This window comes from Manacus candei, unplaced genomic scaffold (assembly GCF_025592945.1).
Source record: "Manacus candei isolate 608988 ecotype Guabito, Panama unplaced genomic scaffold, ASM2559294v1 h1tg000022l, whole genome shotgun sequence".
NCBI lineage: Eukaryota > Metazoa > Chordata > Aves > Passeriformes > Pipridae > Manacus > Manacus candei.
Window position 1 is genome coordinate 5,504,487 of NW_026138070.1, and position 134,236 is coordinate 5,638,722.

Genomic DNA, 134,236 nt, shown 5'->3' on the forward strand with positions numbered 1-134,236 from the left:
GGGCTTTATTTGTCTGAAGTGCACGGCGTGGCTACAGCACACCTGGCCCCCAGTTTATCCCAGTGGGAGGTTTTGGTGTCACCACAGATGTTGGGATGAGAGTGGGGGACTCACCCTGGGGACACTGTGCCCTCCTGACCCCAAAGCACCCCTGAGTCAGGGGCTTTTAGGGATAACAGACGTGGCTGAGCCTCACCAGCCTCGGATGCTCAGTGCTTTGTGGCTTGTTCCACTATTTTGGCAGCTTTTATGAACTCAGCCCCAAAATCTGGACCTTTAGTGGTGTTTGGGTACTGAGGGATGTCTTAAATTGCTGCTGGTCCCCCCATACCACACCTCAAATCCTGGGCTCAGTTTTGGACTCCTTACAAGAAGAAGGACATTGAGGGGCTGGAGTTTGTCCAGAGGAGGGAATGGAGCTGGGGAAGGGGCTGGAGCAGCAGGAGCAGCTGAGGGAGCTGGGGGGGCTCAGCCTGGAGAAAAGGAGGCTCAGGGGGGACCTTCTACAACTCCCTGACAGGAGGGGGGACCTGAGGGGGATGTTGGGCTCTACTCCAGGGGAATAAGAGACAGGACAAGGGGAAACAGCCTCAGGTTGCACCAGGGCAGGTTTAGATTGGATATGAGGAAAAACTTCTTCACCGAAAGGGTGGTCAGGCATTGGAAGGGGCTGCCCAGGGCAGTGATGGAAACACGATCCCTGGAAGTGTCTGAAACCCCTGTGGATGTGGCACTGGGGGGGGCACGGTTTCGTGGTGAGCTCTGTGCCGGGTTCACGGTTGCACTGGATGATCTCGGGAGCGCTTTTCCCACCGTAAGGACCCCGCGACTCCATCCCGTGAACTCCCCCGCGCTGCCAAGCCCCGGGTGCTACGGAGACTCGGAGAACGCGCATCCCGGAGGGCAAAGGCGCGGGGGAACAGCCCCAGGGATCGGGCAGCGGGGCCGGACGCTGCGGGCATGGGCAGCCAGATCCGGGCGGGGCGGAGGGCGGGGATTCCCCCGCGTCATAGGGAGGGGTTTCCCCGGCGCTCCGGGCCCAGCGCCCGCCGGGGCGCGGCGGTGCGGGCAGTCGGTGCGGGAGCGGGGCCGGGAGCGGAGCTCCGCGGAGCCATGACCTCCCGCAGGTAAGGAGCGAGTCGTATGGACCCGCCAGTCCCATCCCATCCTATTCCATCCCCTCCCGACCTGTCCCGTCCCATCCCATCCCGTCCCGTCCCGGCCACCGGAGCGCCCGCGGGTCCCGGGCACCGCTTCCACCGGCTCCGGCTCCAGCTCGGACCTGCCCCCGGCCCCCGCGTGTGCCCCTCGGCTCGCCCTGTGCCCCTCGGCTCGCCCTGTGCCCCTCGGCTCGCCCTGTGCCCCTCGGCTCGCCCTGTGTCCGTGTCCCGTGTCCCTTGCCATGCCGCCGGCTGCGCGGTGCCGGAGCTCGGAGCTCCGGTGGTCGGGAGAAAGTCGCACCTCCCGCGCCACCCCCGCCCCTCTCCGGGTCGCCCCAAGCCCTCTTTGGCCCCGTGGTTTCTCCCCGGAGCACCCCAAGACCTTTGGGAGCATCCTGTCCCATTCGGCTCCGTGCCCAGTACTGGGGATGCTGGAGAGGGGATCCCAAAATAGGAGAAGCGTTAAAACTTGCTTGAAATGTCTTTGCGGGTTGCGAGGTGGAAAAAGGATATACTTTGGAGCATGTGGTGTGTTGGTGGTGCCTCCCCCGGCTTCCCCCAAAGACGCTGTTGCTTCAGTGTTTTCCGGGGTGGTGGCAGAGCCTGTGTGACTTGGGGACATCGTCCCTGCTTGGTTCTCCTTCTCCGCTGTGGCTTCAGAAGGGATAAATGGACATCCAGGGGACGGGCTGGGTCACACACACACACCCGCGCTGCAGGGCAGGGGGGGATTCTTACGGCTGGTTCTTCATTCCTGCCTGTCCTTTCCCCAAGACAGCCTTAAGGTGACCTGGAAAAGCCTTTGTTGCTGTTATGAGTCGAGTGTGTTCCGAACAGCCCTGGGGAGGGAGGGGGCCGGGAGCCGGGATCGGTTCCAGGACAGGGAGTGCTCGGTGGTGCTGCAGGACCCAGCACGGCCGGGTCATGGCAGGGGCTGCCACAGCCACCTCCCGAACGAGTCACAGCTCCGCGTTCTCCTCCCGCACATTCCCGTAACGCCGCGATTCGGGGGCTCCGCGGGTTTATGGGTTTTTGGGGGGCTGTTTTTGCCGCCCAGCCCTGGCTGCTCCCTCCCCTGCGAGCGCCGAGCTGCGTTTTGTGAGCGGCTGGTTCAAAGCGTGAAGAAGTTTAGGAAGAGGCAGCGTCTCTCGTGGCGGTGCCACGCGGAGTTACAAAACACGCCGATGGGCGATGGGGTGAAAAGCTGGGAGCTGGGGCGCCCTGGATTTCATTCCCAGCGCTGAGAGAGCTCCTCATGCCCACAGGCAAATCAATATTTGCCTGTGCTGCCCTTACCTTGCTGGTTCCACCCTGCTGGGCAGTCACCTGGGGCACCACGATGGTTGGGATGCTGCTGCCAGCTGAGCACTGCAGGAGTCCTGAGGAACCTGACAGGGGGCAGAGCCACGCGGGCTGGATTTTGGGGGGTCTGTGTGTTTTGGGGGGGTGATTGCTCCCAACATCTGTCACTCCATCCTTTCCACCCGTGCTGGATTTGCTGCTCCTGGTTCTGAACCACTGCTCAGGTCCTTTTTCCCCAGCCTTTCTCCTCTTGCCCAGCAGGTTTTTAGGGTACCTGCCAGGTGTTTGTGGCACCTTTCTGCCCTGCCTGATCCCTGGCTGATGCTGTTCTCCCCCTGGCTCATGGCATGGCCTGGTGCTGCCCCAGCTGGATCTCCTGGGATCATGAGCTGTGCCTGGCATCTGAGTGATGCTGCCCCTCCTTTGCCTCGGTGCTCAGCCTTTGCTGTGCCATAAAGATCTGGGAGGATAAATCTCACACCCCTAGTGCCAATTCCACAAGTCCCAAATTCCCTGTTTATTTTTTTTTCCCCTAGAAAAGGGTTTCCCAGGGCCTGGAGCACTTGGTGGCTGCCCTGTGCACTGCCCTTGTCTGCAGGGCAGGCTTTTTGCTCCACAGCCACATTTCCTGGGATGCTGTGGCTGGGAGGAAGGGAAAGTCTTAGGGAAGTGAGGAAATGCCAGCTTCCTGAGGCTTGGCTGTCTCCAAAGGTTGCTCCAGTCCTGCAGGACTGAGTGCTGGGAGTGCTGTCAGAGGTGATCAGTGGGGTGTGGAGGCACTTTGTGCTGGGGTTCTGCTGCTTTGGGGTTCTGTGGAGGAGACAGTTCTTCTGTGCATGTCCAAGTTCACAGCACCAGGAGAGAGAAACTGCCCCTGGCTGGGGATGCTGGGAGAGCAAGGACCAAATGTTTCCAGTTTTGGGGACACTGAATGAGCAGATAATGGTGCTCACAAATACTCTGGTGAAATGCTTCCATTTCTGTATCAGATTTCATAGAATTGTGGAATTGTTTGGGCTAGAATGGATCTTAAAAGACCATCTTGATCCAACCCCTCTGACATGGGCAGGGACACCTTCCACTAGCCCAGGTTGCTCCAGGCCCTGTCCAACCTGGCCTTGGACACTTCCAGGGATGGGGCAGCCACAGCTTCTCTGGGCAAGCTGTGCCAGGGCCTCCCCACCCCCCTGAGACTTGGCACGGAGATGCTGGGTGGTCCCACACCCAGAGCTGAGTACACCTGACAACATTTTCCCCTGCGTCCAGTTTAACCTTTTTTAACATTTTAATTTTGAGGGCTGAGTTCCTGTGCCCGGGACTAATTCTGTGGCACGCTGTGGGTGGTTCCCTTTGAAGGCCTGGATTGTTTGTTATCCCAAATGTCCACTGGGGTGGGAAGCAGGGGCTGCTCCAGCGTGGCTGGTGAGTTGGGACTGGCCAAAGCCCTCCATGTGCTGTCCCCAGGGTGACTTACCAAGCTTGTGCAGGCCATGTTTCTGGGCATTTTGAGGCATCAAATGCATCCAGCTGTGCCCTGAAGCCTCGCTGTCCAACCCTGCAGTGACAGGGAATACAATGCCAGCCTGTGGTCCCAGCTTTCCCACTGCCCTTAGCAGTGGGAAAACACATACTTCCTGTGCTGAATCCAAATGTAAATATGAAGTTTGAGTATTTGCAATAGCTGCTTACTTTGGCAGCCTGGCTGGTGGTGGGGAGGTGGGAACTTCTGGTGCAGGAAGCAAAACCAGGTCAGTGTTTTGGCATCTCGGATGTTCAGCAACAACATCATGGGCAGAGCTCAGGGAAGGGGTGGCTGGAACCAGGAGTGTGGGTCTGGCTGGTGGCTGGAACCAGGAGTGTGGGTCTGGCTGGTGGCTCAAGCCCTTGGTTGTCCAGAAATCCCCTCTGGGCAGTTCCTGGGAGCTCTTCATTCCCATCTCCTCAGGTGGTACCTCAGCCCTTGACTGTCAGCTGGCTTGTGCTCAGCTCCAGCTCAAAAAAGAACATTCAAAAGGCACCTTTTTCCCTCCCTCCTTTGCTGTGGCTGCACCTGGACCTTGGCTGAGGCTTTCCTGGTTTTCTCTCTCTGGCCAGGCTGTACAAAGACAGCTTTGGACACAGGCTTTGTTCACAGAGGGTGGAAGAATCAAAGCTCAAGGGGACTTGTCTGTGTGTGCTGAGGCTGCCTGGGCAGAAGTGCCTGGGGAGGAGCAGACGTGCTTTTGCACCAGGCTCAGCTGTGGGAAATGAGGACTGGAACATCAGCAGCAACTTAAATTACATTTCAATTCCAAGCCCACAGCCTGCTGCTTATTTCCAGATAGGGGCAGGTCATGAGATGCATGAACACACTGTTCTCCCCCCTCTTCCAGGGAGGGATAAAGGATGGTTGGTTAATGCCTGAGTTCAGACAGAGAAAACTGGCCTTGCCTAGGAGGGGTTTTGGATCAGGCTCTCGGTGATTTTCCAGCATCCTATGGTTTTCCCCAAGGCACAGTGAGCTGCTCTCGTTGTGGTCCCACGACAACTGAAGCTCTCTCAGCCCTGGAACACATTTGTGGGATGCAGCTGTACCTCCTTTGCGGGCTGCCAAGGAGAATTCCTGAATTCCTCGCTGGCTGCAGCTCAGGGAAGGCACAGAGCTCTGGAGGGGAAGCCAGGCTTCCCCTCCCACTGCCAGAGCTTCCCCCGGGGCTGGGTGGTACCTGAGCTGCAGCCAGGTCCAAATGGGGCTGGTTTCTAGGAGATGATTCTTCTCAGGAGCCTCAGAGGCACCTGAGTGGATGAATTGGGGCTTTGTGCTCCAGCAGAGCCAGCTGGGCTCTCCCGGCTTTTTGGAGCTGTTTGGACACGGCAAGTGAGCCAGCAAGGCACTGGGAAGGCTGCTCCCAGTGCTCCCAGCACCTGAGCTGCCTGCCCAGCAAGGCCCTCCTCCCCTTGGATGGCCAAGGCACGTGAGGGGCTCAGCAGGAACGTGCCTGTGGCTCCGTGGCTGGAGCTGCTGCTCCTTGGGAAGGGGAACAAACCTGGCTCGTGTGCCAGCCCCAGAGATGCTCCTGGGGGTGCAAAAAGGTGGGCATTGGCATCTCCCTCTGCTCAGTGAGGCAGACCTTGCTCTCCTGGAGGTTTTCCCCAGGGCTGGCTTTTCATGCTGGATCTCTCACTGACAGCATTGAAGCAGCTGGAGGGAAGGGTCGTGTTCTGAAAGGGGGGATTCAGCTTTTTCCTCCACTTGGAAAGGACTGGCCAAGCCAAAGGGTTCCTTTATTCTTGGTGCCAACCACCTCTGTCACTCCACGAGCAAACCAGCAGCCTGGCCTCCCTCTCCAGGAGGGTTCTGTGAGTGGGGAGCCCGGAGCTGGGAGCTTTTCCGTGCCCAGCCAGGTTTATCACCTCTCACCATCCATCACCTGCCTCCAGAGTGTCCCTGTCACCTCCCACCCTGGCACTGCAGATGCCCTTGGATTTCCCAATCGCTGAAAACTGATTTCACAATTTGGGTTTCCATCCCTGTCCCGAGGCATGAGCAAAGCCAATACCTACTTCCAAGCTCAAAGCAGCCCCACACCCTCTGGGATGTGTGTGGAAGCAGCATTCCTAAGGCTGCAGCACTTTAAGTATCGATTCATCCTTTCTTTGCAGTAGAAATGTTTATTCTGTTGGTTTTGATTTTTTTTTTTCACTGCCTTGACCAAAAGCAGGGCTGCACTTGCTGCCTGGTGATGGGAGGGCTGGAAAGTGGTTCCTGCAGTCCCAGTGTGTGTGTTCCAGGAAATGTGCGTGGGATGGAGCCTAATGAGATTACGGGGCTGCCTCTGTTTTGCAGCTTCCTGCACGGATCCAAAGGGAAGGAGGAAATTCTTCGCATTAAACCAGGCTGGAAATCAGGAACCGTGTGCTTCCTGTGGGTGCATTTTGCTCTGCAGAGAGCTCCTGCTGCTGTTTGTATCCCAGGGAGCTTCCCAAAAGGGCTCTCTCTGCCTGCTGGGCCCTGGGGAGGTGCACACCTTGGAGGAGGTGCATCTCCTGATCTCCTGGAGCAGATGCTGTGGCTGTCACAGGGCTTGGAGGAGATATTCATGGAATCCCAGAATGGTTTGGGTAGGAAGGGACCTCAAAGTCCTTCTTGTCTCACCCTCCCTGCCATGGGCAGGGACACCTCCTGCTAGCCCAGGTTGCTCCAAGCCCTGTCCAACCTGGCCTTGGGCACTTCCAGGGATGGGCTCCCCACCCTGGCAGGGAAGGATTTCTTCCCAATAGCCAATCTAACCCCCTCCTCTGTCAGTTTTGTGGGAACAGATCTTATCCTGGCTCATGGATGCTGGGAAACAAACTCTGCTCAGAGCTCAGTCTCCCCCAGGGATTTCCCCACTGACACTGAGCATTCCTTCCTGGAGGTAACTGGGCTTTTCCTTCCCAAAAGACAAGCACAGATACACTCTGGGTACAGGTTAAGACCTGCAATCACAGAGGATTTTATACAATCATGGAATGGTTTGGGTTGGAAAGGACCTTTAAAGCCTATCCAGTGCCACCCCCTGCCATGGGCAGGGACACCTCCCACTATCCCAGGTTGCTCCAAGCCCATCCAGCCTGGCCTTGGACACTCCCAGGGATGGGATATTCTGTGTCAGAGCTTTCCATGTGGATAAGAGAAGCTGCTGCATCTTCTTGGGAATTCCCTCAGAGTAATTAGCAGGGGGGTGCTCTGAGTGTCTCCCCAGTGCAGCCCCAGCCCTGCTCTGTCCGTCTGTCCCCTCCCTCTGCCCCCAAGGACCCCTGTGTGGGACACAGGGAGCTCTGATCTGCCCCTGTCACCTGGGGCACTGAGCAGATGCCCCCAAAAGTGCCCTCAGGGAGGGGGTCAGTGGGTCCAGCCGTGGCTGGAATCTCAGCAGAGTTCCCTCCAGCCCCTCTGATGAGGGCTCAGAGCTGGGGAAGCCTCTCCCAGCAGGAGTGACAACCTTTTATCTCCCTTTTTGCAGCTTCTTGGTGTGGAAAGCAGAGCTGGGGGAGGAGAGGGAAGTGGAGTTTTGTGTGGCTGGGCTGGGGGTGGCTGCAGCTGTGCTGATTGTGTTATCAGGTGAAGAGCCTGGCTCTCAGCAAGGACCTGCTCAAGGTTTCCTGAGCCCAGAGCCCGTGGGGGAGGTTCCCAGCCTTCCAGTCCTTGTTGTGGTTGGTGTTTGTCCCTCTTCCCGAGGGAATTGTGGGTGTGGATGTGGGACTGTTGGCTGAGCTGGGAGAAAAGGCACCACCCCAAAGGCAGGGCAGCCTCAACCTGCCCCTCAGCCCACAGAGGTGGGGCTGCTGGGGGGGGGTTCATAGAACCACTGAGGTTGGAAAAGACCTTCAAGAGCATCAAAAGTCGTGGATAACCCATCCCTGGAAGTGTTCAAGGCCAGCCTGGGCAGGGCTTGGAGCAACCTGGCCCAGTGGAAGGTGTCCCATTCCACCATGAGATGAGCTTTAAGGTCCCTTCCATCTCAAACCATGCCATGATTCCAACCTTTCCAGCACCTTTGTGTGGGGCAGGCTGTGCCCTCAGCTGCCTCCTGCACTCCAGGTAATCCCTTTGTACTACCTGGGGCAGGAGATCCCTGTGCTGTTGGTGCCTTTCATTCAACCCCCTCCTTTTCCTTTTTCCTGCCCACCTTTGGGTAGCAAGGCCTGGAAATTCCTCCCATTCCCACTGTGCAGTGGGAATCCCAACTGTGTGTCTTGAGTCAGTTCTCTACAACGTTTAGTAAAACAAAGACTTAGAAAGCAGATGATTCTCTTGTATTTTGAAGTTTAACTTGTGAGGATAAACGGTCTATACCTTAGTGGCTTTATTAGCAGTGGCTTTAACATGTTAGAACAATCTTATCAAAAATATGAAGAGCATAAGCGATTTGGAACTGCAGAAATATTGTAATAAAGTGTGCTGGCCTGTTCAAGTTAACTTCAGGAGCAATATAGCATGCTACCTGTTTTAGGTAGGAAAATACACATTCCCACTGTCAGTGTGTTTATCTGGATGGTGCCACGACTCTCTCTTGCTGTCTGTTAATCTCCTCTGGGCGCTACAAAAGAGATTTTTATTTTTTTTTCATTAAATCCCTTTCAGGTTTGCAGTGGCCCTCACCAGAACAGCTCGTGAGCAGCACATGTCAAACAAGAAATCTGCCCCTGGCCTGGGGCTGGGGGAGAAGCAGCTGTGGGGAGGCAGCAGGACACACTGTCCCCCGAGGGACAAGTGCCAAGAGGGTGTAAAAAGGCCTTGGTTGAGTTGGCAAAACAAGGGTAAAAAAAAACCCCTGCCTTAAAAATAAGAGCAGGGCACGGGCAGGAGGTGGAAGGTGCAGCTTCCTCTCTGCTCTGAGGAACTTTTAGGTGTTTATAAAAATGGAGTGTTTTCCGTGAGAGAAACCTGCTCAGAGTGGCAGCAGAGTGAGCAACAGCAACGTCATCCCTGCTGGATGCTCCCTCTGGGATAACCACGGGGATTGGGAAGCTCCTTCAGCTACAGACACCTGGAACAAGCCTTGGGAGCTGGGAGAACAGGCAGAGGGGAGCCCATCCCTCGGGATGTGTCCTTTGGCCTCGGGGATTTCAAGAGGGTGGGGAGGTGACAGAGATTTAATTTCAAAACAGCACCAAAAAAACAAAAAGTCCCCTTCATGCCCCGGAGCAGCATCCCATTGTGAGGGAGTTGCCAGGGCTATGTTTGCCCTTGGGTTGTGGTTGTTTTTTTTGGGGGGGGGGGGTAGTTTGTTTGTTTGTTTGCTCCCCCTCTTCCTCCCACCCTCCTGAAATAACTCCCATCGAAGAAAACCCAGCGAGCTCTGCCGCTGATTAAATCCTAAATATAACCCCGGGATTTTTTTTTTTGCCTCCCTCCAGTTCTTCGTGATGTGTCGAGGTAAAAAAAAAAAACCAGCCTTGGCCGCTCTTCAAAGGGGACATGAGGCTGTATTTTTGTCCTGTCACCCTGCCCGGGGTCTGAAATAGAGCCCCTGGTTTTTAATTAGCTCCCCGGGTTATATAATCCCGAGAGCCGAGGGTTTCTGGCCTCGGCAAGGACGCACATGATGCCAGGGGCTGGGGCAAAGGTGGTGTGGCAGGGCAGGGAGGACGACACTGCAGGAATCTCCTCTCCTGCTGGCCCCAGTGCCAAGTGGGATGGGGCTGGGGAAGCCGAGATGCTCCTGCCTTCCTTAGTTATTTCTGTTGTGGCGCTGCTGGGAGGGGAACCTGCTGAATGAGGAAGGTCCTGGTTGAGGGTGAAAGCCCCTGGACTCCTCCTGCTGCCCTGGGGGCTGCTTTTGGTTTTCCTCTGTGCTCAGGGGTTTTTCCTGCCCTTGGCATCAAACTAAAAATAAGTTGGTTGCCCTCCTGGCTGAGTGGGAGCATGTTTGTTTTCCTGTAGCTCAGGTCTGGATGCCCAAGTGTTATCCTACAGATCCAACAGGAAAAGTAGGAGCCAAATGCTGCAGTCAGGTGCTGGCTGCTGGCCCTACCTGCTTTTCTTGCTCCCAGAACGTTTCTCTGGCAGTGCCCTGGCACTGCTGCTGCTGCAGAACGTGCCCATCCTCGTGGTTTGCCCCCTGGAAGGTCTCAGGGTTTGTCCTGGGGGTTGTCTTGGCAGTGTAACAGGAGCAGCTGCGTGTGTGTTCAAGCATCTCCTTGCCCTTTGGTCATAACCTGATGTGTGGATGCAGCTCCCACTTCCTAGAATGTCTCTGGTCAGGGCTTATTCCAACCTGGGCAAGGCAGGGATGTGCTGTAGTGGCAATGCCCTGTGTTGAACCAACCCACATCTTGGACCATTCCAGCCCTGTTCCAGGGAGAGCTGGGCACAGGGGGGGGGAAGGATTTGTGCTGCTGTAGCTGTGGGGACTCTCAGTGTTGTCCTCTCAGCTCAGAGGAACTGGTGTGCACTTCCAGAAGTGCAGTTCAGTGGGGAAGGTGTGCTTTGGCAGGGCTTGGAACTGGCTGGTTTTGGTGTCCCTCTTGCCCTCAGGAAGAAGAAGAAAGATGCAAAGCACCTCTGGGATTTGAACAGACTCCTCCAAACCTTAAAGCTCCAGTTTGGTGTTCTGGTTGGTGTCCAGATGCCTCAAAAGCTGCTGGATTCTGGGAGACAGGGGCTGTGGCCCCATGTTTGCTGCCAGTGCTGAACCCAAGGCTGTGATGGCAGAAGGGTTCTGCCTCCAAACATGGTGGGATGCAAATGGGAATTCAGAGCTCCAGGAGAGGGAATTCAGAGCCCCACGCAGCCCAACCTCCTTTCTCCTTTCCTCCCTTTTTGCTGTATCACTGCAGCTGTTATCTCTGGCATCTCCACCGTCTGCCTGTTGGGCAGAGGAGGAGTGTCTGAGTGCTGAGTAGGAAGCTGGTGTGTGTTTTCAAGCTCAGGTTTGGAGGGAAGTGCTGGCGGTGAACAAAGGAAAGTCCTGTTCTGGTTGTGAAACCACTTGTTGCCCTCGATTGTTGGATGCCAGCTCAGCTCTTCCTTGTTTTTCAGGGCTGCTTTCAGCCTTGGAATGGTGACAGAGAGAGAGGATGTGGTTTTATTCCTTGGGTGTTTTGTCTTTGGAAGAGCTGACCTGTTAACTGTAGGCTAATCCCAGGAGAAATCCACCTTCTGCTTGTGTTGTAGGGATAAGAAGAGCTCCAGAGCCAATTCCAAGCACTGCCTTTCCCAGAGACAAGTTTCTTTGAGGCTTCTTTGCTGTTTCCAGAGCTCTTCTGTACCACTTTCCCTGTGTTTGGTGGCACTTCTGGAGCACTTTTCCTCACAGGCTCCAGCTGTGCACAGCTGGAATGTCAGGCTGGAGATGGCTCTGGATAATTCTAACTCTGACACCTCTGCCTGTCTTCAGGATGGAGCAAAATTCGGTTATTTCAGAGGGCTGGAATCTCGCCAAATCCACTGAAAACTCTGGCAGGAACATTAATGCTTTGGGGTGACATTTGGTGACTGCTCTACAGGGTGTTTGGGGTGGTGCAATTATCATGGAGACCAGCACGAGAAAACAAGGATCTGAGCATCCTCCAAGTTCTGTGCTGTTCACCCCCTGCTCCCCAGCCCTGCCCAGCATTTCCCAGCCTCTGCAGCGAGGTGGGACCTCCGGAGTGCCGGGCTTTGCCCCGAGGTGGAGATTTGCTGATCCCTAAATCTCCCCTGTGCCTCAGCTGCTCTGTTGGCACATTAAAGGCTCGCCACAAAGCAACCCTAATTGTGCTAAGTGTCCGCGGGATAATGGACTAAACGCTCAGGATTGCAGAGGCAGCCGCATTCCCGGCCATTTAATACCTTGATTGATGGGCGTTTAGTTGTTTGCCAGCCCAGGGACAGCCTTTCCCAGCTCTGCTTTCTCCTGCTCTAGGAAGCTGGTGATGCAAGGGGCTTGCAGGATGAGGCAGGAGGGAGCTGTCTGGCCAGTCGTGTGGCCGCAGGGCTGCAACGATCCCGAATTTGCCGGGATTGGGTGTCGTGCTCTTCCTCCCCAGCTCGCTGAGCCAAGACAGGGAGGCCAGTGGTGGTTTTGGGCTTGGTTTTGGAAGAGTGGAGTTGTCCTCTGTTGCCAAAGCCTGCAGGACTGAGAACCCAAGTTCTGGCTGCCCAGGGGTGGTCTGTGGAGAGGTCTGTGTGCCTGAAAGCTTGGCTGAATATCCCAGTTATCCCATGGCATGCAATAAAAGATGTTTTCTCTCCCTTGCTGTCTCTGGCCATGGAGGTGCTTGGGCTGTCTGACTGAGATGTGTCCCTGCCTAGTCAAGGCAAAGACTTACTTAGGACCACTATAAACACCAAGCTATGCTTTAAACTCCACCAATAATCCCTTACCTACTGGTCTCAAAACCTGTAATAGGAGGAGAAACCTCTTTAGAACTCCCTCCATCCATGGACAGTTTTCTGGCCCGTGTATTACAGATGGTTTTGTTCTCATAAAGCAGCTCAAAATTAAATTGCAGGCCCACCTGCCAGGCAGCTGGAGCATTAAAAATACCTGTCAGCAGCCAGCTCCTGGTTCAGGGTTCTGCTCTGCATCAGCCCCTGGATTGACTTTCTCTCCCCCTCGAGGAAGGAATTGGACTCTCAGTGGTTGCCTTGGGGTCCGTGTGCTCCTGGGAACTGCCCAGAGCGAGCTCGGGAAGGGGATGCAGAAAGGGAGGTCAAAAAAAGCAGGGCAGGGTGTCTGCGTGTCCCCTCCCAAAATGCTCCCAGAGCAGAGAGAAGGTGCCAAGTGAAGCCCCCTCTCCGGAGGGCAGAGCCGAGCGAAGGGGGAAGCTTTGTCAGCTGAAGTTAGAACCCCTCTCCCCCCCAAAAAAAAAACCGAGCAGGGATGCAAAGATGCTTTGGGAAACCTGAGCATCTCGAAGGTTTCTCCTGAAGGAGGGTGGCAGCCCCGTCCCTGGAGCCTGGACCCCGGAGCTGGTGCTCTCCCAGGAGACGACACCCCTTCAGCACAGAAGGTCTGGAGTAGAAAACTCCAGGGCTGCTTTGCAGGGAGGGGGGAAGGAAAACGTCGTCGGAAGTGCTGCCCAGAGCTCCATGGAATAGAACTCTGCCCGTTAGTGGCTCTTTCTCCTTCTCCCCCAGCCCTGGCTGCCCGGGAGCTGTCAGGCAGATGCCGTCACGCCCCGGTGGTGGCTGCCCTCACCATCCCCTGCTCGACACTCCACTCGCAGCTGCTGCCTCGGTGCCGATAAGAGAACGAGATGACTTCCTTTTCTTCTCCCCACCCCCCCCCCCTGCCCCCTTCCACAACAAGCCGCGTTGTTTTTGGGTAAATAACTTCGCTGTCACTTCACTGGAAACTTCGCGGGCTCTGCCGCCCTGCCCGGCGCTGCCGGAGGATGCTGGAGGCTGGAGCGTTCCTGGGAGGCAGCGAAGTGCCCTCTGCATCCTAGAGCAGCTCTCCCCCCACCTCCCGAACCCTCCGAATCTTCCTGCCCTGTGGTTTCTGTGGACTAACGAGTCTCTGTGCCGGGTCAGGAGCCTTGACCAGTTATGGTGAGGTAGGAGATCTGCTCTCTCTCTGTGTGTGCGTGTGTGTGTCTGGCTTCTATTTTTAACAAAGCTGATTGTTCTGAGGGGCAGCAAAGCGAAGGGGAGAAGGTGTGGAGGTCGCTGGGAGTGCCCAGAAAGGTGCCACTTGTGCTGCAGGAGCTGATTAACAGAGAGCCCCCGGGGAGGCGGGGGGGGCTTTAAGGTGGGAAAAGTGATTAACAGGGCTATTTAGCAAATTGTCTGCAGACAGGCCGGGCTCTCCGGTGGAAACTTTTCTCAGCTGGCCCTGCAGCAAGCACATGGTGCCGGTGGCTCTGTCCCTGCGCTGCCGTCGGCGCTGGGGAACGGGGCGTTCGCAGTTTCGTTTGTGGGAGCGCAGCTCGTGTGGCTCGCCGTGCTGACTGCGAGAGGTGATCCCTGCCCGGGCAGGATGTTATTTTGTGCTCTTATTAGATTTTTATCTCGCGTTACCTCGCTGCGTTAAGAGTTTTCTGCCTTATCTCTCCGGCTGAGCACGCTTTTCGTGGGCTTGGTAACTCGCTTGCTGGTGGTGGAACATCCTGATTTCGGGGTGCTGGATGTTCTCTGGGTGGGTTTTTTTTGCTACAAAGTGCGTGAAATGGCAGCTTTTAGTCAGAAGGGCGGTGTGTCATGTAATGAAGGTTATATGGGGCATGAAGTGTGGAGCAGTGAAGGTTCTGTGGGGTGTGAGCTGTGCAAGGCTCTGCTGCAGCAGGGAATAGAGTGTGAAATGATCCCCCTGCCAGGCTGGGAGGCACAGCAGGCAGCGTGGAGAAGGCTGGAAACGCAGGGAATGGATGCAGGGCTGTGCCTGAAGCAGCATTTGAGGCTTTGGGAGCGTTGTGCGAGTGGCTCTTTGCCATGGAGTGCCAAGTGGAGCCTGCCTTGGGTCTGCCTTCCTCCCCCCCTCGGGCACGGGCCGCTCCCAGCGCTCCTCAGGGATCCAGGGGATGGAAGCAGCTCCAGCCTGTTGGTACTTTACATTCCCTGCTACCTCAGGAGCATCCCAAGGCTTCTGCGCCCCCTCCTCTCAGTGCTGCTCTCTCAAGTGTTGCAGGAGGGGCTGGTGGTTCTGTTTCTGCTCTCTGGGTGTTTTCTGCTTCACTGGATCAGAGCAGAGCAGCTAAACAAATACTTTTCCTGCTCCAGGAGGAAGCCTGTCAGTCAGACAGCAGCTGGGGCTGGCTGCTGACAGGTATTTTTAATGCTCCAGCTGTCTGGCAGGTGGGCCTGCAATTTAATTTTGAGCTGCTTTATGAGAACAAAACCATCTGTAATACACGGGCCAGAAAACTGTCCATGGATGGAGGGAGTTCTAAAGAGGTTTCTCCTCCTGTTAGAGGTTTTGAGACCAGTAGGCAAGGCATTATTGGCTGAGGTTAAAGTGTAGCTTGGTGTTTATGGTGGTCCTTACAGCGAAATAACCTTTGAGTATAAAGGTTGCTTTAAATATTAAGTTTGTTTCGGAGAATTAAATCAGAAAATTTGAAAACCGCAGCCAAAAATAACGACCTCGCACACCTTTGGGGCTGCTGCTGCCAAAACAGCTCCAGGGGCCTGAGCTAAACACCTTTTTTTAATTAAGAGAACATGGGTGTAAATCCTCTGGGCAACTTGGAGGAGCCCCAGCTGCCAGTTCCCTGCTGGTGCAGGTGAGCCTGGCTGGGTGTTGAAACACTCCTTGGCCTGATAAAAACTGGGGCTGCCTCTCCCATTCTGGGAAAACTGAGAACTGTCAGGCAAAATTGGTGTCTTCTTCCCAGCAGTTTCAGCTGCTGCCCCTCTGGGAAGGCCTCTGCTCCTTGGGAATATGCTCCATGGGAATATGCACCGTTTCCCAGGGAAGCAGCTGGTGCCTGTTCCAGGCCCTTGTTGTCTTTCCTTGGAGTCCCAGCTGTTCTCTTCTGCAGATTTTAGAGGTGCTCTTCCCTCCCCAGCTCCTTCCCACCTGGATTTTGCCAGCTGGGAACAGCAGTGAGAGGCTGAGAGCCAAATCCTTCTGGGATATGGATGATTCGAGGGGAGAGGTGGCAGGTTTGGGATCTGTCCTTGTTCAAACACCAGTGGACAGAACACTCCCCCTGAAGTCCCTGCCCCAAGCCTTTACTACACTAATCACAGAGTTTAAGTTTACCCAACACCCCTCTGCCCAAATTCTTTGGTTGTCCCATCATGGCCTGCAGTAAAGATGTTTCTGGACCCTTCTTTCTGCTGTGATTCCATCCTTGAGGTGCCCTGATGTGAGTCTGTTGATGAATAAATGGGTGGGGGTGGACCCTGGGGGGATGGAGAACCCTGTGATGCTCCACAGAAGGAGCTCTTGCATCCAGGCAGGAGTGTGGGATATCTTCCTTTGGAAGTGGAGATGTGAGCTGGCACTGGTGGTGGGAGGCTGAGCTCTCTGACAGCTCCTTCCTCCCTGCCTTCAGTTTGGAGCTTCCACTCCTCCTCCTGTGGCTGGACAGGACCAGCTGGAGCCCGATGGGTGACAGTCCCTGTGTGTCTGGAGTTGGGGAATGTGGGTGCAGGGATACCCAAATCCAAGGGCTGACAGGCCCACTCTGGTTTGCATGGATGCACAGCATGGGGTGGTCAGTCAGACTTTTCTCTGCTGTCTGGGAAATGTCCCCTGGGCCACCACTGTGTCTCAATCCCTCTGCACCCCCTGGATGGACTCTCAGTTGGCCAAAGAGAAGCCCAGAGCTACTGGGTGAGTCAAGGTGAGCACACTGGGAATTGGAATGCTGTGGAAAATCTCCTGGAGCAATGCCTGTGCTTGATTTTTTCACAAGCTGTGGCTGCAAGACCAGAGCTGTGAGACCCGAGTGTTTGCAAACTGATGGACCAGGAGTGAGGGGGGACCTTCAGAATGGCCCAGGCACAACCCCTCTCATCTCTTGCACGTGTTCACCAGCCCCTGGTGTGCCTCAGCCTCCCGGGGGTGCAGTGGTGGGTGCAGGAGCTGCTCACTGGGCCGGGCTGGGAGGGCACAGCAGCTCAGGGGCAGGTGCCAGTCGCTGTCACATCCGTCCCGTGTGACAGCACAGCCCGGGTCACACACCTGTGCTCTGGTGCCTGTTTGCTCTGCTCCTGTGGAGCACTCTGCCCTTTCTGTCTGCAGATGGTGTGGGTTTTGCTGTGTCCTGGGTCTTAATTTTGTCCGTGGCTTCCTTTGCTCGTCACCGCCGAGCCTTTATCTGGGCAGCGCAAGCCGTGGTGGTGGAAGGGGGTTTGTGATGGTGGAGGGGGGTTTGTGATGGTGGAAGGGGGTTTTTCCCATATCAGGAGTGTGGTTTGGGCTGTGAGGAAGTGCCAGTGATAGGCAGAGCCCTGGAATGTGTGCAGGCTGGGGAGACCAAGCTTCTTGCAGCCACTTCAGCCTGGCCATGGCCTGGACTAACCTCGGCTGAGGGAAGGGTCACTGAGAGAAGGAGCTGGGAAATCAGCACCTCCCTTTAGACCTGCTGAGCTTCCCCTGCCTTTCCTGAAGCCAGGCAGAGCTGTGTCCCTAAAACTAGGGCTGGAAGATGCCCTTAAAACAGGTGTGTGAGTGACTGAGTGTGAGACCTGGGGCAGTGTGTCCCTGGCCAGGGCTGCCCTGGGCTGGCTGGGATGAGGAGCCTCCGTGGAGCTCAGGTGAGGTGCTTTGTGTCCCAGCCTGCCCCCTGGACAGTGCTTGTCTGGGTGAAAAGGAGAAGTGTGAGCAGTGTTTTAGCTCTCTTTTTTTCACCCAGAGCAAGGCTGTCACAAAGGGTGTCTGGAGAGCAGGGTGCCCTTTTCCCTGGGAAGTTCACCCAGGCTTCCTCCACGCAGGCAGGCAGTGACAACCACGTGGGCTGTGCTGCAGTTCTTGGGTTTTTCTCCTGGAAATCGCTGTTTTTGAGCTGATGACCTGATTCATAACCCAGGGTTTCCCTGGAGGGATAACAGGTGACTTGGGTGTGATTGCATTTTGACCCTTCCCAGCTCAGATCAGGGCCTTTTTAAGAGATGTGAACTTACAGCAGAGAGGCTGAGGGAACCCTGGCAGACTTTGCCAAGCAAATCTGGGACCACAGAGACGCCAACTCCTCCAGATGATGTGTTTTCCTGTGCATCCATCCCAGGCAGAGGAGCTGATGCATCTCCCTTAACTGGCTGCTATTTATGTGACAGGAGGTTTTCGTGCTACTTGTCCTCGGAGTGATTTCTGTCTGCTCTGATCTCAGCCAGATTGAACAAGCTATTTAGTTCCCTGGGCAAAATAATCACTTTGGGGCACCTGAACAACTTGAAACCTTTCTGCTGAGAGGCTGTGCCAGATCATGGGTGTGCTGCTGCTTTTGGGAGGTGGGGTGGATGGTCCAGGAGGGGAAGGAATGAGACAGCACGTGGAGAGAGGGAGATGTGCCAGGGGCAGGCATGGACTGGAATAATTTAGATAAAGGAACTGAATCATAGGGAGTTGATGAGTGCAGACTGCTGCGTGTGTCAGGGAGACAGGACAGATGTGAATTTATATTAATTAGCAATTAGTGCCAGCTGAGGCTCCAGAGCCAAGTAAATGGGAACTGTCTGCACCAGCTCCCTGCCAGGAGGGTGGTGCCTGCTCCTGCTTCTGGAAGGAAAGAGCTCCTGGAGTGCTTTCCCTGCTGTCTCTGGGCTTTGGATGTGCACTCTGCTCTTCCTGCTTCAGCAAAAGCCACCCCCTCCCCCAGGATGGGTCTGTCCAGCACCTTCCTCCAGGTCTTCAGGGACGGGGTTGAGACTGGAATTAAATGACAAGAGTCATAAAACTGATCTTAGTGATGTAGGTCAGTTAATCCCTGCCTAAACCCAGGGGTTTTTTGATGGAGACTGCTGTGCCCAGGGTGCTCCTGTGCAGGTGGCACTTCTGGAGAGGCTCTTCTCAAGAGCTGGGTGTGAAACCCTCACCGACGGGAGGGTTTGGGTTTCAAACCAGAGCGTGGGTGGTGAGTTAAACCCCTCTTTGTGACACAGAGGAGCTCTGGGTGCTCTGCAGCTCCCACCAGCTCTGCTTCACCCCTCGTGAAGGTCGTTGGCTGAGGTGTGGGCTGAACTTTCCATCGCTGCAGCCTCAGGTGATTCACACCCCCTGTGGGTGGGTGAAGCATCACTGGGGTGTCCTGCAGCAGGACAGTGGCCTGGGGTGGTCCAGAGGCTGCTGAGGGAAAAGGGGAGATTGCCCTTGCCTGGATTTTGATGTGCCAAGTGACTGGAAAAGCTGCCCAGAAGGCAGTGGGTGCAGGAAGGGAACATCCAGAGACATGGAGAGAGGGCTTCCCTCTGGGGTTAGGGCTTGGTACCCACCCTGCTGAGGGGCTGAGCGGTTCCTACAGCCCAACACAACGAGCTGATGGATGTTTATATTCCCTCTGAATGGATATGAAGTGTCTGGATCCCTTCTGCAGCTCTGAAGGTTTTTTTTTTTTCCCTATTTGCTGAACAGGACACTTACCCTTGCAAAGAGCTGCTCTGCCCCAAGTTACACCTGCTCTCACCAGTCCACAACCTCCTTTCTCTGCTGGAAGAATCCTCAGCTGATTATTTGCCTGGCTGCCTCCAAGGGCAGGGTCCATCCTCCTGGATCCATTCCTGGATCCTCCTGGATCCATCCTGCCTTTCCCCACTGCAGAGGGAGGTGGGCTGACTCTGCTGGGGATTTGGGGGTCTGCCTGCCCTGCATCGACAGCATCTGCTGTGAGCATTGTCCCCCAGCTCCTGGCTGCTGTTGGGGGGCTGGAGCAGAGCAGAAGGGAGCTCTGGTGGTGGTTGATCCCATCCTCTCCCAGTTCCCAAGCTGCTGGATGGGAGCCTGTGCTGAACCACACACGGAGCCTCTTGAGCCATATTTGCTTTGATCCTCTCCAAGCCAAACACAGAGAAGTTTTACCATTCCAGATGCTCCAAATTCTCTCCCTGCCTCTGGGCTGAACTGTCCTACAAACCCAGGGCACGTGCACCTGGGGCTGGCTGCTCTGGGCACCCCCAGAGCCAGGGTCTGTCCCCAAGCCCAGTGCCCGTGGCTTTCCCGTGTCCTGGGGTGACTCTGCTTTCCCATGGGCAGGATTTGGGGAGACATCCTGGCTCTGCTGGTCTGTGAGGCTCAGCAGCCACTGTGTCCATGGCATCACAGAATATCCAGAGCTGGAAGGGACCCCCAAGGATCATGGAGTTCAACCCCACTTTGACACCTTCCTCTTCTGCTTTTGAGCTCTGGGAGAGAAGGGGAAAGGAAAGGTGGTGGTCTGGAATAACTCACTTCCATCTCCTTTGGGGCCTCACTGAGGAACTTTGTGGTTTACCTGTAGGTTAAAGGGTCATCCTAGCTGGGAGCTGGATCCCCCTGTGGCACCTCAGACAGTCATTTCCAAGGGTTCCTCTGCACCAGGATGGGATCACCCTGCTTCCCCAGTGCCATGTTCTGCTCCACTGCTGTGGTATCCTTTTGGATATGGTGCTTTTTTATCCTTTATCCACTTCATGGGATGTTTGCTGGAGCTGTTCAGAGTCCAGGATTCCCAGACAGGCTTTTAAAACTGCCTCGTTTTATGAGTTTCTTAAGGGTGTAACAGTGTTGCTCAACTCTTTATTCTGTTTTATCCCAAGACAGGAGCACAGGGATGCATTCCAGCAGAAGAAAGCATTCCTGCTCATGTGAGGGAGGAAATGACTAATAGTGCATGGAAATGATGACTCTTTAGTAATTAAAGAGAAATTATTTGATAAATTTTTCATGTGGAGAAAGAGTCCCTTTTTCAGGGCTTCTGCTGGAATGTTGCTCCTGTTTGGAGGAGAAGGAGGTACCTGTGTCTGAAATACCTGGATCCCCACTTTTATTTCCAGGGATTCTCCAGGGGTGACTCAGTCCTGCAAAAAGCCATTGCCTGAGTGACCCACTGCACAGTGATGTTTATTATTTGCTGACATCAGAACATGGCCTGATATTAACAATGGACTTTTTTTTCCTGTGGTGGGGATCTAGTTTGGGTCCTCTTTAAGTTGCTTTCCTTCTTGGAGTGTTTGAAAGCTGAGAAAAAGAGGCTGAAAAGGGACTTGTGGATGGATTTTGTGGCTGTGGCCAACAGTGGAAAGGGAAGAGGGTTGTGGTCCTCCCAGGTAGGAGGGAGGTTGGACATCAGGCCCTTTTGTCCCTGTTGGCTGTTCCTCGTGGCATCCCAGTGCCTTGGCTACTGGAATATTCACAGCCCCAGCACCTCTGCCCTCTTCTGGCACCGACAGAGGTGTCTGTTCTCAGCATCCCACAGGTCTGGCTCCAGCTGAGCATCCCAGGATAACCTGAGTTTCCATGGGGGGGTTTTTGGGCAGCCTTTGAAGGGGTTTGGACACTGCCACACAGACTGGGACGTTCCCAGAGCTGGTGTGTCCATATCTGCAAGAGCTCTCATCCCACTCTCATTACCAAAGATATTTCCTTAGTTTTTCCCCACCATGCTGCTTTTCCTGCCATTAGCATTCAGTGGGAATGCCGTGTGTGGCCTCTGGCAGCCTTGGGGTGTCCCTGAGCTCCATTAAGCCCCATTAGAACATTCCTTCCCCTCCCAGGAGCAGCTCTGGGGCCCAGTTAAGTGCTGGCCCTGCAGACAGCGGGTTTATGAAAGGGTGGCACTCGTGGGATGTCAGGAATACAGGCTTGGAAACACTGGGATTCCTCTTTGCCATCTGTTTCCACGGCCCTTCCCTACCTAAAACACCTCTCCTCCTGCAGAAATCCAAGGATCTGCAGTCAAAACTGTTTGGCTTGTGGTGGCAGGGAGGAAATCCCAAATTGTGGAGGAGATGGTGACATTTCTTGACCTTTCCTGTGTGTACCTTGGAGACAAACACACACTCTGTTTGTGGGGTGGGTTTGGCTGCATTTCCTAACACAGGCATTTCGCTGCCCCCACTGAGATAAACTTGCAAACCCTTTGGGGAGGTGGGGGGGGACAGTGTGTTGGCTAAATCCGACCCAGGGGCAACTGTATCCCAGAAACCAGCCTCCTAAATGCTTCCAGATATTCTCCTCCTGAAAACCCCACGTTTCACTCGCTTGGAACGCTAAACCTTGCAGTTTTTAGTTGTTTAGTTCAGACCTGTCCAACCTCCAGGGACTCCTGTAACATTGTCCTTTGCTCTGAAGGGGGGTTTGGCTGTGCAACCAGTTCTCTTGCAGCTGGTGCTGCCTCAAAAACACTCTAAATAAACCCCCCTTGTTACCATCCAGCGTTTAATTGTGGCTCATCTCCTCTTTGCTCATGTGGAATATTCCATCAGTGGCTGCTGGAGCGTGACCTAAAGCTGAGCAATACTTTCAGAATCGAGTGCCTCTCCTTTTGGGGTGCTCTGTGTGGGACTTGTGAGATTACTCAAAAGAGCCTGGCATTTAGAAAAGTGGATTTTCAGCAGCTTCTGGGGGGGAAAAAAAAAAAAAAGGAGCCGTAAAACCGGTGCCACGTGGGGAATCATTGGTGTAATGTGCATATTTAGCACTCATTAAAGCCTGGGGAAACACCAGTTCTTGTGATCAAGGGAACTTGATGGAGACTGATAGCGCAGAAATTAGATCAGGAGGTGGTTTGATGACACTTAAAATACAAAGATTACATTAAAGTAGCACAGAAAATGATGAAACATTTCCCCCCTCGGGGTGAACTTGTCTGTATTTCCCTTTTCTGCCGTGGCAGGAGGGTGAGGAGATGGACAGGACCAGACTGTGCCTGCAGGTGGAAAAAGGGGTGAATCACCCTCTCACGTGTCCCTTCTGCCCTTTACAGGTGGTTTCATCCCAACATCAGTGGGATTGAGGCCGAGAAGCTCCTCCTGACCAGGGGTGTCCATGGCAGCTTCCTGGCTCGCCCCAGCAAGAGCAACCCCGGGGACTTCACTCTCTCTGTCAGGTAAGAGGAGCAAGGGGCTGGATGGAGCTCTCCAGGCCACCTCTCCCTGAAGTCAAAGGTTCACTGAACTCTCCCTGTTGCTGCAGAGGCTGTGCCAGGAGCCACACTCTGATTTGTTCATCCCTGGGGGCTGCACATGCCCCTGTCCTGCCAGGGCTGGGCTCCTGGCACGTGTTTCCATGCTGTTGCCAGAGGAGGGAAGAGTATGTTGGGTCCCAGCGGGGATGAACCCTCTCACTCTGATTCCAAAGGACCCAAGTGCAGCTGCCTTTGGGAGAGACTCGTTTTCTGTGTCTGTGAGGGGTCCCAGGGTCACCCTCAGAGGAGGCTGAGCTGCTGCCCAGCCTCACCACAGCTGAATTCCCTTTAAGATCACCTCCAACATGCTCCTGTTTTCTTTGGGACCAAGGCAGTGGCAGGAGGAAAGTTCTGTCAGTGGTCTTTGTGAGTGGAAGCCCTGAGGGGCATCCTAAGGGATGCAGTGGAGCAGAACCACCAGGAGGAATAACCCTTGTTTTGTTTAGGAGGCTCCAGAGAGTTTATAAATCCCTTGACCCAATGCTGTGTTTGGAGAAACTTTGTGCAAAGGACAGAGTAACATCCCCCAGTGAGTCCCTGAGAGAAAAGCAGTGGGTTCAAGGCTTGAGCTTTCCATGAGCACCATCCAGCTGGTGCCTTGCAGGGAGTTGGCTCAGCAGAGGTTCCCCCAGGCACTTGCACACAGACCTGTTTTGGAACACGGGCCTCTCTCTCTCTCTTTTGTGGCAGCTTCTCTTTAGTTCCAACAACCCTTGTTTTGTTTAGGAAGCTCCAGAGAGTTTATAAATCCCTTGACCCAGTGCTGTGTTTGGAGAAACTTTGTGCAAAGGACAGGCTGGGCAGAGCTTTTCCACCTGGCAGGACAGTGAATCTCACCTTGATGGCTCATCTCCCAGGAGTGATGTCACATCTCCCAGGAGTGATGTCACATCTCCCAGGAGTGATGGCACACCTCCCAGGAGTGGTGTCACACCTCCCAGGAGTGATGTCACACCTCCCAGGAGTGATGTCACACCTCCCAGGAGTGATGTCACACCTCCCAGGAGTGATGGCACACCTCCCAGGAGTGATGGCACACCTCCCAGGAGTGATGTCACATCTCCCAGGAGTGGTGTCACATCTCCCAGGAGTGGTGTCACATCTCCCAGGAGTGATGGCACACCTCCCAGGAGTGATGGCACACCCCCTAGGAGTGATGTCACATCTCCCAGGAGTGATGGCACATCTCCCAGGAGCGGGGTTGGGCCCTGCTTGATCAGAGCAGCCAAGTGGCTCTGCTGAGGCTTTTCCCCTCTCCTTGCTGCCTTATCCCCTTGGATCAAACCCCTCTTGGGGCAGTTATCTTCCCCCTTTCCCTGTGACAAAGATGGAACAATGTGTTATTATTCTCATCTAGAATTATATCCCGACAGAGCTCTTTTCTTTTCTTTTTTAATCTCTGAACTGGACAGGTATATATAGAGGTATATATAGGCTGCCTCTGTCTGACACACAGGCACGTGACCAAAAAAGACTTTTGAGGATGCAATTGGTGCAGTTATTTCTGACATTTAAAGTAGTTCTTTTACCTCTAGTGACAAAAAAAAAAAGGGTCTGCTTGGGTTTTTTGTGAGTCCTGTTGTTACTGACTGTGTTCTGCTTTAACAAAAGCAGCCTGGTGGTCACTGCAGTGTGGGCTCAGATTCCCAAGTGGGAATATTTTGGATCAAGAAACCCTCGTGGAAATCTGGCTGAGGAGTTGTGCTGGTGGTGTAAAGAAGCTTAGCTTGGAATGGAGGCAACTCTCACTGAAGCTGCCAAAGAGTGGGGCTGTGCTGTTAATCAGTGCTGCCTCCCTGTCCAGCTCGGTGGGGCTTAGCCAGATGTGGCCATGCCCTCCAGCACAGGGATTTTTGGGCACCTCTTTTATGCTTTATTTCCCCAGCCAGAGAGTCCAGGGCACAGCTCATGGGATGCTGCTGCTGCCCAGCCCAGTTTTGCTGCCCAGCTTGGAGCTGCAGACCTCGAAATGGGAAGGAAACGGGCACTGATCATTGTCCTTTGTGTTTATAGTGACCTTGAGGGCTTGGGGGATGAATGACCTTGATTATCTCTCTGCTTTTCATCCCTGAAGGGCTCACAGGCCTCGGGGCTGGGGCTGTGAACTGAGCCTTTGTGGGCTGGGCTGGGGCTGGAGCTGGGGAAGGAAGGGAGGGTTTGAGCCTCAGGGAAAAAACAGTGTGTGCTGTATTTTTCTGGGCTGCACAAGGGCTCTTCAGGTCCAGCTGCTGCCATGAATGGCAGGAGCACTTGGTGTGCCAGCTCCTCTTGGAGAAGAGGCATTGTCATCGTGCTGGCCGGGCTGGGAATCTCCCAGCCAGTTCTCTTTCCCATCCAGTGAGTTCTGCTCATGCAAACATTGCCAAACTTTGAAGTCTGTGCCCGCAGAACAGCTGGGTTTGGGGTGGCAGCCAGGGCAGACGTGTCAGGGAGAGTTATCCATGTCTCTGTGAACACCCAGCAGTGCCACCCTGCAGCTTCCCCTGCTGCAGATGGTTGGGTTCTGTCTCCAGGACCTTGTTCTCGAGGTGCAGTGTGACTGTCCAGGCTCCAGATGCAGCTTTTCCCACCTCAGGCCCGATTGTCAGCCTTTTCCTGGGTTTATTCTGCTGTTAATGTGGGATGATGGGAATACATGGATGCTGTCTCTGCCTGTTCACACTCGGTAGTTGTCACTGGGTTGGCACGAACTGGAAATCACCTCAACGCCAGACAAAGCATCCAAGAGCAAACTGGAGCTGCTGGTTCTCGTTGATAAAGTATTTTTTAGCAAGTCAGAGCTGCTTTAAGGAGAGCCTAAAACACTGTCTCCCTGAAGCCTCTGTGTGAGGCTTTCTGGGTGGCAGCTGGTGAGGCACAGAGCCAGCTCTTGGCTGAGGAACCTCATCCGAGGAGCATCCATCCCTTTCCTGGGGGTAGCAGGGTGGCACCTGAGTGCAGGGAGAGCTGGTGGTGCAGCTCCCAGGGGTGGGTTGGTGCTCAGCTGAGCCCTGCAGGCTGGAGTTGGGTTTCCATTCCCTCACCCTGATGGTGTTTTTTGTCCTCCTCCCTCAGGAGGAACGACGAGGTGACCCACATCAAGATCCAGAACACGGGGGATTACTATGACCTGTATGGGGGTGAGAAGTTTGCCACCCTGGCAGAGCTGGTGCAGTACTACACAGAGCAGCAGGGGCTGCTCAGGGAGAAGAACAGCAACGTCATCGAGCTCAAGTACCCCCTGAACTGCCAGGACCCCACCTCGGAGAGGTAAACCAGGCTCTCCCACTGCCCTGCCCCGGGCTGGGGGTGGTTTCTTCCCAGGTGGCTCAGCCTGGAGACCTGGGTTTGGGAAGGAACCTGAAACAAGGGTGTGCTTGGTGTGATGAAACTTTGGTGACCCAAAAGCTGCCCGTGTCTGGGACGCAGCCATTCACACAGACATTCACAGACGTGGCACTTTTTTAGCACCACGATCTGACTGACGAGGTGGTGAGGGGCCAAAGGTTCCATCTGATGGTCTGAGAGGTCTTTTCCAACCTCAGTGACTCTGTGACCCTACAGCCAGAAGCTGGCAGGTGACATGAACAAGCTCTTTGCTCGGTGTCAGCTCGTGCTAAAAAGCTTTCTTCAGCTTTTAGGCAACATAGAATCCTGGAATAGTTTGGGTTGGAAGGGACATTTAAATGGCATTTAGGGGCAGGGACATCTCAGAGCCCCATCCAGTATGAGCAGGGTGAATCCATCCACAAAGAGCCCTACAGGTCTATCTCAGCAGTCCCACGTTTTTGTTTCTGAAGGAAACAAAACCACCTACAAGTGACTTGTCCTCCTGGGCAAGAAATCCCCCAAAGAAAGTGTTTCCCCCACCCCATCTCAGCCTGTAACCCCTGTTCATCCCAGCAAGGATTGCCTTGCAGGGATGGATGACTCTCCTTGGGCTCCTTCGGGCTGTTTCCACCTGATTTAATGACCTTTTTTTTCCTCCCCTTCATCTGGGGGGATATATTGATACCACTTTATCTGACAGAAGATTAGTTCCCTGAAAGAGCTGTTTTTCCTTGTCTTAATTTGAAGTGTTTGCAACCCCTTTTTTTTTTTTTTAAAGACATGCAAACCCCCCTTCAACTAATCCCAAAAGTCACAGCAGAAACAACTCTTACTTCTTATTGTACTGATAATAGGAGGGGGTGTTGCAGGGAGGATGTTGGGGCAAGGAAAACTATGTCTTGTAAGGAGAATTCGTTTGTGTTTCAAACCAAGGTGTTGTTTCAGCTTGTGACTCTTAATCACCAAAACTTTTTTTCCTTCAGTCTGTAGGTTACTTATTCTTAAAGACAGTTGGGAAGTTAAAACCATGATCAGCAGCTCTTTGGGAGGAAAAGGATAGCAAAGAAAATCGAAATTAAACAAGGCTTAAATAAAGTTAAAGAAGCCAGAAGTTAATACCTAAACTGAGATTAAAAAGACTAATCTAGCATAAGTCATTAATGACTGTATTTATGGTGGTTCAGTGATGAAGCCCCAGCCACGAATGTTCCAGTGACCCCTTTTTTCCTTTTCCTCCCCCTCAGTTCCCCCAGTGCCACATGGTGGGCAGGGGGAGGCTGGCACGGGCTCCTTTCAGTTCCCAAAATGCTGCAGAGCTCTGCCCTCCACAGGTCATATGAGAGCCCAGCCCTGGGAAGTCCCTCCAGCTCATGTGCTCCCTCGCTGCCGGGGAGGTTTCTCTGCTCCCCGTGGTGTGAAAAGCAGCCCCCACGGGAGCAGAAAGCCTGGAAAAGTGGAAACCCCCTTCCCTCAGCCGGGCTTCCCCCTCTTCTCCTGCCAAGGACAGGCTGGCTTGGCAGGGAAGGGCCAGAAACACTCCTCCAGACCTCACAGGTGGTGGCATCGAGGAGAAAGGAGGGAGAAGAGTCCAAATCCTCCAAGCAGATGAGATGAGGGTGGTGTTGGGATACAGCAGGATGTGGTTTTCCAAGCCCTGGGGCTGGATCCCAGCAGTGCTGGCAGAGGGTTCTTCAGCTCAGCTGGGTCATCCTGCCCTTGTGCAGCCCGTGGGCCTGATCTCAACCCTGAGGGAAGGAGTAAAGGGGATTCCCAGCCAGGCTGGGCCTGGCTGCCCTTGCAAGATGCTGGGCTGGGACTTCAGGGCCCAACATCACTCCCTGCCCTCCCATAAACCTCATCCTCGGGGCCAGCCTCGCCGAGACGTGACGTGATGCCATTGCTGGGAGGTTCTTTGGAGCCTCTCTGGGTTCCTGGCAGCTTGGCTGCCTTCAAGGGGACCTGTGGCATCTGCCCAGAGCTGCTGATGGAGTGTGGGGATGGAAGGAGCTGCTGTGGGTCCCTGTGGAAGGCTGGAGCAGAGGGCTGGGGACATTCCCACCCTGGGGAGCTGCTGGGGGTGGGTGGGATGTGGAAGGCTGGAGCAGGAGGCTGGGGACATTCCCACCCCAGGGAGTTGCTGGGGGTGGGTGGGATGTGCTGCTGCCCAGGGAAGGGCAGGTGAGGTGCTGGCCAGAGCATGGAGCTACCAGGGTAGTGCTGGAGAAGGCAGCAACAAGGAATTCCCAGATTATTGTGTGTTTAACCTCAGGGCACCGTGGCAAGGCTGCATCCCCTGGGACTGCAGTGGGAGTGTGTCAGCAGAGCAGGAGAAAGGATTCTGGGAGATCAGGTGGAGAAACAGGGGCAAGATGTGCCCAGACAGGGAGGTGGGGCGAGCTGTGCTCATGCAGTGAGGTTTGGGAAGAGCTGAGCACAAACCTCTGCACGTTGTAATTGCCACTGGCCAGAGATGTGGCTGCAGGTGGGGCTGGATTGGGAAAAAACCCACTGGGGACCCAGTTTGGCCACTCCAGGTGAGCGTGCAGGACAATTCTGTGCTCCCTCAGCCAGCCCTGAGCCAGGTGAGTGAGCTGGGTGGGTGTGGCAGCAGTGATTGCAGCCAGGGAGACCCTCAGAAAACCCTTCCCAAACTGTGGCAAAACGTCTTGCTCCTGGCCAGTGTTGTCCACAGAATCCCAGAATGGTTTGGGTTGGGAGGGACCTTAAATCCCAGCCCATTCCACCCCCTTCCCACACCTTCCACTAGCCCAGGTTGCTCCAAGCCCTTGTCCAACCTGGCCTTGAGCCCTGTGCTTGTGTCTGGCACCGTCTGACTCCAAGAGTTCCTCTTCTTCCATATTAAAAAAATTAAGGGAAATCAATTAAAAAAAAAATTTAAAGGATTATTAAATTATTAAAATTATTAAAAGCTGAATTATTAAGAACTAAGGAAAAAGCCACCTTCAAGAAAGCACAGTGAGAGTCGTGTCTCAGAGCCTGTCCCTGGGTGGCAGGCCCTGTCACACCCCACGTGGCACTGCCCTGTCACATCTGTCTGGAGGACACAGCCACGTCCTGGCACCTCCAGCCTGGGGAAAGGTGCTGATGTGGCACTGCAGGCTGCTGGAAGGGAGTCACCGGGGACCATTCCCAAAATAAATCCAGGTCTGTGCCATGCCAGCCGGATTGGGAGCCTGGGAACAGGTTTTCCATGAGCACCACCCCCTCAGCCCTTGTCTGTGAGGAACCTCTCTGAGGTGACTTTGCCCCCCCTTTGCTGCTGCCCAGGTGGTACCACGGGCACCTCACGGGCAAGGAGGCGGAGAAGCTGCTGACGGAGAAGGGGAAGCCGGGAAGTTTCCTGGTGAGGGAGAGCCAGAGCAAACCGGGAGACTTCGTCCTGTCGGTGCTGACCAACGAGGACAAGATGGAGAGCGGGGACCGAAAACCACACGTCACCCACGTGATGATCCACTACCAGGTGGGAGAGGGGCTGTCCCTGCTCCCACTGGGTGGGTGGTCCCTCTGGGAGCCAGGACAACGCTCTGAGGGACAGGCTGGGATTGTTGGAAGGCCAGGGGTTGGGCTTGGATGATCCTTGGGGGCCCCTTCCAGCTTCGGGATATTCTCTGATTCTACGAGCCTCCAAAGGAAATAGTGGAAAACTCGGTCTGGGGTCGGTCTCCCCCACCATGTATCACTGATGTGCACCCAAATCTCACTGGATTTGGGGTCCTCTCCTTGCAGCTGGATGGGAAGTACGACGTGGGGGGAGGAGAGAGGTTCGACACGCTCACGGACCTGGTGGAGCACTACAAGAAGAACCCCATGGTGGAGAAGTCTGGGGCTGTGGTTCACCTGAAGCAGGTAAAACCAACGTGTTGCTTGGCTGTGGGCTTGCCCAAACCCCTGGGGGAGAGCAGAAATCTGCCCCCTGCTCTTTGGGAACCCCTGCTCCCCTCTGGAACATCCTGCTCGTCCAGGCTCACACTTGCCAGAGGTCCCTGGTGCCAGGAATAGTCCCAGCTCTTGCCAGTACCCCGGGGATTTGGGAACTGGGGGGGTTTTGTCCTGTTCCTGGGGGTGATTTGTGTCCTGTCTGCGCCTTCCAGCCCTTCAACGCCACGCGCATCAACGCAGCCAACATCGAGAACAGGGTGAAGGAGCTCAACAAGATGGCAGATCACAGTGAGAAGGCCAAGCAGGGATTCTGGGAAGAGTTTGAGGTATGGGATGCTCTCCTGCTCTGTCCTGCTTATACCTGTGGGTGAAGAATATCCCGTTTTTCTGGGAGCATCGTGGTTTTCCAGCACTGACGACCTATTTCTCTTTTCCTTGTTTTCTGTGTTCAACTGAGTTAATTCCTGCTCCTCTTTTAAGCTGCTTTTTCCCATGTCCGAGGCAGTTTCTGTTTCCTTATCCCTGTTGTTCCCTGCAGGGATTTGTGCCTTCTCCCCTCATTAACTCTCTCTATCTATCAAGCTGCTTCTTGGCTGCTTTTCCCTTCCTGCCAGCACTCCCTCTGCTCTTCCCAGCATTAGGAAGTCCAAAGAGCCTTTCCCTTGCCTCTGACTCCCCTTGTGTGCCCAGCACTGCCTGTTCTTTTGGTGTGTCCCCACAGATGCTGCAGCAGCAGGAGTGCAAGCTCCTGTACCCCAGGAAGGAGGGGCAACGACCAGAGAACAAGGCCAAGAATCGCTACAAGAACATCCTTCCCTGTAAGGAGACCCTGGACAGGGGTTTGGGGTTTTCCACCATGGTTCCTGCAGCCTTTTGTGGGGCTGGGGAAGCCTGCAGAGCTTTCTGATCACAGCTGGGTTGGAAGGAGGTGGTCACTGTCCAGGTCGTGGTGGTCTCCATCCCCTTTTTAACCTGGTTCTGCTATTTTGTGTGAAAAACGGGCAAATTGCTCTCCTCTGAACCCAAAGGAGTCATATGGAGCTGTGCCAGGGCAGGGTTCTGGAAAAGGTTCTTCCCCCAGAGGGTGGTTGGGCACTGAACAGGCTCCCCAGGGTTTGATCACAGTCCCGAGGCTGCCAGAGCTCCAGGAGGGTTTGGACAACGCTCTGAGGGACAGGGTGGGACTGTTGGACTATCCTGGGCAAGGCCAGGGGTTGGACTGGATGATCTTTGTGGGTCCCTTCCAGCTTTGGGGTATTCTCTGATTCTATGAGCCTCCAAAGGAAATAGTAGAAAACTTGGTCTGGGGTCGGTCTCCCCCACCACGTATCACTGATGTGCACCCAAACTCCCTCCCTGCTCCTGCCTGGGTGACTCCTGCTCATCCTGGACTCTCCTCCTGCAGTTGACACCACCCGGGTGGCCCTCAGGGACGTGGATGAGAGTGTGCCTGGCTCAGACTACATCAATGCCAACTACATCAAGGTACTTGGGGGACACCCCACGAGGGGCTGCCCTTCAGCCCAGCTCTGCTTCTGTGTGAGTTTAGAGGGAATAACCTCTCAGGATCCATATCTTTCGCTGGATCCAGGCCAAACACTGGATTTTTTTCTACTCTGTGCCAAGGGATCTCATCATTCTACCCTGCCCTCTTTGCCCCTCTCTGGGAGTTTATCTCCATCCCTTCCTTTCCTTAGCTGTTCAGAGGGTCCCAGGGGCCTGACCTTGCCTTTCAGCTATTGAACATTATCTCTGAAGTTGTATCTCTCAGCCAAGAGCTGCTGGAAGCTGCATTTCCAGCAATGCTGCTGTGGCTCTTACACACCATCCTTCGGGGAACCATCGGAGTGGCTTCATTCCAGCCACATCCACCTGAAACTTCAGCAGTTCCTGCTGGGAAGGCTCTGCTGCACGGCAGAAGGAAGGTCCCTGGGGGCTGGCAGAGCATTTTCTGACAGCTCTGGTGAAGCTGATGATGAGAGTGGCTGAAGAACCTGAGGCAAATCAGCTGGTTTGGGAATCCTGCGTGGCTGGATGTGCTGACTTGGCTGCTGAAGCAATTCCCGGTTCCTCACTCCAGCATCCTTGGCTTTTCTCTCCCCCACCCCTTCTCTTTGTTCCTCAGAGCATCCCTGAAGATGGAAGGAGCTCGGAGCACTGCAAGGTCTATATAGCCACCCAGGGCTGCCTGCAGACCACTGTGAACGACTTCTGGGCCATGGTGTACCAGGAGAACACCCACGTCATTGTCATGACCACCAAGGAGGTGGAACGGGGCCGGGTGAGCACTTGGAGGGTCTCTTGGCACTGTCCCCAAGCCTGAAAGATTCCTGCTGCCAGTCCTAGTGGTGTTCAGTTAAGCTGTCTCTGTCCAGCTCTCATTTAATTTAGTTTTTCCTCTGTCTTGTCATGTAGATTTAGCTCCTCTTCATGGAGGAGAAATAACACCTTGCTCTGCACATCCCCAGTCCCACAGATTTGAACAGGGTGACCCTTCCAGGACTTGCTTCAAGGCTCTGGGGAACTGCAGGTGACAGAGATAGAGAGGGAGAGAGAGACAGAAATCACCATGTGTGTCACAGCAAGCTGAGGGTGGAGTGAGGGGTGTTCCAGGCTATGTGAGGGGGAAAAGAAATTATCCACCCATTTGTGTGCCACCTGAATGTGTTTCATCAGGGGAATAGGGGCCAGGGAATACAGTGACATTCCAGGTAGAGCCATGCAGAACTGCCTTCTGCAGACAGGAGCTAATTAGGATTGGCACAGGCAGCTTGGCTGAGGAATGAGGGGGAAGCTGCAAGGAGGAGATAAAGATAGCTCTGCTCACAGCCTGGCAAAGTCACACAGCACAGGGGGGTGGGCTGGAGGACAGGGAGGGACAGGCAGGCTGTGGAGCCCCTTGGGATGGAGGTTTGGCTCAGGAATTAGGCAATGACCAGACCGACAGCTGAGGGGCTGTGTGTCAAGACCATAATTTTGGCAAGGCAGTGCCTTAGCTGAGGCTGGGGCTGCTGGAGGGGGGAGATGGTAGAATCATGGAATGGTTTGGGTTGGAAAGGACCTTACAGATCATCCAGTTCCACCCCCAGGGACACCTTCTGCTATCCCAGTTTGCTCCAACACTTCAGGGATGGAGCAGCCACAGCTTTCTCTGGGCAACCTGTGCCAGGGCCTCCCCACCCTCACAGGGAAGAATTTCTTCCCAACATCCCACCCAATCCTGCCCTCCTTCAGCCTCAGGCTGTTCCCCCTTGTCCTGTCACTCCATGCCCTTGTGAAAAGTCCCTCCAGCTCTCTCGTAAGCCCCCTTTACACACTGGGAGGCTGCTATAAGGTCTCCCCAGAGGATTCCCCCAGGGATCCCATGGGAATGGCCCTTTCCAGTCCCAGGTTAACTCTCTGTGCACAAAGGCTCTCCTTTACACCTCCCCACTGGAGCTGCACCCCCGGCGGATGCAGCATCACCCCCTGGCCCCTTGGGAGGGGGGCTCAGACCCACCTCCCACCCCCCCAGATTTTGGCTAAGGAGCCTCTCTGCCGTCCCTGCAGAACAAATGCTTCCGTTACTGGCCCGACAAGGGCAGCACCAAGGAGTTTGGGGGCATCTGCGTGCGCCACGTGAGCGAGCGCGAGGCCCAGGGCTATCTGCTGCGGGAGCTGGAGATCCTGCGGCCGGACAGGGTGAGTCCTGCAGCTCCCTGCGAGTGGGAACGGGGCTGGAACCTTCCAGGAGGGAGTGCTGGATTTGCCCTTCGCTGGGTTTTCTTGCTCAATGCTCCCACTGCTTTGGGTGGGATGGTTTGGGATGGGTTTCGGGGCTTGTGGTGGTTTAAAGGTAAAAACCGGCGGGGAAAATGAACCCGACTCAAAAGAGAGATGATAAGTCAGAATAACAGTTTGATAAAATAATACAATAAGTACGATTATACAGACAAACAGTTGGTTTGAACCCACAAAACCCAAATGTATAACCCAGCACCCTGGGGCATGAACAGAGTGGTGTTCTTTGGGCCCCCCCTGAGTCCAAAGTAAAAGGAGAGGGAAAAACCAGTTGGTGAGAGTGCTGGTGCAGTCTGGGCAAGAGTGGTGGTCTCAGTCTGGTCGAGAGTGGTGGTCTCAGTCTGGTTGAGAGTGGTGGTCTCAGTCTGGTTGAGAGTGGTGGTCCCAGTCTGGTTGAGAGTGGTGGTCTCAGTCTGGTCGAGAGTGGTGGTCTCTGGTTGAGAGTGGTGGTCTCAGTCCTTCTCTGGATCCCTTGAGTGGTTAAAAAAAGTCCCAAGACCCCAAGATTATCTATCCTCCTGTTCAGGTAGGAATGCCCAGTGCCTCCCTCAGGGTGTGGAGTTCCACACTGGGTGTGAGCACAGGAGCACCCTCCTATCTCCCAGGCCTCTTAACACCCAGTTTACAGCCTGAGGGGTCAGGGCTGCTCTGGGCAGGGGGTGTAAATGGTTCATTGATACCAGTTTCTGGGCAATGGCATGGAAGGCTCTAGAACACCCAGGTTTGGGTTACACCACCCAGTGATGAACTGGGCCCAGCTGCTCTCACTGGGACGGGGCTGCTCTGCTGGGGCAGGTGGAGGGTGCCCAGGTCCCCACGGGGGGTTGTGGTGGTGTCACCCCTGCAGGACGAGCGGCCCAGGCTGGTGAGGCACTACCAGTACTTCAGCTGGCCCGACCACGGCGTGCCCAACGAGCCAGGAGGGGTTCTCAGCTTTCTGGACCAAGTGAATCGGGCACAGCGCAGCATTCCGGGCACCGGGCCCATCGTGGTGCACTGCAGGTATGGGGTGAGGGGGGCAGTGGGGCTGCACCAGGGGCAGCACAGGAGCTGAGGGAGGGCAACTGGGAAATATCAGGTATAAAAGTACATATAATATGTGTGAAATATATATATATTTATATATATATAAAAATATACATAAATATATAAAAATATATATATTTTTATATATAAAAATATATATTATGTAAATATATATAATGTTTAAAATATAATAAAATACAATGTGTAAAATATATTAAAATAGGTATGTGTAAAGTATATTAAAATATATCTAATGTGTAAAATATTAAAATAGCTATGTGTAAAATGTATTAAAATATATCTAATGTGTAAAATATATTAAAATAGCTATGTGTAAAATGTATTAAAATATATCTAATGTGTAAAATATATTAAAATAGCTATGTGTAAAATGTATTAAAATATATCTAATGTGTAAAATATATTAAAATAGCTATGTGTAAAATGTATTAAAATATATCTAATGTGTAAAATATATTAAAATAGCTATGTGTAAAATGTATTAAAATATATCTAATGTGTAAAATATATTAAAATAGCTATGTGTAAAATGTATTAAAATATATTATCTATAAACATATAAATATATTAAAAATAAAAATATTTAAAATATATATTAAATGTGTAGTATAAATATATATTAAATGTAGTATTTATAAAATACTACGTAGAATATAGAATATATATTATATATAAAATATATAATTTATTATACTATCTATAAAAATATCTATATAAATATGCTATATAAAATCTATATTAAATATACTATATAAAATCTATATTAAATATATAATATATATGAAAATATATAAGTATATTTATATATGAAATATATAATATATGTAATGTATAATATTCTGTATAAATATACTATATAAATATATATTGACTGTATCACATAGATAAATATATTTATGGAAAAATATATAAAATATATAAAATATAAAAATATATTTAGATATAAAATGTATAATATATGCAATGTATAATATTCTATATAAATATAATATACAAATATATATTGACTGTATAACATATATAAATATATTTATAGAAAAATATATAAAATATATAAATATATTTCTATGTAAAATATATAATGTATGTAGTATATAATATTCTATATCTAGAATGTGGAGCTGGCCTGGCCTGACTCTGGGACTGTTCCCTCCTGCAATGCCTTTTTGTTTTGTGTCCCCAGTGCTGGCATAGGACGCACGGGCACCATCATAGTGATCGATATTCTGGTGGATACCATCCACAGGCAAGGTGGGTGGGCCTGGCACCCCCTCTGGGAAGGGAGGGGTTGGCAGCAACACAGCCCAGGGGAGGCTCTGGTTGGCATCAGTGCCAGCATTTCCAAATAAAGCCCCCAAATTGTTCCCTGTCCGAGGGCTGTCACCCTCCCCTGAACTCTGGTGTGGTTCTGGCACTGCCTGGGGGGTTTGCAGGGCTGTTCCGGGAGCCCTGACACAGCTGGGCCTTCTTTGAATCTGTTCGAGAAACCTTTCAAGGGTGGGAAGTTTGGGTTTGTAGGGAGTTGCTGCAGAATAGATCTAGTTCCCCTCCTCTCCCTTTGCTCCAAGCAAGTCAGCCCTTCCTCAGCCTTTCCTCAGCCTTTCCTCATCCCTTCCTCAGCCCTTCCTCAGCCCTTCCTCAGCCCTTCCTCAGCCCTTCCTCAGCCCTTCCTCAGCCCTTCCTCATCCCGTCCTCATCCCTTCCTCATCCCTTCCTCATCCCTTCCTCATCCCTTCCTCAGCCCTTCCTCAGCCCTTCCTCAGCCTTTTCTCATCCCTTCCTCAGCCCTTCCTCAGCCCTTCCTCAGCCCTTCCTCAGCCCTTCCTCAGCCCTTCCTCAGCCCTTCCTCAGCCCTTCCTCAGCCTTTTCTCAGCCCTTCCTCAGCCTTTCCTCAGCCCTTCCTCAGCCCTTTCCCACCCATTCCTCATCCTTTCCTCATCCTTTCCTCATCCTTTCCTCATCCTTTCCTCATCCTTTCCTCATCCTTTCCTCATCCTTTCCTCATCCTTTCCTCATCCTTTCCTCATCCTTTCCTCATCCTTTCCTCAGCCCTTCCTCAGCCCTTTCCCACCCATTCCTCAGCCCTTTCCCACCCATTCCTCAGCCCTTCCTCAGCCTTTCCCCAGCCTTTCCTCAGGCCTTTCTCATCCTTTCCTCATCCTTTCCTCATCCTTTTCTCATCCCTTCCCCAGCCCTTTCTCATCCTTTTCTCATCCCTTCTTCATCCCTTCCTCATCCTTTCCTCATCCTTTTCTCATCCCTTCTTCATCCCTTCTTCATCCCTTCCTCAGCCCTTCCCCAGCCCTTCCTCAGCCCTTCCCAGCCCATTTTTCTCCTCTGGCAGGGCTAACCCTTCCCTCAGTCCCAGACACACACCAAACCCCTCCACAACACCCTCAACACTCCGGTTCTCCGCGGCGCCGTCGCGCAGCCGGAGACCCCGAGCTTTCAAACTGCCTTAGGGAAACCATTCCTGGCATTCATTTTCCTTCCCTAACCATCATTGTGCTGGCTCTGGAGCAGGCCTGGACTGCGACATCGACATCCCCAAGACGATCCAGATGGTGCGGCGGCAGCGCTCGGGGATGGTGCAGACGGAGGCTCAGTACAAGTTCGTGTACATGGCGGTGCAGCAGTTCATCGAGGCCGAGCAGAAGAGGCTGGAGGAAGAACAGGTGAGGGAATGTCCTCCCCCTTTGGGCTTGGCTGGAGGAGAAACACCGTCCCCCCTTCTCCCTGGAACTCAAATCCGAAGTCGTTGAGGTCGGGAAAGACCTCCGAGGTCGAGTCCAAGCTGGGATCGATCCCTGCCTTGTAAAGGGGATCCTTGGAAAGCTTTTTTCTCCACCTGCCTGAAGTGGGGTTTTACTGAAGAAGAAGAGGTGAGGGAATGTCCCCTTTGGGCTTGGCTGGAGGAGAACACCATCCCCCCTTTTCCCTGGAACTCAAATCCGAAGTCGTTGAGGTCGGGAAAGACCTCCGAGGTCGAGTCAATCCCCACCTTGGAAAAGCTTTTTTTCTCCACCTGCCTGAAGTGGGGTTTTATTGTCTTTGCTTTTCTCTTCCAGAGGAATAAAAGGAAAGAACGAGACTACTTGAACATTGGCTACCCTCCCATGGAAAAGGGCAGAGCCAAAGGGCAGCCCCCCTCCCCACGGACCCCCTCTGGGTAAGCTGAAGGTCTCTCCCGGTGTTTGTCCTTTTCCAGAGTGTCTTTCCCACACCTGAATCCTGAGCAGTTGCTGGATATCGTGTGGGAATGGCCCAAATAAACAGGTGGTCCCACCCCACTGTCAGCAGCAGGGGTAGCACCACCTTGCTGGTGCATCTTGGAAAGGGGAGGAGGAACTAGATCTTTATATATATAAAGATATATATATATATATAAATACTCCTTTAGAGAGTAGTGTCCTGTTCTCCTTGGCTCTGGAGAATGGCTCTGGGCAATCAGCTGGAGAGGGAAACTGTGCCACTGCCACTTTAATCTGAAAGAAGATGAGACAAGAGCAGAGAGAGGTGGATTTGAGTCTGTGTGGAGAGGGAACGTGGGTTAAGGAGCGTGAATTCCTTACATAAGCAGAGATAAATTACCCCAAATTATGATTTTGCCCTTGCCCCAAGTAATGGGACACCTGTGAGTGCTGGAGAGGGATTATGGTTGAAGGTGGGGGGGGGACACGTGTCATTTAGAGGCTCCACTCCCAAGCATTTGAACCAAGGAGGGGTGGCCCAGCCAGAGGGGGAGAAAACAGGGAATGAGAACAGTGGGGAGGGCAAAAGGGAGCTTGGCTGGGCCATTCCCACTGGCCAGCAGCCTCTGGGCAAAGATCCAGAGTGATGAGGCTGTTAATGACAGGGCTCTGCTTCCTGACAGGGTGGATGAGGAGTCAGCTTCCGTCCTCTACGAGAACCTCAACATCAAAAGCCCAAAGGTTTCAGGGATGAGTAATTCAGGGCGATAGAGGAGCTGTGTGGAGGCTCCACAGGTAGGAATGTCCCCCTGGGGTCACCCCAGAGTGTCACCGCGCTGGTTTGTGCCACGGCCGAGCAGCTCCTCTGCAGCTCAGTGTCGTGGTTTGAAACTCCCCCAAAAATCCAATTTTCAGGCCTCCCACAATTTGTTTCCTGGGCACGTCTCAGAGGCTCTGCCTGCAAATGTGGGGTGGAATTTGGGGGAGAATGCGTTTGTGATGTTCCCAGGGAGGGGGGAAATCCCAATATTCTCAGTATTCAATATTATCAATTAATAGCAGCTTTTCAGGCTGTTCTATCAGGGAACTGTGGGACTATCTCAGCTCTGTAACCTTATTTTCTCCCAGCTGTAAACCTGCCACCCTTCCTTCTTCCCTTCTCCTTTTGGAATGCAGGATTTCCAGTGTTTACGTCCACCCTCCCCAAGTTCTGCGACTGAGGACAGTTTTGTTTGCCTGTCTTGCCTTCCCCCAAGCACCTTGGATTTGGAGAGGAGGGGAGAAGCTGCCCGAGAACCTGCACCTAAGAACATGCCTTATCCTAACTTATTCATGAGAAGGATCTCCTCCCACCCTCCCCCTGCATCAGTAGGTTGATATTTATGTGAAAGTGCCTCTGGACATTCATTAGGGCATCAAGGCTCAGCTTCAGGGTTGTTTTGGTTTTTGCCTTTTTTTTTTTTTTTTTTACTATTTTAATTTAAACCTCTTATTTTTTACACGCAAAAGGAACGGAAACAACTCTTTGCTCGAAGCTTTCCCGGGGTCTTTGCCCACTCAGGGCTTCAGTAAAACCTTAGCACTCTCAGGTTTTCCTTGGGTCAACCCATTTCTAAGCTACAAAGTGGTTTGAAGCCCAAATCCTGGAGTAACTTTGCCTGGTGAGGGTGAGAAGTGGAGAGCACTGCCTGGCCCCAGCTGATGCCTCTCCTCACACCTCCTTTTGGCTGTAGCACTTCCCAGATTTCCTATGCAACGCTGCCAGAGCACATGGAATGATCCCTGCTCCGTGTGCAGCCTCCAGACTGCTCTTCCCAGTTCTCCAGCAGAGTCGAGGGGCACAGAGGGGCATCCTGAATGCTGGGCTCAGGGAGGTCCCCCCTGGGTGCTGAGGAGCAGGGACACAGCTCTGGGCACTGGGCTGAGAGCAGCCTGGGGGGATGATCCGAGCTGGAATTCTGGAGCTGGGCCCCCTCTAAGCTCGATGCAGCTCTGCCACGACCTTTTTGCCACCCCCTTCCACGCCTCTGTGACAAGGCAAGTGTTGTTTCTGCTGAGTAGGGCTGTCCTAGGTGTGTTTGTGACCTGAGCAGTGCCAGGAAACGAGTGTTTTGCAGAGTGGAGTGTCCCAGCTCTCTTAAGTCTTAGTGCTTCCCGCAGTTCCAGCCCCAAGCCCTGCCAAAGAAACCCTTCCTGCAGGATCCCTCAGCCTGGAAGTGTGTTCTGGGGGGAGCCTTGGGTCTGAGGGCCAGTGCCTGAACCCCCAGAGCAGTTTTAGGTCTGAAGACAAAGTGCCTGAACCCCCAGAGCAGTTTTGGGGCTGGGGATAAAATGCCTGAACCCCCAGAGCAGTTTTGGGGCTGGGGATAAAATGCCTGAACCCCCAGAGCAGTTTTGGGTCCCAGAACCAGTGCTGGACCCCCAAAGCAGTTTTGGGTCTGAGGGTAAAATGCCTGAACCCCCAGAGCAGTTTTGGGTCTGGGGATAAAATGCCTGAACCCCCGGAGCAGTTTTGGGTCCCAGAGCCAGTGCTGAACCCCCAGAGCAGGCACAGGGCTGATGTCCCAGTCTCCTTCTGCATCCCTGGAATGGGAAGGACTCTGCATGGTTGGGGTGTTAGTGCTGAACCAAAGGGTTGAACAAATGCACAGTGACACACCTTGGCTGTAATTCCTGGCTGGTCTTTCTGCTCCTTTGTCCCAGGGGCAGGAGAACTGTTTATTTTTATTGCACTTCTAATAAATGTTGAATATTCTCCAGGCTTTTTTTTCCTTTCTTTTAAGTAGTTTGATTTTTTTGGGGAAAGAGACTGATGGTGTGAACAGTGGGACACCCTGAATGTCCCCATGGCCAAATGCTGCTGTTCAGGGCCCTGTTTTCCCTTCCTTTGACCATAAGGAGGGAGAGGTTCAGTTGTGTGTTACCTAAACAATTCAGCCTTTATTTCCAAGTCCGTGGTGGGCTGGGGATGTGCAAAGGGACAACCCCCATGAGGGTGCTGGGACAGACCACTGGGAACAGTTGGAACTGTTTTCCACTGTAACAGTAGATTTTATAAGGCTGCAAATGTTATTTCCCTCTACCCTGTCCTTGGGTCTCCTCAGTGGGAGCTGAGTGCTAATGAAGATGTAATGACAAAGCACTTCATCCCTCCCAGTGCCTGTTTGCTGGGCTTAGTCCCAAATGGAAGAGAGAGGAAAAATAGAAGTGCCTTCTCTGCCTGAAGCCTCGGTGAGTTACTTTTTTTCCAGGAACTCACTCAGTTTGGTGCTGTGAAGATATGAAGAGCAGGTAGGATGAGGCAAATGAGAATCCCTGTCAAGCCCAGTGGCTTTGGCAGATTTTCCAGGGCCTGGAGCATTCCTGTGGCTGGCACAGGTAACACCAGCCTGCAGCTGAACCCCAGGGGAGGTGCAGGCACAGCACATGCAGCAGCTTTCCCCAGGAATTCCACACAGCAACAACCCTGAGCTATTTCTGCCCGTTGCTTCGGCCTTTTCTATTCCAAGTGAGATGTTTTTTTTCTGGAAAGGGAAGCTGGAAGCATCTGTCACCAGCTGGGAAGGAGGGAGAGATGAGCAGGCTCTGCAGCTTCTCATTTTCCAGGTCGAATCAGGTGAACACAGAGGGAAGTCTCACCTGGGACAACCCCACCCCAACGGTGGGAGGAGTGAATTTGCAGGATAAACGTGCAGGATGGCACAGCACTGGGATGGAGCAGAGCACAGCCGTGCCACCATGACCCGGGGATGCAGCTGGACTGCTGAGGGAGCACCTCCAACTGCAAGTAAAAAAGGGATAACGGGGGGTAATTGCTACAGACTGACACCTTGCATTGTAGAAAACATAATTTAATACATACACATAATGGCACTCGCATACAATACTGTCTTAGATCCATGTCTGAATAGAAAATATTCATTGTGAGCTGCCTTCAGCATGAAGACTCTTAAATCACTGTCAGATCACTGCTTTAAATAAAAGTAGAGTGTCAGCCACTGGCCTGTGTCTTAATACTGACACATTTGAAGATTAGGAGGGTAAAGCTGTCGAAAGGTGGAACTTTTTGGCCACGGTGAGAGGTTCTGAGTGAAGTTTGCTGATGCAGAAACTGGAGGGTCGGGGTGGTGCTGTGTCTGTGCCTCACAGAGCCCAGCCCTGGGTGCAGAATGGCCTTCCAGGTGGGGATGAGTGATTTTTAAGCATCTTCTTGGGAAAAACGAGTAGAATGGCTGCTTGAAGAGCTCATCAGGGTGGTAACACGGGGAAGAAGAAGGCAGCAGGGATGGATCCGTGTTCTGTCAGCAGGAGGCAGCAGTTACACCTCTCACGCTGCATAACACAGCTGGAAACCTCTGCAGCGTGGGGAGTAAGTGTGTTTTTCACCTGTTTATACAGCCATGTCTTTACCCTCCCAATCCCAGCTCCTCGTAGGAATAATCACGTAGATCCTTCAATTTGCCAAAAAAAAAAGAAAAAACAGCCCTTTATTCCCTCGGGGAGCTCGAGGAACTGCACCCGCTGCCACCGGGTCTCTAGCCAAGGCAGCGACACACAGGAGGGAAACAGTCCTGGAACCCTCCCCGCGGCTTTCCCAGCTCTGGTTTCCATGGAGAGTTTGGCAGCAGGATGCAGAGGCGGCTCCTTGGAGCAGCACTCCGGGTTGGAGCAGCATTCCAGCGGAGAGCCCCCGGAGGCGGGCACAGGAGGGGGACGCAGGGGCTGCCCAGCAATCCAAGGAATGCTGGCAGGGCAGCAGGTCCTGCCGCTCCTCCCCGGTGCGGGCGCAGAGCTCAGCAGAGCCAGGGGCCGCTACTGGAAAAAAGGGGGTTCTGTCGCCGCCGCCGCCGCCGTGGTGGGCTTGGGGGGCAGGTACTCGGGCCTGCTCATGGTGGCCACAGTCCTGGTGAAGCAGCGCATGTTGCCCGTCTTCAGGGCGCACTGCACGGGCCAGAGGATGATGCAGAAGAGGATGATGACGAGGGCGGAGAGGAGGAGGATGCGCTTCCAGTCGTCGCACACCTCGCAGCGGGACAACCTCCCCGCCAGCCCCCTCGGCGGGGCCTCGGGGCTCTCGGGCTTGCTCATGGCCACGTCGATGGAGATGCAGGACTCCGGGTTCTCGGCGTCGTCCGAGGCCCTCCGGCAGCACAGCTTGGTGCCCTCCATCCACAGCACCTTCTCCCGCTGCAGCTCCGGGGGCAGCGTGGCCAGCAGCTCCTTGCTGGTCTCCAGGGCGGGAGCGCCTTCCTGGGGGATGTTGGTGAGCTGCCTGCAGAAGGGGCAGGGCAGCAGGTCCTCGGGCTGGTTGGGGGGCAGCCCCGTGCTCAGGCGGGCCACGCATTCCAGGCAGAAAACGTGGGAGCACTGGAGCAGTTTGGGGGTCTTGAAGGTGTTGTCGTAGGTGTTGAAGCAGATGGAGCACTCCACGGGGGACGTCGGCTTGGGAGAGGTGGGGTTGGGCGAGCCCGGGGAGCTGGTGGGGGATCTGGCCTTCCTCTTGCCATCTCCTGGCGAGGTCACCACGATGGGGCTGATGGGGATGGGGACTTCACCAGGAGAGGCAGGGGTCGGGCTGGTGGGAGAGTCCGGAGTGCTGGAATGCCACAGCTGGGAGAAGCACGACATGACGGAGCCCCGGGAGAGAAACAGAGCCCTGGGAGCCTCTGGAAGAGAGGAAAACCACAAGCCTTCATTTTAAACAAGGTGGAGACACCCCCGTCACCAGCTTTAACCCCTTCAAAGGAACAAAGAGCGAGCTGGTGGCTTCCACTGCGTCCAGAGGCGAGAAGCACACAGGGAGCCTGTGGGAAGCTGCATCCCGAAGGTGAAGTCAAAAATCCTGCACACAGAAGCAAGGAACCCGCAGAGATCCACCAGGAGCCAAAGCCTTTTGCAGCAGGACACCACGGATCCCAGAGGGGAGCAGTCCTTCCCCCTGAGTTCCTCCCTCTGGGCGCCAAGAGACACGACATGGACCTACCCCGGGTGGTGCTCCCCGACACCTGAGCAGGGAGGAGAGCAGAAGACTCCATGAGGGGCCTCGCCCTGGCAATCTATTAGTCTGGGAGGCCCTCAGGGGTTATGGTGGCAGGCAAGAGCAAGGCCTAAGAGACAGATAACACTGTTCAGGCGTGGAGGGAAACGGGGGGGAGCTTCTTTGGGGCGCTTCGTGCCTTGATCTGTGGTCCTGCTGCAGGTGGGTGAGGCACCACCCGAGGTTATCTCCATCCACAGCGGGATCTGAACTCCCCCCCTGTCACGGGAGAAGCCGAGGGAGGGGAGGAAATGGTTTTATGGCACCGTCTGTTCCATCCTCAGCCTCCAGCAGCACCTCTGGCCCTGTCACCGTGACACAGCAAGGCGGGCAAGGCTGGAGGAAATGGCCTTGGGGGCAGAGCAGGGGCAATTCTCTGCTGCTTCCTTGTTGCTCTGCTTTCCCTAAGGACACCCAGCTCAGCCCTAGAGGAGGAGGCTCAGCACCAAAGCCTTGCTGCCCTGTGCTCCCTGGAGGAGCCTGGAGTGGCTGAGGCACCAATTCCAGCAAACTGGTTTCCAAATTACTCCAATTTTTTTCTCCCGCCTCGGCAGCACCTTCAGCTCAGGTTTTTTTTACCCCAAACTCTCAGCTTCACCTACAGCCCCTCTCAGCTTTGCAGCTGCTGAGTGGTTTTACCCGAAAGCAAGTGTTTGGCTGGAGGAAATTCCTGGTGACAGGAACATTTTTTTGGGATGTGTCACCCAACTAGCCGGGCTTGATTCTCCCTTGATGGGAGATTTGCTGATGACAAGCCAGAAATGTCCAGGTTGGTGCTGTAATTACAGCTCTGCAGCCCAGTGTGTGGACCAGAGCCACAAAAAGGGTAATTTAAGGGATCAGAAGGACCAAGTGTTCCTCACGTTGCACTAAAATAAATCTCCATTATTTCAGGATGGAGAGTTCTCCCCTCTCCCCTCCCAACTGGCATTGCCAGAGCTGAAACCAGCCTTCAGAACCTCCCTTCTTTTCCTTCTCTTAATCTAAACGTTAACTTTGGTGAAGCTTCTCCTCAAATCAAGTTTTGTGCACTTTGCAGCGAGTTGGAATGGTTTCTAATGTCATTTTTTTATTTCCTGGCTCCAGATCCCCGTGCATGTTTAACACAACCTGGCAGATGCTGATGAATCACAGATCCAAGCCTAAGTTGGCACAGAGACGAGGAAAAACCCCTGGGTTTCTTTATTTGGTTTTTTTTTTTTGGTTGGTTTTGGTTTTTTTTTTTTAACTAAATTTCTGTTTTGCAGAACTCCCTCCTCTACAATCCAGCTCTCTGCAGTTCCTGAGTGTTTCTCAGAGATTCTGAGCAGTAAAACCAGTGGCAGGAGGTAACCTCAGAAAGAGAGAGCCTGGGCTTGCACAAGCTGCGATTTCACAACCCGTGTTATGAAATTAAAGCTGTTCTCTTGAGGTTTGTTTTTTTTTTTTACTGCTCTGTAACGTGTCAGAGCAACATCCTGATATAGTAAACTTGAAGTTTACTCACAGCAGCTGCTTTTAAACGAGGGGACAAGTCCTTGCCTGCGTTTTAACTTCCCTAAGCAGGGTTGTGACGTTGTGGATGTGCCTTAGTTTTAATAAATTTAGAGGCTGGTTATTTTATACTGGCACCTCGGTGTTATGTTGGCACCTGGCTCAGGTAATTACACAGATAATTGAATTAAACTGGAGAGACACAAAGAGGAGGGAACAGAGCTGAGGCAGGAGACAGGTTGGATTCATGCTCAGCCTCCCCCCTCTGCTTGTGTCTTTTTAACAGAATTTCTTGGGGTTTGGGGGTTTTTGTTTGGTTTTCTGATGGTTTTTTTTTTCATTCAGACCCCCACAGTCTCTCCCAGACCTTTCTGCTATTTATCTCCTATTACCAAATATTTTTACCTGGGCTTTCCAGAAACTTCAGTTTCAGAAACACCAGTAAATAATGAGAAGAAACACATCAACTCAGCAAATAAACAAACCAAAGTAAATAAATACAAGTAAGTAAATAAATAAAACTAACTAAATAAATACGACGAAGTAAATAAATAAAACTAAGTCATTCAGGACTTCTTCCAAGTTCTAGAAAACTTCTTTCTACCCCATAAAACCAAGGAGATCACAAGGGTTCTGCTCCATCAGGCCAGTGGCCAGCACTGTTCTGATGGTCCCTTGATGGGATCTTTAACTCAGAGCAATGAACCCCCAGCAAGGCAAGAGCTGTGGAGCAGATTAAAGTCAATAAATACCTGTTCAGGGTGCTGTTAGAAGGAGGAAAGCATGTTCTGGGCTCTTGATTTCTACCCCTGAAGAGTCTTCTCTCCAGAGGGGCTTTTTTTTGTGTTTATAAAAGTGTCCTCTTGTTGTCCCAGCTCCGGGTGGTTTTTCCTGGCACAGGACAAGTGACCTCCAGGAGCTCCCAGTGCACGAGTGGCCTCAGAGCTGCAACCCAAGGATCTTTTATACCTTCCTGTCTGGAGGTGACTTTACCTGCTCCACCTGCCCTTCCCCAGCCCCACTGAATCATTCCCTGGCTCCGAGCGCTCCCGCTCCGGCCGGTTCCTGTGACAAACAGGGCAGGCTGGAATGCTCCTGATAAGGGACACCTGCCTGGGAGAAATGCTTTGTTATTCCTCTTCCCTGACCCTCTGCTCGCTGGTAAATTCTGGTTTTTAGGGGGGTTTTAATCGCTTCCCATAACCTGTTGTTTTCTGGGTTGTTTCCCGGTTGCGTTTTCGCCTCCCGAAAGAAAATTTCACCCCCAAACTTCACCTCTCTTATCATGCCCCCATAAAACCTAAATAATTTGGAAGTGCCTTATGGCAGAAACCAGATTCTGACAGTCCCATTTCTTATGGCTGGCTGAGGGGAAAACTAAACGGTTGTGATAGAAAATCCAGGATAATTCGAAAGCTGTTTGTAAATTAATTGAACCACTCCACACACCCATCTGCCTGCTTTGAGCCCCTCTGAATGGATTGGCACAGGGAGGGAATTTCATTCTTTGCAGCTTAATATTTCTTAATATTTCTTGTGGAGAAATATTATTCCACCTGCAAAGCTTGTGTGTGGTTCAAAGGACATCAGCCCACGAGCCAGAAAAAGAACCAGCAAATTTACATTTGTGGGCAGATAAGGACACAAAAGAGGGGTGGGGGGGAGAGACAAACATTCAGCATTTATTCCAGCCCTCATTTGATGCAAACACTATTTTTCTTTGTTCGGTTTCTCCACAAAACCAACACTCATAAATAACTGGATTTTTTTTTTTCAGGCCAGTATCAGGAAGTGCCTTCTTTAGAAATGGGTGAAAGACATCCTGGAACTCTCTTGGGACAGAGAACTGTCTAAATCTCACTGATTTTAGGGGCAGTCAGATAGAACTGGCTTTGGATTCAACATTCCTCTATTCCAGGTCACACCGTCCAAGGAGCTAAATAAGAGAAGTGTGTTAAAATCACCAAAGCTTTAGGATTAATTATGTTTTAGGATTAAAATTAAGGTTCCTGGGTCCTTCCACAGCATTGTTCTCCAGTGGATTCTTGCTGAGCTCCATGGGTGGTTCTAGAAGACAAACAGCCAGTGGAGATGCAGGTTTGGACTAAACTTTCCCGGAGCTGCATCCCAGGAGAGCGTGGGAATGACAATCCCTGCAGGAGGCTGAGCTGGCAGCACCTCATGGAGCACTTCCCAGGTATTTATCCCTCACTCAGGGATGAGTGGGGCTGGCAGCAAGCACTGCCTGCAGCTGACACAGCAGGATGTTGGATGAAGGGATGGGAATGAGAGCTTTAGGAGTGTCCCTTAGTCATGGCAGGAGCACACTGGGCTGGAGTTAACACCATTGCAGCACCATGGCAGGCTGTGTTATCTCAGGAAGGATCAAAAAATCTGTGGTTTGGGTCCAGCTGGGTGCCTTTAACCCTTTCCCCACTGGCAGAGTGGGATTGCTGAACAGCCATGTGAGCAGAGAGCTGCCCTGGCAGAGTTTCAGCCCTTCCAAGGCTGGTTTCCCACCAGGAATGGGTTTTATCCAACCCAGGAGCTGAGAGCCTGGGGCAAACTGGGCTCAGAGTTAACACCATTTCAGCACCATGGCAGGCTGTGTTATCTCAGGAACACACTGAGGATCCAAAAATCTGTGGTTTGGGTCCAGCTGTTTCCCCTGGAAGTCAGTGGGACAGCAAGGATTTAATTTTTAAAGCAAGGCACAGGTGCCTTTTAACCCTTTCCCCACTGGCAGCCTGGGATTGCTGAACTGCCACGTGAGTCAGGGCCAGAGTTTCAGCACTTCCAAGGCTGGTTTCCCACCAGGAATCCAACCCAGGAGCTGAGAGCCTGGGGCAAACTGGGCTCCTCCACACTCCTCCCTCTCCAAGGGCTGGAAGATGGGGATGACGAGCAGGGCTTGGCTCCCAAAAGTGAGTGGGAGGTTTGCTGTTATTTTTATCCTCTGCTCGGAGGGAGCAGAGCGAGCACAGTCAGGAGCTGCAGCTGGGCTGGGGTGGATCCCAGGGCACAAGACCTTGGTTTTTTGTCCTAAAAGGAGCAGTGGAGCAAAGCAGGAACAGCTCCTTGGTTATAACACTGTTATTTCCTTGAACTGACTCCACGTGCAGGGCTCAGGTGCTTCTCCAAGGGATTCCCCGGTGCAGGGATGTGCAAAGAGCAGCCTGAAAACACTTGTTCCAAATTGATTTTCCACGCAGGAATGAGGATTCTGTGGCTGGAATGCTGAGATGAGAGGGAGGAGATTCAGATCCCTGCTAGGAGCGCTGGGATCTTGAGCAAAACACTGAATTTTCAGGGATTTCTGGGGCCTGTTTCCTAAATAAACAGATTGGTTTATGTCGTTCAAGAAAAGGAATCGTAAGCCTTGATTTTGGGTCTTGGATTATGGATTTTGATGGAACCTGGGAGGGATGGGTGTTGCACAGGGCTGGTCACAGCAGCTCCAGGCATAGAGATCCTGTAGGATCCCACCTGCAGTGAATAACTGGGATTGAAACATCGACACTCTCAAACCATCAGACCCTTCCCACCATCACCTCTCCTGGTTTTCCCAGCACCAGTGACCACTGCCACCTCATCCAGGAGTGTGGGTGAAGGGATGAGATCTTCTATAGGGTTTGGATTCTTGCCAGGGGGATTTATTTAGGAGGGTTTGTCACGAAAAAGGTTATTTCTAACAGCAGCTGGTTGAGGGCAGGACCACTGAAAACTTGCAAGCCGGTGTGAAGAGAGGCAGAGAAATAAAAACAGATGGCTGATTATATGGTTTTAAGCTGTTTCCTTGGCTTGTCTTTACCTCCACCACTGCCCAAGTGTATAACTCTTTTCATCCTTTGTGTAGTTAGTTTATCTTATCTCAGTTGATAAGTTAAACCACCCAGTAAAATGGGTGGAAAGAAAAGTCAAAATGCACCAAGCACTGAGCAGCAAAGTTCCTCTCTCCCCTTTCTCCCCTCCTCCAAGGCTGGCTGGTTTATTATGTCCCAGCAGCACCTCTTGCTCATGTTTTGGGGGTTGTTTACAGCTCTGATTTGTGGGGGCTCCATCCTAAGGCTGTGCACGAAGCCTGGAGGGGCTTTAGGAGGCTTTTTGTGCTGGGAGAAACCTCAGGGAGCAGTTCCTGGAGCAAAAGAGCCAAACCAAGCCCTGTGGAGCCTGTGCAGGACAAAATTCCAATATATAGTGCTAGTCCTGCCTGCACAAGACACGGGGGTTCAAGTTGCTGCAAACAGGGCAAAAATATCCAGATGTGCTGGTTTGAACTGGGTGAGACTCAGCCTGGCTAAACCCAAGCCCCTGGTGCAACAGGGAGGGAAGTGCCTGAGGGGTTAAACGCAGAGATGATATTTAGATTATATTAGATTTTATTTTCTTAATTCCATTTTCTGTTAGCTCACCCATTCACGTGCTCCAAGCCAGTGAAAGCACACACACACACACACACACACATCAAATCTGTGGGTTTTGAGCCAGGTCCAGCTCAGCAGCTGAGCTCCCCACCTCCCACTTATCAGCTGCTAATCAGATGCAGAAGAAGTGGGGACCTGGTACTGCCTGAGTTCTGCTGATAAACAATTCCTTGGCCCGGAGCTAGCGCTGCTTTTTGATCCTGCAGCTGTTCCTCGGAGTCAGGAGGGCTGATGCTCCGAGCAATTACTGCTCCGGGCTGGTAAACAGCTCCATTAAGTGATGTTTCCCATCACGGCGCTCTTTTCTTTGCCTGAATTCACGTGCGGGCAGCTCCTACCCGGGTGTTGGCTCTGAAGTCTTATCATTGCTGCAGTCGTTTGTGCCCGGGCTAGACTGGGCTATTTAAATTCCAAAGGATGTGTTTGGGTACTGCCAGGAAAGAGCCGTGCTGAGTCATCAGATAAGCTGGCTGGGGAGCTCGCTGGGGGATAGTTTTAAGGTAATTATATTTTACCCTTCTCTAACTGTTTCTATCAGACAATCTGAGGGTACCTGATAGACACGGTGATTTGAGCCTTCCAGTAACTTGTGTTTGTCCAACCATGTTTCCAGCTGGGCACGTTTTACAGCCCAGGCAGTAAAAGAGAAATGCTGCCGTGATTTCTGGGCAAGTGGTGCCCCTTGGCAGGGCAGAGTCACTGCCCAGAGCAGAGGGATGAGGCTTTGAACAGGTGGTGGGGTGGGAAACACCACCAGAGTTGTGATAAATCATGGAAGGGACCTTGGGTTTGGGTTGGAAGGGACCTTCAAAGGTCAGGGAGTGTGGCAGGGACATCTTCCCCTATCCCAGGTTGCTCCAACCTGGCCTTGGGCACTTCCAGGGATGGGGCAGCCACAGCTTCTCTGGGCAACCTGTGCCAGGGCCTGCCCACCCTCCCAGGGAAGGATTTCTTCCTGCCATCTCATCTAAACCTCCTCTCTTTCAGTTTGAAGCCATTCCCCTTTGTCCTGTCACTCCAGTTCCCTCTCTGGCTTCCTTGTAGTCCCCTCAGCTCCTGCAATGTCCACTAAAGCAGATTTAGAGCAAAACTGCTCCTGTTTGAGCCACAGGTGACTCCTGTCCCTTAAGTGATGCCCACCTTCACTGTTCAGGAGCCAAGTGCCTCCATAGTTTAATCCCCCTGGCACTGGACCCCCCTGGAACACTGGACCCCCCTGGCACTGGATCCCCCTGGCACTGGATCCCCCTGGCACCCAGTCTTGGTCTCAATTTCCTGCAGTCACCAGGAAAGCAGCACGATTAGATAACCATTACAAGGGGCAATTTGCCTGGCACTCTGTGGCTCAGGTGACTGTCACACCTCGGGGCTCAGTGATTCAGCCACTCATGGCCAGCTGCTCACATAGCAGGAATAACATCCATTCCCTGGAGATAAGGTCAGCTCCTTTTTTTTTTTATGTTTGTTTGGGGTTTTTTTTTGTCTTCTAAGCCCATCATTTCTGAAGGAGTAAGTGACTTGGACTGAGGGCTGAATTGTGGTTTATAAATCACTGGTGATCCCTGAGACCATGACTAGGAAGGCTTGTTGGCTTTCCAAGTGTGCTGATTCCATAGTGGAAAGCTGGAGATCAACAGTCATAAACAGTGGCTCGAAGGAAGAAGAAATCCCACCAGAATTCAGGTCTGTGGGAGTATCCCAAGGACCTCATTGGGGGGATGTTAAATCATCCCAGGAGCTGCAGCTCCAGCTCCTTTAGGGGCTGTGAGAGCCTCAAGTGCAGCTGATCTGAGATCCAGTGCCCAGGAAGGAAAGGAATTACCCCCCTGAACATCAAGGGGATGCTCTTCCCACGGAGCAGGAAGGGAATTGTTGTTGCCAGCCCTGGAATGAGCGATCCAGAGGCAGCTGCAGCCATGGCATGTTGCTGAGGAGGGAGAGTGTCACGGAATCACAGGATCCTTAAGGTTGGAAAAGAACTCCAAGAGCATCAAATCCAATCACTCCCCCAGCGCTGAGCCCACCACCGAACCACGTCCCCAAGTGCCACATCTACAGGTCTTTTGAAGACCTCCAGGGATGGTGATTCCACCACTTCCAATGCCTCACCACCCTTTCCATGAAGATGTTTTCCCCACTATCCAATCTAAAGCTCCTCTGGTGCAACTTGAGGCCCTTCCCTCGTGTCCTGTGGCTTTGGAGCAGAGCCCGACCCCGACCTGGGTACAACCTCCTCCCAGGGAGTTGTAGAGACCAATAAAATCCCTTTTTTCTTATACCTAAAGCCTCCTTTTGCCCAGGCTGAGCAGCCGCGATGGAGGAGGAGGGCAGAGCTCCCGGGCTCTCACGGACACCTTAATTGGCGCTTAATTGCCCTGGTGATTGTCCCAGCTCGTGTTCCTGCAGAGTTACTCACTTCCCGGTGACATCACGAGCTTGGGGAACGGCCTGTGACATCAGAGCTGAGGAGGGAATGCCTGCAGGGACCTCCTGCTGCTTCTCTCCGGGAACTTTTCCTTCCCTAACAATCCACCTGCCCTCTGCTGGCAAAATTCCCCCTTTCCCTGGAGCGGGATGCACTCCCGCTGGATCCGCACCTTTGCAGCCCAGTGGATTCCTCACCCCCGGAGTGGGTTGTGCTGCCCAGAGACACATCCAGGCAGGAAGGGGGGTGGATGGGATGGTAATTCATCCCTCCAGGGGCGTTTTTTTGGGATGCCAGACCCGAATTCCGGGCGTGTGGATCCCCACGGAAAGGACCTGCTGGTGGTGGTGAGGAGGGAGGGGGGGGTTCCCTGTGGGGTCTGTGGTGTCACACTCTCTACCAGCACTGACCTTTCCAGGTTATAAACAGCACATTCTGAGTGGATGGATCCCTTTGGCTTTGGATGGATCCCTTTTGCTTTCTTCACCCCATGGGAATCCACTGATTTGAGATGGATCTGATGGTGGACAAAACTTTCCCAGCGTCCTCCAGGGACGAGGGTGACCTTAAACTCTTTAATTCTGTCTTGTTGATGGCATTGAGCTGAAGGAGGAGAGGTTTAGATCAGATTTTAGGAAGAAATCCTTCCCTGGGAGGGTGGGGAGGCCCTGGCACAGGTTGCCCAGAGAAGCTGTGGGTGCCCCATCCCTGGAAGTGTCCAAGGCCAGGTTGGATGGGCTTGGAGCAACCTGGGCTAGTGGAAGGTGTCCCTGCCCATGGCAGGGGGTGGAACAAGATGATCTTCAAGGTCCCTTCCAACCCAAACCATTCCATGATTCTATTCCCTAATTCTCCCCTCCCAAGGATGAACCATCAATCTTCCCTTTTTCCCCCCCCAGGTGTAACCCCACAGTCCTTGTGTTTGACCTGAGAAATAAATAAGGACACTTTTCCATTAAACAAGCAGGACAGGGGACTTGGCAACCCCTGGAATTTCCAGCTGCAGGAATGACACCATCACACCTTGGCCTGCACTGAGCTCGGGAGAGGGCTGTGGGATTTGTCCCTCTGCAGATGAAGGGAAGGCAGAATCCTTTCTGTGTGGGTGATAAAACACCGAGGAACAGGGCAATATTTGCATTCCCAGTGCATTTCCCATCTGTTCCTGCAGCACTAACGCTGCTTTACATATCAAATGCAAATGTTTGTGGGTTTGGTTTGGTTTTTTTAACACTCGATTCCTTCAAGCCTAATCCTCTGCTAAACAACAACTCCCTGCTGGGAGTGCAGTGGGAAATGAGGATGTTCCCTCTGGGAACAGCCCCTTGGCTCTGCCCAGCCCAGCCTTGTGCCCTGAGTGAAAAACTACCCAAGGAGGAGAAGGAGTTCTTTGAAAATTGAACTCTAATTGCTGCATATTCTGCACAGAAATCCCCTCTCTGGTTAAACAGGATGAAAGATTAAGGTAGCAAAGCCTCAGAGAGCCGGTGCAGAATTCCTTTTTCAAGGATGGCACAGGGATGTTCTGTGTCTCCAGACACCCCCTGTGCCTCGGAGATCCCTCCCACTGCTGCTCCACCTCCATGGGATACATCAGGGAAGGGGTTTGAACTCTCTGCTTTAGCCCAGGACCTTTCTGGGAGAGGGAAATATGTCCCTGAACAAACTCAGCTGCTGTTGCAGCCTTCCCATCCCTCAGGAATTACCCAGGCAACACCCCCCTGGAACGGGGGGGAAGGTCAACACCTGGCTTTAGTTAGTCCTCAAGTAAATATAGTCCTCACTGATCAGAGCATGAAGTGAGAGATGAGCTCCTCTGGGGAGACTCTGATGTATTTTTAATGTACCTGATGCAGTGGTTTAGCAGTGGATGTGACATTAACAGCTACATTTGGGCACCAATTTGCTTCTCCCAGGTGCAAACTTAAATATTTGGACAACCAGCACAGAATAAATAATTAAGCTCCTCTAATCCTTCTGGCCCCTCTTGCTAATGAGCAATATTATGATATAAAATGTTTTTGGTTTTTTTTTTGAGGAACAAGCTTCTTCTTTCTTTTCCACACCTTGTGCCTCCTGACCTGTGAACAAGCCCAAGTCAGGCTTGACACGGTTTTCACTGGGGAAATAAATCTTGGCTGCTCTGCAGGTGTCAGGAGGGGACAGGTCTCTGTGTTCTGAAAGGGCTTTTGATCCAAACTGACACCAGGGAGACAGAGAGACGAGGAAAAAAAGTAGGAATATCTCAGTGAACTGTGACAGTGGGGACAAAAATGAAGCAGAAAACAAAGCCTGTGTCTCCTGCTCTGCAGATTTGAGAGGTGCACAAGGAATTCATCCAGTCTGATCCGCACACAGGGATGCTCCAAGCGTTTCCTTAGGGAATTCCTGTTGCTACGGAGCACTTTAAACGCAGAGCTTCGGATTCCACCCCCAGGAAACAGAAATCCTGCTCGTTTCAGCCTGGCTTTGGTTTTTAAACGAGGTTTGTAACGAGGTTTTTGTTTACGAGGAGCGGCTGAAACTCCTTCTGCCCTCCGGGTGTCACCTTGAGCGGGGCAGCCTCGGGCAAGTGCCACATCCCGGGATTGGAGGGATGGGATTTAAGGGCCGTGAGTGGGTGTTTGGGAAATTGCTGGTCCTTCTGCTCACGTCCTGTGTGTGCGGGGAGGCACGGGACAGGTTCCCAGTCCTGGATAAACACCCCCTGCCTCCCCTCTCCAGGTTCCCAGTCCTGGATAAACACCCCCTGCCTCCCTTCTCCAGATTCCCAGTCCTGCATAAACACCCCCTGCCTCTCCTCTCCAGGTTCCCAGTCCTGGATAAACACCCCCTGCCTCTCCTGTCCAGATTCCCAGCCCGGGATAACCCCCCTGCCTCCCCTCTCCAGATTCCCAGACCGGGATAGACACCCCCTGCCTCCCCTCTCCAGGGTTCCAGTGCTGGATAAACCCCCCCTGCCTCCCTTCTCCAGGTTCCCAGACAGGGATAAACATCCCCTGCCTCCTTTCTCCAGGTTCCCAGCCCTGGATAAACACCCCCTGCCTCTCCTCTCCAGGTTCCCAGACAGGGATAAACACCCCCTGCCTCCCCTCTCCAGATTCTCAGTCCTGGATAAACACCCCCTGCCTCCCCTCTGCAGGTTCCCAGACAGGGATAACCCCCCTGCCTCCCCTCTCCTGCCCCCAGGGATGGGCAAGGAATACCCTGGTGGGAAAGGAGGAGCGGGAAGGTTTAGGGATCTCACTTCCCAGCCTCCACGATGGATTGAAGCACCATTAGCATGGAAATCCCTGCTGGAAGAAGCTCCACGAGGTGCCAGTGCCCTCCCCCCTTCAGGATCCCCTATGGATCCCCTATGGATCCCCTCTGGAATTACAGCAGAGCTTGGAAGAGCCATCATTAGAACATTCCTGCCCCATCACCCATCCCATCCTCTGGAAAATGCTGAAAATTTGGATGAAAATGTGGCTTCTGAAGGGTTGAACACACCTTGCCATGAGCTGGCAGATGAATTCCTTCATTTTTTTATATTGCATCACATGGATTTGCCATGTTCCTGTTCATGCTTTTCCCCGGGTCCGGTTGTTTACTTTTCCTTGTGGAATCTTTATCAACATTCAGAGACTCAGAGAAGATCTCATTTATTTTATTTTCCTTATTTATTTGTATTTGCTGTGAACAAAGGAGTGTTTAAATACTGGTGGAGTATTTAATATGGAAACGATGTGTTGCTTATGGACCCAGAAAACATGGAATGACAGGTTGAAGAGATGTTAAATAAAAGAGAAGGGGGAGAAAGGGAGAAATAATTTGCATCTTTTAATATAAGGCAAGGAGAGGGCTAAAAAAATTCCAGATGAGAAGTGATTAACAAGCTCCTGCAGGTGTTCCCACTGAGTGGGTGTTAATCTGGGAGGACTGGAGCATAAATAGGAATTCCCAGTGCTGGGAAGGATTTTTTTCATCCTTATTTCGTGTCTTTTTCTTTATGAACTGAAGACAGGATGGTGCTAATCAAGCTCTGGGAGATTCACTTGAAGAAAGTGAGTTGTAATTCTAATTTTGATGTCTGTTGACGTGTTCTGTGACAGGCTGGGAGCTGCAGGATTGGAAGCTGGAGGTGACTTTGGTTTTCTGGAAGTTATGTCACTGGTGGAAAAGAGCACAAAGTTGTCACGACTGATCCTTCAAAGAGAATTTCCTTTCTGCTCTGTGCATTGGGAAGCTAAACTCGGCATCCAGGTTATTTTCTGTAAGCCTCTCTTGCCTCAAAGCTGAACTAATTTCAATCAAACCCTAAGTTTTTAAAGCCAGCAGTGGGTTTCTCCCGGCGTTCCAGACAACAGCTGAAAAGCTGAATTCGTGGCAGGCTGGGAATGCAAAAGTGAGGGTTTGTAGGAGTAGTAATGGCTTTTTCTGGAGAAATCCTGTTCAGCTTCGAGCTGGGAGAATAACCGAGAGAAAATTGCTCTGAGCTTTAACGGAGAGAGGCAGAGATAGGGATCTGAGCCGGGCTCTTCTCAAACGCGGGGGTAATGACTGACTTGCAGAAAAGCAATAAAAAAAAAAAAACCCTCCAGGCTCCTTGTTCCCTCCGCAGCTCCCCGTGCTGCGCGTGCCTTTGGAATTAGGCTGCGAGAATTTCCTGGATGTGAGAAAGAGCTTCACAAAAGCACGAGCCCCCCCCGGGGGACGGTTTGATGAATGGCTCAAAGCTCGGGCGGTCCTGGAAGTTTGAGAGAGAGAGAGAGCCACCAAATTGCCCAAATTCGGGGCTGGCCAGGAGCCTCCGGGCAGGAAATCCTGTTGCGTAAATCTTGTTTCCTTGTGGCTTCCTGTGCTGGAATTTTTTCTTCAGGAACAATCCAGCCCTTAGTGCTGGGAAGGGCTGAGGGAGGTGAGGTGGGCAAGGATTGTCCCCCCCGTGCTGGGGCACCTTCAGGGCTCTGTCCAGCTCTGGGGCTCAGTTCAGGAAGGACATGGAAGGGATGGAGCGTGTCCAAAGGAGCTGGGGAAGGGTCTGGAGTATCCTATGAGGAGCTGGGGGGCTCAGCCTGGAGAAAATGAACCTCAGGAGGGACCTTCTGGCTCTCCACAACTCCCTGACAGGAGGGGGAGCCAGGGGTGGGTCGGGCTCTGCTCCCAGGGAACAAGGGACAGGAGGAGAAGGAACCAAGCTGTGCCAGGAGAAGGTCAGATTGGACATCAGGAGGAATTTCCTCATGGAAAGGGTGGTCAGGCACTGGAATGCTGCTCCAGTGGCCTTTCCAGAGGGGTTCCCCAGGAGGGTGCCAGGAGAGAGAGGGGACGTGTTGGGACTCGCTGGGTTGAGACACCTTTCAAAGGAGAGGTGGTTTGTTCAAGGGTGGAAAAGTCAACCAGGAAATTCAGAGTTGAGGACAAGAGTTGAGTTTTTCCTGGTCTGAACTGGCCCAAAAAATGCCTGGAGAAAAGGAGGCTCAGGGGGGACCTTCTGGCTCTCCACAACTCCCTGACAGGAGGGGGGAGCCAAGGGGGATCGGGCTCTGCTCCCAGGGAACAAGGGATGGGATGAGAGGGAACGGCCTCAAGCTGTGCCAGGGTAGGGTCAGGTTGGACATCAGGAGGAATTTCCTCATGGAAAGGGTGGTCAGGCACTGGAAGGGGCTGCCCAGGGAGGTTTGGAGTGCCCAGCCCTGGAGGTGTCCAAGGAAAGGCTGGATGTGGCACTCAGTGCTCTGGGCTGGGGGACAAGGTGGGGATGGGGCACAGGGGGGACTCTGACACCTTCTCCAACTTTAATCATTCTGTGATTCTGGATTTTTGCTGTGTCTTGGTTTAGTCTTTGCTTGCCTGTCCTCTTGGGTGCTTTCCAGAGAGGGTGCTCAGCCATTGGAATGGGCTGCCCAGGGAAGTGGGGGATTCTCCATCCCTGGAGGTTTTTAAGCTGAGACTGGATGTGGCATCAGTGCCATGGGCTGGGAACCACGGCGGGGTTGGATCAAGGGTTGGACTGGATGATCTCAGAGGTCCCTTCCAACCCAGCTGATTCTATGATCTCACCCTCATTCCCATTATTTTTCCAGCCCCTGATCCCTGCCAGCACTTCTTATTTCTGGGACACCTGTGCAATAATGCCCTGAGCTCCTCCAAACTCCTTTGGCTGCCATCGATTTTTTTTGTGCTTATCAAGCCAAATGAAAAAAACTCCCCACCGAAGCAGAAATGCAATTTACTTTTTAATAAACCTTAAGAGGAAGTCAATATATCACCGGGAATTCTCCTTTTTTCAACGGGGTAGTAATTAAAGCTATATATTACTGGAAGCATTAAAGATTTAATACACTTTTAGGTGTGTTTATAAAGCTTATGTTTAATCTTTGGACTCGCAGCAAGAGCCTCAAGAGTGATTTCCCCACCCTTTTTTCTCCCTCCCTCCCCTTCTAAGGTATAGAGAATGTTTGCAAAGCCATGGAAATGGAGCAACATTTAAACCTCATTAGCTGTAATTCGTATAATTAGCATGTTTGATAAATTTGCCTTCAACTAAACACGTAGAAATAAAGGTTTCATTAAGAATGATGAATATTTATGGGGTTTTTTTTCACCTCCTACCTTTGCTTGCTTTACAAATGTTTGCATAGGAAGACACTGGTTTGCTTTACAATAAAGGAGAGGAAAAAGGAATCTAGAATATTAGGTGTATAATGTGCAGAGTACAACTTCTAGTCTAGAAAAATTTAGTTCACAGACATCACAGAAAGCCAGGAATTTTTTCCATGTCCACACAGGAATGGTTTAAGTGGAAAGGGAGATGTTTGAGAGGGAGGGTAAAGGTGAGGAGCAACTCCCAGCATGTCTAGATGAAGCCTCCAAGGTTTCTAATTTGAATGCCACAACCCCTTTGTCAGCCTGCCACTGGCAAAACATCTGATTTAAATGAGGGGTTGACTCAGAAATGCCAAATTTAAATGGAAGTGTGCTCCAAGGTGGGAGGGGGATAACCCTGGAAGGGGGGAGGCTGCTGGTCCTCATAGACATGGAAAACAGCAGCAGGTTAGAGGGGAAAAAGAAACCACATCAAAAGCCAAGTTAAGGGCAGAGCTGGCAGAATAAACTCGTGCCTGTGGTGCAGGTTTGTGGTTTGGATGTGGCTGGGAATTACCTGCAGAGGATTCACCTCTCAGGGTGTCCCTGAGGAAAACAAAGATATTCTGCTCCCGTGCAGGAATTCTTCTTAAAAGACTTCACACCTCCATTAGAGGTGATAAAAAAATAACCACCAAAACCAAGGGAAAGGTTGAAAGCACTGTAGGGAACAAGTTTTCAAGTTACTTTTACACTCCAACAGGAGTAGGAACTCCTGAGTAACTCCTCAGGCCAAGGCTGGGGGTGTTTTACAAGTCTTTTGCTTCCCACAGGTGCCAAGGAAACCACGAGCCCAGCGTGTGGCAGCACTTTTGACAGTAAATACAGCATTTTCTTCCATGTTCTGAACCCAAAGAAGCTTCCCCATCAATATTTTGTGCTTCTGGCCTTCAAGTTTTTTAGGGTTGTGTTTATTTTTTTTGGTGTTTTTCAAACTGGAGCGACTTCTGTTTCAGTGCAATGTTCTTATGGGGTTTCTTGAACTGCTTGTTGTCCTCCTGTGTTTTTAGCTGCAGTCCTTTCCAGCTGAATTTCCCGGGATAAAATTGGAATTCTGCCTGGTTTGTCTCAAACACAAGCTCACAAATGCAAAAGCACTGCTGAGTTTGTGCTGTGAGGTGACCAGGAGGAAGGGAACAGAGGGTGGTTCTAACTCAGGGGGGAAAAAAAAAAAGACTTTAATTCTTCTATGAGAAATTATAGGACATCAGAATAATTTATTGGTGGGTTTTAATGCCTTTTATTCATTATCAGACTCTGTGTAGCCTGTGAATTGCTCATCTCATCCCCTGCTGTAACTCAGGCAGCTCTTAAGCCCATCTGTTGTTTTCTTGTGAACTCTGGAAATATCTCCTTTATGGATCAAGTCTGTGACTCCTTTTCATTCATTTTCTGCTTTTAAACGTTCAGGATTAACCATAAAAAGCAGCTGTGAGTTCGTTTTCCCTTCCTAGAGCGTTGTCTTCAGGGTAAAAAGGAGTTAAAAGCAAACTTGGAAGTAAAATATAAGTGGTAAGTCAAGTGATGGGTGTGTTCATCCTGGCAGTATTAAAAATTTTAGCTTAATAATAATAATAATAATAATAATAATAATAATAATAGCTGGGATCAAACCTTTGGAAGCATCAATATGGAATCAACTGACAATGGGATCCTATGGAATCAGTGAAAAGGAACCTGGATAATTGAGGGGATGTCATTTAGGGTCATTCCAGGTGAAGAGATGGAATTCCAGAGTGGAAAATTAAAAATCCTGGAATGATTTGTGTTGGGAAGGACCTTAAAGATCAATAAATTCCTCTGCAGAGCTTCATATCACACAGATATTCTGGAATTACCCTGCAGAGAAAAAGGATAATATGAGCAAAAATAGGTGTTTTTTTTTTATCTTCCCCACAGCCTGGCATGGAGCTGATAATTAGATCTGTAATTAGTAACACACAATAATAGTTGTTTTGTTTATTTGGAAGTAATTTGTAATTCCCTGTCTACAAAAGGAATGTTAATGAATCCTTTGATGATCTCAGTGGGTCCCTTCCAAATTCAGGATATTCTGTGATTCCCTGATTAATTTTGACACCTTTTGTGCCAACATCCCTTGGAAGAGCTGCCTGGACATGGGAGAGAAAACCTCAATAAACGGACCAGGAAGGAAAAATTCCATCAGGAAGACTGAATTATTATTTTGAAATAACGTAGAGTTGACACATTTTGAAACTGTTTCACTGATTTTATTAATTGTTGTAGTGGATTGAACTTTTTCTCACCATGAAACTTTTTTATCTCTTGTTTTTTCCCCCCCTCCCTCAGCCTGGAAAAAGCTGTTTGAACCACATCTTCCACTGATTTTTCTCTTTTATTCGGGTAAAATCCATGTTTTTAGCAACAACTTCCTTTTGAAGGGCTGCACTTGGGGTTTAGAGCTGCAGTGGCAAAAACTGGGGGAACAGCCAGAAAGATATTTATTATATTTATTATATTTATTCATTTATTTTGCCAGCACTTCCCATTGCTCCCCAGCAGTTTTATCTCACAGCACTGCTGCCTTCTGAATTATAAATATAATAAGTCAGAATAAGAAAATAATAATAATACAATATTTTAATAATAAAATAATTTAATAAGATATAATACAATAATATATAATATATAAAAATTATATATAAAAATTATATATATAATATATAATATATAACATATAATATATAATATGTTAATATATAATATATTAATATATAATATATAATGATATAATAATATATAATAATTTAATAATAATAGAATAACAATAATATAATAGTTCGGAATAATACAATTCTGAATTTTATATACATAAATTCTATAGAAACATAATTCAGAATAATCAAATTATAAATAGAATTTTTATATTGTGAATAGAAAAATTTACAAATATAAAAAATAAAAATAAAACGACTTTAAAAAAACCCAACACCTAAAATATAAAACAACTAAAAAAAATCCTATTTTTGTCTCTCCACGTGCAGGACTTGTTGCCTCCTAAATTAAGATGTTTGTTGACTCTAAATTCAAATCTCACCATTTTTCCCCTTTCTTTCCTCATCCATAAACTTGGAAGTAGCAAATCTTGTCCTGCCCGTGTTGGGGAGGAAGATGTTGAGTTTTACAGTGTAACTGGTTATGGGAAATGTCATAAATTTGTGTGTCAAGCCCTAAACTATCCACAGGATTTAAACCACAAACTCTTCAAGGGGCTGAATCCATCAGGCAAGAAAAATTCCAGTCATGCTGTCACCGTCCTGTTTTGTGGAATGTGGATGGGGTTGGGAAGAGATCCCAAAAATCTTAAGGAGCTGCACAACAAATTTCAAGCGACACATTTATGGAATAAAGCAAAGCACAGCTGAGAAAAGGAGGAGATAAATGTATTTTCCTGGCTCTGAAGTCATCGTAGGATTTTACAGCTCGTGAGCAGAATAAAAGGGAGGAGGTTTAATCCGAGAAGAGATAAGGATGAATTTTGCATTGAGATGAAACAGCGCTTTTTAACTCCAAATACTTTGTCACAGCGTAATTTGTGTGTATGTGTCTTTGCACCCAGCAACTCTCTGAATTCAAAAGGCTTTTCAGAACTGCGTTAAGTGCTCTGTTAATGTGCAAATGCTGCAACTCCCAGCTCCGGGTAACAGCAAATGAACCCAATTATGATAATTCTCCTGCAGCTTCAGCACTTTTTGCTCTGTGTATTTATCATTTTGTGTTCAGTGGGTGCCACAAAGAGCAGAAAGCAAAGTCTGTCCACCCACTTTCATCTCTCTCGAGCAAAGGAGTGAATTGAATTAAAGCATTGAATTATAGCACGAATCCCAAAATCGGGGGAGAAACTCTGTATCCAAACTCCAGGGAAAAGTTATTTCCTGCTGATTTCCTCAGCCTTGAGAATAAACAGCGCTCAGTCTTTCTCTGGGGTTCTTCTCTGAAACATTTCACCTGCTTTGAGAAAGAAGAACCCCAGTAAAACACCTTTTATTTTGCAGTAGAAGATTTGTGAAGAGTTGCATTTCATGCTCATCTGCACAGTTATATAAATGCTCAGCAAAACTGCACAGGAATTATCCTGGTGAGTATTTTTATTCTTATTATTGCAGTTTCTTCCTTCCTGGATAAAATATTTCTATATGTGGTCCAGAAACTTTGAAAGAATTTAAATATGCCAAAATCTTTTTTAAAAGCCCCGTTTTATAGAACAGAGATCTTTCCCCAGCTGATGTCGGGCATTGTCTGTGATATCTTTATTTTAAGCTCGTCACAAGATGTACTGATGCCTCAGACTTGGAACAAATTTTAATTCTCCTCTTCAAGAGGAGGAAGCTTGAGTGAAAGGGAAGATTTTGGGTCAGAAGTGGAACTTTGTTGTTGCCTTTTGTTTCAAGTCTTAGTTTTGCTGAGAGATTTGCAGGAATTTTCCTGCCCTTTCTGCTGGAAAATTCCAGCAGCAGTTGGTAACTGGGAGAGGGGGCTGAGTAAGTGACAGGCAGGGTGATGCTCCTGTCTTTCTCAAGGCTTCCCTTATAAAATCATGGAATGGTTTGGATTGGAAAGGACTTTAAAGACCACTTCATTTCATCCCTCTGTGACAGGCAAGGACACCTTGCACCGGACCAGGTTGCTCCGAGCTCCATCCGACTTGGCCTTGAACACTTTCAGGGATAGGGCATCCACATCTGGGCAGCCTGATCCCTCCTTTCCCGGGATTCCCTGGATTTTCAGGATTTGCGGGCTCACAGGCCCCGCCACCTCCTGCCTTCCGCCGCGTCAGCGTTGCCAAGCAACGCCTAAAATGGCGGCGCCCTCGCAAGGCACGCCGGGAGTTGTAGTCCAGCGCCTCGCCGCCCCCGCGTCCCGCCCGCGGCGCGGGACTCGCTCTCCCATCATGCTCCGCGGCGCCGCGCGAAGGGCCGAGCGAGCGCATTTACCTGCGGGGAGCGGGGTACAGGTGGGGCGAGCCGCGGGGGCTTCTGGGAGTCGTAGTTCAGGACGGAGGGCCCTGAAGGGAAGTGGGGCGACGGGCGGCGGCCGTAGGACTACAACTCCCAGGGGGCAGCGGGAGCGGCGGGCAGGGCGCCGGCGGAGGGCGGGGGGTACGAACGGGAACCTCGGCGGTGCTGCCGCGGTGGGGGCTCAGGTGAGACTGCAGGTGAGGAGGGGGAGGAAGAGGAGGAGGCGGGAGCGGGCACGGGAGGTGACCCCCGGGGCGGGCGGAGAGCCCCGGGCGGTGCCCCATTGTTCGCAGGGTGCCGGGGTGGGATGGGGTTTGCCGAAGGGGGCGAATTCCTGGGGGGAAAAGCCCCCACCCCGATGCTCTGGCTGGGGAGGGCGGAGGTGGTTTGGGATGAGGGTGAAGATGGGGAGAGTCGCCCCTCGCTGGCTCCTGGTGCGTTTGGGAACGAATCCCCTCCTTCTCATCACCCGCTAAAACTCTGGATACTTTATTTCCTAATAAACCAAGTCAGTTTTAACAGGATTTTTTTCTCAACCTGAGATTTTTGGGGTTGTGGGCACTTGGTGTGACTGGTTTTGTTTCTTTGGGGGTTTTTCGTTTTGTTGTTTTTTTTTTTTTTTTTTCCTAAACTTCCACCCAATACACGCCTCAATAACACTGATTTTTGTTGCACCCTTTTGGAGTAAAAAAGCCCCCAAACCCTTAAACAGGCCATACAAACATTGGGGTTGTTCAACTGGGAGAAGAGGAGGCTCTGGGATGACCTAATTGTGGCCTTCCAGTGCCTGCAAAAAACATGGAGAAGGGACTATTGACAGGGGCTGGAGCACCAGCCCAAGGGGGAACGGCTTCACACTGGCAGAGTAGGGTTAGGTGGGATATTAGGAAGGAATTATTTACTCAGAGGGTGGCCCTGGCACAGGTTGCCCAGAGAAGCTGTGGCTGCCCCATCCCTGGGAGTGTCCAAGGCCAGGTAGGAACACCCTGGGATAGTGGAAGCTGTCCCTGCCCGTGGCAGGGGGTGGGACTGAATGACTTTGAAGTTCCCTTCCCACCAAAACCATTCCACCATTCTATGATATGTCCCTTTTTCCAGTCTTTCCCTGTAGCATATTCGTTCCTGCTCTGGGTTTTTTCAGGCTGCAGCAACTGTTGTAACAGCAGTAAACGGTGGTGTTAATGAGTGTTTGCCCAAGGCAGGTGTGCCCTGAAATAAAAACAGCTTTTGCAGCAAAGCCTGGCTTAAGGTAGATCCCCTTGGAGCAGGAGGTGTGTGGGTTTAATTGCTGGTTGCATAATCCTGGGGATGGGGGTTCTTTTCACTGGGGCACGTTCAGGAAGCTGGAAAAACGAGTCCTCCTTGTGCTTTAACTTGATAAAAGATTGTTCTGTTCCCTGACTGATGTTCTGCCACTGCAGGTTTGTTGGGAAACAGTTGCAGTGTCAGGGAGGAATTAGCAGCTAAACCACAAACCTTGGGGGTTTGGGGTTCCCCGAGGAAGATGCAGAGGGACTTCTGTGTACCTGTGAGCTGGTAAGTGAGAGTTTAAACTTTTACAGCCCTCTGAGACTGCATTGTGACCTTTCTTGCTCTCAGGATTAATTCAGGGCTCATCAGAATTAAGAAGGCTTTGAGTGTGGAACAGTTTCAAACTCTGCTGAGCTGAGGGAATTATGAAACCACCCGAAATTCAGGTGAAGTTTCTTTTCGTTGCCACCTTTTCCCAGGTACCTGAAGGAATCCCCTTGCTCAAAATAATAACTAAAAAATCTCCAGCAACACCTGAAGCAAGAAAGATCCTGCTAATACAGCAGAAATCATGGATACACAGAAACTGCAAAAGAGATAAATTAAAGGAGTGGGAGGAAAAAGTCTTCCAGTGCTTGGTGTAGATGAATTGTTTGTGTTCCTTTTTAAAAGCAGCCAGAGGAAGAATTCCCTCAGTTCTGTGTTTCACTGGGGGGTGTGTGTGTTGTGGAGCTGACAGTGATTTGAGGTTTGGTTCAGCTGGGAAACCTGGGGTGTGAAATCCTCGTTTCCATCGAGGCGTCTGCGTTGGCTCCCGACACACAAACACTTCCCATTATCCCTTCTCCCACAATCCAGAGGGAAAGCCCTGCCAAAGAGAAATGTGTTTTATGCTAAAGAGCTCTGCTGTGGGGGTTTGATTCCCGAGAGAATTCACGGATGGTGGAATGGTGGCACGGTTTGGGTCGGGAGGGACCTGAAAGCTCAGCCCATCCCACACTTTTCCAGCCACTTCCAGCCTGGCCTTGGACACTTCCAGGGATGGGGCAGCCACAGTTTCTCTGTGCCAGGTCCTCCCCACCCTCACAATAAGGAATTTTTTCCCAGTTTTTACTCCCAACCTGCTCTCATCCTTCATTTCAAAGCTGAGCCTTCAGCTCCTCTCAGCCACTGTCCCCGTATATTGAATATCTTGGAAGGCTTTAGGGCTTTTTTTGCCTTCTAAATTTAAAATCAGGCTCTAAAATATCGACACTTATGTTGGATTGGGGCTGGAAAGCAGGAAAAGAGTCGTGTTCTTCCCATGGTTCTGAACAGTGAGGCCAATGAACTGCACAAATCCCTGCTGGAAGTTGCTGGCTTGGAATTCTGCCCTCGATTTATTCCCTGACTTGGAGGTCACGAGCTCTTTCCAAGAGCTGTGGTTTTAGGAACTCTCTTATATAATGGTTTTTATGTTGTTGCATTTAAAGAATAGAGATGCTGAAGTCTGATATTTTTCCCTGGGAATTATCCTCAAAAAAAAAAAAAGTAGATATTTAATGTGACATTCATGGCTTGAATTTCTGCCTCATTCAGAGAGAGTTATATATACTATTATTATTAATATTATTTTATATACAATATATATTTATATATTTAATATATAATATGTCAATATATAATATATTAATATATAATATATTAAATATATAATATATTTAATACATTAAACATATCTAATATATAATATTATAAATATATAATATATATTGTATAGCTATATAGTATAAATATTATCTATTTATATACAGTATTATATATTTAATATATTAAATATATATTATAGAAATAATATATAGAAATACATTCATTTTATTATATATTATATATAATAATATAAATAATATATATAAAAAATATATATTATTAATCTAGTTAGGTATTATGAAATATTATTATTCTAGTTTTATATTATAGTAATAAAAATATATATTATTATTAGGCTGCTCATTTTTCCTGGCTGATTGAGAATCCACCAGGATGTGGAACCAGGATGTGAAGAACTAATTCTGGGGCTTGAATATAAATATTATATAAATATATAAAATATAAATATTATATAAATATATCAAATATAAATATTGTATAAATATATCAAATATAAATATATGTAAATATATAAAATATAAATATGTAAATATATAAATATAAATATATCAAATGTAAATATATAAATATATAAATATAAATATATAAATATAAATAAATATAAAAATATAAAATATAAATATTTCAAATATAAATATATAAATATATATAAATATAAATATATCAAATATAAATGTATATAAATGTATATAAATATAAATATATAAAATATAAATGGAGTCAATATAACATTTTTAATCTCAGGTTTAGGAGCTTTCAAACAGTTTATTCAGCTCAGCTTTCCTTTCCCAGCCAAACAAACCCTGTGTGGATCCATATTAAGCTCAGATACTGTGTCTCTCTCTCCTGGAAATAAAAAATATTGGCTGATGATTTGAGGGCAGATTGATCCCGTGACCCATTTGTGCTGGAACAGCTGCAGGGCAGATGTTCTGGGTTGGGTTTGGGAACCAAAGTCTGCCCATCAATGCCCCAACATTTATATTTATATATTTATATATATATTTATATTTTATACATTTATATTTATAGATTTTTTTTATTTTATATATTTATCTTTTATATATTCCTATAAATTTATATAATATTTCTATTCAAGCCCCAGAATTAGTTCTTCACATCCTGGTGGATTCTCGATCAGCCAGGAAAAATGAGCAGCCTAATAATAATATATATTTTTATTACTATAATAGAAAACTAGAATAATAATATATAATAATATCTAACTAGAGGAATAATATATATAATATATATTTTAATATACATTATTTATATTATATATTATTATATATAATATATAATAAAATGAATGTATTTCTATATATTATTTCTATAATATATATTTAATATATTAAATGTATATTATATATAAATATGTAATAGATAATATTATATATTTATAATATATAACTATAAATATATATTATATATTTATAATATTATATATTATATATGAATATAATGTGCTTGGTGTCCTGGGTTATTCCAGGTATGGAAATACAGCCAATACTGAGCTCGTGCTGGGGGGCTGCATCCCCAAAAAGCAGGATTTGGCACTTCAAAGTGGCTCTTTTCACAAATCTTTTATCATTTACCATTCCCCTTGGTCATGGAAATTCTCTTTCTAGGTAAGAAGGGCTTTATTGTTTAAATAAACTTAGTGTTTGCAGCTGTTATAATAATCAGGGGTTGGCAAAAATCTCTGCAAAGCACCCAAATCAATGAAAACCTTGATCAGCAAATACCTTTCCCAACTTCCAGCTGGTTTTTCCCAGGAGGAATTCTTGGCCAGGAGCTCATTTCTGAAGGGAAATTGTAGAAACCTGATGAGAAGACAAACCCTTACTATTAAATAATAACGACCAGAACATAATTAATATTATTTTTGCTTCAGTTGGAAGGCTCAGGACAGTGCAAGGTTTTCCTGCTCTGCCCAAATTTAGGAATTAGTTGGAGCAGCAAGGCTGGAATGTGGTTTTCAGGATTTTCAGCCCTTGATCTTGGAGCTTTCACTGATACCAGGGGATAATAATAAATTTTCCCAACAAGCTGAACTAATCTTATTTTGAAGTTTGAAGCTCTTTGTAAGTGATTTAAGGGAAAAAAAAAAACAACAAAAAACCATCTGGAAATTAATCATAGGAACTGCTGAGTGATTTTTGTTCTTCAGAAAAAAAAAAACCCAACTTGCCAAGGGTCATGATACAGGAATTTCAAACACAACCAGTGGGTTTGTATTGAACAAAAATAGTAACAAATTTCAGTTGGTGAAACGAGTCACTAGAGGAGTTTTCCCTGACAGTTGGAGGCTTTTTTTTTATTCTCACTTTGCTCTGGTTTGAGGTTCTTCTCTGTCCCCAGGTTTGATTTCTAAGGAGGAAGATGATTTTTCCTAAATCCAGGCTGCTGGCTTTTATCTCAAATAAGAAAGACTCTTTTTCCTAAATCCAGGCTGCTGGTTTTTATCTTAAATAAGAAAGACTTTTTCCTAAATCCAGGTTTCTGAGCCCAGCATTGTATGGAGCAGAGGACAGGCAGATTTATGTATTGACACAGGGTGGGGCTCACCCTGCAGATCAAACGTGATGTGGCACCTTTGATTTTCAACCCAACAGTCCTTTATTGATTTATTTGTACTTTACATTTCTTTGTTTACACGTTTATTTATTGTAACCAAACATTTAATGCCAGAAACACGGACCTGGGTGGAGCCACGTGGCAGTTTGAGGAGGAAAAAACCCAAAGCTTGGTGCAGACTGACCAAAATATTCTGTTTAAACTCCAGAAGGTCGTTTCTCAGGCAGCTCAGAAATGCAATTTATTAACTTCATTAACGCTTCAGAGCTCATTAATGTTGCCAGGGGAGAGAAATGAAGTGCAGTGCTGCCTCTCCTGGGTGCCCTGTGCTGCTCCCAGTCCATCCCAGTCCACGTGGAGCCCCTGACTGGGGGTTATCACTGGTGGTGCCAGGCAGGAACTGTTCCTTGCAATCCCATCGATTTTTTTTTTGTTTTTTTGTTTTTTTTTTCAGATCCTGGGTGTGGAATCGTCTCTGCATGGCCCAGTTTGGAACAGGCTGATAAGGCTCCTTGTTTCTTAGCAACCCCAGCTCTGCCACAGCCAGAAACCTGCCCTTCTGCAGCTGGAGGGGAAATTCTGAATGTCTCAAAAGCAAATCCCAAACCCAGGTAAGTCCTTCTTCCTCCCCTCCCAACCTTGTGTTTGATTTAAATTTGCCTCCAATAAAAGGGATGTGCATGGGCAAAAGTTCCTTAACAAGGGCAAAGCATAACTTTTGTGTCTTTAATAAATCATTTTTCCCTGGTTTTATTTAGACCTGTGTCTTTCCTGGGCATGGAGGTGCCATATGTCCTTCTCCTAACACGGCTGGTGGCAGAAGTTGCCAGCAAATCCACCCAAAACTCGGTAGGTGCTTGGTGGGTTTTGTCTTCCCAGGTGCTCTAAAACCAGAAGGATTATTTTCCTCTCCTGCTGCAGTTTCTAGGAAGCTGTTTAATTCAGCAGAAATTACCTGTACTGCTCTAAAATGAGCATTAAGTGACACTTTTCCAGTGGCTCGGTTTGCTCTGGTTGCCTTTTAAAGCAGGGAATTCTCCCTGACTCATGTGCATGTAGGGATGCAACTGCTAAAACCTCCCAAAAAACACCCTGGTGATCAAAAAAAAAAAAGAAACCACTTTTTAAACTGCTTGACACTGCAAATAAATAATAAACCAAACCACGGGTACCCAAAAGTTAACTTTGCAAACGACTGAGGAGCTCTGAAGCTTCAAGTCACAAAAGCATAAAATTCTGCTGGAAGGAGGGTTCAACCAACAAACCTTTTGAAGAAAACTGGTCTTAGGCATTTTATCTATAAATCTGTTTTTTTCCAGTGTGGAATCACCCTGCTAATTTAATTTTTAACTGTTTGATCTGAGAACTTTGATCTCTGTCACCTTCCCACTTGATGGTGTTGGCTGAGAAGCACAATAATATTTGCTGTTGTATATTAGTTATATTTAAGTCACTTTTGTGGCTGAATTTAGGGCAGCTCTCGTTACTTTTGACTTTTTTAAGACTGATTTGGAAGTTTAGTGGCTTTTTGTGCAGGTTCAGAGTGTGGCTAAACCCAAGGCTCTGGGAGATGTTATTAATATCTATCAAAAGAACCACAGTGTTCCTACCAACCATTTCTCTCTGAGCTTTGTGTCCCAGCTTGCTGTAATTTGTAAATAACTTGGAAGCTGGCTTTTATATAAACAAATAAAAATAAGCTCCATGCCTGCAGGGTACGTGCAGTTTTTCTTTTATATTAAATATTGAAGGAAGAAGCTCCTGCAGTTGTGCTGGGTTGCTCTGAGGTGTTGTCACCACTTGGAATATTCAGTGAAAACTGGGCTTTGCCAGTCATTTTGCCAACAGTTTTTCCCTGTTTGTGGAGCTGTGGGAAGCAGAACTCCCCCTCTGAACTCTCCTTCACTGATGATTTTATCAATTATATTTCTAAAGCAGTTTTTGGGGGCTTTTCCCAACGTCACAAGCACAGTGTGCTTTATTTCAGTGTTATTAAGGAGCAGCTTCCAGTGGGTTCTCTCCTTGAAAAACTGCTTCCTGCAGAAAGAAAAACTTAAATTTTAACTGAGTTGCTGCTTGTTCCTCTCTGTCCCCTGGAGATAATGAATTCATTATTGTTGATGAAGCCTTTTAATAAAGGTGGGAAACACCCTGTGATTTCTTTTCTCAGGTGTCAGAACCAGAATGTTGTGTGGATGTGTTGGATTCCAACAGCTCCTGTCCAGCAACCAACCAGTGCAGTCCAGGTATAAGTTGTTGTTGCTTAATAAAATCATGGAATCATGATTTTATTATTTTATTATTTTTATTATTTTATTATTCCCCTGGTTTGAGTGGGAAAAGACCTTAAAACTCATCCAGTCCCACGAGCAGGGACACCTTCCACCATCCCAAGTTGTTCCAACTTGGCCTTGGGCACTTCCAGGGATAAAAAATTCCCAGGTTTTTAATTTTTTTTTTTTTAAATTAACACCAAAGTACCTGATTAATTGGGGAGTAAAAACAAAATAATGAATGCATGCACACATCAAAGTCTTTCTTCCTCTAACACACACGAGCTAATGCTGCTCATGACTCACAAATATTGTCCTTTCATGGCTAAAAGGGAATAAAATATTATTGATGAGGTTATTCTTTATTTCTTTTTATTTATTTAATGTGCACTTGGATTATGTAAGAGCTGCTGGAAATGCTTGAAAGCCCTAAAAGCCCATATAATCAGCATAAAAAGCCAAAAATGCTGTAATGTGTATTTAAGGCAGCCTTAAGAACCATTTCAATGGTTTTGTTGACACAAAAAGCCTCATTCTTCCTCCTGCCCTGTGCCTGAAGTTGTTTTCTCCTAAATGGAGTTAAAATCTTCTTTTGTCAGTGAAAGGTGGTCCTTTTTTAATGCCATTTTATTTCAAATCTGGGAATAAAAGCAGGAAAAATGGCTCCAGAGCCCACAGGGACAAGAGAATTAGTGACTTTAAAATTGGGATCCACCCTGTGATGGTTCTTTGGGTGTTTTAAGCCAAACTTTATTAACTCCTCTAACAGTTGCTTCATTTAATACATTAATTTCTGCTTCTAAATGATCTTAGAAACAGGTGTCATTAGCTATGGTATAAACAATTGCCTCCAAATTGTGGCATTCTCTTAAATCTTCCTGTAATCTGAGAATCTCCCAATACCTTTGGTGTCACATCAAAGTTTTTGCTCCAGAAAGTCTTTGCCTTTCCCTTGTGTTCAGATGAAATATCAGCTGTAATTTATGATTTTTGGGGCATCAAACCTCGAAGGAAAATGGTTTGGAATCAGCACCTTACCAATGGTTTTGCCTTATGGGGATAATTGATACCAATTTTTGGCTCAAGGCTCTTCCAGAACTGGATTTTTAACCAGCAACAGGAATTAAAAAAAACTTTATTAGGGCAGGATTTGGATTTTAACTTCCAGCATTTTCCCCACCCTTTCTGGTTCTTGGCATGTTGTCCCTGCCTATTGTATTTCCAATATTATATATATTAAAAATATCATTAAATTTTGTTTCTGTGACCTCTAAAAAGTAAAATGACTCTTTTTTTTTTAGTATTCTTAAGTGTTACTTATAATTTTTTAGGCATTTCCCATCTTGCTGCAAACTCCACCATGGGAAGCAGGGAATGGAGTGGGGTTGGAATTACCTTTTGGAAGCTGTTTGCTTGTAACTCTCCCTCCTTTTCCCCCCCTTTTTTTCTGGAATAAAGGCTTTGAAATGAAAACAATCCAACAGAAATGAAATTAAATGAATAATGCAAATAATTGTGACAGATTAGGAAGCAGGAGATGCCTGTAACCAGCAGAGAAGAGGGAATTTCTGCCTCTTTTGGGGAAGAAATACCCAAAAAGTGGGAAAAAAATTTGCCTCCAGTGTTGCTTTTGTGGTTTTCATGCCTCTGTACCTGTTGTTCCCCTGCAGGTTGTTACAGGAGATGGAATGAGGATGGAAGCAGCAGCTGCATTAAATGCAAAAATGAAACCCTGCCTGTTTTCTCTGTTTACAACCTGACCGAGTGCAGAACTAGTGAGTCATTTATCAGCCCTTCATTCTGGTTTTTTTTAGCCCTGACATCTCTTCTTTGGCCCAGCAAAGACTCTCCAAGAGTCAAATCCTGCAGATTTTTATTCCCCTCCCTTTATCCAACTTTCCCAAAGTGACTTTGAGCTTTTGAACACGCCACAAAACCTGTAGGAACTTGGAAATTCAGCGTAAAGAAGCTGCAGAGTGATGTGGAATCGTTCTATGAGGGGGGCAAAAAAACCTTCCAAATCTTGCTGTGCAAAAGCAAATGTGGCATGAAATAAAAATGATGAAATGAAACAGTCCTGAACAGTGAAATGATTAAACTCTCTAAGCAGGATCAGTGGCAGACACCCAGTGAATGTTGAATTTGGGGGCAACTTTCATCTACACTACAAGAAAAAGGCATTTGCTGGGGGTGTTTGCCAGCATTTCTCTCCAGAGCACAAAACAACTCAGACTGTGCTTGAGTTCTTTGAAAAAAAAAATCTATATTAAGGAGCCTGGATTTCATTTTGTGTCTGAGCTTTGTTGGAGAGGTGAGAACCATCCAATTCCTTGTCAATAAGTTTAATGAAAGGAGCTCAGAAACTTGGTTTGAGTTCTTGGGAAATGCAGCAGTGAATTCTTTTCTTTTTTATTATTTGACAGATTTTGATGATGTTTGTTTACTTTTTTTCCAAAAAGAATTCAGAAGTGATATATACAAAGTGAAATTCAATCAGGATTCCTGTACAACCTCAAATTGTATTTCCAATATTATACATATATAACCTCAAATAATTCCTGAGCAGTTAATAGTCTTTTACTAAGGTTTTCAGCACATCTGTAGTTTTTGTGTTTGCCTTTAAAAACATTCTTTTTTAATTGCAGCTGGGAGCAGAGGGATGAATTTCCAAATGAACATAAGCACTGTAACTCCTTTCCTACAGAGCGTAGGTGAGTAAATGATTTTGTGATTATTCCCCATGTACCAGTAAGTTGTAAAAACAGGTTTTATTTCATTATTAGCTTTTATTCCTTGAACAAGGTTTATTCTAAGTGGAGTAGAATTTTTTTAACCTTTCCTGCCTTATTCTCAACAAGAATCTTTTCTAAAGATTCTGATAAATCTGAGTTGAATTTTAAGGTAATTCTTTTGCTGAATGATTCTTTCACCTTGGGGTCTACAAGGGATTTTCTGGTGCAGCTTGAGCTGGTTTATGAAACCAAAAAACTGAGTTTTGAACGTTTATGCTGCAAGATTTTGGGTTTTTAGGGGTGAGGCAACATGTGACACCTCCTACATCTCGCTGAGCCTTTCTCTTGGTTGGTTTTATCACAGTTTAAGCTCCTAAAAACACTTGGACACTGGTAAGAAGGACACAAATTGAGAATATTTCAGCAGCAAGAGACTGGATAAAGTGATTTAAGTGTTAGAATTGGTTCAGTATTTCCCAGAAGGCAAAGCTCAACAGCCCTGGTGAACAGGGGAGCTGCTGATCCCTTCCTAATTCATCTTTTCGTGTCTATATTCTCAATTTGAGGCATTTATTGCCCTTCAGAACGTGGACTTCTCAAGCAGTGAATGAGTATCAGGAAGTTAGTCTTTTATCTGTTGTTTAACCCTTTTATTAGAAGGGATTTCTGATGAATAACGGTGTTTTCTCTATAATGTGGGTTTTTTTGCACAGGGGGCCCAGAAGTGGCAGCTTCCCTCATCTTAGGGACATTTTTCATCAGTTTGTTCCTGATTCTCTCTGTTGCTTCTTTCTTCTACCTCAAACGTGCCAATAAACTTCCCAACATTTTCTACAGAAGGAACAAAGGTAAGATTGTCCATTGTCTATTAAATCCCTAAATGAACTTTGCTTGATTGAATGTGCTATCATTTGATATCAAATTTCACTCCAGTGGCTCTCTGAGTCTGAACTGATCAAGAACCCAGAATATCCTTGAAGGATTGAGATCTCTTGAGTTGCTTTTTCAAGGAAATTTAGTCAGCACCAGGTTCTCCTTCAGTTTTTAGGGGCTCAGGAGCTGGTTTATGACATTTCTAAGCTGGCAGGACACCAGACCTCTGATGCTGCAGTGCCTGTGGTCTGACTTCCCTCTTTTGGGCTGATAATTCCCCCTGATCCAGCAGGATAAAGCCTTAATGTCCTTCTTTGAGGGGGGGAAAACCTTAACAAACATTCCCCTGGCTGATTCTCAGCTTCCCTTCTGTCTGGAGGATGATTATCACCCCTCTGGCTAAAGGGGTTCACATTTTTATTTGTCCTTTTATTTTTTCCTGGCTCCAAGTGACATTTTTTCCCTGTCAAAGAAGCTGCTGAGGTTTCTTCCTCTGAAAGCAAAATAAGTCCCTCTTGAAGACTTTACAACCCTTTATCTCAAATCTTGAAGAGAGTCCTACACCCAATGTGTTCCCCTAATGGATTTTCTGACTGTCCTGCTCTGCTTTGTGACAAAACTCTGTTTTTTTTTTTAGCCATAAAACTATTCCATGCATGAGTGTATTTTTGGAAAAACAACAGTTCCAGCCTTTTAGATTAATGAGGGTTAATCTCTCTCTTTCTCTCTCTTTTAGCATCTGTTCTCCAGCCTAGTGAAACAGTAAGTAAATTCTCTTCTTCCAACAGGAACAAGCAAATAAAGCATCAACCACACAATAATTTAAATTTTAACAGCTCGTTAACGAGCTCCTTAATCTGATGGGCGAGACTGAAATAAATAGAAAAGATGTTTTGGGGGTTATTTGTCCAAACTGAGGTGAAAATGAATACAAACCATCTGGATTTCTGGCTTCTACTGAGTGATTTTTTTTTCCCCAAGAAAAACCCTACCCAGTAAATACTATTGAAACCCTGAAATGTTGCTGTGGGGTTTTTTTGGGGTTTTTTTTTGAATGAAAGACTGTGAAAAGGTGCTTTGTTTGACATGATGATTCTGTTCTCTGCAGGCATCCATGATACCTCCCCCAGCTTCTTCAGGTGAGGAACTGCTGCCTGGGATGCTAAAAAGCAGGGAAACTTCTCTCCTCCGAGTGGGAATGCTGAGAATACCCACAATATATCAAAATAACCATTGATAAAGCTGCTTTACAACTGGTGGAATCTGTGCTGGGGACAGAAATCCAATGAGATCTGTCCAGTGAGGCCTTTTTGGATGGGATTGATTGCTTTAATTAACTCAGGCACCAGGAGTGATGGAGCACTTGATGTGAAAATAGATCTGTGACAGCTCCTAAAATAGATCTTCCACTCCTCTGTCCTCACAGAGAGGAGTCTTACAAGGAAATGCAGTATTTTTTCATAAGTAAATTATTCAGTCTGGGGTTTATTTTCAGGATTAGATTCCTCCTGACAATGCCAGGTTGGCTCATTTTCAGCCTTGCTGGTTTGAAAATTTCTCAGCTTCTTGAAAAACAGCTTTACACAGACTGCTTGGAACACTCTATTTTGGGGTTTTTTTTGGTATTTTGGGCTCTTTTGGGCAAGGTGTGATGTTTAATACCTGCAGAAATTAATTTCTCAGGGAAGATATCCTCTAATCAAGATGGTATGATTAAAATTGAATTTTTTTTTAATGTAGTTCTTTAACTTTTAGATGTTTTGAGATGTGTTCCAGGCTCGGGCTGGTTGTTAAACTGACAGTGCTGCTTCTGGAAAGTCTTGGCTTCTTTGCCTTTAATTTATCCATCTGAGGAAGTCCAGTTGTCAGGGAGTTTTAGGGCTGAAAATGGAGAGCTCCATGTACTGTAAACACTTAAAATAATAGGAATAATAAAATAATAGGAGTGCCAGTTTATCCTGAGCATCTGGTTTTCTGGGCCACTGGGAGCTCATTTAAAAAGTTGATTTGTGGGCTTTTGCTGTGACAACTCTGTGTAGGGGTTTTTTTGTGGTCTGGTTTTGTTGGGGGTTTTTTGAAGTCCAGAATTACTTTGATCACTGAGGAATTAGGAATTCACAGGATCACTGAGGCTGGAAAAGAGCTCCAAGATCAGAGCCCACCCTGTGCCCGATGCCCACCTTGTCCCCCAGCCCGGAGCACTGAGTGCCACATCCAGTCCTTCCTGGGGCACCTCCAGGGATTGGGACTCCAAACCTCCCTGGGCAGCCCCTTCCAGTGCCTGACCACCCTTTCCATGAGGAAATTAGGGATAAAGGCACGTTCCTGAGCAGGTGCTGACGATGTTTCTGTGCCTTTCAGTTCGGAAGCCGCGATACGTCCGCCGGGAACGGTCCCTGGTCACCTCCACGTCTGCTGCCATCATCTCCTCCTCTGAAACCAGGGTCAGCAATGTCTAACCTTCCCTCCTGACAGAGGACCTTAACCATTTGTGGTGTCAAAGAACCTTTTTCTGAACCCACTGAAGTGCCAGGAAAACGTTGCAAGCAGCTGACCCCGAGCAGAAACCAAATTCCCGTGTCCGAGGGTTTGTGCCAAACGTCCTCCCGGGGATGAGCTGCTGGAGGTGACACCCAGTTCCAGGAACTCCTTTGCAATGCACTATTCCAGCTCTGTGGGCTCCTTTCTCTCCTGCAGGTGCTGTGTTTGAAACCTTTAAAGACTCTGCCTTTCTTTGGAACACTCTCTCTGTTCTGGCAAGTTCTTCTCCCTGTGTTGTGACGTGTCCCTGTGTCCCCAGGGCTGGCTGGCTCAGTGCTGCAGGCCAACCCAAAATCCTGGGATTACTCAAGGCTGTGGATTTGAGGAAGGGAGCCACTTGTAGATGGGAACACTTAAGTGCCACTCCTTTAACAATATAACAATAATTAACATGCAGAATCCTTTGGAAGCAAAAAAAATGGTGCCTGTGGAGCATCTTCTGCCACAGCTGAGCCTGAGTTTAACTGTGACTGTGGAGCCACCCTCCTGATCCTGCTGCTCCTGGTGCCTTGGAAGGCCATGGTCAATATGGGCCCAATCCCAAGGGTGGGAATTTTGGGGGGGGGAAGTTTTCTCAGCTGATTTCAGCTCAGTGCTGTTTGCTGGGGGTTTGTAAACGAGAGGCTGCAAAGTCTGTCCCTGCTGGGACAACCTGGGAGCCCAAAATTCCTGCAGGACAGTTGTCAGTGAGGGTTGGGATGAGCTGGAGAGGTTAGGGGAACTTCTGCCAATGCAATAAAGGGGTTTCTTTGGTCGAGCCCTTCACTAACACACCTGAAATGTTCAGGCCAGCACCTTAGGACAGAGCTCAGTGGGGATTTCCTTGTTCCAACACCAGCCTAAACACCCCCTTTCCCACTCTGGATTTGTTCCTGCCCTCTCCATGTGCCTGAGGAGTCGCTCCTGCAGGGAATTAAAGGAGCTGTAAAATCACTTTTTTTCCCTGCCTGGCTTCTCCTTCCCAAGTTCTTTTCCTGGCAGGGGTGACTGTTACCATGTGAACACATCCTGGGCATACTGGGACGGGCAGGAGAGTGGGTGACTGGGAAATGAGGGGGATAAAAAGAGGTTGCTGAAGTGGTGGAAGTGTCACTGTCACCTTCTGTGAGTTCTATCTATGCAGCCTGTGCCTCCCCACCTACCTGTGTTGCTGTTGCCTCTTTTGGTGGAGCTGCCACTCCATTCTGGCTCTGTGCTCCTAAAATAAATCCTTTGGAAGCTCTTCCTCAGCATCCCCTGGCAGGAATGGGAACTGGAACAGTTGGTTCTCTTTTTTTGGGAAAAGGAGAACAAAATTGCCTTGATCTGACGTGTCACCCATATGGAGAGCCCAGAACTTGTGATCCACGTTCCCTCTTCTCTGGGGTTTAAAACCTTCTTCCAAGAGGAGAACTGAGGTGGGAGCAGATAAATTTATCTTATGGAATAGACCCATTTTCTGGAAGTTTCAGTGCTTTTGTATCTTCCCCTCACAGGTAAGGAGATCCTTGTAAAATCTACAGGGATTAAAAAAAAAAAAAAAAAATCATTAAGAGGTTCCTGTGCCAAAAACAAACAAAAAAAGCCTGAAACTTCACATTGTCTTTTGATGATGATGATGATAAATAAAATTATTGGCCTACTGGACAGGTAATGGCATTTTGAGAGCCGTCAGCTTTCCATGGGAAAGGTGCTTTATACATTTTTATTTGGGATGCTCCCAAGTTCCAGAGGTTCAGGAGGTGGCACTTTTGTCTCTGTCATTTCAATGTCTTTTTGTCTTCGTGCTGCTGAGATTTTCCCACAGGCAGAAATCATGTCTTAGAGGTCACAGAGCTTTTCCCTGAACTTAGTTGCTGAATTTTTTCCTAATTGCTTGGGAAAAGGAGTAACTATGCAAATAATGCCAAGAAATGCACCTTTGGAAGCAGGGAATTTGTGCTTGTGAACCTGTCCGTGGCAGTGCTTTCTTGTGTTGCTTGGTTGCTGATATATTCTTTTTACCCAGAAATTATTGAAGGATCAGGTCACTGGAGTGTCTGAACCCTCTTTCTCCTCGAGTGCACGTTGTAACTTGGTTTCATGTCGAGTGTCTAAAGCTCTCATTCTGTTTTTCTCAGTGACAACACCTCTCTTACCCCAGGACTTTTAACTCCAGCAGAGATTTGTACAGTTTTCTGTGTTTCAGGAACTGTTCAGCTGTTGTTGTTGCTGCCTAACCCAGTGAATTCCTGCTCCAAACAGTTTGTTTGCACTGTCAAATTAAATATATAACGTGGTGGTTTGGTTCCCCATCTCCCTGGAAAATAATAATGCACACCCAGATGTGTTTTAAAACATTGGCTTTAATGATCCCTGATATTTAATGTATTTGTATATTTTTAACTGTGTGCCAAAATAAACATATTTGAGCTTTTTTTTTTTTTAAATATTATTTTAATGGCTGTGGAGCTCATTCATGTGTTTCCTTTTTAAGCACAGAATGAAGGGAGCAACATTAGCACCCAAAGCAGATTGTGGTTGCAGCTCATCTGGCTTGTTACTTCCACCAGAACTGAAGCTAAAATAAACAAGGAAACAGTTTGGTGACTGTTCCTGCCCAGTTTTACAGAGGGATGGTCAGGCTGTGTTTGGAGAAATTGTCTTTTCACACCTTAAAACCCTCAAAAAGCCACCTGTGATGGCCTTACCTGTAGGAACTCAACTTTACCTTTGGTAAATGACAGTTTTCACGTGAGTATGGGTTTTCCTCAGTCTCCTTCAGAGAGCAGAAGGAGCAAGAAAACTCTAAAAGAAGCCCTTAACAGGGACAAAGATGCCAGGAATTGGGATAATCAGGACTAACAGGGACAAAGGTGCCAGGAATTGGGATAATCAGGACAATTTCTTAGCAATTGAAACTAAGATTATGGCCTGGGGTCTGGGAAGGTTTATGAGTTCATCTGATTTATGAATTGTTTTTAAAAGTGATTTTTTTATTTTTGTTTTCCCCCCTTTCCCTTCCCTCCCTCCTTGGGAATTTGGGACTCCTGTTGGACTTCCTGAGTTGCCAAAATAATCCAGGCAGCGAGGGCAGAACGCAGGGAAATGAGGAGTGATGCTCTGAAACACCAGTGGTTAAACTCAGCAGTGCTCTTTTCCCTCCCAGACTGCCCAGAATGGGCTGATTTCTGAGGAAAATCCTGCCTGGAATGGGCTGATTTCTGAGGAAAATCCTGCCTGGAATGGGCTGATTTCTGAGGAAAATCCTGCCTGGAATGGGCTGATTTCTGAGGAAAATCCTGCCTGGAATGGGCTGATTTCTGAGGAAAATCCTGCCTGGAATGGGCTGATTTCTGAGGAAAATCCTGCCTGGAATGGGCTGATTTCTGAGGAAAATTCTGGCTGGAATGGGGTGATTTTTGAGGAAAATCCTGCCTGGAATGGGCTGATTTGGAGGAAAATCCTGCCTGGAATGGGCTGATTTCTGAGGAAAATCCTACTCCCAAAATTTCCCTTCTTCCCTTGGACTTTCTTTTGGGGTTCAACCTCTCTGGTTGGGTGTTGTCTTTGTGTCCTTCTGGCTTTACAAAACACGGTTATTCCTGCCCTAAAACAGCCCTGGGGCTTTCCCAGTCCTAACAAAGCACATCCTGCTGACTGGAAACCTTTTAAAACTTATTTATTTTGGCAATCCTCGGCCTGAAAGGGCTGGGATTTTTTTTTTTTTTTGCAGTCAGGCTTTATGTTTCACAGAAGTAGGAAGACGGGTTTTTGAGCACAATAAAAATGGGGGTGATGTTTTCTTAAGAACCTCCCTGGGAAGTTCAGTCAAGCCCAGGGCTGATCAGGGTGTCCTGGTGGAAAATGAGGGTTTCCTGGTGGAAAATAAAGGGTTTCCTGGTGGAAAATAAGGGTTTCCTGGTGGAAATCTAAAGTCTGGCTTAGTGAAAATAATGCTCTAACTCCTTGACCAGGCTCAACAGTCTTGACTTGGAAGATGAAAAGTGAAAAAGTGGTTAAAAAGAGGAAAAATGCTTAAAGGAGGGGTAATTCCTGCTGCAAAATTACGACTGCAGGAGAGTTTACTTTTGTTTTTTTCTCATTTTGGGGAGGCAGAAATAGCTGAACTCCCCAGTTCCAGGGGCTGTATCAGTGTATCCTTCAGATATCAACGTTTGAGGTGAAGGGGAGGTGGCCAGTTAAATATAATTAATGTGAAATGTAAAAGAAAGGGGGGGAAAAAATCCCTAGCACCTGCTCTGGATGTCCTGACGAAGCTGGAAGGCTGGTTTATGATCTTTTCTTGGATGAAACCCTTTCCTTGCCTTTCCCCTTCCCTGGAGCTGTGCTGAAGGCTCTGCCATTCTTCCCAGCCTGTCAATCAAGCAGCTTTTTAGCTGCTGCAAATGAGCATCCTTTTGTTAATTACTTTTGCCCCAATTTCCGAGGAGGATGGCAAAGATTCCACCTCAGTTAATTGCCTGATAGAGTCGGGTGTGCTCTGAATCACACACTGCTAAAAACCCTTTTTTTTTTTCCCCTTTTATTTAAGAATAATTAAAAAAAAATAATTCCACTGCAGTACAATTTAACAGAAGCCCTGTTAAAAAAAAATTTAAAAAAAAATGAACTACCTGGAGAACCCAAGGAATTCCAAATTGAATTGCTCCAGCCTGAGTGCTCCTATTGTAGCTCTGCTCTCATCATGTGGGAGACATTATAATTGTTATCTCTGGAGAGGCATCAGCTTTAAGTTGCTCTCCACAATAATCTTCCTTTTTTTTTTGTGTGTGTGTTGTATCAGTTCAGTTTTATCATTTTAACAGGGAGAGAGCTTGGGCTGAGCAGGTTCAACCTTCAACAATTCACTGGAGAACAAAAGGGCAGCTTTGTTTCACTGAGGGCTTGGGAGGGGGATTTTCCTGGGGAGTTGGAGTTCCTGGAGAAGTGCTGAAGTCTGGGACAGAGATTCCTGATGGGAGGAAGGATTCTGGGGCTGATCTCCCACGGGCAGGAGAGCTGGAGAGGGAGAGGTGTGATTCCTGGATCAGACTCCCAGGACCTGTGGGGTTTAGGTTCAATCCTAACTGCTCTGTGTGTGTGTGGGATGTGGGATCTGCACTTTCTGATTATGGGATGTCAGGAAGTGCAATGGAAATAGGGAATTCAGGCACCACTGGAAGCTCAGGGAGTGAGGAGTCAATGGGATGAGCTGCAGGCTGAGTGTCCCCTGCCTGGGAGCTCCTGCACCTGGGACATTTCATGGAATCATGGAATGGTTCAGGTGGGAAGGGACCTTAAAGATCATCCCATTCCACCCCCTGCCACGGGCAGGAACACCTCCCACTAGCCCAGGTTTGCTCCAACCTGGCCTTGGGCACTTCCAGGGATGGGGCAGCCACAGCTTCTCTGGGCAACCTGTGCCAGGGCCTGCCCACCCTCCCAGGTAAGGATTCCTTCCCAATATCCATCTAAACCTCCTCTCTGTCACTTTGAAGCCATTCCCCCTTGTCCTGCCACTCCAGGCCCTTGGAAACAGTCTCTCTCCATCTTTCCTGTCGCTCCTTCAGGCCCTGGAAAGCCACAATCAGGTCCCCCCAAAAAAGCTTCTCTTCTCCAGGCTGAACAATCCCAGCTCTCCCAGCCTTTCCTCCATCCCCCTGATCATCCTGATGCCTCCCCTGGACTGGCTCCAACAGCTCCATGTCCTTCTGGAACACCAGAGCAGGAGGCAGAGTCTGAGTCCTGTTTGACCTGTCTGGGAATGCTGGAGTCCTGCTGGAGAAAGAGCCTGAGCAACAGGGATTTATCCTGGATTTATCCCTAAAGGAGAGAGGTGAGTGGGAGAGGAAAACAACAGGAGCAGTAGTTCCCCCCAGGGAGCCAGGTCACCCAGGGAACACCTCAGAGGTGGAGCTGGAGTTCCTGGAGAAGTGCTGAAGTCTGGGACAGAGATTCCTGGTGGGAGGAAGGACTCTGGGGCTGATCTCCCACGGGCAGGAGAGCTGGAGAGGGTGAGATGTGACTCCTGGATCAGCCTCCCAGCACCTGTGGGGTTTAGGTTCAAACCTGGTTTAACATTTAACTCTTCTGAGACCCAAAGCAGGTTTTACTCTCCATCTTCTGAAGGGCAGAGAGCCCCTTGTTTGGGAGATGCTGCAGCCCAAATCCCCACTGGAATTCCCACATCAGCTCTGATGAGGCCACTTGGTGTGACTTAGAAGGGATGTGACGTGCCAGTTTTATTATTGTACCCCTCCAACTCCCTGGGGGCCTTCAAAACCAGAGTGACTGTTGAAGCTTCTCTAAAATATTTATAATATTGCTCTTTGTAGCTCAGTCTTTGTAGCACTTGAGGCATTGCTGCCTTCCCCTGGCTTGTTCCAAGTCAGAACAAAGCTGTTGTGCTGCTCTTGGTGTTTAAAATGTCCATTATTATAAATTAAGTGCAGCCATATCAGCACCACTTTGAATTTTCTCCCTTATATCACAGCAAACAAGTGCTAATTAGTTTTTAAGGCTGCTGAACAGCATCTCCAGCCTCACCAGGAGGGACCCAACTTCAAGGATGAGGGGGATTAGGAGCAGCCTCAAGCTTAGGACAGGATTATTTTTATTGCCCACCTGCAACCTGGGAGTCTTGGGTGCACATCCCTGGGATAAATGAGCTCAGAGGATGGTGCCAATAATGCCAAGGTTGTGGGTTCAACCCCTGGGAGAAGGGCTGTTCCCTTTAAAGTTGGACTCGGTGCTCCTTGTGGGTCCCTTCCTGCTCAGAATATCCTGGGATTCTGAAATGTGGAGGAGGAAAAGATCATTCCAGTGCTGGAGCCCCCAAAGCACTGTGAGAGCAGGGTCTTCCTCTCCTGAAAATGGGAGATTTTAGGGGGGCCTTTTCCCGTGGGAGCCTGGCTTCAAACTGACAGAGGGGAGGTTTCAATTAGAAATTAGGTTTAGATTAAAAATTAAGTTTAGAGTAGAAATTAGGTTTAGATTAAAAACTAAGTTTAGATTAGAAATTAAGTTTAGATTAAAAATTAAGTTTAGATTAGAAATTAAGTTTAGATTAAAAATTAGGTTTAGATTAGAAACTAGGTTTAGATTAGAAATTAGGTTTAGATTAGATATTAGGGAGGAATTCATTGCTCTGAGGGTGCTTTCCTGCACAAAGCAGTTCCTGCTGTCCCAGACACTGCCTGATTATTCTGATTATTCCTGCTTTATTCTGATTATTCCTGCTTTTACCAGCATGCCAGTAAATATTGTCTGCAGATATGATTTTACAGCTCTTTATTGCTGGGTGACACAAAGTCCAGGGCCGTGACCTTTGGAAAGCTCTCACTCTTCCCTAAAGGAATTCCAGGAGCAAATCCCTGGCTTTTTCTTGCTGATTATTGCAGGGAACAAGTCCCACCTGCCTGATATTTTTTGGCCCAGCTTTCCAGCCAGTTTTCGTTGTCTCATGGTTGTTGTCACTTGATCTGGGTGTCCCCAAAAGTTTGCTTCTATTTAAACTCTTGCTGCTGGAGGCTCCCATTTCCTTCAAAACCAGCTTGGAGCAATTGTTTTAAGGTTTGTTTTAAGGAAAATCATTATTCCTGTCAGCCACAGGATCCCCTTTAAGCCTTTCATCCTCTCCCTGTGATCTCCGTGCTCTGCTAAAAAAAAAATGTGCTTTTTAAAGACAAGGAGGTGAAGGTTTTGCTCCTCCAGAACAGAACTTACAGGAGTAAATTGAAAAAAAAAAAACCCCAGAACAAAAAAATGGAACTGGATGCTTCCTGCAGGGGAGGTTTCTGTTTTTTTGGGGAGGTCAGACCCTGCTGTGGGGTGATAAAATCAAAGCAGATATTGCAAATGCCCTCACTCAGGGCTCGTTTCTAAGCAGCTCCTCTTGTTAAAGGAGCCCAATCAGCCCCCAAAAAACAAGTTTTACAGCAAAGTGGCCGGAGATCTTGTTCTTGTTGACATTCTGAACAATTTTTTGAACTGCCCTGGTTCCTGAATGAATTTTTCTTTCACAATGATGGCTCGGGGAGATAAGTCCTTATTTATTTTTTTTTGGTTTATAACCCTTAAGCAAGCAAACAAGCAGCTGGTTACGACCAGCACGGGAACAGGCCCTGTCCTGGTGCAGGAAAATCCCGTTCCAGCCGGATCTGCAGCTCTTGGGCTCTGGGAATGATTTTCCTGAGGGGCAAAGGGGGGGGGTTGTGTCCATTTGGGAGGAAGGAGGGCTCTAAAAGGACAGGAGCTGCGTGGAAAAGCTGAGATAACGTGCAAGAAACGGGAGTCTAGAGGTGGTTATTTACACCTCTGAGTGTTTTTATTTGCATGTAGAGGTTTTGTGCCCCTTTGTTTTTCAAGTGCAAGCTGCAGGCTGATGCTGAGAGCAGATTTTGGGATTTATTGCAGCAGGACCCTGCCTTGCTGATGGCCAAGCAGGGGGGCAGGAGGTGAGGATTTCCTGCAGTGTGGTTGTTTTTTTTTTTCCCTTAGGCTCCTGGTGCCCTCCAGCAGGCCACGGAAAAGAGCTAATTCCCGGTTTTTTGCAGAGCAGGAGGTGTTTTATCCGTGCAGGCTCATCCTCATCCTCATCCTGACTGGATTTCCAGCGCCTGCTCCGCGGAGGATGAATCGCGGGCTGAAGGGCTTTGCTGGGGAGGGGTCACTCCTGCCTGGCGTTCTTTGGGAATCAGGAGGAATCCAGAGGGTTTTCCAGCCTCTCCCGAGGCGGCGTTTCCCCCCCCCGGGAGCTGGTGCCTCTGGGATGCGCGCAGGGAAGGGGCTGTTCCCTCTGGGATGCTCCCTCTGCTCCACCCTTCTCCCAGACGGAACAGAGCCGCTTTCTGCTTCCCAGCGCCGCATCCCAGGGCTCTGCTTTTCCCGGGAAGTGCGGGGAGGGCTGTGCTTGTGGTTTGGTGTGCGGGAAGAAAGGCCGGGCTGTTCCCCCGGACAAAGCTGCCTTTGTGCTCCCGCTCCAGCGCTGCTCCAAAGCCGCGGGCGCTGCTGCTCCCAGCAGGAATTTTGCCTCCAGGGAAAGGAGGAGGCAGCCCCTGATGGGGGTTTGGTGCCCTCTGCTCCTGCTGGAGTTGGTGCCCGGTGTCCCTAAAGAGCTGGAACACCGTGGAGGGAGGAGGGGGGGGTGTGTGACAGGAGGGATTCTCCAGGAATGCTGTCCCTGCTCCCAGCTGGACAAAGCCAGGCAGGGGGTTGGAAGGCAATTCATCCATGCTGGAAGAGATTTTTCTCCATTTCCCGGAGCTTTCTGCCTGGGTGATCGCCCAAACCATCCCGATTTAAAATAGCTCCTTGGGAAACTTGTGGGGATGCAGGAACTGCCTGGAAATGGGTGTTCGGGAGTGCCAGGATAAGGGAGAGCAGCTTCCCACTGCCAAATAGGATATTGGGAAGGAATTCCTCCCTGGGAGGGTGGACAGGCCCTGGCACAGGTTACCCAGAGAAGCTGTGGCTGCCCCTGGATCCCGGGAAGTGTCCAAGGCCAGCTTGGAGCAACCTGGGATAGTGGGAGGTGTCCCTGCCCATGGCAGGGGGTGGGACTGGATGAGCTTTAAGGTCCCTTCCAAACCATTCCATGATTCTACATTTTATCCAAGTGTTTTTCTCTCAAAGAACAGCCAAGTAGCTTCACTAGTTTTCATCCATTAGTGCAAACTTTATATATATATATATATATATATATATATATATATATATATATATATACCTCTCTCTATATATTTATCCTCATCTGCAGGAACAAATCCGATGCTCCTGGAGGCTCTGGGAAAGGAACCAAAGGTATCCAGCACTTCCCTGGCATCCTTAGTTGGGCTTCTTTGCCTCAGTAACACTTGTTGGGCATGCAGAACTCTCGTAGAAGCTTTTCCAGCTTTCCATGTTCCACGTTCCCACGAGGTTGGTTTTCCTCCTTCCAACCCTCAGTAACGCTGCAAACATTCCATGTTGTTTTAAGAGGGGGTTTGGTGGGGTTTTGATGGAGTTTGGGGCCCCAGGTAAGGAAGCACAGATCCCATATCAGGTCCCAAACCCCCCTTCCTTAAAACCCTGCTCCCTGTGGGAACCGTGCCCTGCTCGGAGCGCGATTTCCAGGGCTCTCGGTGGCGGGTGGGTGACACCTTGTGGTACCCGGAATTGTCTCAGGAATTAGATTTTTCCACGCTGGACCAGCCCGGGCTCTTCTGTGCTGCCCTGGCTTTGCCACCCAAATTTCACTGCCCGGTTGTCACAGCGGGACTTTTACCCCTGTTAAAAAACCAGAGGAAATCCCGTTTTTTTGGACGTGCCAAGTGAACTCCAGAGTTGGTTCTTTGCCCCTCCCAAAGGCAGGACACAAAGTCCAAGCAGCCCTCTCCAGATTGCATTTTAAATCAGGAATCATCCATTCAGCAGAAAGAGCTGACCTTTTAATTGGCTGGCTCGTGAATAATTTGGAAGAAGCAGACCCCAGATATGAAATAACAGATAACAGTGGTCGCTTTACTTTTCATCCCAGATTATCCCCTCGTTCTCCAGCACGATTTCAGGCTGCAAATTTATTTCTGATGAAGAGACAGTGGTAAATAGAATCTCATTATCTGTCACTAGGAGAGGAGAAGGGCTTTGTGTTGAACCAGGGAAGGAAAAAGCCCTAATGTTGCATTTCATTTTCTTCTGCAGCCTTGTCAAAAAAAAAAAAAAAAAATCCTCTGCCTCATGAGAAATCCTCAATTGGAAAATATAACAAAGGGGACACGTGGGGGAGATAATATTGGAAAATCTAATTCAAAGCATGTGCTGCCCTCAGATAACGCAGCAAGAGCCAATCTGGGGCTGCAGGTAAATATTCCTGCAGGAGGGGCTGAGCTGAGCAGTGATTAAGATGAACAGAGCGTGTAATTCTGTGAATTATCCACATTCCCACTCCAGCTTCCACAGGGAGAGAGCCCTTTATCTAATTCCAGAAAGGAGACAAGTGTCTCAACAGCTCCCAAAGGAACCTTCCTTATCTCCAGATCGGGTTTTATTAAAGTCGGTTTTTATTATTGATCCCAATAACTGAGGGGGTTTGGAGGCTTCTGAATTTTGGGAGAGCCCTGAAAGTCTGGCTGGGGGTGGGAGAATCTCCTCTGGATCTTTTCCCTGGTGGTGAATCCATGCTGATGGTTTTCCACCTCACAGGTGGGAATTTTGGGGGATAGCAAACAGTTAATAAATGTGGGCTCTCACAATTCATAATCCAAATTATTAAGGACACCCCTCCACTGCCTGGGCATTTGTGGAGAGCAGAAAAAAGGTATTTATTGCTCTGCCTCAAAGCCAAGACCAAGAAATTCTGGTCTTGGCCTGAATTTGACAGTTCATTTGTCTTTGTTAGAGGGTGAAAGGAGCTGCATCTTGGAAGCCAAAGCACGACACAGATAAGAAAGTCTTTGACCTCCAGACTCATCCACAGTTACCAGGATTGAGGCTTGGGAATGGTTTAGCAGAGCCTGGTTATTTAACACTTGGTGGATTCAATAATATGGAAAACACACACACATATATATAAATATATTGTATTTAGGATGGGATGTCAGCACTTAGTGGGCAGGGAAGCCTTAATTAATTCATTATTTATAAAGAATATTATTCTTTATTTATAAAGAGTATTACTCCTTTGAATTCTCTTTCCACTTCCAGGAAGCAGCAAAACTGATTCTGGAAGAAATGGAGTTCCCTGAACTAGCTGGGGGACTTTCTCTCCTGAAGTATTTCTCATTTTAGTGCCATACACTGGATAAAACTGCTCAGGAAAAGGAAACCACAGCCCTGCTCCCTTCAAAGCTGCAAACTCCCCTTCCCTGCTGTCCCCTGAACCCCACGGCCAGCATTCCCTAAGGAATTCCCACCCTGAACAGTCGGATAAAAGTGGAAAAGCTGATGTGGAAGGAGGGGACCTCTAAAAGTCCCAGCGATGGGTTTTGAGCCCTCTCCCGGGTGAGCTCCGGGAGCTGGAATTCCGCGGGATGTGGCGTTGGGAGAGCGGCTCAACGAGGCAGCAAACAACGCAATTAACCGCCTGCAATTAGGGCCAGCGCCTTAATTACCGTGTTCACGTTCTGCTCGGCTCGGGCAAAGCCTTCCCGGCGCAGAAAGCCGGCCTTTATTTTGCTTTTTCCCTCCCGTTTCCCTCCCAGCTGCCGATTTAAAGATCCGGGGGCGGATTTTGGCACATCATCATCATCATCATCATCATCATCATCATCATCATCATCATCATCATCATCATCTCGCTCAAACGACATCACCTAAAGCAGGAAAGTTTGGACAGTTGTTTTTTGGCTGCCTTTTTTCTCTCCCCTAATGGATATACGGATGTTTGCCGATGGCTCCACGTTCACAACTCTTCCTTCTGGGCATAAAATGTTCTTTAAAGCCCCTTAAAAGCCGATTTGTCTGGAGTTGTTTTATTTTCTAAGCACCGGGAGGGGGGAAAGAGCTGAGTGGATCCATCATTCCAAATTGGTGGTGATTCTCCCCTTTATTCTATTTTGGTGCCAATCCTGTGTTTCTCCCACCAAGACCTTCCCAGGAGCTGGATTTGATCCTCATGGATCCCTCCCAGCTCAGGATATCCCAGAACAGACTTTTCCTTCCACCAGCTTTTCCCTCTGCCTTAAACCCTTGGATTTTAAACACTTGGGAGACTCTGACAAGTCTCCCTCCTCCTCCTCCTCCTTTTTTTCCCCCCCCTTATTTTCCTTTCCTAGTTTCTCCTCCCTCTCCAGCATCCCGGTTCTGGAAATCCCGGGATTCCTGGTGCTGCGGCCACTTGAGGGGGGTAGAAGGCAAGGCACAAAAAAAGGCGATCTGAGAGTTTTGATGCATGTTTGGAGACGCTGAGATATTTATATATATTGATATTTATATTATATATATATATATAAATTATATATTTATATTTATACACACTGAGATATTTGTACGTGAATGACCCCGGAGCTCCCTGTCTTGTAAATTAAATTATTACCACGAGGAAATAATAAATAGTAATTTAGATTATTTATGTAATAATTAATAACTAAAATAAATTATTGCCACTGGGAAATAATAAATAATATTTTATGTTATTTATATAATAATTAATGAAGAAATTAAATTATTAACACTGGGAAATAATAAATAATAATTTATATTATTTATATAATAATTAATGAATAAATTACATTATTGCCACTAGGAAATAATAAATAATAATTTATGTTATTTATAGAATAATTAATGAATAAATTAAATTATTGCCACTAGGAAATAATAAATAATAATTTATATTATTTATAGAATAATTAATGAATAAATTAAATGTTTGAAGGCCTTTTTCTGCTGGAATATCTCCGGGCCACAGAACCAGGGGACTCTTTGGAGGGACAATCCCCATCCGCAGGTAAATCCTCCCCTCCCAACTCCCCCCTGCCCCTCCGAGCCGCTCAGTTTTTGTGCCTCTCCCTCTTCGTTAATGAGCTTTAATGTGAAAAGCAGAGTTCGTTAACGCCCGGCCTTTAATGAGCCCTTGCCCAATGCCTCCTATCTTATCTGGCAGCTCGATAAAGCACCAAACGTTCCCGTGGCTGCCGTAAATCACATTTTATTGATGCATCCCCCCCATTTTATTGATGCATCCCCAGCTGAAGTTCGGCGCTGTCTGTTTGCTCTGCGTTGTGCAAACACGGCCCCGAGGTTTTCCTGGGGAAAGATCCTTTCTTTCTTTCTTTTATTTTTTTTTTTTTTTTGAGGTGCTAAAAGTGCTTTTGGGAGGACTTAAAAAAGGGGGACGTCACCAATTGTCTTCTACTCAACCAGTCGTTGAACTGTGCGAGGTTATTTTTCATTCTGAGCATTAATTTAAACTGAAATTAAGATTTTTATCTTCTTTTTTCCCCCCTTTTCCTTCCTCTCTGCATTACAACTGGCTTGGCTTTGCTTTACCCAGCAGGTTTGTTTGCCTGTGATTCCAACCCTGAGCTGATGGTCGAGTCTGGTCCTTCCATCCTGTTTTATTGGGTTGGAAGAGACTTTAAGAATCATCTCCATCACCTTCTAAACCCCACAATCATCTCCATCACCTTCTAAACCCCACAATCATCTCCATCACCTTCTAAACCCCACAATCATCTCCATCACCTTCTAAACCTCACAATCATCTCCACCACCTTCTAAAACTCAAAAATTTGAATTTTAGAGGTTTCTTTGAAGAGCCAGTTGAAGGCAATGATCTCATTCCACCTTCCAGGTTGTTCCAACCTGGCCTTGAACACTTGGCAGGGGTGGGACAAGACCCAGGGGGGGTCATTGAGGAGCCAAAGGCAATAAAATTCCCTGGGGAAAAACTGGGAATGTGAACTCTGCCCAACGTGAGGATGGACAAACTCAACCCCTTCTGGGCCTGGGGGGGGTTAAACCAGGTAGAAAATACCTTTTGTAGCCCCAGGCTCTGGGTCTTGCCTCTGAGGAAATGAATCATTATTTTTAGCAATTCTGGTCAACTTGATTGTTATTTTTATCCAGTTTGATCACTTGATTGTTGTTTTATCCATTGGGATAATTTCGTTTTTCCTGGATATTTGGGAATTTCAAACCGTGCTTCCAAGGTGATGAAATTGCTAAAAATCATAATGAAGGGGATCAAATTGCTAAAAATAACAATGAGGGTGATCCAATTGCTAAAAATAACAATGAGGGTGATCACAGTGGCTAAAATAACAATAAAGTTGATAAAAATTGCTAAAAGTAACAATAAAGTTGATCAGAATTGCTAGAAATAAAAATTAAGGTGATCAAATTGCTAAAAATAACAATGAAGTGATCAGAATGGGTAAAAATAATGATAAAGTTGATCAGAATTGCTAAAAATAATGATGGAGGTGATCAGAATGGATAAAATAACATTCAAGTGATCAGAATGGATAAAAATAACAATAAAGTTGATCAAAATTGCTAAAAATAACAATAAAGGTGATCAGAAATGAAGAAATGAAGGGAAGGAATGAAGGGAAGGAATGAAGGGAAGAAATGAAGGGAAGAAATGAAGGGAAGAAATGAAGGGAAGAAATGAAGAAATGAAGGGAAGAAATGAAGAAATGGAGGGAAGAAATGAAGGAAAGAAATGAAGAAATGGAGGGAAGAAATGAAGGAAAGAAATGAAGAAATGAAGGAGAGAAATCAAAAAATGAAGGAAATAAATGAAGAAATGAAGGAAATAAAGCAATAAATCAACAGCCAGTGTGTGTGTGTGTGTGTGTGTGAGAGAGAGAGTCCCTGGTTTTTCCTCCCCAGGAGCTGAAGTTAAAAATTATTCAATGTGAAAAATTCCTGGCCTGTGAAACAAGAGGCTCTGGATTGTACCAGGCAAAGATTTTCACCAGCATTCCCTGGCTTAGCCAAGGCTGAGATAACAGCCCTGAGCAGCACTTGGAGGAATAAATCTCCACTTCCCAGATTCCATCGGAGGCTTCTTCTTCCCACCTCGTTTTCCTGTCGCTTCCTGAGGCTTCAAAATTGATTATTTGGCTGTTCTGGATGACAAGAAAGACGGGAGAGAACAAGTAAGTGGTTGGACTTTCTCCTCTCCTCAGACAGGATTTTCCAGAGGGGCAGTTGGAGGGTTTTGATGCACTTTTGTAAGTGGTTCAGGAGCAAAAAGGGGGAAATATATTGAATTTTGAGACCCTCCAGCTGAATTACGGCAGCTCTGTGACTTCTTGAGGTGCTGATTAGTGACTGAGCTGTTCCTGCTGCCCCGTGCCCTAAAAAAGGGACCTGCAAGTTGCTTTCTGGTGCTTCCTGAAAATCCTCAGCCATGGAGATGATTCCTTGAGAGGCAGGAGGGGAATTACCCTTGGAGGAAAAAAAACCAAACCCAAAACAAACCACTTACTTTCTAATTTATTTATTTATTTTTCTAATTTATTTATTTATTTTTCTAATTTATTTATTTATTTTTCTAATTTATTCATTTATTTTTCTAATTTATTTATTTATTTTTCTAATTTATTCATTTACTTTTCTACTTTATTTATTTTTCTACTTTATTTATTTTTCTACTTTATTTATTTTTCTACTTTATTTATTTTTCTACTTTATTTATTTTTCGAATTTATTTATTTTTCGAATTTATTTATTTTCTAATTTAGTTATTTATTTTTAATTTATTTATTTTTCGAATTTATTTATCTATTTTTCAAATTTATTTATTTTTTAAATTTATTTAGTTATTGTCTAATTTATTTATTTTCTAATTTATTTATTTTTCTAATTTATTTTCCAATTTATTTATTTTTCTAATTTATTTATTTTCCTAATTTATTTATGTATTTCATAATTTATTTATTTTCTAATTTATTTATTTTCTAATTTATTTATTTTTCTAATTTATTTATTTTTCTAATTTATTTATTTTTCTAATTTATTTATTTTTCCTAATTTATTTATTTATTTTTCTAATTTATTTAACTTTTCCAATGTATTTATTTTTCTAATTTACTTATTTTTCCGATTGATTGATTGATTGATTTTGAACCCCAGTGACTGATTGGGTGATGAAAACACCCCACAGGCTTCTTGCAAGGTCTGGTGGTGTTGAAGAGCCCCCCCCAAAAATTGATTTGCCCCCTCTCAGCCTGCCCTGAATCAGAAAGGCTCGTTCTGCACATCACTGAGGAGCATAAATTGAAGAAAACAAGACACTTGGAGCACTTTATTGATTCCCTGCAGGCCGTGGTGGAGGTTTGGATTCTCTCATCAGCACACAGAGAAGGCAGGCTTGGCTCAGGGCTCTGGGGAGAGCAGGGAAATTTTCATTTTTAGAGCTGAAAAGAGGGGAAAAAAAAAAAAAGAAAGCAAGCATTTTCCATTTCTTCCTTGCCCCCAGTTAGTCCATCCATGGGGAGAAGTTCTACAGGCCTTGGGGGAAGAATTTGGGGTATTGTGGGCTTTGATCAGCTTGGGAAAAGAGTTGCCCCAGAGATCATTTTAGAACTTTTTGTTCTCTTTCTCCAGTGTTTTTTTTTTTATCCCAACTTCAATTTTCTGTGGATTTTAACCCCAAATCCATTAATCTAAAGCAAAAGAGGCTTTGGCTCTTGAGCAAATGGCCCTGAAAGCTGCTGGAGGTGCTGAACATCTGCTGGATTGAGCAACAGGATAAAGGATGTGCTGCAAAACTCCCAGGGAGAAAACAGGGAAGTGCTGGTGGGAATTCTGAATGAAACCAGTTCTTTCAGGGAGCTGAGGGACCCCAGATTATCTCAGCTCTGAAGTGGGGTGCTCATGCTAAAAACAGAGCTCAGGGTGTGATGTCTCTGCCAGGGAGGTGTGGGCAGGGATAGAAACAGGTCCAGGGGGGATTTTTCTTCAGGCTTTCAGGAATCCTTGGCTAAAAATTTCCTGGAATGAGAACAGAAGGCACCAAATCTTCTCCCAGTCCCTCCCAGTTCAATGATTTTTCATGGGATTTAAAGTTTCCCCCCAATTGCCCATGGAAAGCAGGGAAGTGAAGGCAGCTTTCACACCATTCCTGATCTTTTCCCACACACTTGGAATCTTCCCCTCTTTGGACTTTCAGGCAATTCTCACTTTTCTGTCTAAAGGCAGCACAGTGTTTAACCTTCTTGCCCTGATTAGGGTGGAATGCTAATTAATATTTATTCCCTCCTTAATGTCAAGTGCTGCTGCCTGTGCAAAAGAGCAACAGGAACACGGTTCCAACCTGATGATAATGAGGTTCTTCAGATGGAACCTTTGATTTCAACCCCCCCCCCCCCCTTACAATTCCCTGGATTTCTGTTAATATTCCAACTCATTAGGTGCACCTTTGATTTTTTCCACGCTTTGAATGTTTGTGCTAATGATCTTTTTAGTGGGTTAAGCTCTCAGATGAGTTAATCAGGGTGGATTTATTCACTCCTTGGCCTCCTGCTGCAGCTTTCGAGGTGCTGTGGGTGCAAAGGATGCTGGAGCCAGTCCTTGGTGTCTCTCCCCTCAGTTGGGAATGTAGGTTTGGAACTGCAGTGTAAAAAACGAGGAAATGAATCCCCAAAAATCACAGGGAAAAGGTCAAACCTTTGGCAATATTGATTTGGGAAAGGCAGTGAGGCTTTTGGGTGGGGAAGCTCCAAGGAAAGGAACCCAGGACAGGCAGGGAATAATTCCTTCCGTGGCCATTCACGGATCCTTTTCCTGCTGGAAAAGGATTTCCCTGAGTGGAAACAGTTCCTGCAGCTGGAGTGGTGGGATCAGCAGCCCTGGAAGTGCTGAGGAACACGTGGATGTGGCCCCTGGGGATGTGATTTTTGTGGTGAACACCGAGCTGGGTCAGTGGTTGGACCCGATGATCTGAGAGGGCCTTTCCAACCTTGATAATTGATGATGTGATTGATAAGATTATTGATAAGATAATTCTGGGAGGGGAGATGTCGGTGAGAAAGCTTCCCAGGATCACCCAAAGCTGAGTTTAGATCCCATCCTGGCCCTTGGTTCCTTGTCATTCATCCAGTAAAACCCCCTCCACACCACGAGGACAACAAATCCAGCCAGAGGAGTCACGACCAGTGGATTGAATTGATAATTCCAGGGTGATAATTTAATTGATAAGTCCAGGGTGATGCCTCAATCAGGGTGAATCAGCAAAGTGAGGGGTTAATGTGCTGGAGGTCAATTTTTTCCCCCAGCTCAACCCAAACTGCCAGTGGATCCGGTTCCAAAGCTCCCTCAAGTTCCTGCACAAGCCCTGATTAAACAGGAAAAACCTGTGAATTGTTGGCTTTGAATTGCTGGCTGAGGACAGGCTGCACTCAGGGTTTCATTTAAATTTCTAAAGCTTCAGTGGAAAAGAGGGGGGGAAAAAAAATTTGAGGTCTTTCAATAAGAGGGGGGGAGATGTGATGTGTTTACACCCTGCATTCCTCACGTTCCTTCCAGAGTCTGCTGCTATAAAAACCCTCAGTCCCACCTCCAGCACCAGCTTTGTGGAGCTGCAGAAAACCCAAATCTTGCTGTAGAGGCAGATGTGACATAATGGGTCTCATTCAGACACCAGCCCATCTAAATTAGGATTATTCAGCGCTGGGAGCACATCCTGGTTTTTCCTTCAGAGGATGAGACAGGCAGGGAGGGGCCCACCTTAATTCAAAAATGCTCCTTTCCCTGCTAAGAAAAGTGTGCTGGGATGGGAATGCCCTTTTTGGAATATGCAGCACATCGAGGGGGGGGTTGTTGTTGGTTGGATTGTTTTGTTTTTTTTTTAATTTCTGTTTGAACGTGATGACTCAAACCTGGGGCAAATCCAAGGCAAATAAAAGGTGCAGGAGCCTTCCTGCTTAACTCCCGAGCTGCTGGGAAAACAGGGATCAAGGAGGAGACCACAACTGCTTCCCATGCTGGGGGCTCCAACCTCTTCCCAGCTTTTTTTGGGTCCACTCACTCTCTGGACACTGAAGGACTAATGGGAGTTGGAGCTTTTTAATTTAATCTTCTGCTGCTTTGGTTGTTAAATCATCCCCTGAGTGCAGTTTGTTTAACAGCACCTGCTTCCTCAGGTTTGCTTCCCTGGGGGTGCTTTTTTTGGGGATGGAGGCAGATATTTGGGTGGTTTTGTTCAGGTCAGTCCACTGGAATCAGTCAGCAGTGGAATCAATCCCAGCAGAACTTGGATCAGGAGACAGGGAGTGATTGATTATTCCTGCCAGAGTGATTATTCCTGACGTGTTCACCCACTGAGGGACTTTTAAAGGTTGGAACAGAAGATCTGGAGATGGTTTTGGTGTGTGGGGAAGGGGCAGCTCAACCTACAGCTTGTCTAGAGGCAGCCTGAGCACAGATCCAAATGTTTGGATCAGCCCCCAAGCCTTTGGGAAAGGGGAAAATAGATTTATTTTTAATAGATTTTTTTTTTTTAAAGATTGGGATCCACATGGCCAATGAAATTTTAAAATATATGATCTCCATTTCCAAGGAATTTTGCTCCATTTGAGGGACAACTGAAAGATCAAAAACCCCAATCAACCCAAACCTCTGAAATCCCTGTCACCTTAACTTCTTGCCTTAAAAGTCCAGGGTGTGTTTTGTCTATTTTAAAACTCCCAGGGGCAAAGAAAGGACATAAATCACATGTTTTCCTTGCCTTCCTGTGGATATTTTAACTTTGCTTTGGGAAGTCATTGAAGAAACCAGTGGCTCTCCTAATTTCCATTGGAAATCAAGGTGCCCTTTGCATAATTAAACACTAATATCCTGTCAGGTGTCTCTGACACACCCCCAGCGTGTCTGAGCTCAGGGATCAGCATTTCCCACCCCAAACCTGATTTCAATAGTGGAGCTTTGAATCACAGCTTCCTCCTGTGCCTCTGATTTCGTTTGCAAACGAAGGGCACGAGCTCTGCAATGTTTGTTTTAATAATCAAATGCCAGTCTGAATATAATGGAGCAAATCCTCAAGGTGCTTAAAAAAAGACCCAAAAAACCAAACCCATGTATTTATATAAATATATAAATATATATATATATATATCTCAATCATCTTGGATCAGTCATGGCTCATGCTCATTTCTTCCTGTTACCTGTCTTTGCCTTTCCCTGTTCCTTCACTGCTCCCTTACAAATGGAAAAGGGATCTCACAGTCTTGCATAAATCCTCCCTGGAATTCCAGTCAGCTCCCAGTGTTGATTCCAGTCCCACCAGGGCAAGGAAAGGACCACTGAGCTGTGACCTGTTCCAACAGCTCTTCTCCTTCAGAGAGGAGCAGAGCATGTTCTGAGCTATTAATTAAGCTGAATAATCATTCTCTGCCTTTGTGTTGTTTCCCTCTCGAGTGTCAGAACTGGAAAGAAAACCTGGTTGTTTTAAAAGCTTCCCAGATCTCCATGAGTGTGGAATTCCCAGATTTCCATCCCTGGGAATGCCCAGGGCCAGGCTGGACAGGGCTTGGAGCAACCTGGGCTAGCGGGAAACGTCCCTGTGGTGGAGCGAGATGATCTTGGAGGTCCCTTCCAACCCAACCCATCCTGGGAGGTGGCAGTGGATTCCCAGCAGCGAATTCCTGCCTGGCTGGGAGGCAGACTGGGTTGTCCACGCTCCACATCCCCACTCCAAGCTTTGGGTTTCCCCTTTGCCTGCCCATTTGTGCTGCAGCACTCACGGAGCGAGGCGGGAGACGCCGGAGCTGTTCAAGGGTCACCAGGCAGGGGAGGAAGGAAGGAAGGTGCCAGCTGAGGTGGTAAAACAGGCTCCCCAAGGCTGCCAGGGCTCAAGGAGTGTTTGGACAACGCTCTCAGGGACAGGGTGGGGTGGTTGGAGTGTCCTGGAGATGGGCTGAAGATGCCTCTGGGTCCCTTGCAGCTCAGGACAGTCGGTGACTCTGGGGGGGTGGCAGAGCCCCGAGGAGGGGCTGGTGGGTGTCACCCAGCCCTGGCACAGCCCAGGACCAGTTTCCCCAGTGCAGCCGTGCCTGGCACACCCTGCTCAGCCCAGGGAGCGCTGGGGAGAACACCCAGCCTGGCATCAGGGGCACGGAGAGGGTGCAGAGATAAGCTGAGAGTTAATGAGTTACTGAGGCACCCAGAGGTGACATAACCAGCTCAGGCTGAACAAATCCTCACTACAGAAACTCCTTTACTAGTCAGGCTGAGCAGAGATGCCTCTCAGAGCTCCCCAAACACCCTGCAAGGTGGTTTTTTGGATTTTTTTTTTCTTTTTTTTTGAGGCTGTGACCCAGGTTTTTTGCAGATATTGTCACCTGATACTTCCTGCAAAGGGCCCATCCCACCTTCCAGTCTGAGATCTGGGCCTTTCCTACCCTGGGGAGGGGGTTTGGGTGAAAGGATTGGCTGGAAACAATAAAGGTCTGTATTCAAAAAAGGTCTGGAATCAAAAAAAAAAAAAGGTCTGGATGACAATAAATTACGGGAGGTTTTCCTCAGTTGTGATGCCTCCGGGACAAGTGGATTTTGGGGATTTACAAAACTGTTTTAACATTCCCCACAAAACAATCCCAGTGTTTTAAAGGGAGAGAAAAATCCTCTGTTTGTGAGCTGACAGTGGGATTTTCTGCTTTGCCAAACCCATTTCTAAACACTGCATCTCTGTGTAAGGACTGATGCTGTTATAAAGGATTCAGGAATATATATGGACTAAAGTTTTCATGGAAGATATGGAATATATAAGGACTGATGCTGTTATAGAGGATTCAGGAATATCTATGGACTAAAGTTTTAATGGAAGATATGGAATATACAAGGATTAATGCTATTATAGGGGATTCAGGAATATATATGGACTAAAGTTTTAATGGAAGATATGGAATATATAAGGATTGATGCTGTTATAGGGGATTCAGGAATATCTATGGACTAAAGTTTTAATGGAAGATATATAAGGATTGATGCTGTTATAGAAGATTCAGGACTAAATTGAGCTGTCAGCCCTCTCCAGGCACAGGGGACTGTGACACAGAATTTCCCAGCACAGAATTTGGTGCCTCATGGGCAGGGCAAAGGATCCTGAACCTGCTCCTGTGTGGAAATGGGGCAGGAAAAAGGACTCTCCATCAGCAGCAAAACGAGACTCCCCTATGCCAGGGAATTTTTTACATCCATGATGTAAAAAAGGGGGGAAAAAGAGAATTATTTCTGCCCTGAGCACTTGGATGGGCTCATCTAAAGGCTTGTTCTGCACAGAGAGCTGGGGAATGCACAGCCCAAACCTCCAGCCCTCACAACCCTGCAACTTTTTTCACAACATTCTCCTGGTTTCATCATTTGCATCCCTGGGCTTCCATTTGTCATTTGTTTTTGCTGCTCCTGTTTCCCCCCCGAGGTACCTCATCTCAAAGGAATGAGCTGTTTGCAGCCAACGCCTGGAGGCCCCCGTGGTTAATTTGCTTTATGGTCCTTTTTTTTTTTTCCTCCCCTGAGCTCATCCCTCCTGTTTGCCACGAGCAGAAAAAAAAGCAAAAATTCCTTTTTCTTGTTTTATTTTGGTTTTTTTTTTTTTTCATCTCTGTTTTGAAGCAGCCACTGGAAAACAGCCCCATCCATCAAGTTCACGGTCGGTTCTTAATTTTCAGGAGCCCCCAGTGATTTAGTGAGTCCCATTTGCAGCAGTGATCAAAGCCCAGCTGGCAGATTTGAAGGCTTTTCAGGGTTTTACATCCCTTGCTTCCAGTTCCTAAACACATGCCAGGGTATTTTCCTGCCTCAGGGCTGACATTTCCAAGGTATGGAGCTCCTGAAGTTGTGGATGCTGTGAGAAAAAACAACAAAAAAAAGAATTTGGAGTTCCAAAGTTCATTTTTTTTTTTGATGGTAGGGGCTGAATTCAGCCAGTGAGACTTTTTTTTGTCATTTTGAAAAGCTGAAGTTCTGGGGTTAAAACACATAAATGACAGCACAGACAACAATGTCACATCTTTTCTGTGCCTTCTTCCTCTTCCACCTCCCTGCCAGAACTTCCCTTGTGTGGGAAGGATTCACGTCTTGGGAAGGGAGAAGGAGAAATATTTTCCCCAAAAATCTCGTGTCAGGTTTAATTGGAATGGACCCCAACAACCCATGGCCTCAAATACATCAAAAAATGTATAAATTAAAAAAAAAAGGAGCATAAAATGGTTACATTTGCCCAGAAGCTCCTTAGAAAAGAACATTATGTGACTTTTTGGTGGTAATTTCTGGGCTGCAGTGCTTGTACTTATTTCCAGGTTGGTTTGGGCTCCTCTCAGGGAATGCTGTGTCCTTTTGCCTCCTCTTCCAAGAAGATTGGGGTTGACTCAGCTGACAATCCCAGCCTTTGTTTTGAACAAACCTCACCCACTTTGCTGCTTCTCCAGCACGGGTTTAATTGGAATGGACCCCAACAACCCAAATACATCCTCAAATACATCCAAAAATAAATTAATTTAAAACAAAAGGAGCATAAAATGGTTCCGTTTGCCCAGGAGCTCCTTAGAAAAGAACATTATGTGACTTTTTGGTGGTAATTTCTGGGCTGCAGTGCTTGTAGTTATTCCCAGGTTGGTTTGGGCTCAGCCTACCTTTGTTTTGAACAGACATCACCCACTTTTGCTGCTCCTCCAGCAAAGGAACAGCATCACCTGTGGACAGACACACCAAAAACCTGCTGATCTGGGGGTTTGGTAACACTCCTATCGAGTTTGGGTATTTGATCCATTAATAAATAAATAAATATATATATATATAGTGAATTCAGCCCTAGTTGTGCTCTAAATGATTAACAGAACAAAACTCTCTCCTGCAGCTCCAAACTGCAGGGCAGCTCCTCTGCCACTTCCAAGGGTGATTTTATTCTCATCAATGACCTACAGGTTAGAAAGAGGGAGTTTTGGCCTCTTCCAGCTGATATAAATCCTGGTTTTTAGCCCTTTCAGCAGCACAGGGCACAGAGTTCTGCGAGCAGAGGGCAGAACCTCTTCACCTGTTGATGGTATTTATTTCTAAATCTGGTAGCAGGAGTGTTTGTAATGCTTTGTAAGCACAGGAAATGCTTACAAACAGCGCTGAAAATCACCCAACAATTGGAGTGAAACTGCCAGAAACCGATTTTGTCCGTCTGGGTGGCAAATATTTGCTTTTCCTCGTTCTTTATTCGCAGTTATTTTCATTCTGATGATCCACCGGCTCTTTATATGCAACGAGGCATCTCTTGGATTTCAATCTCAATGAGCAGCTCGATAATTCCTGCCACCAGCAGAGAGGTTTTTTTTTTTCTCCAAGAGGATCGATGTGGGAGGAGCAGCAGCAGGTTTGGGGCTGGCCTGGGGGAGCTGAGCCGGGGCCGTGCCAGGTCATCGAGGTAGGGTTGTGTTCCACAGTGACTCATCCAAGGAGCTTCCTGGCTCGGCCAACACCCTTTCCTACCAATGCCCTGGTGGGAAGGATGACTCAGGGCGTGCTCAGAGGCAGCTGCTGGGCTGGGAATGCTGCTCCAGTGGCCTTTCCAGAGGGGCTCCTCTGGAGGGTGCCAGGAGGGAGAGGGGACGTGTCGGGACTCGCTGGGTTTGAGGCGCCTTTCGAAGGAGAGGTTGTTTGTTCAAGGGTGGAAAAGTCAAACAGGAAATTCAGAGTTGAGTTTTTCCTGCTCTGAACCGCCCCAAAAAATGCCTGGAGAAAGGGAGGCTCAGGAAGGACTTTGGTGCTCTCCACAACTCCCTGACAAGAGGGGAGACCCGGGGGGGGTCAGGCTCTGCTCCCAGCAAAGGAGGAGAGGGAATGGCCTCCAGCTGTGCCAGGGGAGGGGCAGGTTGGACATCAGGAGGAATTTCCTCATGGAAAGGGTTGTTAAACATTGCTAGGGGCTGCCCAGGGAGGTTTGGAGTGCCCAGCCCTGGAGGTGTCCAAGGAAAGGCTGGACGGGGCACTCAGTGCTCTGGGCTGGGGGACAAGGTGGGGATGGGGCACAGGGGGGATCCATGGGCTGGGAAGGCTTTTCCAACCTCAGGGATTCTGTGAATATCTGCTGGATCACCCCAAAACATCAGCAGGTTCAGTGAATTCCTCTCTCCTCACTGGCCATGAGCAGCTGCACAGCCCTCACCCGTCCAGAGCAAGGAAAAGGAGGTATTTTCCTTCCCTGATATTTTTTCTGTTCAGTCTTTTCCAAGATTTCTCTGGGTTTGACCCCCCCAAATCCCCACCAGAACCCTGCAGAGTTTGCTGTAAGCATAATTCCATGGGATTTGCTTGTACCATCTGCTTCATTAACTTGGGAAATTAATGAAAAATCAGATGAAAAACAGGCTCTGTCTCTTAGCTTGGCCCACATATAATAAACTGTTTGGTGCTACTTTACATCCCTGTTTTCCCAACTAGGGAATTTCTAGAGTTGCAGAACTGTTGCAGTGTTAACAGTGATTAGTTTTGGAACTAATTGTTATCCTTGTTTATCTGCCTGCTCCAATCTAATTAAGGCAGAGGGGAAAATGCCCTCAGAAGACACCCTGGTAGTCTGGGAAATATGATAATTCTTATAAGCAATGACCAAAACCATTAACTTTAAATCTGGAGAGCAGATCCTTCATTATGTGGAGATGGAAAAAGTTGCCCTGACTGGGGAGAGCAGTGGAATATTTGGTTTAATTGATCCTTTCGTGGGCTGAACTCTGAGCAGAGTTAAAAGCTGTGCCACCCAACTTCACCCCGAGATTGGTGTTTGCTCGTGTTCCTTCCCTGGCAGGGGTTTGGGTGTGATGTGTGAAAGGGTTGTCTGGAAACAATAAAGGTCTGGAATCAAAAAAAAAGGTCTGGAATCAAAAAAAAAAAGTCTGGAATCAAAAAAATAAAGGTCTGGAATCAATTCCCTTTGCAAGCAAGGGCAGGAGTGAGCAGAAAGGTTTGGGAGCAGTTTGGGGTGAGTGGTTCACAAGGAAGAGAATGTTGGGGAGATCAAATCCCTTCCCCTTTTTTTCTTCCTTCAGGAAAGAGAATCAGAGAATCCCAGAATGGTTTGGGTTGGAAGGGACCTTAAAATCAGCTGGTTTGGGGGTAATCCAGATATTCTTGTTTAGAGGGTTTTGCATCTCTGTGTTCCAAACTGGCTGATGTTATTGGATGATGTCAGAGGATATTAAATGATTTAGAGGCCCCACTCAGTGCCTGCTGCAGCACCTGCCAAGGAAATCAGGTGCTACAGGGATGATCCAACTTCTCCAAGTGATTCTCCTGAGAAAAACCTCCCTCTGAGCAGGCAAATCCCAGCTGGAATAGCAGCAGCACGTGGGATGTTGTTTAGACCTCAAAACAAGGTGATGGGGAAGTGGAGATTATTATTATTATTATATTTATTATAATATAACATTTTATTTTTAATATGTAATATATTATATTTATTAATATATATTCTAATTATTACATTTATTATATATTTATTATTATTATTATTATTATAAGTGAAAAAAAATGGTGTTTTGGACTGACTGGTTCAGTTCTACCATTGAGCTGGGGGGGTGATGTCCAACATAAAGGGGTTTATTTCCCCAAATCCCAGAATATTTGGGGTTGGAAGGGACCTTAAAATCATCTCGTTTGGGGTATTCCAGATATTCTTGTTTAGAGGGTTTTGCATCTCTCTGTTCCAAACTGCTCCCTGTGAAACATCCAAAATCACGAGGTGCTGCAGAGGTTTCACCACCTTAATTTCTTCTTCATATAAATTTCTCTTAATATAAAACCTTTCCAGGCCACTAAAAAACAAGTTAAGACAACTTGTCTGGCTTCTTCTCAGGGTTTGAATGTTTGATGGGGCACTGGAGCTTCCCCCACACCCCAAAGAGCAGAGCTGACCTGGGCTGAGTCTCATGTGCATCATGTCCCATTATATTATATTTTATTATATTATATTATAATGTTATATTATATTATAATATTATATTGTATTATATTATAATATGGAAGTGGAGACTATTTGATAAGTGAAAAAAAATGGTCAAAAAAATTGTTTGACTGACTGGTTCAGTTCTGCCATGGAGCTGTGGGGGTGATGTCCAACATAAAGGGGTTTATTTCCCCAAATCCCAGAATATTTGGGGTTGGAAGGGACCTTAAAATGATCTTGTCTGAGGGTATTCCAGACATTCCTGTTCAGAGGGTTTGGCATCTCTCTGTTCCAAACTGCTCCCTGTGAAACATCTGAAACCATGAGATGGTGGAGAGGTTTCACCACCTTAATTTTTTCTACCCTCTGACTTTGGTTCCTGGTTTTTTTTCCCCCCCAGACCAATTTTACCACCCAACACCCAAGTGAGACTGTGGGGAAGGGTCACTGCTGAGTGAACCCCTCAGGATTTGGGATATTTTCCCTTTGCAGTGCCCTGGAACCCCCCTGGCTGAGTTGATTCCTTGTGTTTTCCTTGCTGTGCCCTTTGGAATTCAAACACCTGCAGTCAGTGCAGCACTCCTGGCTTCCCTCATTTGAATTATCCATGCAAAGCTGATCTGCTTTGGAAATGTCCTTTCCCTGCCTGGCTTCTTGGCTCTTTGGGGAGCAGAAGACATGCCAGAGCTGCAGTTTTGGTGCTGGAGTTGTAACATATATATATATTATATATATAAAATACCACATGTCATTGATATCACCCACAATTTACTGGGGACGAAGCAGGAGTTGGTCCCAAAATCTCACATAGTTTTTTTTTAAGGAGCTGGAAAACTGGCTGTATTCTTGCACATTTATAGCTGTGATTTGGGTCTTCTTTTTATTTCTGTGTCCTTTTTTTTTTCTTTTGCTGCTCCCTGAGGATGAGACCTGATACTCCTTGGCCTGGTGGTGCCCTCAACTTAAAACTGGGTGCAGCAGATACAGAGACACCAGATCAGGTGGTGTTTTATTCCCATTTTACAGCTGCCTTGCTGACACAACTCAGAGGCTGCAGTCAGGCCTCTGTCCAAGAGGAATTTTCAGGATGATTGACCAGCCATTCAAAATTTTGGGGAGTTTTTCCACATCTGAGTTTTGCTATTTGATTATTAGTTTGGATTATCATAGAGACATAGAAAGGGTTTGGGTTGGAAGGGATATAAAATAAACTCCTGTGTGCAAAGCAGGTCTGGGAATGGGAAATAAATAAACTCCAGTGTCCAAAGCAGGTCTGGAAATGGGGGATAAATAAACTCCTGTGTAAAAAATCAGGTCTGGAAAAGGGGAATAAATTCCTGTGTAGAAAACCAGGTCAGGAAAGGGGAAGTAAATAAACTCTTGTGTACAAAGCAGGTCTGGAAAGGGGAAATAAAGAAACTCCAGTGTAAAAAAAACAGGTCTGCAAAGGGGAAATAAAGAAACTCCAGTGTGCAAAGCAGGTCTGGAAAGGGGAAATAATAAACTCCAGTGTGTAGAGCAGGTCTGGAAAGGGAGAATAAACTCCTGTGTAAAAAATCAGGTCTGGAAAGGGGGAATAAATAAACTCTTGTGTGTAAAGCAGGTCTGGAAAAGGGGAATAAATTCCTGTGTAGAAAACCAGGTCTGGAAAGGGGGAATAAACACCAGTGTGCAAAGGAGGTCAGGAAAGGGGAAATAAATAAACTCCAGTGTGCAAAGCAGGTCTGGGAAGGGGAAATAAATAAACTCCTATGTAAAAAAACAGGTCTGGAAAAGGGGGAAAATATGTAGTTAGGGTGCAGCATTTGCTGGCATCACCTCACATGCTGAGATCTCCTGTCTTTTTTTAATGTATATTTTATACTTTGTGTGGCTTTGGCACCTCCTGTCCCTGCCATTCCCCACGTGGGATTTGCGTGAGTAATTCCCGACTTTTGTTTCCCGAGCAGGTGGCCCCGCCACGCCCCGATCCCAAATCCAAACCCGGGGGAAAACACGGGGAAAAGGGGAGGGAGGACCCGAGCGTGACCTCCCCTCCGTCCGCCAGGTGAGGCACTGCAGGGACCGGCTCACGTTGCAGCACAGGTGGGATTCCTGGAATTGGAGAGGATGGCTCTGGAAAAGGAGGAGTTCTCCCTCCCCCCCGTCTTTGTTTTCACCTGAAAGACAAGTTCAGGTCAAAGTCACACCAGTCTTGATACTGATATTCCACTGATTATTTTTATATTGATATTCCATCGATTTTTTAATTGGTATTGGTATTCCATCGATTTTTTATTGATATTGGTATTCCATCGATTTTTTTATTGATATTAGTATTCCATCGATTTTTTATTGATATTGATATTCCATCAATTTTTATTGCTATTAGTATTCCATTGATTTTTTGTTGATATTGATATTCCATCAATTTTTTATTGATATTGGTATTCCATTGATTTTTTTAATGATATTGATAATCCATCAATTTTTAATTGATATTGATATCTCATCGATTTTTTATTGATATTGATATTCCACTGATTTTTTATTGATATTGATCTTCCATTGATTTTTTTATTGATATTGATATTCCATTGATTTTTTTATTGATATTGATATTCCATTGATTTTTATTGATATTGATATCTCATCGATTTTTTATTGATATTGATATTCAATCGATTTTTTAATTGATATTGATATTCCACTGATTTTTTATTGATATTTATATTCAATCGATTTTTTATTGATATTGATATTCCACTGATTTTTTATTGATATTAGTATTCCATCAATTTTTTATTGATATTGATATCCCATCAATTTTTTTGCTGATATTGATATTCCATTTGGGCTGGAAGGGACCTTAAGAGCTCCTTTCATTCCATGGCAGGGACAACCTTCCACTAGTCCAGGTTGCTCCAAGTGATGGAACAGGGTTAATTTGGAATATCAGTGGGCTAGAATATGGGAATATTCCACATATGGGTGGAATTGGAAATGAGAGGAAGTGGGAAAGGCTGAAATCAGGTGTTTGTTCCTCCAAAGGGTATTTTGCCCAATAAAAAGAGCTTTAAAAGCTTTAAAGGCTCCAGGTGCAAAATTCAGGAGAACAATGGAACACAAGCACCAGACATTGGGATACAACGAGCACCTTTAGAATTTGAGGAGAGGGAATTGCTGTGTGTGTGGTCCCAGGTGTGCAGGGAGAGGAAGGCTCAGCAAAGCTTTGAACCTCCCAGAAAGGATGGAAAAGGCCTTGGGAAGTGTTGAGCAACGGCCTTAAATTCGATTTACTGGGGAAGGAAGTGGCCAGGGGGGAATTGTGCCAGAGCTGGGCAACTCTGGGTGGCTGAACACGCCTTTCCTGAGAGGGCAGGGACAAAATCCCTGCTGTCCTCAGCACGGACAGGGTTGGCTTCAGCAGCAAACACCACCTGAAGTGAGGGAACTTCCAGAAGGGTGGATTTTATCGCCCGCTGACCCAAAGCCTGCCTCTTTTATAGAATCAGAGAATCCCAGAATCAGCTGGGTTGGAAGGGACCTCAGAGATCATCCAGTCCAACCCTTGATCCAACCCCGCTGTGGTTCCCAGCCCATGGCACTGATGCCACATCCAGTCTCTTCTTAAAAACCTCCAGGGATGGAGAATCCCCCACTTCCCTGGGCAGCCCATTCCAATGGCTGAGCACCCTCTCTGCAAAGAAATTCTTCCCAATATCCAGCCTAAACCTCCCCTGGCACAGCTGAAGACCCAGCCCTCTTGTCTTGCTGATGGTTGCCTGGGAAAAGAGACCAACCCCACCTGGCTCTCCCCTCCTGTCAGGGAGTTGCAGAGAGTGAGGAGGTCTCCCCTGAGCCTCCTCTTCTCCAGGCTGAGCCCCCCCAGCTCCCTCAGCCTCTCCTCACAGCACTTGTGCTCCAGTCCCTTCCCCAGCCTTGTTGCTCTTCTCTGGACCTGCTCCAGCCCCTCCATGTCCTTCCTGAGCTGAGGGCCCAGAACTGGACACAGCACTCCAGGGGTGGCCTCACCAGCGCTGAGTCCAGGGGCAGAATCACCTCCCTGGCCCTGTTGGCCACAACAATGGTCTATTCCGGCTGTTGGAGCCTTTTGTGACCCGTTCTGGGTCCTCTGGGTGGTGTAACCCCGCTCTGGGTGTAATCTGCAGTCTGCACAGCTCTTAGGAGTGAAAATTGCCCCCATTGTTCCCGGGGTTTGTGGGTGTTTACGCTGCAATTCACTGACTTGATCTGCAGCAAACCTGTTTTTAAGTGCAGCCCTAATGTGGGAGATTGTTCAAAAGGGAAGGTGTGTCTGGCTGATTAGCAGAGTTGAAGTCACCCGACCCTGAGCAAATAGTTCCTGACCTGAATTTGATGTGAGTTTATTGACTTAATATAGAAACCTTCGAATTGGGCTGGGAGGAGCTGGGTTTAACCATTGCCTCTCTTGGGTGATTGCAGGTTTACAGAGGGGATAATTTAAGGGGTGTTGGTGGGTTTGGTGACTTTGCTGTGAGGTCCTTTCCTCTCTGTGGACTTCCCCCCTTCCTGGTGCAGGGTTTAGGGAAGCAGCTCCATGCAAAGCTGTTCCAACAGGCGGTGGGAGGGGTGGGAGGAGGAAGAAGGTGCTCACTGAGGTGTTACCTGGGCAGGTGACTCAGAGGAGGCCACGCCACGGGCTCTGCTCTCTGCAGAACCAGAGTGCTGACTCTCCTTTTCCTGCTCCCTCCTGGCACCAGGCCCTGGGGGAGTCAGGGCTGGATCTGCTCTGTCACGCGATGGGAGCTGCAGATCTGCTCCACTGAGCCAGCCCGGGGCTGTCCAGCTCACAATCCAGGAAGGAATCCTTTCCTAGCACAGGTTGCCCAGAGAAGCTGTGGCTGCCCCATCCCTGGAATTGTCCAAGGCCAGGCTGGAGCAACCTGGGGTAGTGGAAAGTGCCCCTGCCCGTGGACTCCCTGACCTTCAAATGCCAACCCAAACCATTCCATGATTCTGTTAGGATTGAAACCCTCTGAGTGTGTGGGCAGAGGTGTTCTCAGTGCAATCCTGTTGCCCAAGAGGTTCTTGATTACATATTAAGCAGGTCTGGGGGGAAAGGGATCACTCTTTGTCCCAATAAAACAATATAATTTGTGGGCGGGGAGAAGAAAAGGAGATTAATGGTCAGAGGTTCTTTGGGCTGTGACAGCAGGAAAAGCTCTGCTGCTGGTAACTCTTGAGAGGCAAAGAACATGTAAACCATTCCTCTCTCTCTCCTGGTCACAATTAACTGGCTTTTCTCTCAGTTTCCCAGAATTGCTCAGGTTAGAATTAACCCAGCACTGCCCAGTGTAACATTCTGTAGTGGTGGGAAAAGCCACTAAAACCCCATCTCAGCTCTTGCCTTTATTTAGATCATGGTGCTGTGGGTCTGTCCATGCAGCTCTTGGCAGGTTCAGGAGAGCACTAACTCAGTGTGTAACCTGGCCAGTCTGTGGTCTGATCCCAGCCTAACTAACCCAGCTTCCCCACAGCTCTGTTCAACTCGTGTTCCAGCAGCTCTGAGCACAAGGAAGGAGCTGGTGTAAATCACCAAACATTTAAACCCAGCCTGATTCAGGGCTGCCCAACTTTGAAGGACAGAGTTTCTGCCCAAAGCTGAAGGGTTTTGTGTTTGCAGTTGTGATTAGAGGGGATTAAATTCGATTAGATCTTTGGGGTGGTCTGGCTCTAAAGCAGAATCTTGGGGCTGGTGGCATTTGCAAATGTGTGCTGCTAAAACAGGTACAGTGTCCTTTTGTGGGCTGTGTGTTCTGGGGGTGCTGCTGGGCTGCAACAAGAGCACTGCCATGGACTTCACTGGGGTGGCATTCAGGACCCTGACACATCCCATGGATGGATCAGCTCCCAGAGCTTCCCAAAGCAGCCCAAAAGAACCTCCCTTCCCTTTAGGAATCACCATCTGAAGAACACAGGTCTGTGTGAGGATAAATTGTGAAGAAGAAAACAACGGCAACCAAAGTTGCCTGGCAGAGGACAAGTGTTTAAACAGGATGGAGCCACTGCCACCCTGTCCTTCCACTGCCACCCAGTCCTGGCTCCATTTCCACGTCTGGGCCACAGGGAGCAGTTGCTGGGCCTGTCTGACTGTGCTGGAGATTAGCAGGGCAGGGAAACACCTGCTTCCACTTAACTGATCCAAGAGGAAACAAAGGGCAGGGAAGGCACGGCCTGAACAACCCAGGATTGGGTGAAAACTAATCCCTACCTTCAGCCTGGCAGTTGGCAGCCAGAACCCTCAATTTAAAGCATCTCAGAGCCCCAACTCTTTAGATCTAAAATCTTGCTGCTATCAGGATGAAAGGCTTTGTTCCCCACACCACCACACCTCCTCTTTTTTTTTATTTTTTTCCCCTCCCTTTTTTCTTTTTGCTCACCTGTGTCCAAGTGGGAAGCAGGCAGATGGGAATTCAGCAATCCCAGATGCTGCTCTGTGGCACAGGCAGGGAGGAGGGACAGAAGGAAAGGGCAGAAACTTTCTGATCGTTGCTTAGGAGCTTAAAAACCCCCCTCTGGTTTTACCCCAGAGGAGGATGGAGGGAGGATGGATGGGACTCACTGATGACCCACAGCAAAGGCTTCATTCAGTTCAGATGTGGGACTGTGAAATTCTTGGAAAGGAGGGAATGTGGTGCTTTCAGTGAGGGCTGGGGCTCAGCATCTCTGCAAGCAAGGTCTCCAGGGAGGGGGGTTTAAAGTTGGATGCTCAAAATCCTGTGCTGTGTCTAAGATCATTTAAAAAGTGAGTCAAATTTCATTCAGAAATTTGGGTGGTGTCCCTGCCTGTGGCAGAGATTTCGTTCAGAAATTTGACTTACACCAGTTTAAGGACGCTGACATTGGGCTCTTTTTCCCCCCCTCTGTTTGCTTTGGTTGGAACAGGAACAGTTCTTGCAGCTGAAAACAGAGATACATAACACTGCCAGCCTCCAGAGATGGGCAGAAATGGGATGCTGAGGGCTCTCCTGGGGCTTCTCAGTGCTGTGTTTGTGTGTGTTTGTTGTGTGTGATCTCACCTTTCACTTGTGCTCCGTGGCAACACCCCTGAGGTCTGGCAGATTGGGTGGGTCCGTTTGCAGAGAGAAAGGCTGAAGGTTATTAAACATTAAGATTGATTTTTGAAGGTTCTCTGAGATGCTAAAACTTCCTTTTCTGCCATCAGATAAACCCGGAGCAGCTGGTTGTACCTGCCCACCGCTCGTGTCACCCTCCGAGCGGCGAAACGGCCTCGTGACCTCGTGGCAACTCTGGTAAAAAGTGTGGTTTTTTAGCCACAGAGAGTCACCCCTCCAGGTTATCACACCTTCCTGGGCAGGGAAACACCCTCCTCCTCTGCTTGCTTCACTCAGGGCACAGGAGGTTCCTCCAGCTCTGCCTCCCATCCCTCACCTGCCAGGTGGTGCCTTGGGCTGAACTTTGCTCCCACAAACACGGTTGGGTTTCGTGTGTCGGCCACTCCTCGAGAGGACTCGCCCCACCTGCACGGAATTTGGTCATTCTGGCAGCCTGGATAGAGCAGGGTTTGCCACCCAAACCAGGATTCCAGGGGGTTAATCCCAGGCCTTTCGCTCCGAGGAGTTGCCAAGAGCACGGGTGGGAGGATGGAAGAGATTTGAGGACAGGTGGGAGGATGGAAGAGGTTCCAGGTGATGCAGGAGGTGATGCCAAAGGGGATGTAACCCTGGGATGAGAGGAATAAACACCTGGATGGGTCTGCACTGCTCTGAGCCCTTCTTAGGAACAAAGGATTGGGATATTGGATCAGACACCCAGCGGGGTTTGAGGCCTGTTTGGAGGAGCTGCTCAGTGGGAGAAAAAAAAAGGTGAATGAGCTTCTGGGAATGGCTCAGAAAGGAATTGTTGGTAGGAAATGGAATCATTAAGGTTGGAAAAGATTTCCAAGATCATCAAGTCCAAAGTTGTGTGGCAGGGAGTGTTGGATCCTCTGTCTCTATCCAGCCCAAAGCCATGGACACTCTCCTGCAGCCATCAGTGTTTTCCTTGGATCATTTGTCTCCTGACAAACTTTTGGTGTCAGTGATGTCCTGTGGTGTAGCTACACCTGAACTGGCTCTGCATGTGGTCTTTTCATTTTCCTTTCTCCTTCTCCACAGCTCATCATCCCAGTCCATGGCCAATCCACGATTTTTGCAGGATGACATTGGAATTTTCACTGCTGGCTCACTGAGTGCCCCAGGACACAGCATTTAACAATTCTGGTTCTTCTAACCCCAAATCTGACGAATATTTGGATTTCTCCACTTAAACCCTGCAGTTTTCACCCAACTGCCACTTGAATTCTGGTTCCCTTTTAACTCATCATTTACCCAAGGAAGGATTATTAAGGTGAGAGTTTGTTGACAATCCAGATACAGCTGAATTGGTTCAACAACCACAAAAATGAACATTTTGGTAGGAAGTGCAATAAGTCACACATTAACCTTTGCAAAGATGAAAAATACATAATCAGGTCTTCTCTACTGGACTTCATGGGGCTTTTTAAAGGGCAGAACCTGCACTTTCAGCACAAATACATCAGTGCCAGGCCTGGAATCTCGAGGTTGATGCTCCAAGATCATAAAGCCCTCGAGAATTCTCATCTCTGCAAACACCAGAGAAAGATTTGGTTTCCTATTTCTTAATTAAAAGAGAAAACTCAACTGACCAGCTGCTGATAAGGCACAAGTAGGACTTGGATGGCTTAGTCATCTGCTGGGTTATGCACCCCACGAAATGCTGCTGCTGCTTAATGTTCTTGCTCTGTAAATCATTTATTGAAAACCTGGGCACTCCTGAGATCAGCCAGGGTATTATTTGTAATCTAAATATGTGACTTCAAGCAGATCACTCCAGCTCTCTTCATCTCCCCATTCAACCCCTCAGATATAAAACAATTTATTTCTTCTTTGTTTCCAGGCTGCGTCCCAACCTCTGGAAGGCACATGGACTGAAAAACATCCAGGCACTGAGACTTTTCCCAAGGAAGGATGAGAGGGCAGCCACATAAACCAAGCATGAAGTTTTAAGTGGGAGCTTTAGAGACATCAAAGAGCTTTGCAGACAAAATTATTCTAATTCTCTCATACAGACCCCAGGTAAGTCTTTGACCTGCACCTAAAAATGTGCAAAAGATGGGCTTGGAACAAGGTCCAGCAGCCACACAGAGATGGGGTTGATGGGGAGAGAAGGGTTTGGGACTGTCATCAGCCAGGGATTTCCTATGGAAATCTCCTGCCTGTGCAACCAAATGGCTCCAGGAATTAACCCAGCACAGGCACACAAATGCAAATCCACTCATTTCTCCTCCAAAATACTGGGGGTTGGGCTTGTCCCAGGCAAAAATTGTTGTGTCCTGGAGCTCCAGCTGCAGGAAAATCGAGCTGGGATGGAAGAGGCAGCTGCTCAGAAGCACGGCTGGTCCTAGAACTGACCTCCAAAAAACTGGGATACCCTGGCAGGAGAAGTCAGTCTGACACAACTCAAGGTTTCCAAGGCCTCCCTTGAGTTAGTTCTGAGGACAAGTTGTGTTTCAGGGGAATTCTTCTGCCAGTTGGGCTAATTAGGAGGATAATTTGTTGTTTCATGAGCTACATCTTTCATGGGAAATACGAGTGTGTTTCCTTCATAACAAGGAGAAAACATTTCACTTGTTTTTCTACTTTCGTGACACTGATGAGGATGTTCTGAAAACTCCCTTGAAAGGGGATGACTCTAAATATCCAACAACATTTAGGAAGCCAGGGTTTTAATTATTTTTAAATTCTTTTGTTCAAAATGTTCTGTCACTGAACACAGGTGGAACTGTGCATCACTTCTGTCTGACCCCCTTTTCAATATTTCAAAATCAAGTCATGTCTTCGCCTGGGTCCACATCAAAAATGGAATTTCTGGCAGCAAATGCCCCAAAGATCTGGGCTGAGGGATCTGCAATCACTGGAACCTCACTTGTGGTGCCCACCTCGGATGTCCCTGCGAGGGATGGATGACCTTGGAGAGTCCCACTCAAATAATCTGATCTCTGATTCTCTGAGTCACATTCTGGTTGACTGAGCAACCAGTTGGCTTTTAATGGATCAGTTCAGCAAATTGGTCTGAAAACAGGAAAGTGGAATTTAGTTTGCAGCAGGAGAGTGTGTGGGGGTGGATTTTAAAGGGGATGTGAAGAACACCCAGTCAGCCTGAACTCTTGGTTGCCCGTAGGCCTCTGCCCTTGGGCAAATGTCAAGGGTGTGGAGCTGGGTGTGGACAAGAAAAGGCTCTGGGGAGACCTTGGAACCACTTTGAGTGCCTAAAGAAGGCTGGAGAGGGCCTTTTCCCAAGGACAAGGGGAATGGCTTTAAGCTGAGAGTAGATTTAGACCAGATGTTGTGAACAAATCCTTCCCTGGGAGGCTGGGCAGGCCCTGGCACAGGTTTACCCAGAGAAGCTGTGGCTGCCCCTGAATCCCTGGAAGTGTCCAAGGCCAGGCTGGAGCAACCTGGGCTAGTGGAAGGTGTCCCTGCCTGTGGCAGGGGGTTGGAATGAGATGAACTTGGTCATGCTCTGGGTGCAGGGAGTTTGCATTTGGGACCACAAAATCAGCAGCAATGATGGAGCCAAGGGCAGCATCTTCTGATCCAACAGGACAATCCATGGGGCAGAAATGATCCCTGGTACAGCCACTACCTGCTGTTGTTTTTGGAAAGCCAGGGAGCAATGGGAGAGACCTGAGATGATTTCAAACACGGTGGGGACTGTGATTTAAAACACTGGCACAGGTGGTGCTGTGGCTGCTCCATCCCTGGAAGTGTCCAAGGCCAGGCTGGAGCAACTCGGTGTAGTGGCAGGTGTCCCTTCCTGCGGCAGGGGGTGGAATTAAATGTCCTTTAAGGTCCCTTCCAACCCAAACCATTCCATGACACCCAGTTAGAGCTCAGTCCCACACCTGAGCCCACTCTCAGTGCCTAACCCAGCCTTTGTTAAGCCGGGGCCGGAGGCCGAGCCCGGCTCAGCGAAGCCGCGGCACAAGGCGGTTTCTCCGGAGCCGCTCCCCAAGGCCAGGACACACCTGTTGGGAGCCAGGAGGGCCCCGGGATTGGCTGGGGCAGGAATGCACCTGCGCAGGGAGGGGTGAAGGGCTCCATGTAAGACGAGCCTTAGACACTCGCCCCGTCTCTTCTCAATTCCAGCTTAAACAAGCACCACCGGCGCTGCCTGCGAAGGGAACCGCGCTCGGCCGAGCCCTTCCTTCGCTTTGCTTCTATTTTTTTTTTAATCAATTAATTTATCTATTTATTTATTTTACTTCTCAAACCCAGCTTTGTCTCAGCCATTAGCACCGTGGGGCAGTGTGTTGTTTTTCCAGGTACAGTTCTATTTTTTCGCTCTCCGTTCGCTCGCCGTGACTCTCACGGCCAAAGCCTTTCGCCGCCGGGCTCGTCTCTCTCTCTCTTCCAGAAGATGAAAAGTCTTGTGTTGCCGCTCGTTCCGTCCTTTTTTTTCTTACCCCACTGGGTTTGGGAGAAGGTGGTTGTGCTTCCAGCACTGAAGTTGCTTGGTGGGTGTGTGTTCTTGGTCCTGGTAAGCCACAGTGTCCAGGTACTGCGGGGGGGAAAAAGGGATTTAAGAATGACTTCTTTAATGCCTTTCCTAACTGTCCATCGATCTCCTCCTCTCCACTCAACTTTCTGCAGGGCTCTGTCCTCTTTTCTCTTCCTCCCTCTTTCTCCCCAGGTGGATTAAAGAGGGTTTTGTTCGACATATCAGGTTTTGTCTGCTCAGTTAGGGGGGAGGGGAGGCTCAGCACATGAATTCAAACTGTTCATTTTACAACTGGCCAAACCAGTCAGGGCAGGTAAAAGCAGAACCAAGGAGCTGAATAGGAGGGAGTCGTGGGGGGGGAAAGCTGGTTTCACCCAGATGTCATGGAGAGCTTGGAGGAAAAAAAAAAAGGGGGGGGGAGAGTCTTTGGTAAAAGCTCCCCTAAATTCAAAGAAAACGAATGTAAAATGAGCGTCGAATTTAAGAGGCCTCTCTCCAAAGGGAATATTTGTATTTAAAAGAGGGTTTACCAGCTTTGGTGCTGCCAGTGAGGATTGTAAATGCAAGTTTGCTGTGGGCTCCTTTTCAGGCTCTGAGTAACGATTGCCCTGCTTCAATTAGTTTTTTAATTAACCAGCATTTCGACGTCTTTTATTCCAACTGCAAAACACCCAACGCTCTGCTTTCATTTTTTTTTTTCCCCTGCTGCTTTGGAGGCCAAATTGGTGGCTCAGATGAGGGTGCTGCCAGTGAAGGAGACAGATTTGGAACTTGGGGAGGTGAAGGGAAGCTCTCGCCCCGCCGGAGCCGTCGCTTCGCGCTCGCGGCAGGAGGAGCCATTTTGGGTTGGTTTTGTTTATTCTTTTCTCACCTGAGGCTTTTGCTTTTTCCCTTTTCTTTTTTTTTTTTTTTTTGGGGGCATGACCAAACGAGCCTAATTAAGCCTTGCCTTCACCCCAGTGCTGGAGCCTAATTAAGCCTTGCCTTTACTTCGGTGCTGGTTCCACTCCCGGCCCCAACCGGCCTTTACTTGCGCCGGCGAGTTGGGCACCGAGGCCGGAGGAGAGGAGACAAAACCAAGAGGTTTTGCTTCATTTTTCCACGTTGGAACTTCTGATGGTGGGTTAGAGGCCGAGCTGCTGCTGGCCTGGAGGATGAGGCACCTAAAAAAGTCCCTAAAAAAGCCCCTAAAAAAGCCCCTTTGCCCGTTTTCTAATTCCTTCGGCGACGCCGGCGGGTTAATTCGGGTGTTTCTTAAGCGAGGAGGTTCCTTGGAGAATTCCTCCTGCCCGGATCCAGGAAGAGGAATCGGGCTTTGTGGACACTGAGGGAGTCAGCAGAAAATGTTTGCTCGCTCCTTCCCTCCACCCCTCGAGTAAAACAACCTTCCAGAAAGTTCTTTGCGAGGCGCAAAGAGCGAAATTATTCCGCGTTTGGGCCCAGAAGAGTTTCAGGGGATTCCAACTTTTCGGAGGCAAAGCTCGTCCCAGTCCAAAGGCTCTTTGATTTATTTAGTTCTAAGGCTTTTAATAACTCTCTTCTGAAGAATTTTGCCAGGAATCCATGAAATAACACCATTCATTCCCCCCTTTGTGAGCTTAATTCCTGATTTAGTTTTTTTTTTTCTGATGTTTTTCCTTGTAATTGCAAGTCTTTAAATTCAGCTGACTTCGCTTTTCTTTGATGCAAAAATGGGATTTAAATATTATTTGGCTTTCTCCTCCACTCCTCTGTAACAAAAAGATCAGTCTCACTCTTGATTCAAGCAGCATTAATATAAGGAAATCACGGGCTGCTGTCCGCAAAACCCAAAATAATAAAAGGTTTTATCAGCGGGACTAAACGCTGAGTTTGAAATTTGAAAATTCAGGAATGAGTTTGAAAATTCAGAAAAATCTTTAGTTGGTTTGATAACTTTAATTTGAGCTCATTTCAGCTTGCAAAGGGGCTGAAGTGCCTTCCCAGAGCTCGAGGTGTTACGTGACGAGACTTTTGGAAGCAGCTTTGCTTTGTGGGTGCCTAAATCCCTCTCAAAATTCACCAGTTGAAATGTATTATTGGCTGTTGTTAAAGATATTATTAGCTGTTATTAACTCTAAGTATTTTAGATTATTACTGATATATTCTAGATTATTACTGAAGAAGAATTTGGGCTGTTAAGACGCTCTCGGGTAAACGGGCAACTAAATTCAGGCCACCAAAATGTTCCAGAATTATAGAAAATTAGAGAAATATATAGAAATATAGAAATATATAGAAATGTAGAAAAATCAGGGTTTTGGAAAAGATTAATTAAACCTAGAGTTCTGTCTCCTCCTCCCATTCCACACAGGTACTTCTCCCAGGAATTACCTTGCAGTGGTAACTGTGAGCACGACTTGGTTTAAAACACTCCAGGAAAGCTAAAATTCCCAAACTTATAAATGGGAATTCCCTGAGGGCTGGAGGTGATTTTAATTCTGGATGGATGCAGGGATGGAGCCAGGGGCTGAATTCTTATACTGGTTATACTGGGCAGTGCTGGGCCCTGTTGAACATGAATATTAAATATTGGGTTGTGCAGTGAATGAGTTTGAGGAGCCTGAACTGACCTGGTGACACATTTATTGAGAGAATCCGAGATTTATTAAGGTTGGAAAAGTCCTCCAAGATCATCAGGCCCAACCTTTGAATATAATAATAAACAAAAAAAAAAAAAAATTAAAAAAATATATTGCTGTAAAAAATTGAGCAGTGTTTAATGCAGAAAAATAAGAAACAGCGCTTTTAATTCAAGCTGAATCAATGCACATGAAAATATTCAAATGATACCAATTAATGGTAGATTTTAAAAATCATTTCAATGTGATAGTCATAAAATTTTGAATGTTCTCCTCAGGCTTCCCCTTTGTGATGGTTTATTTAGGCAGGAAATAGAGTTTTCTTCGTGCCCTTGGTCTAAAAAAAAAAAAAAACAGGGAGAAAGGCTGAAAGTGATAATTCTCTACATTTTTAATAAGAAGGGGAAAATCTAAAAGAGGTTCAGAATTGCAAAAAAAATGCAAACTGGGCATAAAATATACATGTGATCAGCTGTTCCTTTGTGGGAGCTTTTGTTTGCAAAACAACTTAATTAGAACATTTTTACCGTTTTTTTTAGGAAAAGTGATCCCAGGCAATTTTCACTTTAATTTGGGGGTTGGGTGGGGTTTTTTTAACATCTCTGCCTAAAAATAAAGCGAAATAAATGAGTTTTAGGGGCTTATCTCAGGTCGGGGTGGAACAATCACGGCTCAACCAGGGGGGGTTGAGCTTTTAAAACCAGAACTTAGACACTTTTAAAGCTTTTATTTTTGTTCCTTTTCAAAACTCCAGGTCGAGCTTTTTTATCTGATGGAGCTCCGAGGTCTTTAAAGGCTTAAATTTCACCTGCTTTGTTCCTTTTCCTGCCCGTGACTCTTGATTAAGGCTCAGCCCTCCAGGTTTAATTAAATAAGTTATTTTTTTTTCCCCCCTTTCCTCCTTTTTGGAGCTGAATTCTTTAGGGAAAATCTCACCAGACATTCCCACTTTTCCTGAGATCCCAAACTGGAATTTTAGGGTCCAACAGGCAGGTGAGGAAGGAGAAGAGGGGAGGGGGAAAGAAAACTAATCCGGGTCTAAAGTTAATTAGTGTGCTGTTAAAAATCCAGGGGGGTGGGGTGGGGCTGATTGAAGTTCCTTGTTTTCCAACCCCTCTCCAGGAGTTTTTTCCCTTCTCCCAAGGCCTGGCCACCGGGAATGGTGGTGATGATTAACCAGGTGGTAACCTGGAGACCACGGGGCTGGCTTTATATCTCCCGGGTACCCAAGAGCCCCAGGGAAACCTCACCCAGGGCCCTGGGAACCAGGTGGGAAATTGGGAGACTTTTGGTGGCTTTTCCATATTTTTTCGAATTTTTCATATTTTTCTTTTTCCCCCATATTTTCCATATTTTCATAATTTTAATAATTTTCTTAATTTTCTTTTTTCATATTTTTCTTAATTTTCTTTCCCCATATTTTTCTTAATTTTCTTTTTCCAAATTTTTCTTAATTTTCTTTTTTCATATTTTCATAATTTTCATTATTTTCTTAATTTTCTTTTTTCCATACTTTCCAAATTTCCATAATTTTCTAAATTTTCTTTCCCCCATATCTTCATAATTTCCATAATTTCCCTTATTTTCATTTTTCCTATTTTCCCGTATTTTTTCTTTTTCTTTTTTTTCCCATATTTTCCGTATTTTTCTCTTCTTTTTTCCCATATTTTTTGGTGCTTTTTCACTTCTCATTTGGTGCCTGGATGTCTCCCCACGGTAAGGGCATAACCACCCTCTCCTCTGCTTCTCTTCTCCTCCTCTTCCCTCTCCTCTTTTTCAAACCCTGACTAAAACTAAAGCACATTTTCCCCTTTTTTACCCCTAAAACACCATCTCAGGGAGTAGAAAGGAGGTGGAAGGGAGGATTTATTCATCAAACCTACTCATTAATTGCCTTGGAAATCTGATTTAATTTTTTTTATGATGTCCAATTTTTTCTTCTTTTCTTTCTGGTAAATACTAATAATTCCTCTGTTTGCTAAGAATTAAACAAGTCTCCCTGAAAAAAAAAAAAAAAAGACTATAAATGAGCTGAAATGGTTTATTATTCCAGTGAGAGATTATATTTCTGAGGTTATATTTCTGGACTGAACGAGATAGAACCAATCATATTGGATTGAGCATTAAAAAAGCAAAATATTTGGAATTACTGTTGGGATTGAAATGAGGATTTGCCTGAGGAATGTGTGGATTAAAAGTGAGGGGTTCCATCTGATTTGTCTTCCCTCTGACAGGATCCATAATTTATTTGTAAGGTGTGAAATAAGGGGTTTTTTGGGGTGTTCTTTCCTTATAATTTGTAATTTCCAGCCCCTCCTTCGCTGGCAGGTGGTTCTGGGATGTGCATTCCGGGGGATTGGCTTCGTTTTTCCTCACTTTGGGAAATCCTGGCAGCAAAGAAACAGATCTGTGGAAGTTCCTTCTTCCTTAAAGCAGGAAAATCAAAAGGCATTTTAAATAACATATCCCATAAAATTACCCTCAGCCCTTTAAGCTGCTTTTTTATTGAGTTGTTTTCCTACCTGGCTGTTGAATTTTTTAAAGCAGCAGCTGCTCCACGTCCTAAACCCTTGATAAAACTCATTAATTTACTGGTTTCAGTTCCAGGATGATAAAAGCTCCATAAACTCTTTATTTGCTGGGGTATATTTAAAACATATTTATAATATAAAAAGTATCTCCTATGGTGCTAAGAAAAAAAATGATGATCCAGTAACTTTCTCTTGTCTGGGATCTATTATTTGACAGCATTTGGGCAAACCAAACATATTATTATTCCTATTTTAATACATTAATTAATTATTGCTATTTTAATACGTTAATTAATTATTGCTATTTTAATACATTAATTATTTGAAAACCCTGCAGAGGATTTTAATTCTTCTTTGTAGCAGGGAAAAAAAAAGGCTGGGAAGTGGTTTCCATGTTAGATTTTTATTCCAACTTTTATTCTAATTTTTATTCTAGCATTTATTATTTTATTTATTATTTTTAGACTTTTATTCCATTTTTTTTTTTTAAAAAGCCTCATTTTCCTCACCTGACAATGGGCTGTAAGTGATATAGTTTTTTGGGAATAAAAGCAAATTCCCCAGGCATTGTGAGGCTCAGTAATGATTAACCTGGCGCTGGGGCACAGGGATTGTTTGGTAAAAAGTGCATTACACAGCTCAGAAATATGTGCCTGGGTCATTATTGTGGCACGTTCCCATTCCCAGACTTGGATAGGGCATGGGGGGGGGTTGGATTTTGGGTAAAAAAACAGCAAAAAAGCTGGTTTTGGGGGGTTTGGAGGGTTTTGCTTAGTTTTTTTTATTGTTGTTGGGGTTTGGGGGGGTTTTGATAGGTTTTTTTGTTGTTGTTGGGGTTTTGGGGTGGTTTTAGGAGGGTTTTAACCCCAAATACAGCTTGGAGGGTTGACTTAATCTGAATTTGGCTCTTGTGGAAGTCAAGCCAGGCCAAGGATCAGCAGCTGGCACAGCACTGGGACACTGATGGTTTGAACTGGTGTTTTGAACTGGTTTGGGTGATTCATGGGGTGCTGACAACACTCTTTCACACCCTGCAGTGGTACAAAGATCCCACATTTTCCCTGGAAATGGATTTGGGGGACGTTGCAAAGATGCCAGGCCAAGGATCAGCGGCTGGCCCAGCACTGGGATGCACTGCTGGGACACTAATGGTTTAAACTGGTGCTTTGAACTGGTTTAGGTGATTTGTGGGGGTGCTGACAACACTCTTTCACACCCTGTAGTGGTGTAAAGATCCCACATTTTCCCTGGAAATGGATTTGGGGGACGTTGCAAAGATGCCAGGCCAAGGATCAGCGGCTGGCCCAGCACTGGGATGCACTGCTGGGACACTAATGGTTTAAACTGGTGCTTTGAACTGGTTTAGGTGATTTGTGGGGGTGCTGACAACACTCTTTCACACCCTGTAGTGGTGTAAAGATCCCACATTTTCCCTGGAAATGGATTTGGGGGACGTTGCAAAGATGCCAGGCCAAGGATCAGCGGCTGGCCCAGCACTGGGATGCACTGCTGGGACACTAATGGTTTAAACTGGTGCTTTGAACTGGTTTAGGTGATTTGTGGGGTGCTGACAACACTCTTTCCTACTCTGTAGTGGTGCAAAGATCCCACATTTTCCCTGGAAAGGGGTTTGGAGGCCGTTGCAAACAGCGGATTTGGAGGACGGTTGACGCGAGGCCCCGACGCACAGGAATTTTTGGGAGCTGGAGGAAGGCCTGGCTGGCTGAGCTGAGCAGCTCTGGTCGTTTGGTTGTGTAACATTCCCAGGATTGTCTTTCCAGAGCGATTCCTGCCCCGGGAGTCAATCCCTGCTCTGGGCAGACCCCCCTGGCCTGGCCTGGACTGGCATTTTCTGGGCAGAGGGGGCACAAAGGAACTGGGCCCAGCTCCTCAGCCACTTGTGCCACGGCAGGAGGAGATGGAGGGAGGAACCTTTTGCCATGAGGGTGGCCCAGGTTGGCCAGAGAAGCCCCTGGAGCCCTGGAAGTGTCCCAGGCCAGCTTGGACACTCGGTCTAGTGGAAGGTGTGGGTGGAATTAAACATCCTTTAAGGTCCCTTCCCACCCAAACCATCCCGTAATTCTCTCTGTAGAAAATCAAAGAACAGATTGAAGTGAGTTTAACCCAGGCTGGTATTTTTTTGGTGTCTTCCTCTGTGTCTGAAGGGAATTGATTGATCCCAATGCAATTCCTTTTGGAGCAGGTGCATTTTCCAGCCCCCTCTCCTCCCCCTCTCCTTTTGTTTGCAGTTGCCCACGGTAAAACACCATCTCAGGGAGCAGAAAGGAGGTGGAAGGAAGGATTTATTCATCAAAACTACACATTAATTGGCTTGGAAACCTGATTTAATTTTTTTCCTTGATGTCTCCAAACTTGTCCTGCTCCAGCCACAAGAACTTGGGGTTATTTTCTCCAGACAGAGCCTTTAATTGCTTTTAATTGTGTGTTATTGCCACACTCGAGTGTACCAAAAGCAGGTGCTCTGTCCTACAGAGCCAGAAATTCAAATTTCTCAGGCCTCTGGTGGGCAAGAATATTTCACTGGTGGTGGAAATGTTACTTTTATATAAAGGAGCTTTATTTTAAGATGGAAAAAATATGTTTGTCTCCAGGGTGTTGGAAAAGTGCCTGAACTCCCAAGCTGAGGGTCAGGGGCTGATGGAAAAAGGGCCACTGGCCCTTCCTGTGGGGTTTTCCAATGATCCCATCTCATCTCCTCCCTTTCATGGAAGAGATTTTGGCCTTCCAAGCAGCTTTAGTAGAAGGAAGGGAACTAATGTGACCTCCTGGGATTTTCTCTATCACAAAACCCGTCAAAAGTCAGGAGGGTGAAAAGAGTTTTTTTGAAAGGAAAATGCCCTAAACAGTTCCTAATTTTCTCTCCCTTACAAATTCCCCTCAGGCAGAAAGAACCTGTTGAAATGTGGCTTTTTATTTTAGGTGTTCTCCACCTCTGGTGAGCAGGAGGTGGTTCCAGCACTGCTCTGTAAATTCTGGACACACAAAGAGATGTCCTGATGAATCACTTGGCACAATTTGACTTTTGTACCTTTTAAGTGTTGCTTTGTGGCATTTATATACATGGTTTTTTTGCCTTGAACATGTGACTGGGTGAGTGCAGCAGCTCTGAAAGTGTTGAAAGGTTCCAATAATCATTTTAATAATTAAAAAAAAAACAGTTTAGGGAAAGATTCAGTGAGAACCAGGAGGGGCAGGATTGCTCTTGGAGGCCTTAGGGCAGAGGTTTGATAGTTTAGATTGCATTTTATTGCCCACAAAAGCAGGAGATGTCACCTTCCAGCTGGGCCACAGTTGGAAATCCTTTGGATTAGGCTGGAATATGGAATCAGGATCATTCCAATGCCTTCTCCTGGTGTTAAAACAGCAGGAATTAAGTTGGGGATTGCCTTGAATTGCCCTTGTGGCATCTCTGAGATGTCACCAGAGACACTAAATCACCCAGGTTGGGTTGGGTTGGGCTGATAAAGGTCATCAGGGGGATCTGAAGGGAGCTCAGGAAATCCTTCCAGCTGGATTTGGAAAAGCAGGTTGTACAAGGTCTCATCTCCCAGCAGGTCTGACAGTCTGGGACCCCCCGGGAATGTCCTGGGAAGGAGGGGCAGGAAAGGGGCTAAAGGGAAATATTTCAGTATTTTAAAGTGAAGAAGTGGCTTCCTGGCAGCTTCCCCAGGTTGCTCTTGCATTAAATGTTAATTAAAATCAGGTAAAAGAGGGACAACCTACAGAACCCCCTCTCTGTCCTCTGTAATTGTGACATCTTGGGTATTTTCTGCCTCAGGGGGGAAACATTCCCTTGTCCACCTCAACACTGGCTGCTGTGTCCACCCCAATTGCTGCAAAAATGGGATTACACACTTTTGAAGGCAGAATTCCACTGATAAATTCAAATATCTGATCCCACATTTCACCCTGAAGTGATGGGATATCTCGTAGTGCATAGTAATTCCATGACTTCAGTCAGAATCTTGGTTTATTCCCTGAATTGTTACAGTCAGTGGGTTGATATTTCCTGACTTATTAACAACTGAAGGATTTTGCTCTAATTACAGTTGGACATCACGGGGGGTTTGTGAACTGCAGTCATTCCAGCACATTATTCTTCTTCTCTATATTAATTAGATAACAGGTTGCTCTGATTAAAACTGAGTTTAGCTCAGCCTGGGGTTTTAGTGTTTAGAAAGTCTCTGCTCTACCTATTTTATTTCAGCTACAGTTGTCACATCTAAGGGTACTTCAGACAAAGAGCTATTGTCTAATTCTCCTTCTTTTTGGCTTTATTCCACGTTGTTGCTGCAGGAAAGACACTTCCTGGTGTAACTCTGGAGTGGGTCTGTGTGTTCACTCCTCTAGTGGGACTGATGAGCTTCAATGTTGTCATAAAAAGACCAAAAAAAACCCCCAAAAATGCAAAAAGAACCCACCTGCAGGGTTTTGGGGGTGGTTTTTTTGCAGTAGCCTTGCAGAATGTCAGTGAAACGGAGCGGGGGGGACTCAAAAATCAAAAGTATTTGTGTCCCAGTGCTGTGGGAAGGGCAGGACGTGCATTAAAGGACATTAAAACACAGCATAACACACATGAAAAGGTGGCTGTGGTGGCCTCAGGGAAGAGCTCTTGTCATGGAACTTCTTCACATCAGGATTTGGTTGGAATTTCCCTAAATTGGATCTCGAGGAGTTCATCAAATGATTGGGAATCACAGAATCCTCGAGGTGGGAAAAGAGTTCTGTGATCCAAGTCCATCACCTTAAACTGGGGGGGGGGGGGGATTTTCACCACTTCACCACTTTTTTTTGTAGCTATTTTCACTTAATTTGAACCATTTTCACCACATTTTACCTCTTTTTGGGCTGAACTCAGTCCTGTTCCAACGTTTCTGAGCTTTTTGCAGGTTTGGTGCAAGCAGGGAGGGGGTTTTTACTCCTCTCCTTATCCAAATCCGACCACTGAGCTCCCATTATTCAGGAATTCAGCCCCTCTGACCCGGAGCTCCCTAAAACCAAAGGCAAAAATCTCTCCTCCTCTACTTTTAACTGCCCCTTTTTCGTCCCTGGGTGTTGTCAGAGATGGATTTCTTGGTGTATTTATCACTGATCAATCCTCTGGCAGCAAAAAGAGCAGAGGATGACAAACCCCACCCTGAGGCCACTGGGCTGGGGAAGTTTATTTTGGCAGCAGTGTCTGGAAAACAGGGATTTCCAGGGGGTTTTGGGATGCCCTGGAAGGTGTTTGGCAGGTCACAAATCTTATTTTTTCAAGGGTATGAAATGTCACCATTGATTTTCTTTGGGGTGAGAACATTGCAGTCGTTTCTTTAGTTGCTCCAGAGTTGTTCAGAAGTATTTGGTTTTTTTTTTTATGTATCTGAGGCAAAAATCAGTCATAAATTCACAGGATGGGAGGGACCCACAAGGCCCATCGAGTCCAACTCCTGGTTTTGTGAAATCTTGAGTGAAGCCTGAGAGGCTCCAAAGCTTCTTAGAGTTTAAATCCTCGTGATTTCTTGTGCTCTGCAAGATCTTGGGGCTCCCCAACCAGAAATCTGCTTAAATCATGACTGAAAAAAATCAGCAAATTGCTTTCTTGAAACCTAGATAAGGTTGAAATGTTTGGAGGTGCTGGAAGGTGTAAGTATAAATAGCATTTCTTGGGAAGTGCTGAAGTGGGGAGGTGGTGGGGAAGGAGCAGGACTATTTCTATATCCAAATATTTCTGGGATGACTTTTCAGGACGTTGTTGCTTCTGCCTGTCCCAAAATGACCAGCATCTGAAAGCCCAAAAATGCTGAATTTCTCCCCCCAAAAATGCTGAAATCCCTCCCCCAAAAAATGCCCAAATCCCAAATATCCCCCAGGTGATATTTCCCTTTTCCATCCCTCTTTTTATTTCTCCTCCAAGCAATCAGGTTTTTGTAGCTGGACTTTTTGAGATTCCATCACCATCTTACTGGGCAGCATTGGATGTTTTCTGCTTTTCTAATACTGCCTGGTAATGATGATGATGGTGTCTCGTGCACAACGTGGGAAAATCCGACAGCAAATTTGGGGAAGCCAAAAAAAAAAACCAAAAAAAAAAAAAAAAGCCAATTTCTTTGGCCACCAAAGAAAAAATCCCTGCTGGGCCTCACAAATCTTCCCCCAAGCAGGAATAAATTGAAAATGAAGTGCTAAATAAAGGGTAGATCTCACCTAACAGCAATTATGGAGTGATAAAATGATGTCAGAGCGAGCCTGGGAATAGGAAAGCGTGGAAAAAAAAGCCTGAGAAATGCTCAAATAAATGAAATATTTCCATGTTTGATGTTGTAGCAGCAAAATAATCGCAGGGATTCTGCTCCAAACATGGTTTTTGATTTCTTTTTAAACACTTTAGATGTTTAAAAATGTTTGCAAATGTTTTATGGAGTGAATTTTTCTCATTCATTGTTTTTTCTCCAGGAATCCAAATGTTCTTTTCCACCTCAACCACCCAAAAGCTGCCAAAACTGAAAGTGGAGTTTTCCTTTTTTCAGCCCTCCAGGGCTGCTCGTCCCCGGGCCAATATTTTGAAAGCAAAGCCATTTATTTAAAAAAAAAAATTAAATTTTTTAAAAAAATTTAAGACTTTTCTGTCGCCTCCCTGGTTTTTTTTTTTAATACAGATTTTCACATTTTATATTTTTTATACGGATTTAATTTCACTTTTTATACGGATTTAATTTCACATTTTGTATTTTTATAGGGATTTAATTTCACATTTTATATTTTTATACGGATTTAATTTCACATTTTATATTTTTATACGGATTTAATTTCACATTTTATATTTTTATACGGATTTAATTCCACATCCATTTGTCACTTGGTGTCGGGGAAGAGAGAATGAGACTGAGCTCCCCTTCCTTTGATTCTTTCATTCCTTCAGTGGATTAATATTCTATATTTTAAAATATGATTCTTATTCTGTGAGGGGTTTTTTTCCTTAATTTTAGGAGTTAAAGGCACTTTGAAAGAACTACTCAGCCCCCAGGGATTTAGAGAACGTTGTTTTAAATGGGGGCTTTTTTGTTCTTTATTGAGGATTAAAACAACCCAGGAATTGATCTTTGAATCAGATGGTAAAGGATCAATAAATAATAATTTCCAACGAGCAGGAAAAGGGGGTTGTTGCTGTTTATTGGGGTTTTTATCTGACACCCAGGGCAGGTGTTCCAGGGGACCTGCAGGTGTTGAGCACCAACAGGGGTGTTTGTGTGCAGAGTTGTATTTGATAGTTTTTTATTTTAATATTTCTCTCTATTTGTACATAGATATAATTAAATATAATCTAGAATTCATTATATATAATCATATATAGTTATTTATATATGTATATAAAGATTAATAATTTTTATACAGGTTGGTTTGAGCTGTATAAACCCAAATGTGTGTGTCTGTGTGCATAGTTATATTTTATATTTTATATTTTATATTTTATATTTTATATTTTATATTTTATTATTTGAGTATTTTTCTTTATTTATACATATATATAATTAATTATAATCTAGAATTCATTATATATATAATTATATATAGTTATTTATATATATATATATAAAAATTAATACAAATACCTTTGGTTTTTATACAGGTTAGTTTGACCTGTATAAACCCAAATTTGGGTGTCTGTGTGCATATTTATATTTTATATTTTATTATTGGAGTATTTCTCTCTATTTGTACATGAATATAATTATATATAATGGATTCTAGATTATATTTATAATTATATATAGTTATATATATATATATATATATATACAGGTTGGTTTGACCTGTATAAAACCCTGTATAAACCCAAATGTAAAACCAAATGTCTTTTTATTTATAGATTTAAAAATATGATATTATTTTTATTTTATATTTTATTATTTTAATATTTCTCCCTATACTTTATATTTATATATGTATAGATATATAGGTGGTTTGACCTGTATAAAAACACGTATAAAACCAAATATATTTTTATTTATAGATCTAAAAATACGTTATTATTTTTATTTTATATTTTATTATTTTAACATTTCTCCCTATCCTTTATATTTTATATATATATATGCTTTGACCTGTATAAAAACATGTATAAACCCAAATGTATATTTTATATATATACATATAAATATATATGTATATTTTATATATATATACATATAAATATATATGTATATTTTATATATATATACATATAAATATATATGTATATTTTATATATATAAATATATATTTTTATTTTATATATATATGTATATATAATATGAAATACTACATCCTTATGGGTGTAATAAATACACCCAGTGAGAGGCCTTTCCTAATCCAGGAGATCAGACAAATAATAATAATAATAATAATAATAATAATAAGGGATGAGGAGAGGGAGACAAACCAAACCACCCTGGGCAAGCAGAGCCCTGGGCTAACACAATTCTGAATTTTTTCCCTTCTCTGCTGCTTTTAAACTTCCCCTTCTCCTAAAAAACCCCCCAAAGCAGCTGTGCCTTATCACCTTTATCATTAATTAACATTAATTAACATTCACTCTGCTCGATCATTGCCTACCTGTGCACCTCAGTCTCTAATTTCAAACTCAGTCCCTTTAATTTAAACCCCCAATTTGTCTCTTAAACCTGACCCCATAAAGTGCTTGTTGTAAAAACAACTCCCTGGGTTAAATCCAGGCCACCTTTGTCACCTTTTTTTGTGCCCTTCCCAGCACTATTTTCTTCATAAACCACTTTTCAGCGTGTCTTTTGACCAAGAAGACTTGAATTTTTGTGAAGCAAGAGGGAGGAGGGAGCGAAGAAACCCAGAAATAAACCCCAAGAAAAAAATCTTAACTGCTGAAATCGAGCTTGACCTCACATTTCTATTTTAGCTCTGCCATTAAATCAACTTTTTGTCCCCTCCTGGTCTCTTGAAATGCACCATAATTCCCAAAAACCATCCTTTAATATCCAATATCTTCCTTCTGCCGTTGTTTGTGCTCCCAGTGGCCTTTGTGGAGCCCGTCCCGTGGTTTTTCTGGAATTCTGACCCCCCGAAGAGAGCGGATTCCTGGACAGCCCGTGGTCCTCTGTGGGCATCTTACTAGACAGTGCTGGATTTTTGGGCTCGACTCTAACACTGTCTGGTAACGATGTTTAAAGGGTGAACCAAACACCACCACGCCTCGGGAGGACACCCTGTGCCACCAGCCAGGCCCAGGTGGAGCGTTGGCAAAGAGGGTAAGGATGCCCAGGGTGTTAACAGGGATTTTTAGATATTAAAAATGGCTATAAATGTAAATAATGATGAAGGAGTCGCTGGAAATCGCCCTGCAGGTGCTGCTTTAATGGACAAAAATCCACGTTTTTAGGGGTCGTGCTTCCTTCTCCCTGAACTGTGGGATTGGATTTGGGATTTGCCCTGGGATTTGCAGGGCATGGGATGCCAGGATTTCCCTGGGGCACTGCCATGCCTGGCTGGCAGAGGTGGGGCAGGGTTGGAAAGGTCACTCTCCCCACTCCCAGCTCAATTATCCCTCCACGGCTGAACGGCCCCTGAACTCCCAACCTTCCAACCCTCATCCAGTCGCTCCTTAGGGAACACAGGGATTTATCCCAGGCAAGGAGCAGCTCCTGGGGGCTCACCCTGCTCTCCCCAACCAGCTGGAGGGACCTTGAGAGCTGCTGCCTCCAAGGATCCCTTCCAGATTCCAGCTGAGCAGGACACGGGGGGTGGGGATGGATAAAGCTGGGATTAGAAGCTGGAAGTCCCTAAATAAATAAGTTCCTCTCTCCAGTGGCGTGAAGGTCCAATTAAATAAGTTGCCTAAATAAATAAGTTCCTCTCTCCAGTGGTTTGGGGTCCAATTAAATTGCCTGGGGTGACAGAGGACGCCTCTGCTTACTTTTATCACCTATTTCATGGAATCACAGAATATTCCAAGCTGGAAGAGACCCACAAGGATCATGGAGCCCAACTCCTGGCCCTGCTCAGGCCCATCCCAAAGAGTCACACCCTGTGTTGTCCCAACCCTTCTTGGACTGTGTCAGGCTCCATTCCATCCTGTTGGATCCAGGCAGTCCAGCTCCATGGGATTTAATAAAGCACTGCTGGAGGGAACATTCCTGGTGCATCAAAGCTCTGATTCTGGGAGCAGCTTCTGGGGTAAAACAAGGCCTATTTCCTGGCCAAATCTGGGGACTAAATAAGGTGCAAGACTAAATAATCTCTCCTCTAGACAGATTTAATTGCCTGGAGATGTTCAGGATCCTGGCCCTTGTCACCCTCATCCAAACCAGTGCTTTGCAGACAGCTGGATTTATTATTCCCATCCTGTGGAGGGTGGGAATCCGTGGCAGAACTCATCAGATTCCACCTCACACGTGGACTCCCAGAATCATTTTGGTTGGAAAAGACCTCCAGGATTATTGATTCCAAGCTTTGCCCCATCCTTCCTTGGACACCTCCAGGGATGGGAGTAAACTGGGTGCAGAATTCCTTGCCAAAACTAGTGGGTAATACAGAAACAGCAGGAAAAAAAAAATGAACTAACTGGCATCTAATTTAAACTTTAATTTTGATTACAAGGTGAGGAACTTGGGAGGATGTGACTGTGCCTGCTCAAAATCCACTTTCTGAGTCCCTGGGCCAGGCTGAGCTCTGTGTTTACCCTTGCAGGTTGTAAATTCTCAGGCAAACAGGAGAGAGGGAAGAAGCAGAGGAGAGTTCTTTGGTGATTAGTTACTGTGTTAATGAGTAACTGGCTCGGGAGGGATTGAGGAAATGGTGTGAAATTCGAGTGACTCTGCAAATTGGCTTTTAACAAGCGTTTAAATGAGAGGAATTGGAGCACACAGCTCCCTCCCTCCCCCCCTCCATCTCTTCTTTAAACAAGGCATGGGGGGCCTAACCTTGCATGGAGTTGAGTAAATAAATAGTAAATTGTAAATTGAGGGGGGGAGAAAGTAAATAGTAATTAAAAAAAATGTAAAAAAAAAAATAAGAAAGGGAAGGGAAAAAAAAGAAAGAAAAAAGAAAGGAAAGAAAAAAAGAAAGGAAAGAAAAAAAGAAAGGAAAGAAAAAAAAGAAAGGAAAAATAAAGGTGGTAATTCGAATCATCCATGGCAGGCATGGGAATGTGACCCTACAAAAAATGAAGTGGGAAATCAGGGAAATCCCCACCACCACCACCACCCTCCCCTCTGTGATGTGTGCTTGGGAAAACATCCATCCCACCTTGTCTCAGAGACACAGAGTTTAGTCATGAGGGCCAGGGGGCAACCCAAAAAAATTCCCTCCTGCCTCAGGATCTTATTTTATCTGATTTTTATCTTCTTCCAGCCCATTTCACAGCAGGGCCATTCCAGGGGCAGTGCTGGTCCTTGGGGTGGTTTGGGAGCTGTCTGAGGGCTGGGCTGGGTCAGGCTTAATTCTAAAAAAGTTGCCTCACAGAGGGGAGTTTTAATATGGATGAAGGAGAGTCTTTAATGTGCGTCCAGGAATTGTGGGAGCAGCGTCCAAGGGAGAGGAGGGGACGCCATGGATGGAGCTGGAGGTGAGTCCTTCCCAATATTTTAAAATTCATATCCCAGTGAGCTGGCAACAGTGGTGTTCTCATCCCTGAACTGCCTCGGAACCAGCAAGGAGGGCGAGTTAAATATTCACTGCTCATTGCTGGGGCTCAGGGAGAGGCCCCCGGAGCCTTTCCCTGCCCTTTTTCCACCCTGGATCGGGAGAAAGTCCTTTTCCCGTGGCCTGCTGATTGCTGTCTTACCAGGCAAAGTTAGATCTGGCTATTTGTGTCTAATACTGTCTGGTAATGCCGTCAATCCCAGGGCAAACCCGACGGAAACGGAGCCAAATCCGCCCTTATCCCGAAAATTCCCGGGGGGCTGAGCCCTTTGGGATGCTGCTGGAAGCTCCAGGTGTGCTGGGGGGTGGGGGAGTGGGTTGTGAACACCCAAAGATATTCCAGAATTCCGGAAGAAGTAGAAAGAGAGATGAGAAGAGCCAGGGGAGGATGAGCTGGGGTGTCCAGCTGGTGTTGGGGGGTCAGGAGGGGTTTCCTGCTCTTGCTTCCCTGAGGAATGAGGCTCCTGGGATGCAGCCCGGGAACTCTGGGGTCCTGTTGGCACACTTGCCTGGAATTTGGGGGGTGCAGAGATCAAAACCCAGGAGCTTTGAGGAAAACATCCTAAATCTGAATCTGTTGAGCAGTCCATCCTAAATCTGAGCAGTCCATCCTAAATCTGAATCCATTGAGCAATTCATCCTAAACCTGAATCAGTCCATCCTAAATCTGAATCAGTCCATCCTAAATCTGAATCAGTCCATCCTAAATGTGAATCAGTCCATCCTAAATCTGAATCAGTCCATCCTAAATCTGAATCAGTCCATCCTAAATCTGAATCAGCTGAGCAGTCCATCCTAAATCTGAATCAATTCATCCTAAATCTGAGCAGTCCATCCTAAATCTGAATCAATTCATCCTAAATCTGAATCAGTCCATCCTAAATCTGAATCAGTCCATCCTAAATCTGAATCAGTCCATCCTAAATGTGAATCAGTCCATCCTAAATCTGAGCAGTCCATCCTAAATCTGAATCAATTCATCCTAAATCTGATTCAGTCCATCCTAAATCTGAATCAGTCCATCCTAAATCTGAG

The 134,236-nt window shown here is 47.3% G+C and overlaps 3 protein-coding genes and 3 long non-coding RNA genes across 15 annotated transcripts; 5 read left to right on the forward strand and 1 right to left on the reverse strand.

Moving 5' to 3' along the window:
- The first annotated feature begins 1,025 nt into the window (after positions 1-1,025).
- On the forward strand, positions 1,026-40,442 carry LOC127470660 (tyrosine-protein phosphatase non-receptor type 11-like). The gene is made up of 16 exons (XM_051786418.1): positions 1,026-1,127; positions 22,260-22,382; positions 25,515-25,709; positions 29,058-29,250; positions 29,517-29,636; positions 29,882-29,995; positions 30,391-30,487; positions 31,075-31,154; positions 31,795-31,950; positions 33,219-33,350; positions 34,297-34,451; positions 35,680-35,747; positions 37,020-37,171; positions 37,565-37,665; positions 38,371-38,482; positions 38,864-40,442. Exons 1-15 carry the CDS (start codon positions 1,114-1,116, stop codon positions 38,456-38,458), a joined length of 1,788 nt encoding a protein of 595 aa, XP_051642378.1. The 5' UTR covers positions 1,026-1,113; the 3' UTR covers positions 38,459-38,482; positions 38,864-40,442.
- A 1,811-nt stretch (positions 40,443-42,253) lies between these two features.
- Positions 42,254-46,179, reverse strand: RNF223 (ring finger protein 223). Of its 2 annotated transcripts, none has more exons than XM_051786440.1 (2): positions 43,671-44,724; positions 42,254-43,353 (listed from the first exon to the last, which is right to left on the reverse strand). In XM_051786440.1, exons 1-2 carry the CDS (start codon positions 43,720-43,722, stop codon positions 42,500-42,502), a joined length of 906 nt encoding a protein of 301 aa, XP_051642400.1. In that variant the 5' UTR covers positions 43,723-44,724; the 3' UTR covers positions 42,254-42,499. The 2 variants fall into 2 exon arrangements, 1 of the variants encoding a protein (XP_051642400.1); XR_007904360.1 differs by lacking the exon at positions 43,671-44,724 and adding an exon at positions 45,950-46,179 and having other exon boundaries at positions 43,209-43,353.
- A 6,313-nt stretch (positions 46,180-52,492) lies between these two features.
- On the forward strand, positions 52,493-58,238 carry LOC127470671 (uncharacterized). Its single transcript, XR_007904366.1, has 4 exons — positions 52,493-52,606; positions 54,359-54,531; positions 56,049-56,092; positions 58,115-58,238. It is a non-coding gene; the product is annotated as an uncharacterized LOC127470671 (long non-coding RNA).
- Positions 58,239-63,740: 5,502 nt separating this feature from the next.
- CUNH1orf159 (chromosome unknown C1orf159 homolog) lies at positions 63,741-79,948 on the forward strand. Of its 5 annotated transcripts, none has more exons than XM_051786435.1 (12): positions 63,741-63,840; positions 64,797-64,904; positions 65,077-65,191; positions 69,588-69,744; positions 69,892-69,982; positions 71,304-71,379; positions 73,077-73,181; positions 74,052-74,117; positions 74,852-74,986; positions 75,748-75,773; positions 76,120-76,150; positions 77,373-79,948. In XM_051786435.1, the coding sequence occupies exons 5-12, from the start codon at positions 69,911-69,913 to the stop codon at positions 77,468-77,470; spliced, it is 609 nt and encodes a 202-aa protein (XP_051642395.1). In that variant the 5' UTR covers positions 63,741-63,840; positions 64,797-64,904; positions 65,077-65,191; positions 69,588-69,744; positions 69,892-69,910; the 3' UTR covers positions 77,471-79,948. The 5 variants fall into 5 exon arrangements, with proteins under 5 accessions (XP_051642395.1, XP_051642397.1, XP_051642398.1 ...); XM_051786436.1 differs by having other exon boundaries at positions 63,749-63,852; positions 64,797-64,926; XM_051786434.1 differs by having other exon boundaries at positions 63,749-63,852.
- A 12,697-nt stretch (positions 79,949-92,645) lies between these two features.
- Positions 92,646-114,849, forward strand: LOC127470670 (uncharacterized). 5 transcript variants are annotated; one of them, XR_007904362.1, is made up of 5 exons: positions 92,646-93,097; positions 106,821-106,956; positions 112,061-112,148; positions 113,013-113,244; positions 113,815-114,849. It is a non-coding gene; the product is annotated as an uncharacterized LOC127470670 (long non-coding RNA). The 5 variants fall into 5 exon arrangements; XR_007904364.1 differs by having other exon boundaries at positions 106,821-106,918; positions 112,061-112,520; XR_007904361.1 differs by having other exon boundaries at positions 106,821-106,918.
- A 201-nt stretch (positions 114,850-115,050) lies between these two features.
- Positions 115,051-126,394, forward strand: LOC127470675 (uncharacterized). The gene is made up of 2 exons (XR_007904369.1): positions 115,051-122,544; positions 123,102-126,394. It is a non-coding gene; the product is annotated as an uncharacterized LOC127470675 (long non-coding RNA).
- Positions 126,395-134,236: the final 7,842 nt, after the last annotated feature.

Excerpts from the sequence above, each read along its gene's own strand:
- LOC127470660 (XM_051786418.1), top strand. Across the intron at positions 29,996-30,390 it reads GATTCTGGGAAGAGTTTGAG|ATGCTGCAGCAGCAGGAGTG; the intron begins GTATGGGATGCT and ends GTGTCCCCACAG. Across the intron at positions 37,666-38,370 it reads TCCCCACGGACCCCCTCTGG|GGTGGATGAGGAGTCAGCTT; the intron begins GTAAGCTGAAGG and ends GCTTCCTGACAG.
- RNF223 (XM_051786440.1), bottom strand. The coding sequence starts at position 43,722 with ATGGAGTCTTCTGCTCTCCTCCCTGCTCAGGTGTCGGGGAGCACCACC. Across the intron at positions 43,354-43,670 it reads GTCGGGGAGCACCACCCGGG|AGGCTCCCAGGGCTCTGTTT; the intron begins GTAGGTCCATGT and ends CCTCTCTTCCAG.
- CUNH1orf159 (XM_051786435.1), top strand. The coding sequence starts at position 69,911 with ATGGAGGTGCCATATGTCCTTCTCCTAACACGGCTGGTGGCAGAAGTT. Across the intron at positions 71,380-73,076 it reads AACCAACCAGTGCAGTCCAG|GTTGTTACAGGAGATGGAAT; the intron begins GTATAAGTTGTT and ends GTTCCCCTGCAG. Across the intron at positions 74,987-75,747 it reads TTTCTACAGAAGGAACAAAG|CATCTGTTCTCCAGCCTAGT; the intron begins GTAAGATTGTCC and ends TCTCTCTTTTAG.